The following is a 105,412-nucleotide window of genomic DNA, read 5'->3' on the forward strand; positions in this document are numbered from 1 at the left end:
CTGGTGATGGGGCTGACCTCAGCTGATGGACACACTGACTAAAATCAGGGCAGGTACTGAACAAACAGGAGCCCTCCTGAGCTGCTCCTTGGCTGCTCCTTAGTGCTGGCCTGAAACCCGGGACAGGATCTGGAGGGTTGCCTCAGGAAGAGAGGCAGAAAGCAGCAGTGGGGTGAGGCCGTGCTGATGCATCCCTCAGCCAATATCTGTGCTGTGCCTGCTCTGACACCACGTCTGACAGTCTGATTGCTTGTACGGGCTGCTCAGCTTGGAAAGGCGTTGTCCCAAGGGTAATGTTTCATACACATTCTTGTAATTCATTGGACCCCCCTTTGCTCTCATGGCAACTAGCCACCTACATGTATTTAATCCAAAAATAAGTGTTGTAGATTATAAATAGCTCCTGCACACACTAGGAACGTATTTCAAGGAAATATTTTGACAGGACGCCTGAAAGAAGAGTCAGTTAGGAAAAGCAGCTTGGTTCAGTGAAGTGCCAAGGTATGCATTGCTAATTTCCCCTGTTGTTCAGTGGAAATGAGTTACTATCATTATTGTCCCTTTGCTTGCTCTTTTTTTTTTCAAGCCATTATTTTTAAGGCAGAAAAATAGATTTTCTAACTTTGGTAAGTAATGTCTGCCACAGGTATAATACAGAAACATAATTTTCTGGAGGATTGACATCCCCCTCACCTCTTTAAGAAATCAAACTAAACTAAATATCACTCCGCAGATACTTTTTTTTTCTCTGTATGTATGCATTTTTTTGTTTTTTCGGTTTTGTTGTTTGTTTTGGTTTTTGGATTTTTGGGGGTTTTTTGGGGTTGTTTTTTTTTTGGTTGTTTTTTTTTGACTGAAATACAGACCTGAAAAAAGCTATTGCTTGATATATGTTAAAAAAAGAGAAATACAATTTTGAAATACAGTATTCTGGCTGCAAAAGAACATGTGGAATTACAAGAAAAGTGTAACTTAATTCTCCAGTGTTTTGGTCCTTTCAGACCGCTGCTGAGAGATGCTGAACATTGTAAAGCACTTTCATAGATCTGATTGATTTATTTTTTCTTTCACAAGAACTTGGATCGCTGTTATCACAGTGCCCCAAGGCCTTAGAGACCTCACTGTGTATTTCCTTGAGGACGCCTGGAACATGCACATCATGAATCACTGGGCACTGCCAGACATTTTGTGTGACCTTCTTGCAAGATGCAGGAGATCAAGCCCTGCGTGCTTTCAGTATTAAAGGACCTCCAAAAGGGTAAATGTGGAAAGAATGTATCTCAGATTCATTAGTGTAAAGCACGCACAATTTTTCCTTGTGGCAAATCAGCCGCCCAGTGACAGGCAAGGATTAGGACTCTTTTAGCCTGAAGTCAAACCAGATGTAAATTGCTTGTTTTGGAGAGAAAGGTTCTTCTCAAGGCAAAGTTCTGTATTTATCCTAACAATTAACACCTCAATAAACGGACAACTGAATGTGGATTTTCCCCTTTTCTGGCAGGAAAATTATCTTTCCCGACATGCTCATTTTGCTTCCTGCCTGTTCTTGACAGACTCTGAAATCTCCCACATCCATCACTGAAAACAGAAATTCAGCACTTTACAAGCTCAAAAGAATAGATTTTTACAATTCTTTTTCATCATAGATTTTCTTCCCTGCAAGTGTCCCGCACCATTGCCTTAAACTTCTTAGTTTCTGGCCATCCACTGCAGGGATCAGGCCAGAAGCAGTACCATTAATCATGAAATAAACACTGAAAGATTTAGATAATTTCGTGTACATTTCACACAGCCATCCATAGAATTAAGAAGCATTCTCTGTTAATCATGGAGGGTGCCTGGAGATTCATTTTCCTGCAATGAATGTGCCAGAACCTATTTCTGAGTAATTTATTGTTGATTTGTCAGAGTGGTCAGTCCTCATAGAAAACAGTCTTTTATCTCTGACACAACCAGCACAGCTTTAATGTGAAGGGACTCTTTAACCGAGACAGTTTAAAAACACTTGCCTTTTGACCCCTTTCTTTGAGATGTGATTGAATGTGTGGAGTGTTTTTGCAAGGAGTGCAGAATAAATAAGCAGTGAGTGAGCTGTCACAAGCTGTGGAGTGAAGGTCGTATTCTTCTTCTTCTTCTTTTTTTTTTTTTTGCTTGTATTTTGCCAGATTAACTTCAATGAGACGGGTGACTGGTCTGAATCGAGCCCATTTCTGTGATGAGTTACATGTGTTGCTCTTTAGGGCAGACTGAAACTCCCCAGTTCAAGCTGCCTTATTTAGAAGGAAATCAGATGGAACAAAATGTATCAGAACTAATAAGGCAACAAAAACCATCATGCAGGAGATGAAAAGCATGAAACACACAACCATTCCCATGTCAGGGAAAACTGCAATGTTAGTGCAAAACTGTTGTTTCCACTTCATGTCAGGTTGATTTTCAGTTTAAATAACGTCTGTGAGTGTGGGGGGTTATATTGGTGTAAAGTTAATTTGCCGACTTATGAATTACATGGAAGTGAAAACATTCCTTCCTTGCTAGATTTAAAGGTAAGGGTCGAGGAGTTGTGCTTGCACGAGTGTGTGACCCAGCTTTTCCAAGGAGGGCAGGTGCAGTCAGCACCCCAGGAGAGGCAGATTTCAATCTGTGGCCTACCAATCATCTCAAGCCTCCCTGCACCTGGCTTTGCCCATAGCTACAAGAACTATGATTCCATAGCCATATGAACAAGGAATTTTTGCTCCCCAAGAGCACTCAAAAACTTTGGGATTTTTATCCAGTTAATGCATCTACCACTGGAGAGTGCCCAGGGTTCCACAGGAGCCTGAGCCAAAGAAAACACATCTGGGAGGAGATGCCGCAGCAGGGACACGTGCACAGAGTCTCCAGGCTGCATTTGCTTTGGCACAGGCTCCAAGGATTGCCATGAGCAGAGCAGCATGAGGGCTGCTTTGCTTCCCCCTGTGTCACAGGACTTCTTCAGCTCCCCTGCATAGCTCCAAGCATGGGAGCACGCTGAAGGAATTCTGCAGTGAGCTATGGAGGGGCAGCTTTCTCACAGGTGTAGCTACAGCTACCTGAGCTGCCTGGAGCTGTGTCAGGCCATAGCTGCAAAACAGCTGCACAGCCCATGAGATAATGTTTCCTGCTCTGCAGGTGGGATGGCAAATCTGTGGGAGGCTCCATCTACATGGATCAGATACCTGAGCTGTCTGCAACTTGCTGTGGATGGAGTCATAATGGAAAATTTTGGTTTAGCAGCTAGGATGGACAATGTGCAACACTCCTTGAAGAAATCTGCCCTGGGGCAAGTAGGAAACTATTGCTACATATCCTAATATTCTATAGTGTGGAGCATAACTTCTATAAATATCCAGTATTTTTTCACTTTTAAAGGTGTCTATTTTATTAACTTGATACTGCCATCAGAACAAACAAATACTTGAGACTTTACATAAGCTACAGGTGTGGCTTGATGCCTTAGTCACTGGAACATTTTTCATAACATTTGCAAACCATTGCAAGAAACTATTTTCTTCTATAAGCAGTATTCTATACTACAAAATAAAGGCTTGTCAGTTAATGATGTATAATTAAAAACAAACAAAATACACCACCCTTTATTTGTAAATTTTCGGTTACCATGAATTTTTCACTAAGGGTTTCTCTTGCTCAAGCCTCTGTGTCTAGTCTCTGCAGTATTTGGCACAGAGTTTGTAAAATAAACCCCAACACCTTGCTGGGGATCCACCATAATCCTAAAAGGGTTGATGGTGTCAGAGTCTGGCCATTTACAGGCTTTTTCCGTGGCATGCACACACTGCACTCTTGAGCATTGCACTTCCTTTGCCAACAGCTTGCGTGCTAGAACAGGGCTCCCAAAACTTCTTTTAGTCAAAGGACACCTTTGGCTTGTGGAAAAGAAGGAATACTTCCTAGGACTATCTTACTCCGTGCTGCCACCACAATGTACCACTGCAAATAAAAGAACAGCTGCTCAAATTTTAGTTCAGTTTGTATCATCAGATCTAGTTTCCCACCTACTCAGTTTCTTCTACGTACATGTGGGAAATGCCTGTTGTTAAAAAGTGATTTCTGGGTCAGTGACCTTCCTCCTCAACACCCGGGGCTTCTAGAACATGACACTGGCATGGGATGCTCATCAAAGAAGCAATTTAGGTGGATAACCTTGTAAACTTCAGAAGCACAGTGCCTTCATTTTGACTCTTACAAAGACTGGGTGGAAGGGGCCTGTTTATCTTGCTGTCCATGCACTTAGAGCAGTGTGCCAGGCCTTGCAAAGGAGCCCAGACTGAAAAGGAGCACATATGGTCTGCAGAGTTCGATGGTGTTTGATAGCTGGGATGCCATGGAAGATGTCACATTCTTCAGCTCTAATCTCTTATAACAAAATGGAATTCAAACCTAACCCCTGAAAAAATAACTCAGGTCTGGTTAGTGTGATGCCATGTCCCATGTATCCACCAGGATTTGTTTTTGGTGGATTAGTGCCCTCATTTATGTGTTTTCTTCTTGGTCAGCAGTGTTATTGTTTTAGCTGATACTTTCAAAAGGTGTTTATTTTTGCTGCTAATCTAAGATGAGCCCTGTAATTATCTGTGAAATAGAAGCAATTCCTTTCTGTAGCTGTGATGCTCTCTGGAGGCAGTGCCTGATGCTTTCTGATTTCTGACATGCCTTTTTCCATGGCTATTTTCAAAACAGTTGCATCATATTTCAACTTCCTTGGTCCTTTATTGATGTGTTTTACCAAAAATACCTCAGATAAAAAGCAAAGACTTTTTGTCTCCTAGATGGATTAAGTGCCATTCTAGTGTTTGTGATGAGAAGTATCTTTCTCTGCCTCAATATTTTTATTTAATGCAAGTTTTGTTGGGTATTTTACATGTTGGGCTGTAGCACAGAGTAAGACAGCTCCTTGAACTTACTAAGCAAAATAAATAAAATATTTTAACTTCCTCAGTTTCATACCTTTTCAAGTGGTAAAAGAATGGCTGGAACAAAGAGGGAAGAAGAATAACAGCCTTTCTACAGCTTGTAGCCCTTCTTCACCTTGTCCTCTGCTCGTTACCTCCCAAATGTAACTTGGAGCTGCTGTGGCTATGTCACTGTTGCCTTTTTCTACATTTTCCCTGCTCTGACAGATGCTTTGCTGAGTGCTCTACTATCATCTTTCAGGACGCAATACCTGTTTACCCTGGGCAGACCTTATGGTTCCCTAACATTTCTTCAACCATTTTTCTTCCCTAGTTTTCCTCTTCTTCTTCCTCTCTTTTTGTTCACTTTCTCTCTCTTCCTTCCTGCCCCAGACCTGCTTCTAGGGGATCATTTCTGAGAGCTTTTGCATTCACCCCTAGCCTTTGCTCTGCCTGTTTATTCCTTGCTTCATGCAGCCTTTTACAGAGTGGGTAACTGCTGATCATGTAGAGGTTAGGAAGAAGTTTCACCTCTATCGAGAGAGAGAGAGAGATAATAATTCAGGAATTTTTTTTCCTCTCTCTGTTATCTGATTCTGGATTTTTCTCTGAGCTGGAAAACTGCTCTAGGTGCCTCCTGGAGTTCCAATGGTGTGGGAAATCTTTACTCTGCCCAAGCCTGGGTGAGTGGGTAGCAGCTGAGCTTGGACTGTGCAATATTCCTTGAAAGTGGAAATCTGGATCTGGATTTCCAGGTTTAGTTTGGACATTAATGTGGAAGGGACCCTAATCCATGAATGACCAACATGAAGCCTTTCAAAGGATCTACTCAAGATGTTCTTGCAAATCTCTGTTTTCTGTCTGTTTACACCTTCAGCCTTGCTCTGATGTCCCTGAACACGTCAGTGCTGACAGCTGGAGACCTGGCACTTCGTGCAAACACAATGCTGTAGTGGGATTAAGACTATTTACAATAACTGGTTACTTGCTTTGTGTTTGAAGAAGGTGGAAAATACACCAGTGAAAATGTCGTTTGCAAACAGATCAAGAATAATCACAGTGCATACTTCTGAAGACTGCAGTGAAACATCTAAAAAACCAGCCAACAAACCAAAAAATCTCTATGCTCCCCTACCCCCACCCTTTCTCCCCAAACATCATGGTCATAGCTTTTTTAAAGGTGGGGGTAGAAAGACTGTAAAAATAATCTTCTGTTCAGGATCACTATCAAAGTTTCAAATATTTTGAATGCATTTGTACTGAGCCTATACAACTGCCCTGGTGGAGATAAATGAGTAGTAGATAATTAATAACTGCTCAAGATCTTCATGCGTGCAAACAACCTCTGTATTTCTAAGGAGTCAGGGGTACTCTGGACACCCTTCTCCTCATGTTCAGAGGCTGTGCCTTTCCACTACAGAAAAAGCCTCTTTGGAGACAGTAATCAAGGTTTGCTTCTAGGCCATTCCAGTTACCAGCAACATCCAGAAAGGAACTTGAATTTGTATTATTAATTCAACAACATCATTATGAATGAACTGCAGGAAACAATGCATCTTCTTCCTATGTAAACAGTGTAAATAAAACTTCTGATAAGCACTTTACTGCATTGAATTCCTCATTCTTTCCTTTGAGAGCGTTCCAAAGTTTAGTGTGCAGCTTAATCAACTTCATACGTGCTTGAGTTGGGCAAGTCAAAACTAACATGACCCCGCACAAGAAAAAGCATCCCTCGCACGAGAAATCCCATTCTGCTTATTTACTATATATGAAAACAGCCCCAGCCATTCCTTCCCTGAGGCAACAGGAACTTTTCCATGTTTCCTTAACCACCGTCACCCTTCAACACTTTTCAGGACGAAAGCCTTGTTCTCAGGATGACCCTGGTTGCGTGGTCACTAAAGCTGAGATGGAGCTGATGAAGCAAAATGACCAAACCTCCTACTTTAATGTATTCAGCTGCAATATAGTTAATTCTTTTGAATATGAAGATTTGGGCCCTGCTTTGGCAAAGAGCTGAGCACAGGATTAGCTTCACCTGCAGGTTACCATCTTTAAATTAGCAAGGCTGTTAGCATGGGTTAAATAAATACGTATGTAAGTTAATAATAATAATTTTTAATTAAAAAGATAGCAGTGTGTTGATACAGCGCTATGTGGGTGGCAAGGAATAAAGACTAGGCAGGGAGACAAGTAGTTTAGGTAGTGAATCGATCTTCACTGAGTGGCAAAAGTTCTGGAAAAAAACATATTTTGGAAGCATATGTACGCCAGGCCTACACTCAGGCCTTTTAAAATCAAAGTCCTTCTTCGTTCATGACACTTGGGTCTGGGCTGGAAATCATCCAAAGGATTTTGGGTCTGTGCTCTGGGATTCAATCTCTTTAAAAAAAGAAGCATTTTGGGAGGGTCGGTGACCACTTCTGGAATGCGTTAAATTAAATCCTTTGTTATCTATAGACAGACATCACAGGGGTTACAGCAGTGCAAACCTCTCTTCATTTCAGGCCTTGTCACTGGATACTTTCTGCTTGGAGCGGGAGGGTAAGGAACACGGTATGGAGACAGGTGTCTCCCGAGCTCTGGGGTCTGGGCACCCAGGTCCTGCTTTTGTTGCTGTTATCTCCAAATCAGGAGAGGCTGCCTGGAAGAGGTGAGGGCTTAGTCCTGTGAGAAAGACCTACAGCTTTCTCTGGCTTCAAGACAGCAAGTCCTGTCTTTGCTTACTCATTATTTGTATAAAGGAAAACGAAGTAATTATGACAGAATAAACATCTGAAACATCCTCTTGAGAGCAAAAGCCAAAACAAGTGAGGAAAAAAAGTCTGCCGTGCAGCACTCCTTCGCTTAACTGAGCACAGGAGAACAGATAGTGTGCAGTGCTGCCTAGAGGAGAGAAATACCTTGGAGCTGGCAGTTCACAGCACAGTCAGCAGACCATGATGACAGCGGATGATGTGCAAGTCAGGAAAAACTTCTGAAAAATCTGGTAATTTCCCAGCTCATCCTATAGTTAGGTTGTTTTTTTTTTCCCGGATACTGTACAGCATACCAAAGGGATTAACAGTTTAATCATAGCTGATTCATATATGGGGATCTGCATTGTTTATTTTGTTATCAGGAGCTTCCTCTTAGAGACATGGGAAACTGAGGCACAGAATGGTGAAATTACTTGTTTAAATGGTGCCTGTGGCAGGGGGAAAAGTAGAAGTGCATTTCTCAATCTTACACCCTTTTATTACTCCTGTGCTGGTTTAACAGAGGAATTACAGCTCCTTGCATAACCCTGACTTTTCTGGCTGTAATGATATGTGAGTACAATCCATTGCTCACATTTCCCTGATTTTTCTGACTACAAAATGAGGTCTTTTATACTGCAGGTGAAAGTGCTGGAAAGGCTGATTCGCACCCCGTCATGTCCCTGGAGCTTCTGGTACCTGTAGGAAGTCACATGGTGATTAAAGACAATGCATCTGCCCAACACTTTGCAAAGGCACGGCGGTTCTGCAGGTTCTCTCCCCTGGTCCCAAGCAGTTTAACCGTGAAAACAAGATATGGTAAAGCGGGCCGGACCTGATGCGCTGCTTTGTCAGAGTCTGCTGTCATTAATCTCCGTCTTTATGAATGGTGGGGAAGCGGCAGCTGTACGCAAGGATAAACAGCCGTCGCAGCAGAGATGCTCTGAACTGCTCTGCTCCTTTGGGGAAGAGACTTGAGATAAAGCCGAATCTGGAAAGCATCAGTGGTGGTGCACCGAGAGCCGTTGATCACCCCCGCCGCTCCGGACCCTTCCACCGCTTTCCGTCCCCCACACCCTGGGTCGGGCACCCTTCTCCCCCCCTTCCCTGTGCTGCCCGCAGCCGGGGCTCGGGAGCGGAGCGTGGCTTTGCGGGGCTGTGTGTCGATGTCCCCTCACTCCCGCCGCACATCTGCAGCGACCCTGACACATCTGGCCGCCGCCCCGCCGCGGGGCAGCATCTGCCGGCACATCTGGGCGCGCGCGGCCCCTCCCCGCGGGCACATCTGTCGGCGGCGGGGGGCGGCCCCGCGGCGGGGCGGGAGGAGCGCGGGTCGGCGCAGCCCCGCCGCCGGCCGGGGCGGGCAGAGCCGGCGCGGCGCGGAGGGGAGCGACGGCCCGATGGGGCGGCCGGCCGGCAGCCTGGCCCCGCTCCGGCTGCTGCTGCTCCTGGCTCTGGGACACGCCTGGACCTACCGGGAGGAGCCGCAGGACGGCGACAGGTGGGTGTTGCGATAGTGAGGCTGCTTCTGTGCGTGTCCTCCCCTCTACCACCTCCTTTTTCTTTTTTCCTGCCTTTTGGGTTTGTTTTTTTTTTTTTTTAATACTCCGGCTCCCCGCCTTGCAGGGAAGTTTGCTCCGAGAACAAAATCGCCACCACCCGGTACCCCTGCCTGAAGCCCACGGGAGAGCTCACCACCTGCTTCAGGTGAGCGCCGCAGCCGCGGAGGACGCGGGGCAGAGGGGGCCCGGGGCTCACGCGTGTCCGCGGCTGGGGACTCGCTGCCCGCGGGGAAGGCAGGGGGGGACACACGCGTGTGGGTGTCAGAAGCAGGGACGGCGGCTGTGCCAGCTGTTTGTCTCGCCCCTGCTCTGTGCTAGCCCACCCCGGCATTCCAACCACCCCGTGGAGCACGGAGCAGGTAACTTGGTCACATCCCTCCCGCGTTCCGCATCTCCCCTGGCAAGTCCTGCAGTTGTCCCAGGGAAGGGTTTCGGTAACTCGCTGCAAACGTCACCTCTGAGACATCGCTGGAGAGAGAGGGCGCGTGTGGTTCTCATTGCTGTACTGAAACCACAGACAGTTTTTGATACGGTGAGAGGCTTCCTCTGACCTGGGTGTCCGGGACCACATTGGAGCTATAGCTGCACCAGTAGCAGGACAATCAGCAAGATCGTCTGGATTTGTGCTACACAAAATGTATCTGAAGTAAGGTAGATGAATCACTCTCAGAATTGGTAACTTCTTCAGCAACCCGCTCTGGGGGAGAAATGTGGCAGAGGCCTCTGAAATTAAGTAAGATGAATCGAATCTCGAGTTTTCATTTTTCAGCTATGTGTTTGAGAGACATAATCTGTTTTAATGATGACAGCTGTCCAGAGCTGTCAGTGATTGACAGTGGATGTGCTTTTTTGAAGAGCTGCACACAAACTATGAGCACACACATATCCCTTCACTGATGCCCTCAGGTTAGCCTCATCACCACAGATGAGATGTTTCATGTATGAAAGCTGCTCCTTATGAGAGGCTGCTTTGTGGAGGCAACTGTGCTCTGCCTGTGTGTGTATGTTTGCATGTGACAAGGAGCCACTTCTGTATACCAAAAATATGGTAACACACGTAGAAAGTGATACAGAGAGTGTCCACTCTTCAGAGAGTATCCATCTCTTCTGTTTGGAATTAGTTCCAAAGAGCTGTAGACAAACAGCAGTGTTGTCCCTCTCCCATACTCTCAGGCTTGTTCATGCCCACAGCCACCTGGGACAGTGTCCTGCCACTGCTCGGCTCTTAGGAGCATTAGCTTCCTCCCAGTCCCTGGGAAGGTCTCTGCAGGGAATGGAGACCACCCTTCCCTGCATCCCTTATCTTCTCTCTCTCCTCTCTCTGTGAAGGTGAGGCAGAGCCCTCTTACAAGCAGCTCGGTAGCACCCAGTGGCAACACATTTTGGAGAGGGACAGTGTGAAGGTTTTGCAGGTTCTTAGTGGAACCTGCAGCATTTCTCTGGTTTGGGGGCAGAGCACTGGGGTGGACAAGACAGTTCTGAGTGGGGAGTTACTGAATGAAGAAGCCAGAGTGGGAGCTGCATAAGGCAGCACATGGATGACCATCCTGCTCCTTTGTGCGTGTCCCAAAATCCGTCTGAGGAAAGTGATTCTGCTTTGTGTGTGACAGAGGAGGACTACACAGGCTCCACTGGCAGCTATGGGGCACTGTGCAAAGAAAGCAGGACTCTGTCCAGCTGCCAATTCCCACTTCTTTAATCCTTCCTGAGGTATTTCTGACCTTTGGGATCTGGTTGTGACAAGCCTCCCTCCCCAGCTCTCCCTCTGCACAATCCCAAGTGATATTCACTGTCCCAAATCAGCACAGTTTGTGTGGATGAGAATTTGGAAATTGCTGCATTGACCCCTTGGTTATTTTAGTTCAAACATTTTCTGTACCTATGACTTCCAAGTCTCCGTTGCTTTAAAAAAGAAAAAAAATTCCATTTCTGTGTAATCATGTATTTTTAAGGTTTAACCTTTAGGCTTGGGTGAGGGCTCCATTCCTCACCCTGCAAGGTGTCTTTCATGAGAGATGCACAAGAGCAGGGCAGCAACTCTGAGAGGGAGCAGCTCTGCTCAGCAGAGCAGCTCTGCACCGAGCACAGAGCTGAGCTGGCAGTGCTGCCCCTCGGAGCTGTGGCGCGCTCTGGCAAGGACCTGCAGCATCACCCACCCGAGGTGGTGAACCCCAGGGGCACAGCAGCACCCCCGTTGCTCCTGGTAGCAAGGTGTGCTCTCAGCAGGCACGTGAGATTACCCTCGGCAGAACATGTTTTAATGTTAAATTCATTAATACTTTGAGGTTGAGGCTGTTAACAAGACAACAGGAAACTTGCAAGTGTTGACTAATCCTGTGATGCCTCAAGGCAGATTTTGTTTCATAGGACACTCAGGAGCTTAAGGATTCAGTTTTCATCTCTGCAATGACAACCAACTCAAAGAAATTCAGCTTGCTAGAAACTCAGCTGTGGCTTTTAGGAGCTTTCACTCCAGGTTTCAGATTAACTTGATTTTGCTGTTCTATAGTTTATTCTTACAACACTTCATTTTTTATCTTCCTACATACCTTTATCACAGTATTTCATAATGATAATAGTTATGTAATTTATATACATTGTTAGAGGTAGATAAAGGGATAGTTAATGTCAGCTTCTATTTACTATTAGCAGACACACCTAACTTCTTTTCTAGGTCAAAGTACCATTTGTGTAGAAATTATACAAACTGACACAAAATTTATCTTGATATATCAGGCATAAGGCAACATGCACCACTACTGATAATTTGTTGTGAAATTAGTTAAATAAAATAAGGAACACATATGAAGCTAGACATCAAAATTCCTGACGGAAATGCTTGATAGAAAGTAATATCATTCTTTTTATTCCTCCTGCTGGAATTTGTCATGAAAATCAGCATGTTTTTAGAGCACTTCAATAAAAATAGCATCTTTTCATCACAAAAAGTTATTTCTTGATTTTATTTTTTTTAACCAGATTTACTTATGATTAAAGATGATCCAAGTGGAGGACCAAGCCAGAAGTGGGGCCAAGCACTGAGAATATACTGGCATTTTTCCCTGTGGTCATAGCAACCACGTACACAATCAGACATATTTTTTTTCTTTTGAATGTGTGCAGTCTGGCCCTTGGTTTAGTTTGATTCGTGATTTTTTTTAATATGTCCTCTGTATTTGTTTTCATAAGAGTACAAAAGAACAGATGCAAAAAGCAGAGGGAGCTTATACAAAATCTTTTCTGTGGAAGTCTCATTTAAACTTTTGTATGTAACTGGACACAGTATCCAGTACTGATGTCCCCATCAGGTAGGTATGGAGAGGAATTTCTGCTGATTTATTGATAGTAGTATGGTCCAATAAGACTTTGAATTCCTACTGTATGCCAAATTCATCAAATTTTAGGAAATTTGGGCAGCATGAGAATATGAAGCCCCAGTCTCTTGTTACTGTCTTCTCCAGTTGTTTGGATGTGATGTTGACATGTTTCACTCTCATACAGACTTCTAAATTCTTAGCTGGCATAAAAAATCACATAAATGTTGCATTTTTCTCTAGTGCCTATGACAGTCTGTGCAGTCTTCAGTCTGTGCAACCTTGCAGCAGTCCTTTTCATTACAGTCCTTCCTTCATTTCCATTTTAAACAGTGCTCCTCTATGTTTTTGCTCTGGTCCAGAAGGAAAAACACATCTGGAACAGGTATCCCTTGCTTCATCCTGATGGTGGACCTGTGTTCCCATAAGGGACTGGTAGTGGTTATGTCACTTCTGAGTTCAGGAGGATCAATATCAAATCTGATACAATTTATTAATTGGAGTTTCTCTCTTTTTAAAAACCAACAAGCTTGATTGCCACAGTAACTGTTATATATTAGGAGAGCTAAATATTTTACTCAGTTAGAATTCAGAGAGTGTAGTGAATTATTCAGAATTATTCAATATATGTACTTAGAAACATTTGATAGTGGGAAGCTGTTAGAAGCTGTAGGAAGAGTCGAGCATGAAACGTGGGAAAACAAGAATATTTTTATTGCCTGACTATGCCCATCTCTTTGCCTACTAGACACTTAAATATTGTTGTAAGTTGACATGAAAGAAATAATCTTGCTGCTCCTCAGAAAATTTTTATAAAATGTTAAATTAAGAAAACCAGCAGCCATAAATCAGGGAGGTGAAAATTTGAACCTGGATCTGCACAGCTGGGAAGAGCACTTTACCCATTGCCTTCATGGGCGAAGGGAAGATTTGGGTTTTTTTTTTCCTTTATTCAGATGAAACTGTTAGACTGAATTGGTTGACAAAACTGATTATTTTTAAAACAAATACACTATTGACATGGTAAGAGAATTTATCCATCTTTCTCTGGCATCACTGTAAGTAGTCTCTTGCATTTTTTGCTGAAAATGAAGCATGCAAGGACAGGTTATACCCTAATTTTGCGTATATAGTGATGGAGACTTTTGCTGGTCCTTCTGCAGGACCAGCAAGGAGTAAACAGTTTAGAATTAGGGTACACAACAATTCTAGCTAATGATGGTGAAATCTTTGTGAAGATGAGCCAACTCTTTATATATATCTCCAAACAAGCTCCATGCTGCGGAACTTAAATCTTGGCTAAGAACTTAATCTGCAACTTTTTTTTTTTTAGTATTTTGCAAGCAAGATCTTTTAAATAGGACTAACACATTTCAGTGCAGGTTGTCAGCTTCTTCATCTGATAGTTAGCAGCTACAAGTATGTTGCATGAGTCCTTCCAGCACTTCAGGTTTCAAATTATGCTGTAAAAAATTGTTCTACACTTCCTAACAAAAAGACAATCCGAATGTATTGTGAAAGAGAATGCATATATATTTATACCCTACTTTGTTCTGATGCTAAACAGAGATCACAAGCATTTCTTTTTACCCTCTTCAATGCTGATACTATTTTTTATAGACTGTATAATTTTGCACATTCTTAAAAGATAAAAGTAATTGCAAAGAAGTTGGATTGTAGCTGTTTCACAAAGAGCAGCACTTTCACTAATATGCCCTTGGGGACCATATGCAATTCCTGGTTCCCAGATACTCAGCGAGCATGTAGCAGAGCTTTCCAACATGAGAAAAAATTGCTGTATATAGTTTTGGAGCTTTCAGCTGGAGTAAGCAGGGATATTCTTCGGTCATCTTATCTTCTGACTTTACTTTTCATAAATTTCTTTTTTATAGTTGCTATTGCATTTCCTCCCTGAAGTTTTGCTGACTATTCCATATCATTGAAAGAGCCCCAGCTGATATAATATAACAGTTAAACAAGCAACTAACCTGATTAGAGCAAACTACTGCCTAATCTGCAGTTATCTTGAAGGGAAATACACTCCATAGTAGAATTTTCCTGAAAATTTAGAGAGAATATGATTTCAAACTTTGTATTGGTTTCAGAAAACTAAACATACAGAATATACATATATATTCACATTAAAAAAAATCTTTCAGGGAATTGTCATCACAGGTAGAACTTCATACATATCTATGAATAAAATTTTCTTCAATACAGTACTTTTTTTACAAAACAATGTATGCTACAGTGGTGCCAAGAGATGCTTCCTAGCTTTCCTAGATTTTTTTTCTCACTATTGGTTTGGAAATAGCACCTTCAAGCTGTATGGTTCTGGCTGCATTCAGCCCTGAGTTTCATTCATTTTTCTTTGCTGTGATTGCCAGAGGAACAGATTGCTCATGGCTACTGAGACACATTGTGAATATCTGCTGGTTAAGGGTAACACCAACGCCATGCAGCTGCCTTTAGGCTTCCACACTACACTTGGGTGGCCATGACTTTCTGTGTCACTTTCTGTCTCAGGTGCTAAGAATAAGAAACCTAATTATTTCTGGGTTTTGGTGATGTTAGGGACACCTGAGATCGCAGCAGATGTGGATGATACTGGCTGCAGCGGAGACTCCTGCAGCAAAACGTGGTGCTCCTGTGGGTTTCCTGTGCAGCGTCTCCTCTGTACAGCCAATTCACTACAAAATGAAACAATTTAATTAATGGTCTGAAAGAACGTTGCGTAATTACTGTGAGTGGTGCTCTCAGGTACGATGTGCTAATTAAAGGATGAGGTCAGGCAAGTGGTCCTTCACATAGGCCAGGAGTTTTTGATGTTCACATCAAAGCAGTTTGGAGAATTTTAGAACTGGCAAGCCAAGAGCTTTATGATAAGTGCCCTGCTTGGTGGTTTGATTGATAATGAAACCCAGGTGCTTTGCATTATGGTTTTCATCTACAGAATATAGGGTTAAATATGAACTGACTTTGCTGGCCATGTCGTCTAGCTCAGAGACTCCAGACAAACAAAATAGTAGCCCCAGGGCCTCCCATGCCTGATACGAAATAGGTAATAAAAATAGGCCGCCAAAGGGAGCATGACGTTTGTAATTATCTTAAGTATTGTATATGTTCCCTAAGGTCAGGCTGTTTTGTCCTTAAAAAAGTGATTGTAGTCTCTCCTGCTAACAGCGGGATGTTATTAATACTTGTATTACTGCTCCCATTGTGGTAGACACCCATTGAGCTGAGTTGTGCTGTACTGATTGCAGACAAAACAGGCAAGACAGAAAAGGCAGGAATGGAAGGATAAAGATATGGAGCAGCAGTGAAGAGAAACGACAAAACACCCAGGGGCATGGAGCAAGCAGAAAAAAGAACTGATACAGCCATAAAAAGACAAAAATTCTGTCTTTGTGGTGGTTTGTGTGACAGATACGTGTGTGACGAAGGGAGGTAATCACTCCCCAAAGAAGCATAATTTAAATGCTTTCAGGCTTCTATTTAAGTTGAACCCATAAAAACAAAACAGCAGCCAAAATCAGACAAAAACCCGCACGCACGCACTCCTGGGAGGATTCCTGTTCTCCCAGCTAGACTTGGAGCTAAGCTACAGGCCCTGATGCATCTTCCCTTGACAGCCTCTCCCCTTCCTTCCTTCCTCAGTCTGGAAAATCTCTCTCCCTCTCTGTCCCTCTCTGTAAAGTGTGTGTCTGTGCAGGGGCAGGAGGGACAACTTACAGGCAGATATTTAAATTTCCCTTTCAGTCCTTACTCTGTTCAGATTGCCTGCGTTCCTTGTCCTAGCAAAGTGTTTTTGAGAAGAAGTTAAAGCATTAAATATTTAAAGTACTTGTGCAACAGTAGATCGGGCTTGCTAAAGATCCCAGGATTGCCCATATTCTGCTGTGAAAGCCATTGCCCAGTACAAAGAGCATGTGAGCAACAGGTTTTTTGAGACCTCTGCTGTGCCGTTCTGTTTTTCTGTCATTGCATGTGTGGAAGGGAAATTACTGCATGTGGGGAACAAGGTCACACGAAGCAGGTGTGAGGGAGATGCCTGATGTTGATGTACAGCAAGCAGTTACCCTGTCCTGGGATAGATCTCACTTCAGATTATGCTCACTCTTGTGCAGTGCTGGTTATTTGGGCAGGTGTGATTTCGGGTTTCATTGAGATTGTGGTGAATTCTCACAGTCTTGGTTTTAATATTGGTTTTGCCTCCACCTCAGTGCCCTGAGTCCTGAGATGACTTTTGTCTCAAAGTGTGAGTCACTGCTGAGTGCTCAGTACCCATGTCGCTCCAGCTCGAGCTGTTGGGGATGGCACAGGGTTTTGTCATGAGTCAGTGGCAGGGACATGGGTCTCTCCTCTCTGGAGACCTTGTGCTGGTTACATCTCATACATATGGATCACTCCAGGGTTCCTCTTTTTAATTGTGCCCACCACCCCAAACAAGCAAAGCTGACTTCAATTTGCAGTAAAAAAATGCTTTCCCCAAAGTCTGCTCAGATTTTTTTTTCTCTGTGTTGTCCATTTTCTCCTTGCTCGGTTTCAGTTTTCAAGCTAATAGGAGCTTCTTTTATAAACTAACAGTAGCAAATGTCACCCTGCTGCCCAACTTTGCCAGTTCTTCTATGTGGTTCCAATTGTAAGCAGAAACAATGAAAAGCAGAATCCATGCAGTCCTGACTTGATTTCTTCTTGGCCTAGTAAAAAAAAAGCAATTTGTTTGCATCTCCTTGAGAGTAGCTCTGTTTAACAGTTGAGGAGAAAAACAATTTCAGTTTTAGACAGTAATCTCAGAGCTTAGTGTTTGGAAAATCCTTTTCCCTTAAAGACTGTTTTCCATTGTGTTGTGTTGATTTCATTGCTGATCGTGGTTCAAAAAATGAAGTACAAGACCATCAAGCATTTAGCATACATCCAACTATTGTAAAAAATCTCTTCTGAGTTTCTTTGTTAGTTTCAAGTTCTAACCACATTAGTTTTAATTGACAATCTGTGCTGTAATTGAAATGAGGTGAAATACACAGTGTTTGTACTAACTGCATTAATTTTAGCAGCCACTCACTAGTAACTACACATTAAACAGAGTTCTTCTCCTTCCTTTTCAAATGGACTGGGAGATAAAGTGGTGCAGACACAGTGTTTTAAGTGGGAAAGAGAGGCAAAATCTAAGCTATAATCCAAGTTTTTAAGTGGATCATTTTTGGAAAAATGAATAAGCATATTATAGGTCAATGGCAAGTTGTTGTAGAGTGTGAGTGTGGAGAAATATAAAACAATATTCATCTGGGCTAGAAAACATATTATTTGTCTTTCTAGGGAAAATTATTGGTGCATAGCTTCCAGCATAAAGTAGCAGTGTTCATGTTGGCTTCATTATCTCATTATCAACTGTCAAGGAGAAAGGTTGACCACCTAATTCTCTGTAACAAAGCGTGCATGTCCAAGAAGTTGTACTGTACAGTCTTCAAAATGGATGAAGAAATACATAAAGTATTATCATAATATCTCATGAAAAATGGATGAATGCTGAAAATATAGAAATTTGTGAAAGTACACCCAGGAAAAAAGTGTGCTCAGAACTCTGTATAAGAGAGAGAAAATTACTTTATTGGATGCATTTTTTCTTTGTAAATAACTTCCTGCTCAGAGCTCCAGTGTCTTTGTGGAATGTTAATATTTCTGTGATCACATCCAACACTTTTAATGTATGTTGTAAACCGGACATCTTGCCTACTCAATAAGATGTTATTATCATACTCAATTTACACTAAAGAGTTTATTATCATAGCTGCACCAAAATAGTGGTGTCATTTCCTAAACACTGCTCTCTGGAATTCTGACAAAACCCCTTAGTTTAGAGATTATTGCCTTGGAGAGTTAAAACAAAAATAGCCAAAGGGAAAATTATTTTATCTTTAAAACATTATATGTGCAAAGAGGAAAAAAAACCAGGTGAAAACAGGGGTTTTGGTAGTTTATTGGTAGTTCTTAGTGACTGAGAAGTGGAGGTTGAGAAAGAGACTTGAGGGACCAGGACTAGAGCTACTGTTTGGTAAATGCTTAATCCTACTGGGAATTTGTTCTTTTAACTGCAGCTTCCTGAGGCAAGAGTAAAGAGCAGTGGCAGACAGACAATGCTGGCAGCCTGGGCTGATCTTTGGAATTCTGTAGCATGATGAACCCAGCTGCTGGTCTGCACAGTGGCCTGGACAGTCTAAGGGCAAGTGGTGTATCAGACTGTGACTCTTGTGATGCTTCAGACTTTGATTTCTTGATGTATTACTTAATGGGCTGCTTGTATGCAAAATAGTATGTTTGCTTAGGCAGTTGTATGAAGGTTATTTTGATGTATATTTGGATTTCAAAAGTTTATTAGGGTTTTTTAATTTGTTTTGTTTTCCCAAGGAAAGTATATGTCTACTCTACTGGACTTGCCTGGAGAGATAAGGAGCCTATTGCAAATAGGTCATTGGGGAGGCTTTGTGGGTTTTTTTGCTGTTTGGTTTCATTTGGGACTTTTTGTTTCTTTGGGTGTTTTTTTTGTTTTGTTTTGTTTCTTTGGGGGGAGGTGGGGGTTTGTTTCTTTATTTGTTTGTTCGTTTGTTTGGTTTGTGGGGGATAGTTTGTTTTTCATTTAATGGCGTTTGGGGCTTTTTAGAGTTTTCGTGCAAAAGTATTCATTTCAAGCTCTTCTCATTTTAAAATTAAGAAATATAAAATGGAAATTAGAAATAGAGAATGTGGGATTCGTTTTTATTCTACCTTATCCTGCTCACCTTCCAGCTTTTCTAGTAGCAAACCAGAAGATACTGAACATGTTACTTCAAAGAGTGTTGCCCTGCTCAGTGTTACACTTCAGTTCCCTACATTTCTAACTTCCATCAATGCACAGTAAATTAGGGATGACAGAGGGAATTGGGACAATCTGACACTTCCCAGTTTTCAGACTCTGTTCAGAGTCTGCTTTAGGATTTCAGGCACCACTTCTTTTCACAGTATATGGTCAATGAGGAGAAAGGGAAAGCTTTCTTCACAGCAAGATAACATAATATTTCCTCTTAGTTTTAAAACTTAAAGATAAATGGATAGTTTGCTGTCATATAACCTCAGCAAAGAGCCTTACCCACAAGGTTTTGTAAAGACAGACCTGCATTCCTGAATCTCCTCTGGGTTTGAAGTAAATTCAAAGTGCAATCAAACCTTCTCCTTGTGTTTGATCTTAAATTAGGCCCTTTTCCTGCAGAAATTTCTCTGTGTGGCACAGGAGCTTAAGAACATTTTATGATTGTGTCTGCAGGACTGGCCCCTTTTCGATTTTTCTTAGAAGCTCACCTCTGTTAAAAGATGTCTCTCTTGGTCCCTGCACAGGCACTAAAGAGGTTGTATGAAAAGATTTGCAGAGGTTTGCGTTTCCATAACTCTGCTGACTTCCCTGGACCTACACCAAAGTGCGTCAGTTGGGGAATTCTTCATAATTATTCTTAGCATTCCATGAAAAAAAAAAAAAAGAATGCAGAAAGATGTTAAAGCAGATTGAATGCATCTTACCAACAAAGCAAATTCTCTGCCTGGTTTTCCAAGCTGAGATTCTTGGCCAGAGTCTTGTTTTTGCTGTTTGTTGTCCTCGCGCTGACCCATACTTGAATTTGCAGTCTTATTGACCGTGCCTGGAAGGGTCCTGGACGGTGCCCTTCCAGATTTACATCAGTGGGAGCACTGTGATCCAGGGAGGCAACGGGGTTTAACCTTAAGAGGGCCTTGCCAGGAGTCGAGTTCTAGGTCCTGGACTTCATTTCTCTGCTCCTCAAGGAGCTGTATCATGCCAATTCTGCTTTCAGTTACCCACTGAAGGTCTCTATAGGATGTCAGTATTACCTAATTCTCCAGCTATAAAATGGAGGGGAAAGCCTAATTTATGCCTCACAGGGAAGAAAGAGAACCTGAAAGCTTATGCTGAAGATGTAGCACTCCTGTTACAGCAAAGAAGATTGTTGTAAATTAAATGTTCAAATAACTTGCTAGACTTTGTTTACTTTGGTGATTTGCTGTCATTCCAGTTCAACAAAATACTACTGTTCGAGATAAGAAGAAAAAATGCACATTTTTAAAAGTATATTTTTTCATACCCACCAAGAGACAAATTAGATTTTTGAGATGTTTTCTTATGTTTCAAAAGTATCCGGAGTATTTCCACAGTGGGAGTAAGCTAATGGTACATCACTGGAACATCTCCAGTGAAAATAACTGTGGCAGAGTGAAAAGAGCAGTAGAAAACAAGTAGTCAGGAACAACAATGGCAAAAATACACATATATTTATTTATACATCCTTGCTTGCAGTATAGACCTCTGGATATTTTTAAATACCAGTAAAAGTAGACCTCAAACATTTTCATTGACCTTACAGTCATTACACTTACAAGTAGTTCCAATGAAAAGAAAACTCTTCCAAGAAATTTTCCTCAAGGACTTGACAAAGATTTAATACAGGACAAATATATATTCAGGGTGGAGTTAGAGGGAAAACTTTCCTGTGTTCAGATTCCTCCTAATTGTGTATTAGGTCTGAAGATCCTGGCTGTATTCCATATTGTTCCATTTGTTGCTTGCCTCTGTAAGGCTCCTCTTTTGGAAGAAAGAACCAAACAAATCTAGCAACCCTTTTATTAAATGCCATCTTGACCTTGCTTCCTGGAAATATAATGGCCCAAAGGATGAAAAATTACAGCAAGTGTTTATTACTGAAATCCAGTCTCAGTTGTGAGAAGATTAAGTGTTTCAAAAGATTTAATATCCTGCCTGCTTCAATGGGACGCATGTGGAAAAGAGCTGCAAAGCAGCAGAGAAGTGGAAATGGCTGTGTGATGTCTTGCTCTGTAGGCAGGTGGTTGATATTTGTGGGAAATGCTTGAGAACATGAGTTTTAGAACTGATCCTAACCTTATCCCGATTTCCCTATCAGGCTGCTGTGGGGAAGACTTGGACCGTGTATCCTTACATCATCCCAAACCATCTGATGACAATGTAGATATAAGCAGAGACTCACAAAATATGGGTTTGGAAGTCGAGTGTCAATTTGGTGTTTTGCAACTGGATATCCATATCTGAATGAAAAGCTACCTTAATCCTGATTTTTTGGAAGGAAAACTGTAGTACCTAAGCCCATTTGTATGTATGAAAAAGTTTGTTGGTGAGGAAGGTTAATTTGGAGAAGCAGAGTCTTGGTAAATAAAGTAGATGCTAGCTTCTATTAGAAATAAGTTTTATTTTTAAATGGAGTAAACAGCAGATTTTAAATCATTCCAAGCTTTTCCTTATTCCTGGACACAAAATGAAGTTGTTTGTCTTTGGAGATGCTTTTCCGTGTTTTACTGCATTGTAGGAAAACATTCCCCATTTGAAAGACTCCTTGAGACATTTCGTGATACCTTTATGAAATGTAGCTTAGTTTATTGGGCAGAACATTTCTTTTGCAGCCCTTCCTGAAATACAAGTTTTATGAGCAGATGCAAGATGGTTTTCATTATTTGGTAGCAGATACATAGAGCACGGCAGATTATCTGCCTGCTTTACTCAGACTAAATGCACATCTTTGGAAGACTTTGAGAAGCACAGGCACCTGCTGCCTTTGGTTTGCATTTTTTCTTGCTGATTTTCATACAACTTCATTTTATAAATTTTCTTCTTAAAGGGTAAATTTTCCACAAAGTATTTTAATGTTAACTGCTCTGAGGTAATTCACACGCTACATTTGGATGTTTCACCATTCCCTTTGTAAAGTCAATGTTTAGATGGAGGATTAGCCACCCTGAGGTTTTCCTTTTACAGTATAGAGCTGAAAACCATAACAAAAAGAAATTATTTATAAACTTACCATCTCAGCTCTTGAAGTTAGAAAGGTTCTGACAATCTTTTAGCTGTCTGCGATGGCAAAGTATGGATTCTCTTGGACAAATTTAGGCTGAGATACAACAGCGTGTACACATAAAAATGGTACATAAATTACTCTGTCATCCAAGTGACCATGAATACTTTGTGTTTGGGTTTAATGCCTGTGTACAAAAAAATTAGCTAGAGTCAAAACCTGTTTTGCATCACTAGCGCAAACTGGATATAGTTCCATTGGATTTGATTGACTTCTCTAGATTTATGCTGCTTTAAATAATGCAATGAATTTTGTCCCTGAAATTCAACTTTTGTGAGGTCTCCCAGTTCCCATCAGGATGAAGCAATTTGATTGTATTTAACAATGAATCATCTAACTCAGCAATTACTGTGTATGAGCAATTAAGTTCTTTTTTTTTTAGAACTCTTCTGTCTCACCATAGATTTTTTAAGTTATTTTTGATTGTTGGTTATGCAAGATTAAAAGAAAAACACAGCAAGAGAAAATACCCCAACAAAAAACTAGCAAAACCCAGGTTTCTTGCACAATTTGTTTGGCTGATTTGCACTTCTGGCTGCTTCTATATAAATAAATAACATATATGCAATTATTCTAAAAAGTTGGAAATTCTCAAGGAACTAAAGTATCTTCACTAAAACCAATGAGACTTTGCATTTTTAGCCCTGTCCTGTCAAGATCAGTGTAAGTTTATTCTCAGCCCTGTGATGCCCTAAGAGATGGATGATCAAACCATTTGGATGCTTCAACCCATTGAGTTTGGTAGGAGTTCAATGTCTGTGTATCATCCGCCTGTGATCAAGTAAAGGGTATGTGGAACAAAAGAGTTAGGAGGGAACAGTTAATCCTGATATGTGGTAGAACTTTGCAACTTGCTGATGTGAAAAACAAAGCAAAACCAGCAGGTCACAAACATCATTTTAGAATGTGATCAATTCTGTGTTCAATATCTCTGTCAGGTCAAATAGGAGGATGCCCCGTATTCCCACACCTTCACATCACTTTCTCAGTTCTCTGAATTCTCCTGCATTTATCAATATCCCTGGACTGCAGAGAGTAGAAAAGATGCTTAATTTTAAGGTTGAGTCTGCTCTTTCCAGGTGCCAAGGCAGAATATACTCTCTCTTTTCCCTTGTTAATTATCCAGGAGGCTCAGCAGTGGTTTTTGTTACAGATCTGGTTTTTTTGCCTTCGCAAATGTGCAATTTCAACTCATGAAGTTTTGTGTAGATCCCTGCAAAGCTACCTCAAAATTTTCTTTTTTATTTGCTTGCAAATACCGTAACTCAGCTAAAACAGTGCTACAAGTAAGCAGAGAGATGGGAAACACTTCAGCCTTATCAGAAGTCTGGGGAGAGTGTGTAAGTCTGCCAAAGCAGGAATTGGATATGCCCAGGAGGGAAGGCCCACCAGCATCGGAACATGGCAGGATTACATTGTCCCTGTTCCATGCTGTGTGACATGGTGCCATGCAGTGAGTCTGAGAGGAAATTAAAGTCATGGATCTGATCACAAATGTAAAACTGCATTTGTGATTTTGGTTTTGAACAGAAAATTAATTGTGGGTAATTTTTCTGGGACACATAGATTTGGAAATTTAGAGATGCAAGACAAGCATCCCTGAATCCACTAGTCTGTCATGGCAATGACAAGAAAAAAGCCCATTAACTTGAATAAATAAGGGGAGAATTATGTCTTTGAAAACTTTGGTCTTCTTGTTAGAACTCAGAGAAAAACAGAGTGCTTTCCCTGGGGCACCCAGAACCGTGAGGAGGTGCTCTGAAGTGCTCCTTGTTCTGTCATCTGAGAAGAGCCAAAGTATATGCATCACAGGGGAGACAACTGCACGTTCTGTCTGCTTCAGAGATGTCATTCTAGTCAGACTTTCTTCAGTGTTTTCTTAGAGGAATATATTCAGTTGCTGGAATGTTTGTGCTTTTCTAACACTCTTGCTTGGTGGATCATCGCCTCTGGTACTTAAATGTTTGGAAATGAGAGAAAATAAATAGTGGTCTAAACTTGGCAGCAATTGATCCCCAACAGGGATTACCTAAATCATTTGCTGTTCTGTGTATCCTTTAAAGAGGCAGCCCGTTGTAGGTAAAATAGATTTATCTGGTCTAGTGGGAGTGTTGGGGCAATTGTCTCTTTAAGGAGATGGCCCTGCAAGTGAGACGCTTATCATCTGGGCAAGGCACAGGGAAAAGGTTTGGCTACTGGACAACCAGGAACTGGAAATAAGAAAGTCAAGTGTGGTGCCACAGTCTGCGTGGTGAAGTCTTTTCAGTAGTAGTGAGAAATTTTTAATACTACTGTGCAAAGCCTTGACAAGACCTCAGCTGGAAGAATAATCTGGTCATTAACTCGCAAGGATGAGGAGCATACCTGGCAGAAGGCTTTCAGAAAAAGGGACAGCCTGATGGCAAGAGGGAAGTGGTCTAGAGATGGAAAGAAGCAATAACCCTCTTGGAAAGGTAGAAGGCACTCCTAGTTAAAAAATGATGTAGTTATTTGAGTGACAATGAGTACCAAACTTGAAGACATAGGTCTTGTTAGACATAATGCCATATTCATGTGAAAATCATCTTCTGGATTTGGAACTGGTTTGCATGGGGAATTCTGGACATGCTGACGATACCTTTCAGACATTTTTATGCAAGCACCCAGCTTAGAGTTACCTTCCTTCTACTGCATAGCTCAGATGATTTCACTAGCCATCAAAACTGTGTCCTTATATGTGTCATGTAGCCAACAATTGTGGTCACACTGAGCCAGGGTATTCCCAGCTCTATGGGAAATGCCAGTGCCACCTTCAGATGTCAGAAACCAGCAACCCCGTGTGGTCCTGCTTGCTCCAGCCTGGAGGTGTTTTGCGTCAGCACAACCGGAGTGTTTGGGACACCAACTCAACCCCTCACACTTGCACCCGTACCTGCAGTTCTACCACTGATTACTTCAGCAGGATGGAAACCCTCAGGCTCACACAGTCATCATCTGGTGCCTTGAAATCATGGGCTCCTTCCTTTTTGGCATTTTAGCCTTGTTATTGAACATGGTGAATGTGGGAAATCTTATCTCTTGTCCGAATGACTTCCATGGCTGGGCTCAACATCCTGTGATGGCGCTGCCTCTTTATGAAGGTCTCCTTTGTCATTGTTAGCAGGGAACAAATATCCCTGCAAATAAACAAAACAAGGAAATATAGAAAATACTTGCTATAAACCAGAGCTGTGTTTAAACTGAAGGTTTTCCCAAGGAGCTTACTAATACACATTTAGAGCAGAGCACTCTTTGTCTAGTCCTGAATGTTGATTTTTCCTTTTGAATCCGAGCAGGATAACATGGGGAGTTTGAAATGTCAAGAGTCTCTTTCATGGATCTAAATCATGACAAGTCTTTTGTACAGAATGATTTAAAACCTGAAATAGAATTAGAGCCCTAATGTCATGACCGTGCAAAAATTCTTGAAAAATTAATTTTTTAATTAGTTTACAGTATGGCATTGACTACTTTTTGAGGGTGGGGAGAAATGTTTGAGTCTTCTTTTCTCAGTACCTGATCAACAGATTTTAACATCAATCAGACAGTATCTCCAGGGACTCAGTTTTGGGTAATAGCCATGATGTTGTTCAAAGAACAGAACTTTGTCTCTTTATGTTGTTGTTCCAAGTGGCAGTTTTGGGATTAAATGTCTCACGACACATGTAAAAAGAAAACTTTCTGTATGCCTTCTGCCTGCTCAAATCCAGCCTGGAGGCTGCTGGTACACAAGCTGGAATAGTTTGCCCTTGCTATCTTGCATTCGGAGAGTGAAGAAGTGGGTTGTCTTGTTACGGTGATTTTCAGAGATTCTCATTACTAGATAAGAAGAGAGAGAAGACTTAATCTGGAGGTTGACTCTCCAGTGACCCTTAAAGTTGGAATAACTGAGAAAGCAGCAGTTGCACCAGTAAAAGCTGGAAGTTAGCTGAGGGCTAAGAAAAGGGAGATTGTTGCTGTAAGGAGAACTGAACCGATGCCAGCAGAAAGCTGATACAGCAGCGACATGGGCGATGTTATCTCCCCAGCAGTCGTGACTGCGTTCCAGAGGCTGCAGGGTCAGACCCTGGGTTTGCTTAAGGCTACATGAAGACAAAATACATCCTTTCTATACAACTGTAAACAGGGATCTGAAACAGGATAATTAGCATGATTACAATGAGCTCTCTGCTTTGTTGAACTTCTCAGTGTGTCTCTCATCCAAGAAGGACAGAAGAGTCTTTGAAAACATAATTTCCACCAAGTTTAAATGACTGAATGCCAGAAAGAAAGTGGCTATGGCTCTATTTTCCATAATTTGTAGAAATTGCTCCATCTACATGATTTTTACCATGGGTAGGATTTTACTATTTATAGGATGAAGACAAGGCAAGCCTGCCCCAGCCATCCACTCAACTCTCAACCCAACATTTAGAGCTTTTTTCTCACAGCCTTCTGTATTTAAGGGTCATTACCACATATGCCAGAGATTTTGGGGTAGATTCTAGTCTTTTTTTAATTTTTTGGGTCCTTGTGGGATGAATGAAGAACAGTGCAGTCATGAGTCATGGCAGCAGACCACCACCAAAGGCATTATGATCACTCAACAGAAAGAAGGCAAACATTGCCAAGCTTGCCATATTTGAAAGTTACTGGCACATTTACTCCTAGGAACAGACATAGCTAATTCTTTAGAAATAGCCACCATATGAGCTGGTAACTAGTTGCCAGGAGGACTTGGGGTGCTGGAAGGTACTGGAAGAGTAATGCAGCCCTACAGGTGCTTGGTTTTGGCACATGCCACATGGTGACAATCCTGTAACTTCATATATAAAACAAATAGAATGGAAAAATTCAAGTAAATAAACAATACCAAGGGTTTGGTTTTTTTCCTGATGAAATTGTTAAGTGAAATTTAGTATTCTGTGTCAGTTTAGCAACCTGACAAGCCTTAGACCAGGAGGTACAATGAGCTAAATTAAAAGATTTATAGAAAAGTAAAGCAGTGGATTTCAGCTTGTGGGGATATTTTGGTTTTTATGTTTACTTTTCAAAAAAATTAGGATGCTAATGTGATGAAGTTACATGTTGTGGGTCAATGTGTTCCCAAATGCAATTTTGAAATAAAACAAATCCCACGCCTAAACTCCCTGAGTTTGGACAGAGGAACTTTTGGGAATACAAGCTTCACTGACACTCCAGTGCCACTGAGGAGCCAAGCCACCTTTTCAGATGGATCAGGTGGCTGGAAGTGCTTCCCACGATTGTACCCTATCTCATTCTCCAATTTTACTTTTGCAGTTTGATTTTTTGGTGTTTCCCAGTACAGAGATTTTTTTGTTGTTGTTGTTTGTTTTTGTGCATGGCACCTAGAAAAGGAAGACAGAAATAAGCCAAATATTTTTTCTGCCGTTAACTGCTGTTACAAGCTTAGAGCAGTTACTGTGTCTAGGTCAGGATCTGAAAATATAGTTCCAGTTCTAAAGCCAATAGCTGTATCTCATGCTGTTATTTTGGCAGGGATTTCCAGAGGGGGTACAGTTTAGCAAAAATGGGTGGAGATCTCAAGAAACATTAACTTTCTTGGAAAAGTCAAAAATGAACAAACAGTATGGGAGAAAATGGAAGAACGTGAATTATCTCCACTCTCTGGAGAGGTATCAGTAATAAGGTTTTCTCAGACTCTTCTATTTATCAATTGAAATGAAAATCCAAAGATAAAATCAGGTCTGGAAAGGACTTTGTAGGCTCTGACAGCCCCCAATATCTGTAATTTTTACCTGGTTTATAGGAAAAGGTGAAAGAGTATTTTCAGCTGTGACAGCTGTAAGCTCGCTGTAATGTTTAAGAAGAGGCAAAACTAGCAACGGGCCACAATTTTAATAGGTTTTAGGATCTCTGTTCCACTTGTCTTGAATATGATCTCGATTCACACCACAGAGTAAAATTAGCACAGGAAACGCTGTTTTTCAGAGTAGAAACTGTGTATATTTTCTTATATCCTCAAGCCATGCAGGATTTTGGGGGAAAAAGAGATGACTGCTGCTAACTGATATAAAAATTGCTTTTTCCCCCAATATAGATTGCTATTTACCATCTTCCATGTAGAAGATTTTCAGACACTCATATGGCATTTCTTCATTGGTTGGGTTGGTTTGTGGCTTGGGCTTTTTCTCCCCAGCTAGGCTGGTGTTTTTAATTTCTGTTACATAGCTCTGATGAGATAAATGAAGCACCACAGGGGCCCTGAGGATACAACTGGTGTTTCATATTCAGTAAGGAGGCGGAGGAGCTGTAAATCCTCTAAGAAGAGCGCTGTGAACTCAGTAACTTGTGAGGGAAATAATCCTCAGCCTTCCTCTCCCCACTGTACCAGCATCTTTCTGGCTGCTTCCCAAGGGAAGGAGCTGTGGGATGTCCATGTGGGTGCACAGTGGGGATGGGGCACATCCCACTTAGGACACTCTCAAGAAACAAGTCCAAACCATATCTGTGCCTAATGAAATAAGCCAGATCCTGCCAATATCAGCATCTCCCATCAGCTGGCATCAAAACTGACTGGGTGGGGAAGGGGTAGGAAGTGTCATGAAGTGCCCACAAAGCTCCAACTGTGATCTTTTTCAGGAACAATATAATGATACTGACTGTGGGATAGAAACCTAAATTGCTTGCGTTTTTGCTGACATTTTGCCAGTGGTGTTTTAGAGCTCAAGACCACACAAGGAAAATGGTGTTCCAGGATATATTGCCTCCTTAAAGAGAAGCTGTGAGACCATGACCTAATGTTTATAATTTTAAGAGTTATTGAGAGTCAATTGAACATGCAAAATTCCCAAGTGACTGCATTTATCACTTGTGTGATTAGCATGCTTGTGGAGTATAAACAGCTGAACAGATCCAAATGTTTGATGAGGTTCATCAAGAGAAAGAAAATTAAAAATATGTCAGATATTGTTGAAAATATAGGTAAGGCATGATTTTAAGCTCTGCTTAGAAAGGGTATGATCAAAGGGTTGTTTAATGGGCTTTACCTTATTGCTGGTCCCTGTAAATGTTTGGGCAAATAGAGTTTACTTGGAAGATGATAGGAATAATGATAGCATCAGTCTACTTCACAGGATTTTACACACTCAGATATGAAAGCTTGCATTATGAATTACTCCCATGAAGGTTTGTTTTTTGCAAAGTGCTCCTAAGACAAGCTTTACTTTCAGCATAAATATATCAAAATATGTTAAATATATAGCATCATCTTTACTATGTTCATAATAAAATTTATATAAAACATATAATCTCTAATATTTATGGCTTTGTATATGTATTTTATATATATATATATATGTATATAAATCTCTTCATCATTCCCTAAGGCATCATTTCATGCATTGCATTTATATGTGTAGCAAAGGTTTCTTTAGGTGAGATTACACTTGAAAGTCTGCAGCTTTTTAAAAATTATTTTTTAATTAGGTTTTCAGTCAAGATGTTGAAATCATAATGTCTTAGATGACAGAAGGTCACATATTTAATATTAGTTTGTAAAACCCTGAAGATCTGTTTTGTTGAAGATGAAACACAATGATTTTTGAATTCTAGTTGTTTCTTATTTTTACATTTTTGTTGGCTCAGGATAGACCATGAAATTTATTTTTATTTTTGTTGAGCTTCCTTTCAAGAAGATTTATTATTTTGCTTTGGCTTAGTTTGGAGTTAGGGATTTTTCTCAGCTTACTCCATTTCAATATGCCTGCATCCTGGAGAGGGAATCTGGGAAAAGATGGGACAAACTAAAAATACAATTACTGAAAGTATGAAAGCGCAGTTACTGAAAGTGCAAAAACTGAAAGCTGCAGATAAGTTTCATTGGCTTCAAAACAAGTTTTACTCTGTGCTCTTTTGCCCCTTCTTGTTTATACGGGTTTTTTTTAAGGCATGCCAATGATAATTTAAAAACAAAAAGCTTTTTTTATCTCTTTTTTCTATTTCACTAGGCAAATGGAGACTTTTTTTTAAAGCATTCATTTGAAAAAGAATACTTTGAAAGGTATATTATTGGTGGTAGGTACTACCAAAGTTATTATCTGTAATGCTATGACAATATTTCACACTTAATACCTTCTATATCTTCTATATCTATATCTTCGTTCATTTGTGTAGGTAAACTCTGCTGACCCAGAAAACTGCAGAGATCTCTACAAGAAAATCCAGGCTGGAAGGTGTTTGTTGAGGGCACAGCTTCAAAACAGATTTATGTAGCTTTCAGTTTGCGTGAGATGGAGTTTGCTGAGAGGTTGGAAACACTGTTTTTATTGGTTTTGTTCTTTTTTTTCTTTTGGCCGACTTTGCCTGTCTTTTTTTCAGTCAGCCCCAGGAGTGTGCTGTGGCTGGGACCCTGCACTTCACTCACATCAACAGTTTCAGTAAACACTTTGTTAAAAAAAAAAAGTTTTGGGATGCATTTTTATAACAGCTTTTACACCTGTATTATTGACATTTTTAACAAACACTGTATGCCCCCTGACCATAATTCAAGAACAGACATGTGTTGGTTTTGGAGAAATAAACACTTGCAGACCAAAGGGACCTATTCCATCTGCTCCCTTCTGCTGAGCATCAGATCTGCCCTTTGGCACTGGTTACGTTTTGGATGACTTTGTCATAAAACCCAGGATGATGGGGAGTCAAATGCTTTATCTGCGCATGGAATGTCAAATTTCCATGGTTGTGGTGGTTTGAGGTATGGGGGCTGCATCTAAATCCACCCTCTTCCACCAGCTAGGTGTCTCAGCTGGGTTCTACATATGTGGTGGTTTTCTCATAAAGGCCATGACTCACATTTTCTCTGCTTAGTTTATGATTTATTTGTCAAAATGGCCGTAACACACATTTCTTGTAAATGGCCCATAGCCTCGTGAGAGAGGCTTGGCTCATCTGCTGTGGCTTTTGAAATCCTAATGACCATTTAATCGGGTAAATGTGAGATAAGCTGTGAGCTAGGGCTGGTTTCATGGCTCTGCTTGCATTTAACAGTGTCATGGTCTTCAAACAATACATATCCTAAAGCATGAAACCGCGCTGGGCGTTGATGGCATTAAGCTGTTTTCCATACCCCCAGCCTAGCTGTGCATCTGCGGCTCGGTGTGAATTGCCCCACAGTTGGGGAAGTCACAAATACCCGTGTACACTGTCTTTCATTACACAGCTTAATGAGATTTCCACATCCCCTGGGAAACCAGCATGTCCCGCAGATGGGTGGTATCCACATTACCTTTTTCTACGGCCAACACATCCCTGTACTCCTGACTTCCTTTCCAAAAGGAAAGACATGATTATGCGTAACAGATTTTAAAATAAGAGGTTAAAACAAACTCCAGTATTTCAACTCCATATTGTTAGAATGTGTTTTAAACAATGGAAGGAAAGAATATATTACAATTTTGGTTTTTTTAGTTTGTTTCTGTATGAATCTTCAGGTAATGTTGAGCGGCTGGTTTGTTGCTTTTGTGCTCCTGGCAGATACCCAGCAGGAGATAATTATTTTTCAAGAGTCCCTGGCTTCTTTTTTAGTAATTTAAAATAACTGGCCAGCAGAGAATAAATTGTTCCAAAGTTTCATGCTTGGAAAGAGATGTCCCAAATTACAAAGTTTTATCAAGAACAAATGAGATAGTAAACGAACATGCAGGCAACCACTTAAGATCTGACTAAAGGAAAATTCTGCTCCAAACAACACAAAACTACAGGAATGTGTTTTGTCAACGTCACAATTCATTGAATTAAAATTTCTCAGAGCTTACTGCTCTCCCCTTCTCTTAGAGCCCAAACACAGAACATATTTTTCCATTTTCAAACCCTCTGGGTCTGGAGCTGACACAGCCATCAGAGAGAAAGGAGCTTGGTCCAGTAGCTATGTTGGGGAATATGAAATTCCTATTAAATATGAATTTTCTGTTAAAAATTCATGTCAATTGACATGTGGATTGTGTAAAACAGGGTGTCAGATTAGACAGAATTTAGAATCAACCAGATCACAGAAATAACAAGTTACTTTTATCTTCATAGTTACAAGGAGGTATGAATAGGTCCTTCTACAGTCACCAGACTGCAGTCTCTATTTTATCAATCTTAACAGGCTCTTTCTACTTGATTGCTTATAATGCTAATATAATATTTTATACTTTGTATTTTATATAATCTCTTTTCAGTAATGCTCCAAAAACATCACTGAAAAAATCCTCAAATAAACCATTATTGAAGTTACTAAAGGGTTACTGAAAATAAGTAAACTATAGACAGGTAAATGTCATTACATTCACTAAAGATGAAAAAAAGTTGTACTCTTTAATAAGATTTTTCATGTTTGATTGCTAAGAAAACACGGCCTACTTAACACTAAAATCATCACCTGAAGTTACGTAATTTCCAAGTATTTTGAAATGAAGAAATGTTTAGAGTAATTTCCTGTTTCCATAAGATGCCATGCCCAGAAACCAGGGAGAAAATCTGTTTCTCTACTTGCATCGTGCACATCCAAAGGACATCCCCAGCTAGCCAAACACTGTCCTGGGCTGTAATTAAAGTGAGACTGACATCCAGTACCGGTCTAATATACTAAGTGTGTTTCGAGTGCCAATAACGAAACCAAATTTTCTCCAGATCTGGAATGTTCTTTGCTACACGTGAGATTTTTCTATGGAATTTGTGTTCTTTTTAAGGTGGCAGCTCAATACTTTTAAAGTCTGCACAGTTTTGAGTGTAGTTGTGTAAAGGGTACATGATCTGATTATTCATTCCTGGCCTAAGCACTGTTGGTGTTTTGTAACACCTGACCTTGGTTTTGTAGTGATAAATGAATGTTGGGCGGACACACGCAATGGGAAATGCAGTTGTGTCCCAGACAAGACAACACATCCTCTCCTTGTGCATAAGGAAGAATCTGTTCTTTGCTGGTGGTGCTGAATTAATACAGAGAAAGTTCTTAACTAGGAAGTTTTTGTATGTGCAAGAACTTTGCGGTTTTAAGCACAGCCACAGGAAATGGAGTAATCATTAATGAATTTGGGGTAGATGAGCTGGCAAACTGAAAATGAAGAGGACTCCCTGTACTTAAATGTTAGTCAACTCTGGGTGAAAAACCCTGTTTTGTGAGATCTTCAGTAAGAGTGGGCGCAGCAACATCAATTTTTGGTGGCTTTTTTATCACCAAAGGACTTGCTAATAGCACACAATTAATTAAGGATGAAAATAGATCCATAATCCTCCTGACAGAAGTGCTGCTTTTTAAAATTTTACCTCCTGTGAATAGTGTTAGCCTTTCCAGTTTTGGACAAGAGTGTGTCCATTACACAGTCTATTAATATTTTTCCTATGGCAAGTGAATCCTCACACACCAGTGATCTCCTGGGTGTTTTTTCTCATGCAAATTCAGATTGCGAATTTAAAGACATTTTCAGTCTTTAATTCTGATGGTTCTTAGTAAAATGACACTGCAGCAAGGAATACACCCCATTCAGTGCCTCCCTTAAGACTGTAGAGATCCCTACAAGTTATTTTCTTACATACTTTCCTTGCCTATGGCCTCTCTTTGGTCTATGAGTTAATTGATCCAGGATTTTCTGATATAATTGTCTTAAGCTGTTGACAATTCAGTTAAGAAAGCAGTTGAGCATGTAAATAAAAAATAAACTCTATATGCTTTCATCACTCTTGCAATTAGGCAGCACTACTGATGGTTGGCTTATCAGGAACAACAGTGGTATTTTTTTCTTCTGTAATTGAGGATGAGGTTGTGCCTTGATGACTGACCACCTGGGACTTCAAAGCTCTAGGAGAGAGACCTCGACTATTATCCATGCTGTGATCATTTGGTGCTTCTCAATGATGGCCAAAGAAAACAATGGAACCCCCGAATTTAACTAGTTCCTCCAGGCTTTGTGTGATGCTGAGGGAAAGGCTCATTATGAAGTTCAAACCAGAACTTTAACTTGCCTGGCAGGACAGAACAGAGTCTTTGGCCTCAGTGATGTTTTCGTGTCTTTTTCTTGTTGATTTACCATAGGGCTGCATATTTGACATCGTCAAAGAGGAGGTTGCATTCTGCCTTCAGAAGAGATCTGCAAGTGCTCACTCACTGCTGTGGGCTTTTTTTGTCATTTCACATTTAATGTAAAGAAAATACATCAAAAGAACAGTAAATCAATAATTGCTATAAATTAGAAACTAGACTTTGGTTATGTTTTAATAGTGGTACTTGCACCAAAGTCTTTTACCAGCCTGTAGTGGCAGTGGGAATAGCCATCAGCGTATAATTAAACTCCATTTAGAGGGTTTAATTTATCCTTTGGTGCTGAAAGAGTGATTCCGAAGCTTAGAGTTATAAAGGGGATTTAATCACAAAAGATTAAATAAATCCCAGTTATATTTGACAAGCATTTCTCTCTTCAGTAAGTCATATGATCCATAATTATTCTCCCAAAGCCTAATTAGCTCTGTTCCTTATTTAAATCATATCTCTTCCACAAGACACTTCTGGCGTGGCTCGATCTAGCCTTTTTGATGCATGTTTTACTAATCGGGCTTTTCATCCATCCAGTTAATCAGCCCTTCCCTGCCGTGAAGCCCAGCTGCTGAACTCCCTCCCCGCTCACCAAGATGCTTTAGATGTCTCATAGCCCAGCCTCAGAAAGCTTGTGTGGCCAAGTGCCCTGGGGCAGATGATAGCAGGAGTCAAAGGCCAGCACGATAGAGAGCTGTGTGATTTAAACCTGTCTGAAGAAACCTCTGAAGAGATTTTTTGCTGGAGGCTTTTGTTCCACCTATGACCTCCTCCACCAGGACAGACACTCACTTTATCCTCTTCATGGACATTTTTATTTTCTTCATTTGAAACAATACCATTTCTATTTAGCTTTGATGTGCTTTTTCCAAGTGGGGCTTCTTAGCAGGGAGATCTTGCAGCACACTGCCCCAAGATGAATACAGTTTCAGTATCATACTGGGCCTGTGTCATTCTGCCAGCGTACATACTTGGCTCAGAAAAAGAAAAATCAAATCTTTTACCTAATCAAAAATTCTTCAGACAGAGTGCATGAACTTTTCCAAATACTTGAAATTATTAATAGAGATGCCTTCTGAAGTGTAATAGCAAACCTGTATGTTCCTGCAAGCAGATATGTAATCTTTTCACATCTGTACAGTGCAGGAGAACTTTTGTCAAGGTTCATTTGGCTACAGTTATCCCTTGGTTTTCCCCTTTAAAACTCAGCTGCAGAATTTCCAAAGTGCTTTCTGTTGAACAATAACAAAGAAATGAGGGAGCTCTCATGAATACTAATGGCTTGCATGTTTTGCCTGAAATCTTTACTGGGTAACTGTGCTGTGCAGATGCTGTTTCCTCTGCACCAAGACCTGGTTTGGAGCTGGAGGCCAGATTTCTGGAGAATGATGTAACACTGCCACATTATCTATGGCTAAATTCCTAAAAAATAGGCTCAAACATGCCCATCTATGTGTGCTTATCACTGAGCTAAGTGACCAGACTGCCTGGGAGCCCAGGCGTATAAACCCTGACTGAGGTATCAGAGCAATGCCTTGCAAGTATGTCTTGATTCTACAGATCAGTTATGCCATGCTGAATATTGTTATTACATTGTTTAATTTTATTTTATGGTGTTTCAAGTGGATAGCAAAAAAGGTAGATATTTAGGAAACCAACCCAAACCTTGCTGTGGAGAGGAGGAGAGCTAAATGGGGAAGGAATTGATTTGTTGGGCTGATATTGGACAGCTCTTTTTCCATTGTGCTCCGTAAGATTGCTTGCTGCAGCCAAGCAAAAGCCCAGGCAAGGTGTGCATTCCTGTCCATGCTCACACAGAGGTGCAGGTGGCCCCTCTGCTGATGTGTGGGCTCAGAAGGGAATTAATGAGCCATGCTTAAGGGAGGCAGCAGATCTTGGGTTCAGATTGCACCGTCTCCACACTAGAGATTGTGAGATACCTGTCTCCAGCGAGGCCTTTGGGGTTTGTTACACTGCCAGAGCTGGTGCTGGTGCAGACACGGGGTCTCTGGCCTGACTGGAGCTCTGTGCAAATCACCAGGGGCAAGAGCAGCCCCTTGGGATGGCAATCACCGCAGTTAGGACCAAGGAAGGTAAAGCTTATTGGCAAAGCCTGGGGCAGAAGGACCCCCTGGCAGCAGTGGTTTGGCAATTCAGAGCTGCCATGTGCATGGCCAGCACTCAGCTATCAACTCCTGATGTTTCTGTCCCAGCTTCTTCCAAGTGACATAAACTCTGCCAGCAAAAATCTCATTCAGTGCGCACCAAATCATTCAACACTTGAAAGATTCCTTAAAATCATTCAATGCTCTCAGACTTTTGCACAGAGACATTTCCCAAGTGGTCAGAGCAGATGTCAGATGTTCTGCTTCTAGCATCTTCCCAGTTTCACCCTTCCTTAAAATAGAGGGATACACTGAGATACTTCTCAAGCTGTAATCCATAAGAGAGGGGAATTACTTTGCTGCCTTCCAGCATCCAGAATGTTTTTTTCTGTGGAGCTATAGTATGAAATCAATTTTAAATTTAAAGAAAGGTAATACTCTAGAAATGAGAAAGCCTGACATCTGAACCTGAAGCAGGCAATGGTGCGTGGACTTCTTTAATTCTCTTTACTCAGGCTCTCCTTGCTATCTTGTGGGTATCCTGTTGATATGGGTCTGAAAACAAGTTGTGTGGCCAGGCATGAAGATGAGATGTATCATCAAGGAAAAAAGAATCTTGGCTAATTTATATAAGCATAACTTAGTATAGGCTTTTCTAACATCAGCTTTAACAAAAGTGCTAAATTAAAATTAAGAACACAATTTGATTTTTCAAAGGGATTTAAAAAAAGAAAGGAAAAGAAAAAAATGCTCAGGCAAATATCCTCTGTGTATAAAAAGCCACATTACTGCTAAGTGCTCCTCTTGTTGTGCCAGCTCCACTTCTTTTGGACACTCCTCATCTTCTCATCTATCCTGGAGGCTGGGACAGTCTGCATTGCTCCTTTTGGGCCCTCTCCCTCCGGCTCTGTGGACCATCTCCTTCCTCCCCCAGCACCCTGGGCTCTCAGTAGTGCCCAGCAGTGAGGAATTGCTTATCCAGCCTGAATTAATGCACTCTGAGTCAAATGTGTCGTCATGCTCAGCCCCACCATGCTGCCACTATTATATATGTGCCAGGACCAAGCAATTCAGGTACAACCTTACAAAGAAGGATAGAGAGGAACTGGGACATAGTGTGGGGAATGAGGACAGCAAAGAGCTTAAGAGACAGAGAACTGGTAGCAAAACATACAAATTCCCACCTCTGAAGAGGCATCCCCTCGAGAGGCACTTTGCTCCTTCACACAGTGTACCTTTGCAGTTGCAGCTCAGTCCCAAATGGTGGATGAAACTTAAAAAAACTTGAGGTCATTCCAAGATTTCAGAGCAGCTTTGTAAATGCAGCAAAGCCTTTGTTTGACCTTTCCCTGTAATCCCATGGGTGAAGCATTGTTTAATCAAAAATAATCATGATCACTATTTTGTGAATAGTTACAATAGTAATAATAATAATAATAACAATTGCTATGTGATTTCTTTTTCATAATTTTTATAGCAGCAGTAATTTACCAAAAATAGCTGAGGTGTTTACATAATGGAGAACTTTTAAAAGGATGTTTTCTACATTGTCCTGGTCCATTCAAATTTTGAATAAATCCTGTGCCAGAGAAAGCTTTGGAATATTTGAAGTTGTTTATGGGGGTAAAAGAAGATGAATCTCACTGGCCTTAGAGAAGCCAAGATTTTCAAAGGCAAATTAAGTCTGTTTACTTAATTTTTTGGGTTAGGAGTCTGCCTATTCTGGGATGGATTGGGGAATATTTTGAAACCCAAACCAATGCAGCCAGGACACAAAGATGTCTCAGTTCCTTAGCCAAAGTCTTTGCCCAAGAGGTGAAGAGCTGGCCAGGTCCTGGATGCTCTGAGGGTCAGTTTTCCTGCTCCACGAGGAACAGACAATGAGCTTATTGGTGGATGTGGGGTTCACCTTCTACCAACCATCAGAGCAGCTTAGGGTGCTTTAGGCAGACAAGGATGGAGCTCCCTGGGCAGCAATGCTGGCCCTGAGCACAGGATACAGGGGCTGCACCTCGGGCTGGAGCAAAGTCCACCTCAACTCTAGGAGTTTTGCCACCTTAAAACACCCCTGTTTGGCTGGGATCATGCCAAAACCCCAGCTCTGTTGGTTCTGGCTGTTAGACTACACATTGTGTGTGCCACATTTGCACCAAGGAGGTGCCCTTGGAATGCCACCTCCTCCTTGCTGGGACAGGAATGCAGAAGGAAAAACATGCCATGCTTGATCATTTCTATTTCTAACTCTTTAAGATACTGCTTAAAACAGGGCTGGGATAGATGGGCTTTTGTTCTGACCTACCTATGGCAGTTTTGTGGCCTTATCATCACTGGTTATTTATGCCACTCTTTTGTGTAATAATTTCCAAATTATTCTTGTTTTACAATGTTTCAACTTTCTGGGTATTTGGAGAACACATGCATGTACTTAGTGAGGTGACGGGCTGATTTAGTTTCTCAGTAACTTGAAAATAAAATATGTCTCTTAGAAAGCCATGAAAGATTTGAAGAGCCAAAATGCTACATTCAAAAATGACAAAACGCTCTGAAATTTGTTTTAACAGTTTGGATGCACTAATACATTCCTTTCATCTCTCCTAAACTTCTTGGCTTACTAAAAAGATTCCTATCCAGATAGTCTGTAGCAAATTCATCCTACACATGGGTTGCACAACTAAAACCAATCTTAATTGTTCATTCTTAGGCTTTCAGTGGTATTATCAAATTCTGGATTGATCATTGTTTTCTAATCTTAATTACAGTGTCATTTTAAGTGCACAGAGGGGCTTTAAAAATAATTTGAGCTGGTATCATGCCAAAAGCTGCATCTGGATTCCTGGAGGATGAGGAAAGCTTCGAATCAAACATCTGGCAAGTTTGCTGGATAGAGAAAGGCCAGCACAGTACTCTCAACCTGTGCAGTTATCAATGAGAACTCTTGGCTGCTGTGGCAGAGTTGCTCAGCCTTTCAGTTTCATTGGGAATCTTGTGTCCAAGATCTTCCTTAACCTGAGCTGATGATTCCTGGCTGTCCTGAGAAAAAGTTGTTCTTGTGGGGTGAAGGGATGGATTCCTTGGTGGTGGGTTATTTTTTACGCTGTTTTCTGTAGAGGGACTCAAGAAGATAAACAACAAAAAAAAAAAAGCCAAAATCAACAAGTGAAGGACCCCCAGGGTGAGCAGTACGGCTGTACCTGCTGTAAGCTGCCTTCCTCAGCACTTTACACTGGTGGCATCCCACCCTTATGGCACCACATCCCTATAGGCCCAGGTCATCCTTGCAGTTTTAGGATCCAAAGAACAGCATTGAAGACCACATCCCTCTCTATTGCTCTTGTTGGACCTCCTTGATGCGACATACAACATGGCCTGACTTTGGTGCTAGGAAATACAGTGATGGCATCATCCTGAGTGTCCCACTGTAAGCGCTCTGTTTGTTGTTCTGGTGTTTTCCAAGCAGAGATCCATCCTCAGTGGTGTAGAGTCCTTGCTGGCATTACAAGTTCCTCGTGTCTCCCCATCCCCTGGTGCTTGTCCCTGTTCTGCTCTGCCTGCACAGCAGCTTCAGGCTGGCACCAAGAGTGTTCACAAGCAAACCTGTGCTTCCAACCTCACCTGCAAGTGCTGTTTGCTTGTGAGGAACCAAAGTGTTTGCAGGGAAGAGCAGCAAAAAGTCACTGGTTACCACAGAATCTTGAAGCTCTGTGAATTTTCCCCTAAATGATTCATGTTCAATTCTACCCTTCATCTCTCAGTCCTGAAGTGAACACTGTGAGACAACTGAGTTAATTTCAATTTTTAGCATAAGGGTGAATATTATCTTGCAGGAGCATTAAGGTTACGTGTGTTTTGTGCATGAACATTTAGCACATTTTGTGCTTAATATGAAGAAGTATTCTATCTTAACTCCAAATAGCAGAAGTATCTATTTAATTCATTTGTTTTTATCATCAGAAGCAAATTTAACTTCAAATTTCTGATTTCTGAAGTTGAACCTGAAATATTTTTCAGGCTTAAGAAATCATTTTGATGTCTAGAAATAGGAAGAAAAATAGTTTGTGACCAACGATGCTTATTTATAAAGACTTTTAAAAAAGGGAAAAGAAGAAACAATGTAGTTTTTGTGATCTGAGCCTTTGGCACCTACCCAAACCCATTTCCATGCTGAGTCCGTCCATTATACACTTTGTCAAATCTTTCATATAATCCCACTGTCTCTGCTCTTAATCTTAAAAAAATAGCCCTTTGTTTTGTATATTACTCTGGAGGATAAGGAATAGGAGACTGTCTGCAGTGTTGTCAAACCTGGGTGGGCATTTTAATGTGTCTTATGCCTTTTTTTTATTGTGTAAGGGCATTTGCTCAGTGTGCGTGGGTCCGTTGGGTGTCCATTGTTTATATCCTCTGCTGGTGTTATCTCCAAATTCCTCCCCTTCTCCAAGGGAGTCGATTTCCCCACAACAACTTCTCTTCCAGGCTCAGAAAAGCTGACTTTGTGGGGCCACTGGAAAGGCAAGCAGCTCTGCTCGTGGGCTGCCAGAGGGGTGAGTGCTCCTGCAGGGAGAAAGCCTATATTAAGATTTCTTTTTTTGTTTTTTTGAGAAATAATAGGAAAATTGCAATTCCTCAGGAGGCAGGGGGATGCCTGGCTGCTCTGCCAAGGGCAGATCATGCACGCCAGGATGTGCAATTGGGAACCAAGTCTCTGAACAGATTGAAATCTGCAGCCTCCACTTCCACTATGACTTTAACCCATACTTTGTGAGTTTCCCTGCTTTCTGTAAAGGAGAACTTTTGTTACAGACACTGTGTGCAGCTGTTTATTGCTTTGTGTCGATGCAATAGGTGCTGTCAAGTCCCAGTCCATATCTTTGCATCTCTCAGGAGAGCCAGACACATTCAGCTGCCAAAATATCATGTTCTGGTGAGAAAGGAAAGGAAGACAACTTTAAGTCCTGGATTTGTTGAAACTGTGTGTCACCTATCCCTTCAATTTTAGCTCATGATCTGAACAGCCTCCCTATGCTCCCTGTGTTGCTGAAATGCTGAAAAAAATACAGGACCTTAGACACTCTGTTATTTTAAGCTTAAATCAACACTAAACTCACCCACATTATGCAACTAAGAACTGCATTTCATAGCTTAGTGAGTTTGTATACCATTAACCTTTTTCCAGCTAACTACATTCTTCTTTTTTTGCCTAATATCCGTAGTTCCAGTGTTACGACTGCTGATACTCCATAACATGTCGTAGGAAATATTTGGAATTGTGGTTGGATTGTTATGGAAGCGATAAAAAGACATGTTACTCTGTGTCAGTATCTGTCCAGAAAAGCAAAAGGTATCAGTTGGTTGCCTGCAAGTCTCTTGTCAACTCATTACACATTTCTTTTTTACATAATTTATTTTCTGGTTTTTTTCCCCAGTAATGCTATTGTCATTGTGCCAGCTGAAAATATTTTATATCTGCAGGTGCAGCTGGTCCCTGAGATCATTGTAGGGCCTTTGTTTAACAACCTGCCTGCAACTTGGTCATGCAGTGCCAGCATTTTAGTCCCATGTCCCTGTTTTTTCCAGGAATGCCTGTTAGAGGATGGTTTGCTTTTTACGAGCCAGCTGATGGAACAAAACAGAACTGCAAGCCATTGCCACAGTGTGTGTGAATATTGAGACTTAAGCCACAAGAAAGCCAATCCTTTTCAAGCTGCAGCAGTGGAAGCTCTCTGTGTTTCACCCCCACGAGGGAAGCTGAGGTGACACCACTGAGAGTGGACAAAACCTGGTGTGGACATGGGCTTCAGATGTGGGATCTTAGGAACATGGTGTTGGGTAAAGGTGTTTTCGATTGTTTAACTGGAGAAGGTTCTTTGGCTCCTGTGCACAGAAATTGCCTGTGCCGGTTTTTTGGTGGGTCCTCCCCACTCCTGTGTGATGAGATTACTCAGGGGACTGGGTGAGCAGGCTGCAGATGCTCCTAATAGGCCTCTGCAATGACACTACTTAAAAACTCAGCACTTCTGGCACCTCCTGCCCACCAAGCTGCAATGCCACAGCCTAAAGTGCTGCCTAAAACACCAGTATCATTGAGTTAAGTGGCGCTGATGGTCCATCAGTCCAGCATGTCACTTTCATGAGCCTCCAGAGCCATTCTCCTCAATACTTTATTGCAGTTTTCTGTAATTTTCCTCCAGTTTTCAACCATTTCCAATTCAGGGACTTCAAGAGCAGGGGACATTTTCTATAAATTCAGTTACATTTAGTCAAAATAATGGATTACTCTTATGTGACTTAATTCAATTTCCCCTTTGACTGAAGAAATTTTTATCATCCCTTGGCAAGTAGCTGCACTGTTTAAATAGCCATTGTGTGGGTAAAACTTGTGTTTATTTAATTTGTACCCAATTCTTACTAATTTCATCTGATGCCCCCTGTTTCCTGCAATGAGACAGTGATTTAGAATCAGGTAGTACAATGCAATCACACATTTTGAGACTTTTCAGCCTGGCAGGCTCCAGAATATTTTACAGACATTTATTTGGTAAAAGTTACTCCATCACAAAAGGTTCTCCTATAAAGTCTCTGTTTCTAATCCCTTGTATCCCTTAAATCTGATTTCTGGGACAAACATCTCTTAAAACATATTTTCTGTTGAATAAAATGTTTCTCATTTGTAGTGAATTAGGAAAGAAATTATTGAGGGATGTGCTTCCATTGAGGTTTTCTGCAGAAGCAGGGAGGAATTGCGGCCAGATTCAGCACAGGCAGGTCTGCACCCACAGAGCCTGGGGTTGTTTCTGCTGGCACAGGGTTGGTTGACCTCTCATTTGGCTCCCCAAAACCTCCTCACCTGACTGGTATGGCATTGCTATATGTTTGTGGCTCATTTCTAGCCTTATCCTGGCCACCTTTAACCACTGAGGTGATTCATTTCTTTCCTCCAGCCCTGTTGCTGGTTTCTGTGCAAGGGCAGTAACCTGTCCTTGATGTCCAAAGGAGCTCACTTTGGGTTGTGTGTGTGCTTTGGGCTGGTGTATGAAAAGCTGTACAGCGCCAAAAGCCCAGCTCCAGGGATTGATCCCCAGCCCTGGGGCAGCACTACCTTGTGGTCATGGCTGGGACCAGTTCCTTGCATGGGTTTAACCCTGAACACCCTGACCAGGATCTTTCCAGTTTCACCATCAGTTCATGCAAAAACTTTATCCTCTCCTCCCCTTTTTGCCCAAAACGTGTCCAACAGGTAACCTGCAGGTTGTTTTTTTCTTATCCCCACTGCTGGGCCTGACATTGCTGAGGCTGAGGAGAGCTCTTCAGTTACCCATCCTTAGGCTGGTGTATCACCATGCTGGGGCCAGCAGAGAATGTGGGAACTTCTTCCCTTTGTCAGCTTCCCAGAGAGATGGGAACCCACCAAAGCAGCTGCTGGTCCAGCATCTCTATGGGCTGGGTGTGCAGTGGCCATCCCTGGGATGGATGCACGTGGAGGTTAGGAAAGAGGAGGTGAGCCTGCTGTTAACTCTCCAGAGATGTGTTCTCTGACACAGGGATTTTCCATAGGTGGAAAATTTACACAGAACAGATATCATGGGATTTACTGATAAACTGTAGGAAAAGGGAGAGCTGGTGAAATGAAGTCTTCTTATCTCTGCATGATGTGGCATGCAACCCAGGATATAAATTACAGTTTTCACCAAGTACTACTGGAAAGGCTGGTCCTGAAAAGCAGAGGTAAAGCCCATGAAGCATGCTAAGCGGCTGTGAGCTTTTTAACTAAACTCAGGATAAGTGGCTCCTCAGATAACTGCTTAGTTTGAATATCTGTCAGCTGTGGATGTCATTTGGGTGGAACGTTGGAGGCTGAGAAAAGGGCTTATTTCTGTACTTTCTGGGATGTCCTCAGGGTGGCTGTGAGAGGCTGGATGCTAATGAGTTCAGCAGCTGCTGGGAGTGATGTTTTCCCACTGTCAGCACGGATGCTCTGTTACGAGGCTGCGTGTCTTTAAAATGAAGGATGCCTATGATGGATAACAAAACTCCTCTTAGTGGGCTTTTTTTTCTTTGTCCCTTCTAAGATTTAAACCATGCTCTTACCAAGCTCGTTTAATTTTGTATGAGTATTTGACATCACAGATATAAACTGCATATTTTTTAAACTCTTGGAAGCATTTCTTAAGTTTTGCTAATGTCCAGTATTGACCTTTATTGACCTTGCCAGTGGGTTGTTATCCCAAGTGCCGTGGACACAGGCTGGTGTGCCAGCAGGAATCTGCAGAGCAAATCTCAGAGTGCCCACATATTAAAGGTCTCTCTCTCATGTGGCCATCCCCTCTTGTGATTACACAGGATAAATAACCCTCTGTAGACCAAATTTTCTGTGAGGTTCAGAGTCAGGTTGAGTTATGTTTTGCCACAAACAAGAGTTAGCTTTTATTATTTCCAGAGCTTCAAACCTATTGCTAGAAAATTAATGCTACTAGTTTATCTTTCTTGAGGCAATGTAATATTTTCTTTGCTATGTAACTTATCTTCCTGTGCAGCGAACAGATGTTCTCACTGGATTCCTCACATCTCTGAGGTCTTTTTCCTGGATGTTTTACATTCAGTTAGAATTTATGAATGTGTTAGGAGCTCCTTCTGGGATGTGCTGTGTTTCTTCCCAGCAAGTTTCCCAGGATGCTGGGATGTCTGTTGGCTTTCTGGTGTCTCTTGGATTTGTGTGAATTCAGATTTCCAGATTGCTTTGCCTGCCAAGGATCTTCCCACCTTATGCAGCTGGTAATTAAGTTGCATTAATTATTATTAATAGCAAAGGCAGGTCATTATCCTATATTTCACCTAATGTTGGAAACTGCCAGCATTTTCGTTCTGAATGTTTCTCTCAATTTTTTAACTTCTTAGCCCGTAACATAATGTCAGAAATGACAATGAATCATTAATTTTTACACCATAGTGCATGTGACATAATGAGAGGTGGTGGTTAGCTGGTCCTTAATCTTACAGCTTTGATATGCCAGGGCTTTTTGCAGGCATAAATATATGGCTGTCTCTCTGGGTCAATTTTAAGTTACTGCAGTTTACTTGAAGTTGCAGCTTTTTGAAGTTGAGCATCTGCCATCTGTACTATGACAGGCCTGACATGCCTGCACTGCTCCATGAGCAACAGCAAGTACAGCTAATCCATGCCATTCCTCATACACTTTTCCAGTTGAGCATACACAAACAATTTGAACAGAAACTTCAGCTTGGCAGTATTTTGGTAATAGCTCTGTGCATGGGACAAAGCAGTCTTCTGCTATGGGATTACCTCATGGGAGAAGTCCTTTGTTTCATTCCAGTTTGGCCTTAGAAATACGCTTTGGTTTAGCTGGTGAATTTCTGAAAATGAAGCTCAGACAAATAGAGCAATGGCTCAGACAAATGATTGGTAACAGTTTCAGTTGTTCCATGCAGTTTCTTCATTACCATAGCTATGGAATAAAAAAAAAAAAAAAACAACCATTTGTTTGTTTTGGTGTTATTTACAGCACATGCCCAGAACTAATTCTTAAACCTACTAATTTAAAATAAATGTTAAGCTCATGTGTTTACAGTCAAATTGATCATTTTAGAGTGTAGTGGGGTTGCCTGTCTTCCCTGTCTGTTTTCTCTTTGCCTCCCCTCATGTTATCTAGAGAAGAGTGTGATATGTGTTAAGGAGATCATTTATCTACTCTAAAATATTAAGAAAACTTGGCAAAGTGAGACATTGCCTGGCTGCACTGACTGCACACACAGGATGTGCTCTGGGCTGTCCCCCGTCTCCCATCTTTTATCTCTCCTGTTTCTGCTGTGCCAGCCCACATCTACCAGATCATGAGCTTTAAAGCTGTCATCTTGGCACCTTTTCAGGCTCAGACTTTGCATTTCAGCTCTCAAAACTTCTCAGCACTTTTAAATCCCAATTTGGAGTCAGGAAGAGATGTGTATGCTCAGTGCTGAGAAGATAGAATGCATCTGCGTCTTGTTCAGGAAAATGTTGCATTACATTTTTTAGAAAGGAGAATATTTGGTTCAAGAGTGGGTCCTTCAATCGCATTTGACCATCTTGAATCCTTCTGGAGTTAACTACAGCTGCTGGGTGTCGTTAGGCGTGTTGCTTTGGGCTAACCCCAAAGGGATTTTGGTATTGCAGTGGCTGACTTCTAGGCACCCGGCTACCTAATGAATTCCAGATCCCAAAGTCAGACATCCAGAGACATCTAGGGAAAACAAAGGACCTGAATGAGGGAGCACCATGGAAGCCCATGAGATGGAGAGGCTGCTTGAGCAAGCCAGTGGCAAATTTTAAGTTTTCTCGGTGCTGCACTGTCTGCCTAGAGCCCTTTCCTGCAGCTTCGGGATTCTTCAGGGTTGCAGCCACCTTTTTTTAACGGGGAAAGTGGAAAGATACTTGTGATGAGCCCTGTTTGACAGTGAGACCCTCAACTCAGGCGTTGGGTGCATGGTCAGGAACAAAGGAAAACAGCAGAATTGGTGTGGGACTTGCACCCTTAATCCCGAAATATATCTCAGCTTCAGTGGGAAGATTTGTCCAACTGCTTTTCAAAGGACTAGGCTAAGTGGGAAAAAAAAATCCTCATGGATGCTGGATATCAGCAAGTCAACATTTAGACACTTAGCCTGTGGAACTGTTTTAGTGTAGCCATCCCTAGTGCATAATACAGCCCGTCAGTTCACAAGGCTGAAATACCTCTGCAAATAAAAAGCAGCCATGCTGGCAAACAGTCTTCAAAGGTAGCGAAATAATCCCTAAGGGGAGATCTGCTTTTGTGTGGAATTCCCCAGCAGACGGCTGGGAGATCTTAACAAACAAGGCCTTTTAAACTGCCATGTACTTTGAAGCCTGAGTGAGCATTCATTCACTCGGCACAAAAAGCAACAGTAAAGAGGGGGGGACAAGGGGTGGAAGGGCTTAGTCAAGGTGAAAATGAAGTTGGGTCTTTCCCCAAAGCCACTGTGGGTACAAATGAATTGCTTCACTGGAGGTAATAAAAGATGCGTTATCCCACATTTAATAAAAAGCAACAGTGAAAATACAAAGAGATCATTTCAGGCTCCAGTTATCTGACGTTTATTGCACACAGGCCTTTCTCCAGGACAGAGACCCAAGGAGTGTATTGCCCTTTGAAGTGTGGGCTGTGTGGCCACTTGCCCATTCACTGGTTTATGGCTAAATCTCCTTGATATGACCCACTTTCATCTTTCTAGTGGTGGCAGGGGTCTCTGCAGAGGGGAGAGGGCAAGTAGGGTTCTGTACGTGCACTGGGGACAGGGCAAACTGGGGAGTGCTCCAGCCTTGGAGTGTAGGTAGAAAGGAGGATGCAGCACGGAGCGGAGGCTGGGCTCAGGGAGATGCAGAGCACAAACAGCTTTGAGAAGTCCTGCCAGAAGTGGCAGGACTGTGGGGACCACAGGCTTTGCAGTGAAAAGTGCTGAGCCAGGACTGTTGTAGCATGAGTGTCTGTTCCCTTTGACAAGGAATAACACAAACTTGTTCTTATTTTTGCTTACCCCACCAGTATTTTCAACTCTTGTTAGAAACCATTGAGTTATCTCTAGTGGTTAGGTCATGGTATTTGTAAAAACAAGTTTCTTGACAGTGCACTTCCTGCTAACTAAGATATTAAACTCTGTGTAAGAATCCCCACTAACATCAACAAATTTTGGACGAGGGCCATAGTCCACTTCCAGGCAGTAATAAGCTCTGCACATTTTTTATATCAAAAGCAGTTATTTTACAGATGAGATGCAATAAACTGTCTGAGAAGTTTACCTTTGTAATGCCATATAGGCAAAAAACATCAGTGGACTTGAATTACTGTAATTTTTAAGTTTTCTTGTATGAAACAGTAATGTACTTTTAAATCATATCTTACTTTTCCTTATGCTAAAGCCTTTTACACCAGCCTCATGTTTGCCAGCAAGCCCAAAAATTTCCAGCAAATGGAGTGGATTAAGATAGTCTTTTTTCAAGGAATTGTGTTGTGAACATTCTTAAAATAACATCTTTCTTTCCTCAAAAAGTTGATTGGTGTGCTGTGATATCATTGTGCAGTCATGACTTTGAGAAACAAACTTATTTATATTAATAAAAAAAATATTTCAGTTGAAAGCGCTGTCAAAACAATCTCCAGGAAAGTCATTGTTGTGGACTGGAAAGAATGCTACTTCACATGTGTTTAATTATTGGGGAGAAAAAAATGAATCTTGCCTTGCATCACAAAAATCAATCTGCAATAACAGGAAATCCTGAGCCATTTATGCAGAGGTTCCTCTTTCATTGTAACTGGCCATTGGTTCCAGCTTCTAAAATCTGTCTAATTCTCAATTGCTACAAGAATACTGCCTCAGCTGGATTATACACAGAAATGCTTTGACTGTGAGTCTGTTTCAATGCTGTAAATCAAAACCCCAAGCCAACAATGGAAACAACTTGTTGGTATGCAGGGATGCTCTGCTGCTTTTAGCTTATGGACATATATGTCAGTTGAAATAGTAGAAGTGTCCAAAAGTGTACAAAAGTGTCCATGAGCAAGAGGATGATTATTATCCTTCCTTCCTCAACCTGTGCATGGCCATGTTTACACAAGCAAAGGGAGTAAAAGTGAGGTCTGGATTGTTGTTATTTGTGCCATCCCAGCACCCTGCATTCCCAGCTCTGGTGGACGATGCTTGTACAACACAGAGCAGGAGGAACAGCCCCTTTGCCAAAATGTTGTGACTTTTGCGGTAGAAAGACAGCAAGATGAGGATAAAGAACTTTGGGATAGTGCAAGAGAGCCACACAAGAGTGTTTGTGCATGTCACCAGCGAGGCCTTTCAAAGTTTCTGTGCCCACAACAGCAAAGGGATCAGCCAAGGGGCTACACAGCAGCTCCTGCTTCCCAAATGTAAGACACAGGGATTTAAACCAAGACTGTGCAAACCTGATAGTGAGTAGCATCAGCCCTCTCACCAGCCCTCTCATCTCTGTGTCCATATGACACCTTATTTGTTAGAATTTATGCAGTGTCTGAATGGCACCTTTTTGTAGCCTCTGTAGGTCATTTAAGTAGGAAGCATCTTCACCAGCTCCCATTTGGTGTTCAGTGGTTCTTCTGCATACCACAAAAGTCTAACATTGTTGCATGTACCTTGGTATCAATGCTTTCAATCTCATCAGTTGATTTACTGTATTCTTTTTTAATTCCTCTGTGTGCTCCTTGGTTTTCTCTTTCTGGTCAGTTCTCTATGGTGTGTGGGGATTTCTCGTCCTCTAGTTTAGTTTTCAACCTGTCACAAACACAAAGATAGAATGCTTCCTTAGAAGAGTTCAAAATACTAAATTACTGGGATCATAGTGTAGCATAAATCTTGCTCAGGGAACCTCTCAAACAGAGCACTTGATTCCTGCCCGAAAGTTTTCAGGAGGCACCATTGCCTGGATGCCAGCAGTAGGATGAGGTGAGACTCCCCAGTCTGCTATGCTTCTCATTTCAGACACTCCTTCTGGCCCTGCATAATCCATTGCCACCAATTATCTTAGAACTACTTCTTGCTGCCCTAAAAATATACAGAAACTCTCCTTCATGTCTATTTCTACATCTTCAAGAGTGATTCCTACTGTCTATTTGTCAGTATCTTTCCTGAATTCAGCTTTGACTGCCTTGGGGAGCCTGTGTGATAACCAGATCCTCCACCCTGATGTTGATCAGCACATTGAAGCACACAAGTAGGGGCTATTGGCTGGCCTGTGCTTCTGGGGGATGCACAACCCCACCGTGGCTGCAGATACAAGACAAGCTTGAATTTTATCCTTTTATCAAAATTACAGCTTAAATTCCATAGATCTTAACCACCTGCTTTGCAGCCTGTGGATTGAAAGGCAAGCACTGGCTGCTGTCTTCCAGAACTAAGGCAGATGTCCTCTTTATCACTGTTTGATTGCTAGCTGAAAATTAGAAGAGAGAGTAAAGTCACCCCCACAGGTACTCAAAGTGGCTCCAGGACAGGATGATCTCTGACTTTCCTTATGAAAGGCTTGCACACTGCAAATCTTGGACACACTGCTGTGTGCTCTTGTACATTCCCTAAAATTCATGCCCTGTGTCAGTTGCCATTGTGATTTTGAAAGATGTTTTCCAGGCTGTTACGTGACTTACGTACAGTTTCTCCTTCTTATGACTGACCCAGTTCCTCACCCTCAGTGTCTGCTATTCATTTCCTCTGATGATATTCTCCTGTATATTTAGAGAAGAGTATGACTGTCTCTTCTGTGTCTGCCTGCGAAGGCATGCTCCTCATGCAAGGACGTCACGAAGAACAATCTTCTGCTTACAGAGACATCTTCTCTTCCTACACTTTGTCAAGGAGTTAATAGTCTGTGTCTAAATGCTGTCCTGCAGCTCCAGCATCAGAATCCATCACATCTCCAGGCAGATCAAACCATTGCGTGGCTCAACTTGGAGAGTTAAACTGCAGCTATAACGAGATCACAGCAGGGCTTGCCTGATGTCTTTATTCATCGTTCAGCTACAGAGCCCCCTTTCTGATATTTGGATTCTGAGCCTGTTTACCCAGGGATTTATTGGTTTATCTGCACTGTGAGTCACTGCCCTCTGTTTGGAAAGCAGATGTGTGATGCTGCCCTGTGGCGTTCTCAGAGCTGGGCAATGGGATGGCTCCACACAGAGCTACACCAGCAGCTGGTGGCACTCAGCTGCTTAATGCTTTTTTAATGCAAATGTTCACAAAACTACTTCACCTCATGTCTCAAATTGCACACATGGCATCTGTCTATATTTACATATCATGTCCAAAGGCATGGGGAGGCCTGGACTGTTGCCATATGAATTTACAAGATGAAATTGTCCCTTCATGAGCTAGATTGAAAGCTGGATACAGGTTTTTAGTGTCACCAGTTACCTAGCTGATGTCCCTAATGGGTGGCATTTTTGGAGGGGTTAGCGTTACCATTCTGCCACGTTTGAAAACCAAACCAATAGTATGAGCATGGAGAAAAATTACTGACTGCAGCGTGCAAATGAGGCATTGCTAGGTCAAAAATAACCCATGGAAACAGGACACTGTTATTTGCAGTGTATGTAAAAGTAAATCACAGCAACCAGTCTGGTCAAATTAGTGCTGGAGGATGCGTGGATGGTTTCTCTGCTGAAACCAGTGGGTGAGCTCAAGGGTAAATTACAGGCACTGAGAGTAGCAGGAAAACAGGCTTAAGTGTTTTGTTTGTAGAGGGAAGAAGAAATCTCCCCTTATTCAGATAGATACCCATTTTTAAAAGCAAAGATTTGACATTCATGCATAAATTAATCTCCTAGCCGCTGCCACCAAAACTACCTGAGTTATTTGGCAGCACCACAAGCCTGGCTGTGGTTTGGCAGCACTTGTATGGTCTCAGTCCTCTGGAGGGCAAGGCCTGTCATTCATCCTGCTGGGAGCAAACCCAAGGAATCTGGGATTGGTTGAGCACCACAAGTTGGGAGCAGAGGCTAATTGTATTAAAGAGTTCACAAACAATTGTGTCAGAAAACAGGAAGTAACAATACTTAGGGCATGCTATCTCCTGATTTAAGGGCTAAAATAAGAATTTTAAAATAGTTTGTTGCTTGAAACATTTATGTGTAAGAAAACTTGAAATGCTCTTTAAATTATCTGGGGTTTTTACTGAAAGTGTCATCAAAATTGACATAGTATGGAAAACACTCGATTTACCATTAATCAGCATTTTTCCTGTCCTGGATGAGTCTGCCTGGAGTTTTTGACCTAGCCTGTTCAAGTCAGAGATGAGCCACTTAGAAGGGAGCTCATGAGAAATAGTTTTAAAAATGGGATTTCATTTTCAATGTGTGTACACATATATAGATTTATTTGCATGACACTGGGATCAGATTACTTTGAAAATTTGTAGAGCTAAATTAATTTGCTTTATGTTATAGCACAGAATAAAATCTCACTTCTTTGTGGAGCACAGTTACAGAAAATACTTCAAGCAACCCCATCCTCTCAGTTATTATCTGTGACATGGTTGTGTAGGCATCATTCATTTTGTGGATAATAACCATGTTGGGATGAAGTCAGAGATAACACAGTGGTTAGGGGGGACTCTGGAAGATGGCAGGAAGGAATAGTTTGGAATAAAACAAGTTGCACAGCACCACTGCAAAGCTGTTGTGGCAGGAGCCTGTGAATGCACGCTGCCTACACTACTGAGCATAATCCAAGACCTCAGCATCAACAAAGTACTAATAATGATTTTCCTGGGAGCCTGGAGCACACCATTGTTGTACATAAAGAAAGGAAAAGTAAATAAAGTAACGCCTATTGTAGCTATTTTAAAATGCTCAATCTGGAATGCTGCTTTTCCAAAATTCTCTCTTTTGGATTTCTGCATGCATTCCAGCACTTTTCTATTCAGTACTGTTCAATCAAAAAATTGGTAAGGTAATAGAGGTAATCCTTTTCCTGCTGTAATTCTACTGGTAATAACTTAATTATATCAAGAATAGCTGTTTTAATTATTGCGTAGTAAATGAGGAATTAATAAGTCCCCGAACATCCTGGATTGTGGACTTCCACAGTGCATGTAAGGTTTTGGTTTTTACTCTTTGTTAGTGGTAGTACATATTTAGAAGCAGTGGTGATTCTGACACCTGTGTCAAGAATTCTTCAGATGAGATAGGGAGGTATATTAAAAATGCACCCCACAGTCTTTGAAAACGAAGATTGTCCATGACATCACTGGCCTTTATCACACTTTTTGAGGTATATCTGAAAATCTGGATGCGCGGCAGCTAGAGGCACAATAAAGTAGCATTTTTGGCAACATCTGACATGATTGAAAGAGTCTGTGTGTTCATGAGAAGCCCAGTCCTTTTTTATTTACTATTTTTCCTCTGTTATTTATAAAACATCGCAGCAACATAAATATCCTACAAGAGGAGCTTATTGCATCCTGTTTAAAATAGTTATTCTGCTGTGTACAAGCCGTATTTCCTGGATACTCAAAACTGAATTTGCCGTCCAGATTTGGCCCAGTGCTTATAGGAAGATTTAAGCTGACAAATGCAGATGAATGCATGTCTCTCGAGTGCCTGTAGCGCTTGACCTTGGGCTATAATGCACCTTTGCTGGGGGTTCCCTCAGGGATGCTGCTAGGTGGGACTTCTGATTGATGCTGCTGAATTTTACAAAATTGAAGCATCTCTGTCATAAGTGGTGCAGTAAAGCTGCCACGGAGCACGCGATATTAAATGGATTACCAAAGAGCCTTCCTGCTGGCTGCGGTGCTCGCCTGCCTACCTCCTGGAAACGAGCACAAGAACATTTTTTTGGGAAGGGAAAAGAACAGAGTGTTTCCAGTGAAGTATCATAATTTGTCCCCTAAGGGTTCATTGAAGAATATTCTTTGGAGTAATTATTTTTCATTGGGATAAGAAAGGCTGTAGAATTTTAGATGTTGTGTGGGTTCTGGAAAAACCCCAGCTAGTGAACAAACTCTTTTCTCTTTGTGGCAAAAGCTTATTATTCACAGCAAAGAATTCAGCCTGACAAGAAACTCAGATCTGACTTCCATTTTAATAGCCCTCCTCCTCCTCCTGCCCTCTGCTCTAATCTGGCAGACTTTCACGTTTCTTGCAAAGATTTTCATTTTACCACAAGCGTAATTTCAAGATGCAATAACATTGTTCTCTTTATTGGGTTGTTTTTGGTTGTTGCTTAGCTAGCAACCCAGGCTGGCACTTCTGGTCCCTGATGTGACTCACACAGGAGGAATGCCCTGACTGAAGATTTGCCCCAGGCCAGCAGTGGCTTTCCAGCCTTGCCGGGTCAATGCAAGGTGTATTTGTGTCCCTTGCATCCCCTCTGCTGCCGCCCTGGCATATCAGTAGTTGGCTTTCATGGATAAAGGACAACAGGAGAAAAATACCTTCAGTGCTAGAGGAACACTTAACCCTTTGAATCAGAAAGTAAGGTAGAAATGAAGGTGAAAAGAGATTTGTTTGTCTTGCATTTCCATGGGTGCAGTCTAGGCCGAGGTGAAGTGGGTAACCTGGCAGCGCTGGAATGCTGAGCATCCAAAGGGCAAGGATGCCTCTGCCTTCCCTGCCCAGGGCTCCCCGCTCACCTCTCCCAGCAGAGCAGCTTTGGGCTGCCTCCATCCTTGCACAAAAACAAGGCCTTGCTGGCATGTCACCCTCAATTATGGCCATGCAGCCGATGGTCTGCACTCATTAATCATCGCAGGGAAGAATGCTGGGGAGGCAGCTGTGCAGTTCTCTCTCTCATGTCCTTGCTGATACAAGGTCTTCTCACATTCTGGTATTAAAAACATGACTCCCTCTTTATCACTGTCTGCAGACAGGGCACAGCTGTGGCCAGCAGCACCAGTTGTCTTGAGGTTCAACCAGGCACAGCCTTTCACTGCCCGTGTTCCACATTTGTGGGTGCAGAGGACAACCCAAGTGGAGATGTGTTTCCTACACCACAGCAGTCATGGGCATCCCAGGACAGTGGCACAGGCACAGAGAAAGCTGAGGTGAAAGCGTCAAAGAAGATACAGGTTTCTGTGGGCTAATAAAAACAAGCAGAGGGGACCTCTGTGCAGGACCCCAAAGATGGGTGAGCACCATTGTGTCCCCTCCACCCCACCAAGGCTTGAGACACTCAGCTCCCTGCAAGACTAGCCCTGCAGCTAGTAAACACAGACAGTAAGTCTTGGGTTTCCCCCCCTTCCTCTAGTGTTTTCACTGCCAAGCCCAAACTTTATGTGCAACAGATGGAGCCAGTCTGCAAACTCATAGTGCCTGCTCATCTCCCAGGCTTGACCTTTGCATGTAGAAAATGGCAGGGAATTCATATGAGCTATTTTAGCAATCTCTGGCAACTTGATTGATTTTTAAGAGCTGAAAAACGTGTTTTGCATTTAAAGTAGAGTTCATTAGAATAGCCGGGGTTGCTTAGCATTGCAGTGATGTGTTTAAAAAGAAAATTAAAGAGAAACCTAATAGCATAGCTGGCTTTCTGCGTTTGCCAGAGATTTGAGAAATATATTAAATAATACTTCAGCACAGAGTCAACTACAGGAACTTCTTAAAACTCTCTTTGGAGTAGTGGCAATGTTACTGATCTTTTAAAGTAAAATGAAACAGGGATAGCTGTGACCTTGCAATATCATCAACATGAGAACTTCCTGTCCTGTGGTTTATGTTTCCCCTATTTTCCAACAGCATGAAGAGGAAGGAGATGGGGAGCAATGCCTGACAATATTCTGTGTGCAAGTGTGTGAAGAAGAGAGGGAAGAAAAGGCACTGGAATGTACCAGGAGGTACCCAGGGCTGCAGACCCCACACATGATGGTTGCACAGGACAGGAAGGTCCTTTGTGGAAGTGGTGGATGCATGAGGCCATGCCAGAACGCATCTGCACAAGGCCAGCCTCCCTAGAAGTGGTGTCTGCACAGCAGAGAAGGGGGGTGGAAGGTGAAGTTCTCTTTTCTCTCCCTTCTCTCACAGAGGAGATCAAGAGGTTTTTTCTGTACAACATTTTGCTTTTTGGAAAGCTGGAGAAGAGCACGTGGAAATAAAGCAAGGGCTGCAGAAGGCAAAGCCTGGGGAGAGCTGGAGCTCACCTTCCAGTCCTTTCTGGTGCAAAAAATATTTTAAGCTGTCTTCTCAGGTGATGCCTGGCTTGGGACTTCAGTTTGTATTTACTGTAGTAGCGACCACTCACAGCTAGACCCAGAGTCAGTGGGAACCAGGTTTCAAACACAGAACAGCACAAAAACTGAAAAAGCAGCCTCTTTGCAGCACAAACCACTCCACAGTAAGTGGAGATTTTTGTATGGTTGGTCAGGATTTTTTTGTGTCTTAATCTCCCTGCATTTCAACTCACTACCTGGCAAAGAAAGGAGGAAACTCTCCACAAATTTCACAGAACCTGCGTATTTTTGTGTGTATGTAGAAGCGTATGTGTCTAGCTCAATACATAAAATTAGTGATATAAAATGAACTGTTAGAAAACAGCTATTGGGCAACACATTCATCTTTTCCAACTGATACAATCCTAATTCTGACTGAGCAGTCATGTTTTGACTTTTGTGCTAAATACAAGGTTTTTAATCCTGTAATCTTTCCTCTTGGCTGCAGTTGCTGATCTCCAATCTGAATCCTATAAAATGGTTTTTGGAAATGTATGCATGCTAGTAAATTTTCTTTATCTCTCATAGCAATAATACTTTCAAAAAATGCTGTAGCACAGATAAGCATGTGCTGCACATGAATCTGTCCTTAGCTGACATGTGGGTTTGAAGTGTTTTCTTAGCCCCTTGGTAAGATCACTTCCAGTGTTTCCTTTGCATCTCTTTGTGCTTGCATCAGTAAGAATTTATTGCAAAAGGTGAAATGTCTCTTCCAAAAATACAAAACCACAGATCTCCAGTCAAAGGCTACAGGGAAATGTGCAAGTTCCACACAGATCATGTAACTGAAGAAGTGAATGAATCATTTGAACTCAGTGAATGGATTTTCTGGTCACTCCTGGGGTCCTTCTCATCTGCACTGGGTTATTTCTTGTGAGTTCTTCCCAACTCCTGTCTGATGCCATTATTGTCACAAACGTCCAGCAGTGCCTGCCTGAGCACCCAGCAGTGACTGGCAGCACTCCTACCTCCCTCCTTCCTCCTGCAGATCAACCCTGTCTTGTTTGTCCTGGTCCTTTCTGAGCTTTACCTTCATCTTGTGGGGCAGATAGAACAATCTTGCTAGATATTTTCAGCTTTGAGAAAAAAAACAGCAGTTCCTGTCCTGTGCAGCACTTTCAGCCTGCATTGTATTGTGGATGCCACTGTGTCTCCTGCAGGTTTCTGGGATCTCTACAGATGCTCTAACCCCTTGGAAGAGGAGAAATAATAAGCAGCACCTGGAACTAGAAACATGCTGGTTGTGGCACGGCTGCTACCTGTTGGGTTAACATATTTTATCTGTTTTTTTCATCTGAACAAAGGACAGTCTCAGAGCCGCCCTGTTTTCTTTGGCTGCTGTGCTATCACAGAGCTGTGCTTCTCACCAGCATTCCCCACTGTTCCTCTTCTGGGTCTAGTGCTTTTGTCAAATGCTTCTTCACTGCTGATATTTATGTGGGCCAGAATGTGCTTAGGAGAGGCCCACCAGGATTTATATCCTATCATCTAAAGCATGTTTTTTGGAAATAACAGCATAATTAACAAGGAAAACAACTCCCTTCTGCAACAAGCCAGCTTGTCATGATGGTTAGCACAGTGACAAGCAGCCACTGGTGAAATTTCAGCTCTTGAAAAAGGACTGCTGTATTTTTGATGTAGGGGAAGCTTGGCATGTGCCTCCACTCAACTATCAGAAATCGTCGAGGCATAACCCGTGCTTAGCTAGAAAAGGCTGTCAGTACAGCCATTAGCTCCTTGAGTTATTTGTTTTTGGATGATGCCTTAAGGATTATTTCTTGATTTTGGTTTCTGAATGTGATGCTGCTAAAAATATCAGCAGTTTTCTCGGAATTTGCAGTGTGTTGAGTTCCCAAGTGAAAGCTGAAAGTTGCAAATTACTCAGGAAAAACAGCAGCATCTTGGGGATCTGAGCTGACTGGGGTCTGGCGTTGGGCAAGCACTGATTGCAGTGGTTTGTCAGTGACTTCAGTGTGAGCATTTGCTGGTCAGAAGAAGTGCTGGTCAGAGAGAATGCTGTGAATTGCAGACACCGCTGTTTCTGCCTGCACCGCAGCGCTCGGCAGCGTGTGGTCGCTGACTTGCTGGGCTGTTTTGTTTCCCCACGGACCAAGACCAGTGACTGTGGCTGTCAGGAGCCCATGGCTGTGTTTGAGGGTAAGGACTTGGTGCAAGCGCCTGCCCTTTTTGTGTGTGCAGTGATCCAGAGCAGGGGAGGTCCCTGCTGATGTCAGGGTTTGCAGCGAGCCCTTTCATCGTGCCCGCCGTATGGAAACCCGTGAGAATCGTGTTGCAGGGCTGTGCAACAGGGTGCTTAGATGTGTGGGTGCAAGAGTGTCTGTCTCTGGAGTTTTCCCAAGGAGAACAAGGGCTTGCCTGTTTTCTTACACATTTAGCTGTGCCTCTGACTGAATGTCCTGTGTCACTGCACACTGCTGCCTCCTCTTCAGAGCTGATGATAAAGGCCTTCTGACCCGGACCTTGATTTTGGTCTTTAGAGGCTGTCTCTTATTCCCTGTTAGTATTACTCAGTGTAATACTACCGCGTAACATTTTCTCTGTTGCATTAGAACTCCTGGCTGGTTTTTAGACTTTCTGCCAACCCTACATTTCCATGGATGTCATGTCAGAGGCAGAGGGGGTTTGAAGGAGCTTAGCCCTGGAGCTGTTCCACATTCCAGGGGCAGAAGCCCCTGGGTGGAATCTCTACTCCATAGCTCCAAAGCAAGAAGAGCCATGCAATTAAGTCTTGCTGCTTGTAGAAGTGCTGGTTTATCCATCTGTATCTAAGTGCACATGTGCAGCATATGCTGGCCCCTGTGGGCCCCCTCTTGCGCAGTCCTTTAGAGCAAATCCAAACCTGACCCACGGTTCAGCTGGGATGAAGTACAAACCGAAGTCCAGGCATTGCATGGAACATCTGCTGGTAGAATCAACACTGCAACAGCCTCCTCAATCCGCACATACTTAGCACCTATAGGTTGAATTTGAAATGTGGAGAATCCCATCACATACTTCACACATTTCCTGTTGACAATGAAGCTGTGGAAGCAGGCTGGTATCCATCCCCACTGGAAACATTCATGTCAAGGTTTCATTCCAGGAAAATCACTTGGGTTGTTCTGTAAACTTCACTGAGCTGGTCTGTAACCTTTTGTCCAGCTGTGCCAGGGACATGTAACGCAGCTGGGGGGAGGCCTGATCCCCTCCCTGCACTTCAGAGCACTTTCCAGGTCAGGTATGACCCAGGAATGCAGTTGTAATCCTCATTTGGTTAGAGACCATTTAGCTTGCTGTGTGACACTGTAATTACTGCTCCTTTCACAAGAGAGAGTTTATGGCCATGTGGTTTTCCTTTCAGATTTGGGTCTTGGTTTCCATTTACAAGTGGTTCTTGTAAACAGAGTCTCCCTGCTTCATTTTGTTGAAAAGCTTCTTGTCATAACACTCGGGGGGCTGCTTTATCTTGCTTTCAAACTAACCCAGGTAGCTGGCTAGGCTGAGAGAAAGCTGCTCTTCCTCAGCATTCCTGCTTGCAGCAAGAGCTTCAAAGCTTAGGACCGAAGGAAATGGCCTCAAGTTGCACCAGGGGAGGATTAGTTTGGATAGTAGGAAAAATTTCCTCAACAAAAGAGTTGTCAAGCACTGGAACAGGCTGCCCAGGAAAGCAGTAGAGTCATCATGCCTGGAGGCATTTAAAAGACAGGTGGATGTGGCACTCTGGGACATGTTTGGTGGTGGGCTTGTCAGGGCTGGGTTAATAGCTGGACTCAATGACCTGAGAGGGTGTTTTTGTATCAGCTTAGATAAAATGCTGGCAAGTGGGAGCACAAAAGCAGCACAAGGCAGGATTGGTGCTGTGCCTATCAACCATCTGCAGCCGGCAGCATCGCTGCCTGCCTGTGACAGTGGGGACAGGTAGGTTTGTACCTGTGGCGCTTGCCTAGCCCTAGCCCTTCTTGTGGGTTTGTCTGAGTCCTCTATGAATCTCCTTCACCCTCTAGCCTCCAACTCACCCCAAATATTGCAGCTTAGTGTTGCATGAAAAAGTACTTGTTATCTGGTTTATTTAATTCTGCTGCCTCATCATTTCCCTGGGTTATCTTTGGACTTTATGAAGTGAGACATGGCATAGCAATGCTCCTTATCTGCCTGCTCCCCACCATTCTGGAGTTTCAGCCCATTGTTCCACCTCCCTTTCACTGCCCTTTTTTTACTTCTTTTTTTTTTTCTTTTTTTTTTTTTACATTGAAAATGTCTTGCCTTATTTGCAAATTTTCTTTGCAGACTTCCATGCTTTTGAACATTCCTGTCCTTTTTCTCCAGACATCTGAAGATCTCTCCCTCACTCCAGGATCTGTCTTTAGGGGTGTCTTCTGGTCAGCTCTTGGGGAGCTGGGGATGCAACTCACTTTATGTTTACAACTGCCTTCAGGTATTTTGTCCCAGTCCTGTAGATCCTGGGAGCACCTTACACCTGCGTGCAAGCTGGTGGGTTGCAGACCATCAACCCCATAGTCTGTTCAGGGGCTGCAGTGAAGGGAGGGCTGCTGGACCCTCAGTTTCCTGGGTGGTGCTGTGTGCAGGACATGCAGCAGACAAGAGGCGAGGAAGGGGTACCCAGGATTAGCCCATCTGTTAGGATTTCCCTGTGCAATGGCTCTCTGTGCTGGCTGGGAGAAAACTGCCAGGTCCAAATGTGCTGGTGGCAAGGGAAGCAGGTTCCTGCAAGGAGGGAGCAGCTCTGGGGTGTCCCCCCAGTCACAGGGCTGCCTCATTGTTCTCCTGCTTTCATATGACAGTGCCATTCTAGGTACTTTGGAAATGTTAAACCAAAGAAAGTGGATTATTGCCTTTTGGGGCCCCTCTGCAGTCTTGCAGCAGAGATGCTGAATTTCCCTACAAATAAAAACCTGCTTTTTCAGGTCATTCTGCATGTGTTTTCTGACTTTCAGTGCAACAGGAAACTTAAATGTTGCCCTTTTTTAATATTATTTCCCCCACACCAGACCTTATTTCCTCACTTTCCTCTCTGCTTGCTGGCCTGCAGAGACAAATCCAGGTAAGCTGAGGAGGGGAAGGCAGACGGGGCCATGCAGCATGTTCTCATCTTGGTGCAGTTACAAAGCCTTCCCTGCATGTCCAGAGCACACTGGCTGACCCAGGCTCTGCGGATGCAGTGGAATTCTGGCCGTGATTCCTCATCCATGTGAATAGCCCAGGTTTTTGTACGCCCTGCTGCATCCAGGACAGGCAGGTCTCCAGGGCACCATGTATACAGTGCAGTCCAGCACCACAGTGATGGTTTTGTTTTTAACCACACTGACAATCCCATTGTTATTTAAGGGTTTTGGCCATGCCTATGTGCTTTCATGTGAAATGTGCCATTCTCTTGCCTTCCTTGTCTGAACAAGACATGCCTACATCAAAATCTGTTTGCTGAGTGAGAAGTCATTAGCATTCCCAGAGATGATCCTCAGTGCATTGCTGGCTGATGCATTTGTTCTCTCCTCCTCTCCTCCTGTGTTTCTAAGTAGCAAAGAATGTATAACTAAATAATGATTTGGGGGCGAGAAATTGGTAATGGAAAAAATAACTTGAATGAGATTTGATAAAAAAAGCTCTGATTCAAACTCATGGGTTACAAGCATTTCCTGCAGGCCAGTGGGAATTGGAAGACTGTCTTTGTAGGTCTTTGAAATCTTAGATGTTTCAAAAGTGAGACAATCTCTATGTGCCTATTAGAAAAACATTAGACAGCAATTAAGCTGTATTTTATCAAACAGCTTTTTTAGGTAGTACAACCAGCAGAACAAAATCCAGCCCCCATTTTACAGATAGGCTGCAGGACTTTTAATCTGCCACAGCGTTGCATAGGTTAATACATTTTTAACTTGTTGATTTTGAACCCATACAGGGATTACTGTGATCTCTTAATAAGCCGTGTTGACTAGAGGAGATTAACCCCTACTATTAGAAGTTGAGCTGAATCTCTGGTGAAGGCAGAAAGCTGAACCAAAAATCTGTGCCACTGGCAAAGTCTGTGGCTAGCTCCCCAACTGGCAAGATGCTTCATCTTGCTGGACTTAAAGCAGACCTGCTCTGAGAAGGGGTGAGACTGAACCGGAGACAAACAGATGCAAAGGCTGAACTGAACTGCAGAGAAACCTCAAACAATGCAAACTGGGCTTCCCCCAAAACACTAGTGCTTGGGGGCTTGTACTTTCCTTTTTGCCTTTGTGAAGCAGTCAGTCAAGTCTGATCTACAAACACCACTTTTTGGTGAGGAACAGGAATGCCATGGCCCTCAGGTCCGTCTTATATTTTTCTTAGAATCAGTCATTTCCTGACACAGTGCTGTAGCTCGGTCTCTCCCCTGCCCTCCTACAGTGAACTGTTTGTCATCCCACTAAAAAAAAAGAAATTACCCAGCTCAAAGCCCAGGGATCCTTGAGGCCAGGAGAAGAGTCATGAGGTTTGCTGTAGCTCTTCAGCCTGGAGAATGCCCTGACAGATCCTCTGGGTCCAGCCTGGCGCTCACAGTCATGCTTAGCTGCTAATTAGCTCCCCAGCCCTTTCTCTGGGAATCACGATAATGAACATAAAGAACTGTTTATTCTAAATGAGACTTCCCAAGGGTAACAGCCTCCTCAGTGGCTGTAGAAATGGAAGGCAAGCCTGAGGAAACACCAGGGTGCTGTGGGTTTTGGCAGCAGTTGATAAACATTTCTTTGTGGATGGAGCAGAGCATGTAATTTACTGTCCAGCTCTAATAAGAGCAGATTTGGCCATTTTGCTGTTCTTTTCCATTGCTGTCAAAATGCAACAGCTAAATCCCAATGAGAAATTGAGCAGTTGACATTTTTGTAGGTAGCAGCATAAAACTTACCGGACTCTGTGGAAAGTGAATTCATCATTTTTGTAAGACCTTATATGTTCTTTTAACTGCTTTATCACTCATTGAGGGACAGACCAGTCCTGCCCATCCTCCCATAGAGGACAGTTGTGGTGGGATCAGACAACACCTAAACAGCTGCACAGCTTTCAAGGGCAGGAGGCTTCAGCTGGATTTTGTGCTGGTTCTGCATTGCACAGGTGAGAATAAAGGGGGTGATCTCAAGCAAAACTATCAGCCATTTTTTTCAATCCTCAGCAGCATTTACTTCAAAGATCATACACTGGCAGGAACTAATCAGAGTGGCTGCTTTACTGTGATTGTGGTGATAACAATAAAGGCAAAACAAAAATCTTATTGTCCTTGTTTTATCCCCAAAACCATAGAACAAGAAAATATATCAGCACAGAGCAATGCCTGGGCAGAGTAATTAATTCAGGCAGCTGCCCGATTTCCAGGCCCACACTAGCATGCTCAAATCTGGCTTGGGCACCTTTGAGCACCACTGCACTACACTGTGTGTGAATTGAATCAATGAAAATTCAGATATTCGAGCTGTGTGGCCGTGAGGCCAATACCCATGTCACCAGGTGAACCAGTGAACAGAGCAGTGCTTGAAGCTTCCTGGCACAAGCTGTTGGAGAAGAATCAGGCTAGTTAGGGTCTGTGCTCGAGGGTGGAGCGCCCTCAGCTCAAGGGGTTAATTCATGGACCCTGACATAGGTATACACATTCCACACTGGGCTAGAAAAGATCCAGACATAACGACCGACCGGAGAGCCAATTCCCACGATTCTTCACCCCAGCCTGTGTTTTACAGTTGTCACCCCTTAAACATCCACCAGCATTCCTGGATGGTGCAGAGTCCCCTCTCAGGGCTGGCACCGAGCTGCTGTAGCAGCCCGTGGTGTCTCAATGTGGTGTCCTGACCCCATCTTCTGCAGGACTGCATCATTAAAACATTCTGGCAGATGAAGTTGTTAAGTTGGACATTGGCTGAAAATGTGCAGGCAGACAAGCATAATCTCTGATGGCTTCAAGCATCTCTGAAAGGGAGTTTGTTGTTCAGGGAGTGGTGAGAAATAAAGTCGCCATTGCACATGACAGTGACCTTGTGAACATACAAAGGATTTTGGCACTCACAGATTAAGAAAAGCCAGCATTAACCACATGCCAGCATATTTTTCACTGGGCTTCTGTGGTTCTTTGTTGTGATTCAGCATTTAATTGCATGATTGTAGTCTGGAGGTTTTTACCAGTTCCATTTCTGGAAGGGTTTCCTGAGAGGTCCAGATACAATGATGTTTTAGTATTGCACTCTCCCTGGCTTACGAAACAGCTGAACCCACAGGGAGAGTCAGAAGAGCTGCACAGCTGAGGGGGCGGCTGCCCTTGTCTCCAGCTCTGCAAACAGAGTTCCTCTAAGAGCTCCCTCAAGGCTGACCCCTCTCTGGGGGTGCTCTGGGTTCACAATGTTTGGCTGTCAAACCACAGGCACACTCCCAGCCTCCCACATGGGGTGATGCATCTGTGCATAGGGGTGCTCGGGGTTGAGGAGGTACCTCTGTGGGGTCTTTCCCAGGGAAGGGACGTGGCTGGAGACTGTCAGCAGAGTGAGCAAGGAGGCCATCTCCTCCTCTTGGTTTTGGTGCAAATTTCATCATTTCATGGCCTTTGACCACCTTCCCTAGGAGTGGAGCTCTGAAAGAGTTTAAAGAAATTATTTGGTTCTGGTGAAATCTGTAGCATTAAAGTCCAGGTTTTCTCTGCTTACACGTCTCTCCTGGGCTTAGGAGTTTTGCCATGCCGCTGCCAGGATGAGATGCTCTCCAGAAGCATTTGTCCATCCCTGAGGAAGACAGAGGCACCTGTACTTGAGCACATTGGTCCCTGTACATGCTGTCACAGCGGTTTTGATATGAAAATCATCTATTTCACAGGAAATTGTGTACAGTTATAATAAGGAATGCGACGGCTTTGATTTTCCTGCACTCACACTGTCCTTGCATCCTGTCATAGCTGAAAATATATTCAGTCAGAAACTATTGTTCTGGTCAGGGTTTGCATAAGGATTTGGAATTCTGGTTTGTGAGAGGCACATTTTGATGTCAATATAGTGTAAACATCAATACTTTTCTTCTGTGAAAGGTAAAGAATGGTGTTTATTTGGTAGCAAAATGAAGGAATTAGAATCATAGAATTATCAAAGTGGGAAGAAAAAAAATCAAAGTAAGGAACTATCAATTTTCTTTATTTTGAACTTAGTTTCTATTTGCAACATTAGTGGTTAACATCATGGAAGTCAAAACATATTATTACTCCTACCACTACTAATTAAGAATGTGGAAAGATCCAGAAATCCAAGTCAGAGCAAAATAATAGAGACACATTTCTAAATGAAAGTGTGCGTTTTATTTTGTGCCAGCAAACACCACACAAGTTTTGAGTAGAAGCTTCAAGCTCTACATGCAAACAGGAGAGTGTGATGCTGTTTTCAGGTTATGAACCCCCCCCCACATGATGGCAATCATCACTGCAGAACACCAGTGCACTGGGTTTTGCTGGATCCTTAAAGGAATTAACAGAACTATGGCTTGGGGTTACCTAATGTCCTGGCATTGAATTCTTTCTTGGTGTTGTGCATTGCTTCAGGATCTCTGTGTTACTAAAGGTTGTGCATTTTTCTTCTGTTTGCAATAGAATCTGAAACCTATAATGAACTCTGCTTAACATTGTGCCTTAACTTTCATTTGATTTCTATTATTGCACTTTAGGAGATTCATCCACAGAATTGTCTATGAGGGTAACAATAAAAAGCTCAAGTTAAATTTATTCTGAGTTATTATCTGCAATTGTGACAGATAATAGATACTGGATTTCTGTTAGTATTGTGATTCATTTAAATAAAAACCATATGTCTGAAGTCAGCGCCTTGGAGATAAGTCAGACATCTGGCTGAGATTCCACATTTGGGAATGTAAATGATGCAGATGGTGAGATTGTAATACGCACTGTGCCCATCGGGCTGTAACACTGATGAACAAGCACTTCATTAGTAGAAAAGGTGGGAAAAAAATCCAAACCGAGATGAAATTTCTTAAGGAATGCACACAGTATTGATTTCACTTTGCTGTTTGCACTCATGGGTTTGGGGGAGTCTACTTTACACCACATGCCAAAACTTTATTCCAAATATATTAGAGTGAGCCAGTTATATTATAGTGCTTTCAAACAACCTTACAGAATCAGACTGATATCTCAGCCGGTAAAAATGTTGGGTTTTCTTCCTTGGTGTGTCTCAGAAATAAAAACCAACTTATGAATAGAGTAGGAAAGAAAACAACTAGTTTGTTTTATTCTGCATAAAATACTACCTCTGTGAAAGTATTCTAGTGTGAACAGTGCACTCAAAGACAATGCACAATATTGCATGTAGATAAATAGGTGGTAATGTAGAAGCAGTACAAAGTGACACAAAATGTATATTCTGAGAGGGACAGAAACACAAAATGGAAGTTCTGAGATATGAATCTAGCAATTATAATCTTGTTTTTACTGATACTGATTTAGCCTCAGGTCTAAATTTAGCATTGTCTCTACAGGCTAGCACAGACAGATGCCTTGAGTGTACAGTGTGTTTACCTGCAAGACCACTTTTTGGACACAACTTGCACTTTCCAGGAGGAACTGAATTTAACTTGTGCAGAGCCAAGGTGACTGTCACCCACAGTTACACCAGTCATAATAAGCCAGTCAGAAAAAATACACTGTTCTCTTATCTCCTATACTTCCTTAACAGTCACTCTGTATTTACTTATTTAAGTGCAACATCAGCTTGAAAATTTCTGGAAGCTTAGTAATGACACAGCATGGAACATATTAGAGGAGGATAAGCTAGTAGGAAGAAATCATCCAGACTTTCCCTGGTGGCTTGCTTTAGATGAAGGTGATGACTCTTACCCATGGCCATGGTCATGGTTTTTCCTGAGCCTCCTCTAAGCCGTGACTGCTGTGACATGAAAAAGATGTTTAAATACTGTATGGAGAATAAAGCATTAGCAGAAATGAAGGCACGTATTGTAGCAGCTGTGTAACTTTTGTGTTAACAACACCGAATTTTCGGGTTTATTGGTGCTATTCCAGTGAGGGCTGTGCAGGCAGGTTCAGGTTCCACAAGGACCATCCTTCCATATATTTCCTAGGTATGAACAGGCATTACAGTAGCAAGACATTTATGCTGTAATACCTTAAATATACTAATGGTAAAGGAAGAACCATAAATGTGGCACTGAGCATGGTCAAGAAACAGCAGCCTGGCCCAGACCACCAAAATTAGCCATCAAAAAAGTGACATTGTGAAAGAAATACCGAAAACTGATGGCAGAGTAATGGGGAGAGATGGGTTCCCACCGGCAAACAAGAACATGACCAGCAGCAAGCACGTCTTAAAACTGACACCCAGCAGGATGTTTGCCCTCATCGTGGGTCACGGAAATAAGGCAGACAAAGCAAAGTCCCATCACTAGAAGAAAACAAACGTTTGCAAGTGAGTTGAAAAGACCTTGCAGTCACAGACAAAGCCACTGAATGTAACAACTGGGCTGGTGCGCAGGGCAGTTGTTCAGGATGAGCTGCAGGGAGGGGAAACCTGATGAAATGAGACAAACTGAGGGGCCTACTCAGTCTTCCTGGGTAAATTGGTCAATAATCCTGACTCTGTTCTCACTCTGGTGTCAGGTTTTTTCACTTCTGAGCCCAAATGTTGAGCCCTTTTTGATGCTCCAAATGCCAGAGCCACTCCAACACTTGCAGCTTTGAATTGCTGCCTGGAGCTGGAACTGCTGCACCAGCTCCAGCAGAGTCATCCCAGTGTGCACTGGTTTTGGGAGAGGGTGAAGTAATACAAATTTGGTGAATGCCTGCAGGCATCAGTATCTGAAAGCATGATCCCATTTTAATGGGAGCTGTAATTAATACAAGGGCAATTGCACAGTGCTGCAAGCCATCAGTCTTCCTCTCAGAATTCATCATGCTTGAGGCTCTCCATGCATCCATCACAAGTCACCCTCACCAGCTCAGGACTACATCTTCACTGCCCATCTGGGGATGGGAGGGTCCAGGTTTGGATTTGTGACCTTTCCTCTTAGCTCTCTTGTGCATCGCAAAAGGTTTTGCTTTTAGAAGAAGTCTGTCCCAGCAGCAAGGTTTTGCCCCACAACAGGTCCAATTTTCTTTGGCTCATTTCTGCTTCTTTGCTCTCAGTGTTTCATAGCTGTCCAGAGCAAAATGCTTTCTTCATCCTGCCTCAGGCTGCCTGGGTGCCATGCCTGGTAGCAGACCTCATCCCTATTTTTGAGGCAGTGGGTTAGAAGGAACTAGGCGGGATAAGAGTCTTTCAACTGGAACATGGCTGCAAATATCAAGTATACAGAGGAAAATGGAGGTGAGTTTTCTCAATAGCATTTCAGCAGCTCACTGAAGTCCTGTGTTCAACCTCAGTAGGTTATTCAGAGCTAAAACCATATTCCATCAGCAGGATGAGAAAGAAGAGCAGCAGCCAATGCCAGTCCCATTAAACTCGGCAATAAAAACAGGGAGTGGGGCTGTGGTTTGATCAGTTAGGGCATGGTGTGATCACTCCTGCAATTAGTACATGGCTAACAGGCAATTGGCTCAGGCTGGGTTGAAAGCTGAGCCCTGTGTAGGACACACTGTGGTGCGGAAATGTGGGGAAGTTTCTGAAAATAGCTTTGCTTTTTATGTTTAGAACTGTCTTAGTCACTCATTTGTTTATAAATTAAAGAGTGGGATGCACTGGCTTCGAGGGGGCACCTCACTCTGTGCCAAAATCACGGCAGCCCATGGCTGGATGGCATTCCTGCTCCTGCCACTTTGGACAGAGGAGCTGAGTGCCACATCAAAAAGCTGCTTTGTGAACTTCCCACTGTCTGCTGACTGCAGCATAAGTGGAGTAGTCTCAGCTATCCAGGCAGCTCCGACACCACTGCCACATCCCAGATACCAGGCCTTCCAGTGACACCATATAAACAACTGCTCGTTCCAGTAATGCTTCTCTACTTAGGAAATTGTTTAAGGATTCACTCCATCCACCCCATCCTGCAACAAATAACCTGCAGATGTGTGGCTCCAAAAATAAACATTGGCACTAGGGCCATGGTACAGCATCACTGCATAATTCAGCAAACTTTCATACTGCGTTGTCTTAGAAATTAATCTTTTCAGTATGCTGGAAGTGGTTCATGGAGATAGATTCTGTCCTAAAAGAGACTACTCTCTGCATAGAGAGTATTTTGCTATCATCTCTGTTGACAACAAACATGGATCTGACTTGTGAACATGTTATGTTAAGAATTATTTCTTCCCTTGTCCAATTCATTAAGTCTGTATACTTAATAAGCAGTTTCAGCATTTATAAGGTCTTCTCTGGGAACAATAAAACAGAGGGGGAAAAGAGAGAAACATCTGGATCAGTGAACGCTCTTGAAATATTATCTTTTTAGTCTTTATAGATATTTCCGAAGGCTTACACTAAGAATTTAATTCCATTGGTGCTATTGATGTTGAAATTATATTAAAAAAACAACTTCAAGTTCTTGTTGCTTAGATAGTGATGATAACCGGCCAACTCTTCTGTTGACAGTACTTTAATGAAAAAAATAGTATTGTTTGTATTTCATTCAAGTTTTACTACCTTTTTTGTCAGCTTTTCTTCTTTTAAACTTCCATTTGGAAATGAAGTGGGGAGACAAAATAGTGATTGTGGACCAAAGCTCCCATATAATTGGAATTTAACAGATAACCCTTTTTGTCCTCCCCTTTTTTTTTTTAGTTTTCTGTTTGTATCCAATTTTTTTTTCATTTTCAAAGAATACCTACTAGTGTTATTTTTGACTTGATTATGTGAAGTTTTGTACATTCACCAAGCTGGAGACAAGATGCTCAGGGGCTGGAGCACATTGTATTCAAGGGGAGCCCAAGGGATCTGTGTTTGCTCAGTCTGGAGAGGAGGGAGTTTGGGGTGAATTTAATTGGTGTCTCCCACTAACTAATGGGGAGTTACAGGGAAGACATGCTGGGGTATGGAGAAGAAGAAGCCAGACCTTCGTCAGAGGCGCACTGCAAAACAACACAAGAGCCACGGGTTGCAGCAGGGACATTTTAAGCAGAGACAAAGGAGAAAATGGGTAGTGAAGTGGTTAAGCACTCAGAAGAGGGTCCCAGAGAAGTGAGGCAATCTCCATCCCCGAAGACATTCAACATTCATCTGGGCAAGTCTCTGAGCAGCTCTCTGCTGTCAGGTGCACTTGGATTACAATCTTTCCAAAGGTCCCTTGCCACTCAAATTATGCTGTGAATCTATTTTTCTAAAATTATGGGGATTTTGTTTCTGTTGCTTGGCTGAAATCTTGCCTTGAAAAGTCGCCTCAGCTGTGCTGAAGCAGGGTCATGCCCCAGTTACTCTAAGCCAGTTCTGGAAGGATAAAAATCCTTAGGCATAAGGAGTTGTTAAGCATCCTTATGTGATTCATAATGTATAAAATTAGACTGCTTTGTGCCTTTTGCACAAAGTGTGCTCTGAAGAGAGAAGCCATCACATACTCCTTATCTGTAGATGGTGTGGAGAGTGACCATTGAGATTTTCACATCATCCAGAAACCAGGGGCAATCTACATAAAAATCTGTGCCCTGCATGCCTCTTGTCCTTTCACTATGAGCTTTCCACAGAGAGGCAGAGTTATTCAAATGCAGACATCATCCTCCTCCTGTCAGTTTCCAGCCAAGTGCTGGAAACCACAATATCATCTGGACATCATGGAGAGTCAGTGTGGAGAGTACAGGACTAATCACAGCTCAAAGGTGCTCAAAGATGTATCTTTCTTCAAGTGTTTTTCCATGCTATTTGACTTCCTTAAAAGCTGAAGGCTTTGTGTTTGGCTGTCCCCATCTCTAGACTATTTAAGTTGGAAGTCTTAGCCTGGCTGGACTTATTTACTTACCTTTTTCCTGGAGTGGAATTTCAAAAACCATTCAAAAAACAAATTTAAAGACCTATTAAATATCTGGATTAAGTGTCTGGGTCTGTGTCTAGGGTGCAGATGGATGTTTAAGGCGTAGATGGATGTTGTGCCCGGGGGGGGACGGGGAGGAGTACAGGAGCAGTGGTAGATGTGACATCCCAAATCCATCAAAACCAGGATGAGTCTTTTAACTGTTTCAAAGACGAATGTCAGCAAGACTTGATCAAGTTTATGTCTGAGTGATTTTCTGGAACTCTTCTTCCAAGAAGTCCAATTGTAGCACATCCTCAGAGCTGAGCATATCCTCACCCACCATCCTGAACCTTGGTCAGAGCCTGTTCCCAATCTGACACATGTTCCTGTCAAAGCTGCCAGGGATTGCAGCAGAACCAGGATCAGGCCCTTTAATATCAGTACTCCAGTAAGTAAATGTAGACAGAGTGACTGGCTTGTCTCTGAAGGTTAATTGGGATTTATGTCCTGTTTGGAGATCCAGCTTTAGAGATCTGACTTGCTGGCACAGTTTGTGTGATGTGTTTTTCTGTGCATGCGTGCGTAAAAGGAGCTTTCCTTTTGCTGTTTACCTAAAGGAGTTTATTAGACATTGCTTATGCAGCATTTTTGCGATCTTGTTGATGAGAGAGGCTATATAAACAAGGGCTTCACTGGGCTGGATTCAGTAAGTCTGAGAGCTTGCCAGCAATTAGTGGCTGTTTGACTCCAGCGACCGAGCACCAGCACAGCAGCCAGCCCATGAGTGCAGCTCCTCGCAGCACTGCTCTGGCTCTGCCTTCCCTCATGAAATGGAATTTATTGCTCTCTATCTCACATGGACACTTGGTAGGAAATTGGAGCTACGAAATGAAGAGTCATGGAAGTTTAAAAAATCCAAGAGACAGGACAGATGTGCTGTGATTAGTCCTGTACTCTGGCTCACCTTGGGTTAGATAAATAATTGAATGTGTGCCATCAGCAAAACATACTACTTACAGACTTGGAAGGAAATTTGGCTTGCAGTCCTCTAATTGGAAGTCAGAGATGGTGGAAAAAAATATTTTCACTCGATTCTCATGCTTTAGATCTCAAAGCAGTGAGTTATTTTAAAACTCAAGCTTAATCTTGGATCATTTAAATTGATATTTAGTAGGCTACTTGTTCATAGACATTACCATCTATTTATGAGAATGCATTATACTTTGCCAGTTCATTAGACCTTCTATTAAATGCAAACAGTGCTATCATTGCATAAAATTCCTTTTTTTCTTCCCCTCAGATTTCATACCTGTCAAACATTGACTTGGATTCTGCAGAATCCATACCAACTTCACCTGCAAAACTAAACAAAATCATTTTCTTGGTACAATGCCAGAAAATAAAAGAAATTTGTTAGAAATGAGAGCAAGACAAAGCTGACAGCTGAGTCTAAGCAGATGAAAACAGTCAAAAGCCTTTTATTTAATCATTCTGCTATTTTTGACATGTTGTCTAGTGATAAACCACATGAGCATTCCCTTGTGTTATGAAAAAAACAACTATGAAATAAAAATCCAGGAAAGAGCGGAAGAAAGTACAGTCTAGCACTTGAAGGGATCTCATATGTGATTTCGAGGATGATGTTTACATGCATGTAAAATATGCAACAAATGGCTTTTCCTGTGGTGGCCAAGGTCATTACCTTTTCAAAGTTGTGTAACGTTTTCCTGCTGAGAGTTTTCTTCTTTGCTAATGGGACATTTGCAGGCAGACTTTTATTCAGTCATTTTTGGACACTGCTATGCTAAGTGAGACACAGGCCCTGATGGTTACCAGTGCTGCCAGTTGGTCTGCTCTGCAGAAAAAGATGCTGATTAACCTACGCTTGGTCAATGGGTTTGCAGCCCCGTGGCTCTGGTTGGGCCAGGAACCGACCAGGGAAATCATTGGTTCTGGCCCTGTTGCACAGAGTGATTGGTTCCCTGAAAGCGTGCAACCATGGTCTCTGTGGCTCATGTGGAAATCCCAACAGCATCTTTATGTTTCACAACAACAGCACCTTTAAGTTACACATTGAAAGGGAGGATCACAGGAAACGTTTCCAAAGGTCTTTTTCTTCTGCCCAAAAGGGAGATAGAAAGCTGAGGTTTAGTTGCCAGTTCTTTCTGCAATGAACAGAAGCTCATGAGAATTTTTTCTGTTGTGGCTGCCTGCAGGGTTTTCACATCAACCCCTTTCTCTGCATCCTGAAGCCCTAAGAAAGTCCAGAAAAGATGGTCTCCTGGGGGTGCTGATCTGCTGATGCAGGGGGATGTGTTGGGAGAATAGGCTCCCTGCACTGATGTTGTTTGAAACCACTACTGAATACCTCACCACATCTCATTTACTTAAGTAAAACCACAAACCCCATTGGGAGAGGTGTCCTGCACTATGCCTGTGGAGAACAGAGGCCCAGGTTGTCCTACAAAAATAATCTACTTTTTTATTTGGGGCTAAATTTGTGAGACCTGTGAGATTTTGTTGTTGTGCATCTTTCAGTTTCATGCAGGTCAGTACCTCCCAGCCCCACTGATACCCATGTGGGGTAGAGGGCTTCTCCCACACCTCAAAGTATTTCTTTTCTCTTTTATAGAGGAATGAGCTTCAAGCATCCACAAATATTGTGCTCAGCAGGGGCTGTAAACCATCATTTTCGCTTGGAAGTTCTCTTCTGAGAAGAAGGAACTACAGTTTACACTCTGCCACCATAAAAATCCTTTTGGCCATAAAAAGATGACATGAAACAGCACTTGGAGGAGGGAAGGGGTCATTTAACAGTAAGAAGCAGCCAAGGAGCGTGTCTGAAAGCTTTCAAGAGCATCAGTCAGGGTCTCCCAGGGTAAGCACTGGCACAGTTCCTTAGAGTCAAGAGAGGTATGTGGCTTTTTCCAGGGGAGGATCTGGTCCCTGGCTTGCATTCACACAAGAGGAGTCCAGGAACTGTGAATCTTATCAAAACCTTCCCATTAGCAATGACTGGAATGTGATTTCATTTCTGGTATCTGTCTTAATAGCCAGAGTTGAGCAAAAGAGCAGATAGCAGGGCGCTTTTTTTTCCCCCTGCTAAGAGAAAGAAAACCATTATATGTGGGCAAAATTATTTGATTTTAATAGCTAACAAAAAACAAGAGCTGGTTTTGGGCAGTGCTTTTACCACTGAAAATTTTACTTCCACAGAAATCAGCTGGTAAATTGCAGTGACTTGCTCTCAGAGGTCTGAGTTCCCCAGGGTTGTTCAGGCAAATCCTGCTCTGATCAGTCAGTTAAGAGAAATAAACAAATACACAGGTACCCCCAGCAGTCATAGGTGCTGCAGTATTGGAAGACTTCACTGTGTTTGGGTTATTCCCCCTCAGCTGGGACGATGACAGGAAGGGCTTGGGCTGGCCTTGGACCTTGCATTACACCCAGTGTGAACATAAATTATCTCTTTACAAAACTGTGAAAAAGGACTAAGTCTGGAAATCGTGGCAAAGTGTATGCTGAGCAAGTGTCTGCAGGGAGGCCATCCCCTCTTACTCAAGATTTCGGTATGTGTCCCGCAGAAAGGCAAACAAAAATAAAGTGCATTGCTTCAGTTTTACACCATGTTGACATAAATCTTCTCTCCATGTGAATTACGGCGAAACTGTGCGCAGCTACTGAGCTGCTGCACTTGTGCTGCAGATGGGCTTTGTCTGTGCGTGCTTTGGCAGACAAACCTGTTGCTCATTTGGATTTCATATAGAAGAAAAGTGAATTTGCTGGTTGGTTGGGTTTTTTTAGGCTTGTTTTTAGTGTATCTCACTGCCTTGCATTTATAGATGTCTAATTATTTCTTGCACATTCATTTCTGTATTTTATATTTGAATTTTTGCTACACCATTTATTTCTCAAAGCCAGGGTGATCAAAAAAGAAACACTGGGCAGGAACAATAAGGAGAGGGACCTAACAAAGACCCTTTGTGCAATTAGAAACACCATGCCAGGTGTAACTGGCAGGTCTTCAGAAAAGAGCACAAGTTCTTCTAAGTTCACATTACGATTTAGGATGAAGAAGTCTAGTATTGAAAAAGTCCTCTGCTTTCCTAATAGGAAATTGTTTTTTTATTAAAGACATTTCTTGAGCATATTATGGTTGCTTTCTACCTGCACCAACTTGAAAAAACAGTGCTGATCTATTTAAATCTGTATTAAATCCTAAGCATCTCTTCTGCCCCCTAAATTGCAACTGATCTGATATTCATAGGTCAGAAAGAGTGTTTTGGAGAGGAGGGATTTGACCTGCCTGGCCTCCTATGGAGTTGCTGCATCTTCCAGTGGCATGACCTCAGGCCTCAGCTGAGCTCTAGAAACTGTCCATGAGGGCTCTCCTAGCCCCAGTAAATGGGTGGTAAAGTTCCTCTTCTTGAACTACCTCTGTCTGGGAGGAGTCAGCCTGGAGACCGACTGCCTGGCAGCATTCGAGGGATAAAACAAGGGCAATATTTTATCCTAAGAACTCGCTTTCAGGCTCAGCATAGAGATTTCTGTGTCTGCTTTGCTCCTAGGAGGATAATATTTCCTAGAGCAGACTCTTCTCTTTCTACTTTTGACATCTTTAGCGAGAACTTCCTTAACATATTATGTTTAGTCTGAAACCGGTATAAAACTTGTATTTTTCATCTTTTCTTTGCATTTTCCCTTTGCATTCCCTTTGTGCAATCACTAAATGATGATCATGTATCTTTTTCAGCATGACTCATGGCAGAGATTTAGAGCTGCCTCTCCAAAACCTCAATAAACGCATGGAGCAGCTGTTGTTATAACCCAACTCACTGCCACGTTACTGCAAACAGATGCAGGTTAATTAAAATTTAAAATGTTTATCCTGTTATTGTTTGCATTTCTGAAGATTTTCAGCAGCTGTAGGACCCTGAGTGACTCCCTCCCCTCTCACACAGTGTATTTATTTTCTGGGTTCAGCATGCCTTGGTCGGTGTCTCCGGCATCGCTGCAGTGTCCCGTGCAGAGCGGGAGGTGGGCTGGGGTGACGGCAGCTCTGCGCCAGGTGGAAGCAATTATGGAAAAAAAACATGGTCCTTGCTGGATGACTTACTGCTGATAGCTGCCAGATAAGCTAACTTAATAAAGCAGTGGCTTAATTAAGCCGCATTCCTCCCATCTTGCCTCTCGTCCAGCCTGTCTGAGGCGACGCTATCGAGCAGCTACTGCTTTGCAGGACGGGGCAGGGGTGCTGTGCTGATGCAGCCCTGTGTGCTGGGCACTCTGTGGGGCGACCTATGGGTGATGGGACACAGGGGAGCTCCTGGAAAACTCAGCTCCTCTCTCAGTTTGCAAGGCAATAGGCCACAAATCCTGGGAAAAAAAGACAGATCTGCTGCTGTTTGCCACAGATCTGCCTAGTCATAGATATATTTATTGGTATCAAAAGTTTGACCCTAAATCCCATCTTCTGACATTTAGACTTCTAGAAGCATCTGAAACTCTAGAGCAGAGGGTAGGAGCACAATATCTCCCTCTTTCTCCAGCAGGTACCCGCCAGAAAAAATAAGGGGTGACTTGGCTTTGAGGGTGTCCCTATCACTACAGATTTTCTTAAAACCACAAATGCTGGATGTTGCATTAATCAAAATCATGGTGCCCCAAACCCTCTGTGAGTTTGGGCTTGTTCTTATTCCTGAGTAAAGACAGCATGAGAATCAAAAGTTACTGTGTTTTTAATTACTAAAGTACCCCATTTAAAGCTGCAACACATAAAAGTCTGCCAGAAGCTTCATCCTTTGTAAACCAGATTTCAGGTTAACAAATCAACCTAATTTCCCCAGAGCTCCAGGTTTTAGTGGTGGAGCTTCAAGCACACAGCCATGTGTTTGTGTTTCATGCATGGCCACATGTATGGCTGCATAGCAACCACCTTGCTGAAAGTTATCCAGTAGCTAAAATTATCAGTAGGAACCCCTTCTTACCACTCATTATGTACAATGAGATTGCTGCTGTGCAACGTTGATTAGACATGTCAGCCTGGATCTGGACGTCTGAAAATGAGTGTTGCTATTAAAATGCCTTTGCTAATGCTCATGTGTCCATCACTTTGACAGATTTCACTTTAAGAATGTAGAAAGCTAAAGCATGCAGGAATCCCAGGGCTGCAGTGTAATGTTCAGAGAAGCAGGTATTGTATTGTATTTCCTTTGCATTAACCCTAAAGTAGCAGTTTCCCTGGCAAAATCATGCTGATAAGAATGCTGTTGAGTACAGGCTGCACTAATGCAGAGATCTGTAACTTTCAACTGGGAAGAGATTATCATGCGGAATGTGGTCCGAAGGCATGGCATCCCTCCTCTAAACACTTCTTAAAGTATAATTTAAAACTTCCACAATGCAGAAAAATCTTCACGCATTTAGAGAAAATATTTCAAAATCCCCTCATCAGTAAGGCTTGGGAAAATTCCAACAAAAATTTGAGAGGGACACTGAAAACAAGGAAATTGTTTCTCAAAACTATCTCATCCCACTGTGGAACCCATTGCTGCAAGAAGCTGCTGAAGGGAGGAATTTCAGCAAGCACTTGGATATTAGCCATGGGAACATGATTGTTTTAAGTGAAAGCTAAAGCACAAGGCTGTGCAATATCAGGGTGCCAGGGCAGCATTTAATGACTGAAATTTAGCATGTGATGGGTTCTCAATATATGGCTGTGGGAGAAGGGTTTGATCGGGGCAAGTGTTTTGGCTTTTGGGAGAATCCAGCCAGGCTGATAAAACCTCACTTTAGCCACAAGAAAGCCAATGAATCCAGCCAAAAGCCATGACCAGCCAAGCTGAGAGCAGAGAGGCAGCTCCTGCAAGGTTCCCAACAGGTAACCCCTTACCACAGGCAGCTCCCTGTGGCTGGTTAGCTCTGGCTGGCACAACCCCACAGGTCAGCATCTCAGGCAGGGATGTCCTCCTCTCCTTGCTCATCTCCCGGCCCTCTCATTGGGCCCTCTCAATCTTCTTCTGAAGAGCAGCTACAAGGAAGCCTCTTTTCTTTTGCAGACAGAAGGAGATCAATGTGCACTTGGAAAGCCATCAGCAGGGCTTGCAGCATGTGAACAGCCTCCCCGATGCACCTTTGAACTCGTTCCTCCTGCATTTGTTTGTCTTGCAGATAAAACTTCACAGCAGTGTTTGGAGAGAAGTCTAATGAGGCACCACTGTTTGCATAACAAAGCAAGGCTTCCTCTTCAGATGTTCAACTCTCATTAGGCATAATTTATATTCCAGCTAATCTTAAGGAAGAGGGTAAAATAGGGAGCCAAAGTTTGTTTTTACATTGTATGGAGAAATGCATTGTTTGTTTTAAGCCATCAGTTGCAACTGATAGCTAATTTAAATTAAACATAATGATGATTTGTGATGGCTACATGTTGTCCAGGGGAGTGTAGTGTCAGTGGCTGACATGGCTTTAGCATTCTTCTGTGTAAGTTATTGAATCAAAGGAAAAAACAGAATGGATGGTTTCCCAGTTTGGGAGATATTTCATCATGTCCACAAAGCATGAAAAAACTGTGTATTTGTAAAATACTGAGGGATTTTTTCCCCCCATATTCATGTATACTTGATGCAATAATGCACTGAACAGCAATTTGGTTTTTTTTTCATTTAGAGCAGTCCTGGTAGTCACCAAACTGGGATCTTTTGAAAGTTGCTAGGTCCCTGCAGAGAGACTCTCAGGATGATGAGGCACACGGCCATTTGTAAAGGCTCCTGAGAGCTGCTGGGAGCCTTGGTGACTGATTGTGGTTTGCTGCCTGGAGAGAAAACCAGCAGGTTTAGCTGGATGCCTAAATGTCATTACAGGCCAGTGTGTCAGAAACAGTAATTTCTCAGCATTCAGACTTTGTTCATATCATAGGCACATAAAAAGTGTCTGATCCTATTGACTCTACACTGCAGTTTTGTCCCTCAGACTGTATAAGATGTTCTCCCTTGCTCCAGTTGAAATACCCAATATATTGAGTTTACCTCCTCCAGGTTTATTAGAAGACATGAAATAACTGATAAAATTTATCCTCTGTGCACTCCTCACTGAGACTTACCCCTTCCTACAGGTTTACGTTGTAGTGATGGATATTTGAAAACAGCCTTGACTGTACCATGAAAATGATGACCCGAGTTGTGTATTTGGACAACACTGAGCTGTCCAGACAACAGCCCGACAACACAAGAGAGCAGGATTTTTGGAAATTACTTGGGATGTTGGGTGGGTCAGTGTTGGGGTACTCAGCCCCAGGCTCCTGAGGTGGCTGGACATGCTGCCATGTGAAATTCCTCCTGAGCCAGGTGGTGCATTTCCCTGTTGTGTTCTGTAATGCTGAACTCCAGCTGCTCAGGATCCTCATCTTGTTTGGTTCATCACATCCACAGACCACTTATGGCTGTTTCTAAAGGCAGCACCAATCTACAGAGAATACATTTATTTATTCATTTATTTATTTTATTGTTTTTCAGGAAAAAATGCTGTAAGGGTTATAAGTTTGTTCTTGGACAGTGCATCCCTGAAGGTATGTGATTTCACTGTTCTTACATGTCATGTCCCCTTGCATTTGTCTTTCCCCATCTGCCATCTTCTCCACATTGTCTGTTTGGAAGAGCAACCTGAGAGAAGCAGAGGCTTTGCCATATCTCATGTATCAGTGTGGGGAGGAGCTGTTTCCCAGAAATTGTTGGGAAAATAAAAAGATCAACAACTCCCAAAAGTGCTGCTTAGCATGCCAAGCCTTGATCCTCCTCCACGTACACATGGCTGCACAGATCTTGTGTCATGATCTGCTGCTCCGCAGACAGAGGAACATGTTCTGCCCTTGGCTGGGTAGCTGGGAGCACTCTGTGCAGCTCTCATGGATGATGCCTTTCCCCTTTTTTCCCTCGGATCTGGTACAGCTGACTTGACTTGTCAGTGCACAGGGAGAGGGTGAGTAGGTCCTGCCTGTAATTTCCCATGGATATGGCTTCCTTGTTACCAGGGGCCAAGGAAGATGCAGATTTAATCAGGATAGTTCAGTATGCAGTAGTAAAAATGGATCTGATTTGGATGAAACTGGCTCTGAATTTGTTGGACTGCAGGAACTACCAGGCAGGAGCAAATGCCCAGAGATGACATGCCAAAAACCTTTTTTTTACAACAAGTTAAAAAGTTATTCTATGGCAACATATTCTTCTATTTGATGATATATGGAAAGCCTTGATTTGGTCTGAGAATTTTCCTAGTTTGTGACTGTGATATTTTGGGAAAAAAGTGACAAACCCACATACTGGAGAATCAGCTGCTTTTGAGTTGCAGTGTCCAGCCAAAAGAGATTCTAACTCAAACTGTAATCCTTGTGGGTTTGTTGTGGGTTTGTTGCTCTTGTTGTTTTTAATTTGTGTCTTCTTTGCTGCTGGCTAGAAACACTAAAACAATTGGTGGACTGATGGGGGTGGAGACAGAGAGAAAAAAAGAGGGAAACAGCTCTGGATGACCCTGTGCCTGAAGGAGCTGGGTAGGGTTTGGGTGAAAATGGTGCTCACACATAGTTCCTCATCCCATGGTTTTGCTGTGAGTTTTGTCTCAGCGTGTGTGATATGGGTGACAGCTCCAGTGTGAGACAGACACTTGGAAGAGGCAGTTGTGTGTATTGGCGGCAGAATTCCTGAATCCTTTCAAGGTGGAAAGAAGCCAGGACTCTACATTCTGGCCTCCAGCTTTCCTATGGATTAAAGAATTTTATGTACTGGCTACTCACTGAATATAATGGATACAGCAAGAGAATTAATAGAAGCAAAAATAAAACGAGAGCCATGGCAATTTATTACTTTGGCTTCTAATTCTCATCTCTTGAGATGTTAGGTGATTATGAAAGCAGCTTTTATTATGTGCCCACTGGCTTTGTCCAATCCTGTCTTTTAACCGCATTTCAGTAACCTGAGAGTTTCTGCCCCTGATTCAATTCTCTGCTTCTCTCACTTTGTTTCTCCATTCCCCCTTTTCAGCTTTATCTGTATTTTGCCTAGAACTTCAGAGGCCACAGCAGCTGCTTTAACATCCGAGACAATCTCAGGCCCTTGGTGTAGGGACGAGAAACATGATTCACTGAAGTATTCATTTCACTTACTCTGTTACAAGACATCACTTGGCTCTTCACACATTGTTTTGGCATAATCTTGACAGAGTAGCTGTATGAAATCCATATCTCCAAACAGACACATAAATGCATTACAGATGTGAGTTTATTAGAGCACATCTGCACCTTTTAATCCAGTACTGGCACATTGAAACTGTGAGAAGTAGTTCCAGGCCTGTCTTCTCTATGATTTAGCAGTGGCTGCAGGGAGGAAGCTTGACAGAGGTATAGATCCTCCCTTTTCCACCCTTTTATAGCTGCCTGGGGAACACACCAATCTCCTTCTGGGACAGCTGTTCCTTAAGAAGACTTTTCCCAAAGGCTTGTGGCCTTGTCCACATCCCTTATTGGTTTTTGTCCTGTTATTTTTCATCTGCCCTTGAAAAGGAACAGAAATCAGTGTAGTACAGTATAAGTCTATGCCTCCAGTTTCTGCATTTCGTCTGTTTTGTACTCACCTTCCCACTGTGGCTTCCAGCTGCAGGACCAGGGATACTCAGGAAATATTGAGTGCAGTTACTTCCGTGTGTCTGATTCTCTCCATAGCATCTCTTCTTGCTCCACCTCTTCAACAAAGCGGATAAAAAGAACAGCTCCTCACCTCTTTCTCCTGTGTGATCTCCTTTTTATTTGCTTTGGAGACTCATTGCTCCAGCCAAGTCCAGTCTTGGGTCCTGTCCCATGGTGTCAGAGTGAAGAAGGGACAGATGCAGTATGGAGCAGTTTATCTCGGAGACCACCCTTCCTATTGCTGGTTTGTTTCCTGAACTGGCTGTGGAAGAATGCAGAGTAAAATACTCTATTACAGGCCAATTATAGTCAGATGTGGTCTTTCCTTAGTAATGTTGTTTCAAAAATTTCCTTGGTAAACTTTCCGTGCAGTATTGTCATTTCTGAGTTCATTGAAACTTATACAGAGACATTTGTTATTCTGCTTTGGCTTTTGCATTTTCCTAAAGCCTGGAACAGCCTGATCCTTATTGTATGGTTTTGATTCATCCCTAAACCACATTTCTTAGGCTGGCAAATGAGGGATTTGAACACAGGAGGGGATTTTTGCCTCCAGTTCTGCAGAGCACACGCAGGTGGTGCAGCAGCTTTTGCCTAGTTTCATGTCAGTTGTGAGAACTGTTTCTAGGGAAGTCATGTTACCTGGGAGCAAAGCCCTGGGGATGTAGCTCCAGACCTGAGACCTGCCTTCAACCATTGTGTGATTTGGGTTGACTGTGTGGGACCACCAGCAGGGATATTTGTCCTTCCTGGACCCTTCTGCAGCTTTGTGTGAAGGTGAATGAGGCAATGGACGTGATGGAGCTGTGCTGAGGTGGACACGTTCAAAGACTGGTTACATTAAATTTGGCGACAGATGGATAAAAAGAACTGGCATTGTTTAGTCTAGAAAAAAGGAGGCTGAAGGGAGACATGATAAGAGTTTTTAGGTATGTGAAAACTTGCTGCAAGGGGGAAAGTAAATTGTTCTTTATGGCTGAGGAAAAGAGGACAAAAATAATGGGCCTAAGTGTCTATAAGGGGAGTTTGGATTAGATATGAGTAAAAAGCTTTCTGTCTGCAAGGATATTTCATCTTGAGACCAGACTACTAGGCAAGCCATATCCATCCCTTGGGGGAAAGGAAAACTAGGAAATGTTTATGCATAGCTACTCCTGCTTGTGATTGGAGATGGCCCCTTCCGGCATTGTTTTTTCTGATTTTGTTAGGGCACATCTATTCATGGAAGCACAGGGAGGCCAGAGCTTGCTTTACCTCTGCTCTGAATAGCTGAACATGGCACAGGCCAAGTCCCACACCTGAGTGGGTACACTGGGTAAGGAGCAGCACGTTCACCCCCATGCTGGACATACCATCCTGTTCTCACTCTGATTTTGTTTCAGTGGAAAATAAAAATTGCAACCATGCCCAGGAAAAATACCAGCAATGCTTTAAAGCTGGGACTATTTAGCAGTGCCAAGTGTAATAGAAATTTACAGCCCAGCAACACCTAAAGAGCCCAAATTACCCCTAGACTGAACAGTTTGAAAGCAAGAGTTACGTTTTTTCTTTCATGGCTCTGCACTGTTGGACACTGTTTACTGCAGGGGGTTCTAGCATTGCAATTCACCACCACAGCACTGTGGGCAGACTTCAGTTTGGGAAGAAAGAAGGAAAGAAAGGATGCCTGTTATTCAGGAGGTAACAAACAGAATGCTTGGCACTATTACAGTAGTATGTCTATTAGAATAGTACATTTTTTTCTAAGGGGTTCTGGTGTGAGATACAGCGTCTTGTTAAGTCTCATTTTGTGCTTTTCTGTATTTTGGCATGCTGTCACTTTTAACCCCAGTGCTAGGCATGTGCTCTATATACTTTGTACAGAGAATGTGTTTTCATTTGCTTTACCATCTCTTAGCTGATTTTAATTGTTTGGAACAATCACCATACCTAGAGGTATCTGCTAGTCATTAGGGTGAGTCAATAATGAGTTTTAATTATGTATATGGAAACACAGTGCGTGCTTTGATGGAAACTTGCTTGGACCACTTAGATTTTGTTTGGACATGTTTGTCTGGAGCATGGATGAGATATTTCTGCTGTGGCCCCCAGTGCCCACTCACTGGATTGTCACAGCGACCTGGATGCTCTCTGCAGGATGATGTTCTCTGGAATCGTCACAGAAACTGCCACTTTGCTTTGGTGTAAAACCTGACTTGGGCAGGCTGTGCCCAAGCTGGTTTTGAGACCAGATGCCACTCGAGGTCCTGGGGTCTCCTGGCAGATGTTCCCCATGGTGCTGCAAAACCCTCACACCCATAGCTGGGAGCTTTCCTTCACCCCCAGCCCTGCCACCAGCACCATGCCAGAGGCCACATCCAGCCCCTGACAGGACAGGGATATGGGTCAAACCCCATTGTGCTCTGGTGTCCATGCCTGAGGCTTCAGTTCTGCTGCTACACAGCAGTGAAATTAGAAACAGATTTTCCCTCCTTTGGGTTTCAAACAGGGACTTCAGTCTTTTGGGATTTCAATGACATACCCAGATCTGCAGCTATTAAGAGAGATGATGGGTTTGTAACAATGCACTGTTTGCTAGAAGGGTTATATCTGGCTTCAAACAATTAACATGTGATGTAATTAACTTTTCCTTGTGATATACTTTCTGCCAGGCTTTGGCAGTTAACCTTGTGGTTTTTCACAGTATTCTGCATAGGAAATGTTGCTATCAGGCTTAAAGATCTGTTGAAGAAAGCTAAAAGAATGTTTTAGGTAATTTAATATTTCTGTGAAAAGAACTCCTAAAATCTGCCAAATGCAAAAGTGACTCTTGCTTAAAATACAGCTTTAAGAAATAGTCTTACTGCTGTAAAGCTGTGAATAGCAATTACAATTTTAATATATTCCTTTGCTTATGTCTCATGAATGTTTTATATCTAGGTTCCCTCAGTCCTTAAAAACAATGTAACTCAACTTTATACTAATTAGCAGAGAGGCGAAATGTTTGCAATCTAAGTATCATCCATCTACTGACTTCAGTATTTTTCCTAACCACATTTTCCTCTCCCTTAGACTACGATGTCTGTGCTGAAGCTCCCTGCGAACAGCAGTGCACAGATAATTTTGGGAGAGTCTTATGCACTTGCTATCCTGGATACCGCTATGATCGGGAGAGGCACAGGAACAGAGAGAAGCCTTACTGCCTGGGTGGGTAGATGAGCATGTTGAGCTCCTCCCTGGTTAATGGTTTAACCTGCTCCCTTCAAACTTCTAGGAGTCAGTTTAAACCTGAAACCTTTCTTATTCTCAACATTACCACAGAAGAAATATGGGAGTTAACTGTATTAAGAATTGAGAGATGTAGATGCCCCTGAAATTATTAGGAGGTATTACTTACAAGATTTACACACCCAAACACTTTGAAGTGTTGGGCTGATGTCATTTTTCCTTCAATTCCTCCTGCTGGTTGTGAGCCACATATACTGAATATTGAAGCATTATCACTAGGCCTAATTACTAAAACTAATCCTTGGGGTTTGACTCAGATGGCCAGTATATAATTCAGAACTGGTCATTTACACGTGGTCCTGCTGTGGCTAGTCCTGCCCTGCCCTGCATGGGTTGCCTTGCCAGGGAGCCAAGGCTTGAAGGATTGAGCTTTGCTTGTGAGCTTTTCAATGCAGGAAGACCTTCAAACAATGTTCACTGATAAAATGCCAGGTATGTTAATAATTCTAATAGTGCATCTTGCCCAGAGCTCCAGACCAAAGACTCCAGCTTCAATTGCAATTGTGGTGCTCCAATTACTTGTTCGTTTAACCACAAAATCTCTCTTTACCTGTAAAGGAAGTCTTTTATTGTGTTGGATGTCTGAAACCTCCAGCTATGGGACATTTTTAATCTCTGCTTCTCTCCAGATATCGACGAGTGTGCCACGAGCAACGGGACTCTGTGCTCTCAGATCTGTGTCAACACCGTGGGCAGCTACAGGTGCGAGTGTCACGAAGGCTACGTCCGGGAGGAGGATGGCAGGACATGCACCAAAGGAGATAAAGGCAGGTGCCAGTGCAGATTAAATGCCCTGGATGCCTAAAGGGTTGGTCTGTCACAAATAGGAACTGCTCCCAACGCTACACTTGGAGCTGGGGGTACAAACCTGGGATGTAGCAGATGCTCCTGGGGTATCCGGGCAGTTCTCTGGGCACCTGAGCACCTGTGGAGCAGCCCTGCCAAACTCTCTCCTCCAATGCACAGGTACACTGGAGGATGTGGAAGGCATCTTCACCTAGGGAGGCAGAATGGCTGAATAATGAAATTTACCATTACAGCTTCAGTTAGGTCATTCCTGCTGGATCCAGTTGCTAAAAGCCATAGTTTGCTCCAATAGCAGCCTGGATTATAACTTTTTTGTGGTCCTGAGATAAGGAGACACAGGAAAAAATCTTACCAGATGAAGAGCCTTAAAAAATTTCACTGATTTCACCTGTAAATTAAATAACTTCAGTAACTTTAATTTGTATTTACACATCCACATCTGAGATTAGCACAAGGCTCTAGGTTGGATGGTTAGTGCCCCTTGGCCCTTAGAGGCTCAAAAATGTGTCCTTGGGGATCCAACACATTTTCCAAGCCTTGCTTAAATCAATTTCTAAATTACATTGACCAAGACCAAATGCTGCCAACCTGCAATTATGTCAAATTGTGTGTCCTGTGCCTGGGGTCTTTTTTTTTTCCTTTTTTTTTTTTCTGCAAATTGAATGTAATGGGAAAGGGGTAAATGTAAGGGCTTATTCTTGCATCTCACTGTTGGTTCAGAGTGTATACATGTGCTCTGCACAAATTATTTTGAAGGTTTGACCTCATCCTAGTTATTAAATTGCAGCATTTAGAATACTACAGAATAAATACTGATACGAAAGTTTAAAAAGAAGGGAGGAAGAGAACAGTGATCTGAAAAAAAACCCAACAACTTTTGATGAATGGTGACTTACCACAGGTTCATCAATTAATGCCTGAATGTGGTCTCACAGTGTGATCCAAATCCCACCGGATGGCCAGAGCAATTTATAATTTTCATTTTCATCTGAAAATGTGTAACTGGAGCCACTCCATTAACTGTAATTGTTTCTTGTAGTTTTAAGTTTTTTTCCTTATCAGAGTGTATGTGTGCATGTATGTGATAAATAACCTAGATAATCCTCCTACAAATAGGAGGGGCTTTTTTTAATACTCCTCTGGGTAGTTCAAATATCTTTACACAGTAATGTCCAAAGCATTCAGGATAACCAACCATTCAAAATATTCAAGGCTATAGAAATTATTCTACTGATTGAAAACCACCATTTTTACACTGAATGTACACGGCACATAAAAGTGTCAGTTCCAGCAGATAATCTGGAATGAAACACCCACCATCTCTCCAGATATCTCCCCAGCCAGCTATGCGAAGTAAAGAAGGATGTAACTAACTTCTGGTCAGTTATCCCCCTGTACTCCACATAGATGTTACGAATTTTCGGACCCCGGGTGAGCAGGAGGAGCCGTGTCCGTACCTCGTTCCGAGGAGGAGGGTTGGCTGTGTGAGGACCGGCTGTGGCGCCGCTCCACCCCGCGGCCGGCCCCAGCCCTGCACCGCATCCCTGCCAGAGCCGCTGCCTAATAAACACATCATTCGCTTTTCATCGCAGCCGGAACATCCACGTTTTATTTTAAAATATAGTGGGAGCGGCAAAACCACATTACCGCTCTCCATTTCTAACGAGGATGCATGTTTTTCGGGAGATACAGCCGTGTTCTCATTGTTCCATGCCCAAAGGATGTGATTCAGACACCTTTTTGTCTCTGTAAGTGGTTGTAATGTGGTCACCTTTTTTTTGGCTCTGTAAGTGTCCTAACAGCGAGCTTTGGGTTGGTTGGTGGACACAAGAAGAGGGAGCATTTTTTCTTGCACCCGCATTCACATTTAATGGAGACAATACAGCTACCCACGCAGAAGTAGGCGGATGAAACCATCTCAGCAGGCTGAGCCCAGATAATACAACACAGATGATCAGCTCAAGAGCCTCCATGTGAAGACCATCCGCAGAAGAACTCCCGCAGAGCTCTCCCCTGCCAGCATCTCCTCCTCCTCTTGCAGCATCAGCAAGGCACGGCCTCTGAGCCCATACACAAAGAAAGCACAGCACCCCCCAAGCAGATCTCTCAGCAATAGGTGCCACGTGGCTCACCAGCATCTCACCAAGATTAAAGGGCTCCCATCATGTGTAAGCTAGACTTTGTGTTCTGAGAGCCTTTACGAAATGGGGCTGCTTTAGGCCTTCTTCAAAACAATTTCAGTTTCCTTGTGTAGGTCTGTGCAATGGGAACAAGTTTATGTAAGTGCCTTGCTCATGCTGGCCTAGCTGAGCCTGGTAGGGGACCTCAGTTTCTGCACCATATGTGGGTGGCTCCATCTAATGGCCTTTTGCCTCTGCTGGCCCGTCCTAGGGGACTTCTGGCTTTATCCACGCTTCATTCTGACTTTTCTCATAGTTTGGTCCTGACACCGGGCTGGATGGGGGTAGAGCAAATGTTTGATGGATGACTCCTTCCCCAGGCAAATCATCACCTCTGTCTGATATGAGTTAGGGGGATTCCACCTCTCTCCTGAGATGCAGCTCATGCTTGCTCATACAAGAATCTTGGACTTCTTCCTCCGACAAGTCAATCCAACCAGCTTTGTAGAAATCTCACTGGTATGATATTTCCCAAACATTAGCTGATCCCTCCAGCATTCGTCTCCGTGGATTGTTTTATCTGTGCTTGTCAGCCCCGTGTGTCACATCCTTCAGGAAGATAAACTGGGTTCTAAAATGAAACACAAGGCCAAATTCACCGCTTCTTAATCTGCATATAATTCCACAGATTCTGGTGGGATTGCATGAGATTTCCAACAGCAGAGGCTCTGGCAGTTTCTCCACATGACTGTGTGTTGCTTTCAGCAACATTTCCTAACACAATGATAGAACTCATTTGGTGAGATAGCTATAAAAAGAAATTTTTGTTTGGAACAGTAAAAAATCCAGATTTTATTGGTCTTTGAAAGAAAGAAAAAAAAGTTGGGTTTGTTTTTTTTTTTTATGGCTCCATATACATCCCTCTGTAACTCCTATACAGGTCCAAAAATGGGCATGTCAAGTCACTGGGGTTTTCTAAAGGAAGATGAAAAATTGGAGAGGGAGGAAGAACTCCACAGTAACTGACTTTTGGTCAAGAGCAAATTTATTTTACAGAAATGTAAAGTGATGTCTTCATTACAGCACGTCAATTCCCTCTTAAGGAAAATAAAGCCCTGCGTGGTGCAGATTATTTCATCTGGAAGAGAAAGGTTTATGGGCAAAGAGGTTTTGGAGGGAATCAAAGGAAAAAATTATTAGCATTATGAATATAGGAGAGAAGAAGGAAAGCAGCATATACTGTGTATTCCAGTACCTTCACAAAAATGCTGGAGCTCCTCTGGGAAGTCTTGTGGCTAAATAGTTTCAGATCCAGCGTAGCTGAAGTTTGGTGAAATTATATTCTGTGCTGTGCAGAGCCCATTGGAAAACATCAAGTAGTACCATCTGGTTTTAAACCTTGGAGCCATCTGAACACTGCACAGAAAGATGATCAGGTACCAAACCGGTGCTGGGGACAGGGCTGGGAAGCTCAAACAGCAGTGTGCTTGCTGCCATAAAAATGGTAAATAATATGTGTAATATAGTAAGGCTGTTGGAGTGCAGCCATGGGAACAGGCTGTTCATGACTGGAGAAAAAACCCAGGCCTTTGTGCCCCAATTTTCCAATCAGTTCAGTACTAATAGCTGTCCTAATGCTCCTGGTTATGCCAGCATCTTGCCCTTACATCTCTCTCCTAACTGATTAGCAGATAAACAAGATTAATTTTTGTCTTCTAAAATCAGTATGTCATTACAGCCAATGGAATAAACATACCTTCCCAAATATGTGCATAGGTGGTCCATAGAAACCATCAGATGGTTGCAGTGTTCCATACTGGCCCTTACAAATATTTTAAATAAAGTAGCACATAATATTTTTTGTATTAGAAGCTTCAAGGTTCATTTCAAAAGATGCAGATGTTTCAAAATCAGTACACATTTCTGAAAAGATGAAGGGCATTTAATCCAAGAGACAAGTGTAACACAGTAACTCAGCACGATGCAGTTGATCCTTTTTGAAGACTTTGAAGATTCCCTGGCTTTAACAAGAGCACCTGCAGAGCTTTTCCATTGTGGGACGTGCTCTGAAAGGTCAGTGCTCAAACACGCCCAGCAGCCCTCCCAGGTAACATCATACAAGGCTACACATTATAAGCAAAGCCTCAATAGACTTGATATTTCTCAACAATGTTGAAGTGAAAAAAAAAACTCACCTAAAGTTTGCCAGTATGTGTCACCCTGTGGTTTGGAAACCAGATTTGTCTTTAAGAAGACATCTGTTACAACAATGCTTGTTTGCTTGCAATGCAGAATTGCTTGACTGTGTATGGTACTGGGAAAAGGACAAAAATAACATTTGCAATATCTCTCACAGTTTGAATAATTTAATGGATTCTTGAAAAGATCCTATTCACGCATAGCATCAACAGATGTGACCCTTCCTCTTGTGTGGATTTAAATCCCTGTCATTAATCTCAATCCCCATCTCTGCTCAGGCTAATTCCATCACATGGAGAATAACCCATGATGATAAAGAGCAGTTTGTGCAAAATGAGCAAAATAAGCATATTCTGAGGGATTTTACTGTAATTTATAGCATATGAAAATTTGCCCTTCAGGGGACTGTAAGTCATTTCAGATCTATGGGGTTAGTCTACCCTAAACAAAAAGATAAAAGAAGGGGTGTGAACTTTTCCAGGTATTAAACAAATGAATTCTCTGGGGACTGTTAACTGGAAACAGCTGCTTTAAAAATGTGCTCAGAGCTGTCCCTGCAAAGTTTCTCAGCCTTACATAGAAATTCACAGTCAAAGATTTAATAATGGCAGGATTCCCTTCTCTTTTCACAGTCTGGGGAAATATAACAACCTTCAAGTTGCTATTGCTATCACTTTATGAATTTCTTTCTTTTGGATCTTTACATTTATAGTGGAAACTGCTTTCTTTCAGTTGGGCTTCCTGAGAAATCTGAAAATGTGGCGAAACCGGGGACGTGCTGTGCCTCTTGTAAGGAATTCCATCAAATAAAGCAGACAGTTTTACAGCTGAAGCAAAAGGTATGAACACTGATCACTCGTGTCTTTACCAGGCCTGCATGTTTTACAGCAACTGAGGTTAATTTCTATGTTTGGAGCTGTCATTGACATGTGGTTCTTGCACATACAAAGAGAAGGGCAATATATTTTAAAATCATGTAGGAATGATATCTCTCCCTTATGCTCCTGTACAATTTGTAAGCAGATTGCTCCCCAAGTCCATGGAGCTGTGTTACCAAGCTTGTGGTAACAGAGTCTGACAAACACCATCCCAGGCTGAGCCCAGGTTTCTTGGCAATCTGTGCTGGCCTGAGTTTTTCATTCACTCTGAATGCACAGGATTTTGGACGTGATCCACCTCTAGAGTAAGCACGTGCAAGACATTTCATAGATGTGGGAACGTGATTTTTCATTAATAGGATGCTGGTACAGGATTCTTGCCAAATAGGTGTGGAACTAAACAAAAATATTACTAGCTTTAAATATGACTTTCCCCTTAAAAAAGAAAAACCCTTAGTCACAAACCTTTTGGTATTTTTTTACCCATTCCCTTGCTAGCAGAGAATAATGCATTTAGAAACCTTTCCTGGGCTTTAATTACTCATATGTAGCTTCCTTTTGCATTTTAGTAGTGCAATAATGAAAAAGTGGTAGTGAAATAATGCAGAGACACAGCCTCAGATTTGGAGAGCCATATGTATGCAGGGATGCAGGTGTAATGCCTTTTCTGGTGGCATCTCCTTTGAACACTAAGGTTCTTTCAAATTGAAGCTTTCTGTAGAAACATTCTCAGCAGATCATGCTGACAGGCTGTAATTATTTCTCCCAGGGTACTCAATTAATTTCTTTCCATTGTGTCAAAACACAATTTGGTGTATTCACTCATTGCATTTGATGTTACTCATTTAATATTTGGAAGAAAGAAATCTTCCTTATTAAAGTGAAAGTCACTGAGGTTGGAGATACCCATGTATTCCTTCTGAACCAGTATGAACACAAACATGGAAGTGACAGAATTTCATGTGTGATGGAAATTCTGTTAAAAAAAATTGTAGCAGAGAGGTTAAAAAAGGATCCATGCCTTTGAGCGGCTGTTTCTCCAGCTGTTTTCCATGATGCTGAGCAGGCTCACACTGACCTCCAGGGAAGGATCTGGGGGTCACATTGTTGGCCACATTGTTTGCTCGAGAATTGATTGATGGAATTAATGGGAGGTTTTTGTGTCTAACTTCTGCTGTTAGATGCTTGTGTTCAAAGCTCATTCCAGGAAAATCAGACCATTGAGACCTGTCACTGTAGGCATTTGTGTAGTAGCTGTGTAGCAGCTCACTCTTGCTTCACAGCTAAGTCTTGTCATAGTCCCTAACTTAATTTTTCCCCCTGTATGCCCCTAGAGAGACTTGATCGACTTGGCATCCTCAGAAGGAGCCCACAGGGTTGTGCTCCACACAAAAGGAGCTGAAAGAGAAGGTTCCCAATACCCTCAGCAACTGTTATCCCACAAAAAAAGGAGAGATTTTGTCTATGCTGAATGGAGACCTGGCCCCATGGTGCTTTTCTGCCCAGGGAGATATCAACCCTCATGTTTCACCAGCCACTCGCCACGGCCAAGTTCTCCTGGGGAGGACATCTCTCAATAGCTGTGGTTAAAGCTGTTCTGTTTTACATAGAAAAGTTAATTTCTGTCTGCCAGGGAGATGGTTTATGAAATGAGTCTTCAGTCTTGTGGTTAAGGCTTTCAGATTTTATGAACTTTATTCAAAATTGTGGTTAGCAGAAAAGCCTGTCATCCAATGAGATGCACTGTCCTGATAGACTAGAGGTCTGTGGGCAGTCCTAGGTTGATCTAAGACCTTGATGAAAGGAAGAAGAGTGGGAAGCTGAAAAACTGGGGAAAATATATCTGGCATGCTGACACACAGCCAACAATTAAAAGAAGAAAAAAACAAAACTAGCAAGCTTGATCCTATTGCATAGATGTGTTTAAACATCTTAATTAGAAAGCCATGTTCCACATCACTCCTGACAAGCACTGTCCAATTTTCTAAACCACAGACCTCCTAGAAACTATGCAAAACTCCAAATGCAACATGCAAAACAGCACATGGAAGATTTATTTCTGGAATAGCCTTTCTTTAGAATTTACTCTTGCTAATATTTGGATGCACATGGGGAAAACAACCAAAACATTATTTTCCAAGGGCCATTAGAATTTGGAGTTGTAGATGGAGAAAGCCAAGGTTACCCTGGACTAGGATCCTGGTTCAGTTAAAAGGTGAAACAGAAATTAGGCCAGTGAGTATATCCAATAGCTAAGAGGATGTGAGTCAACAACAAAAACACATGGTTTGGCCCAGAGCATGTAACAACCATTTTCTGGCCAGAAGATATCAAAGAGCAGTGAGCTAGACCAGAGCCTGGGTATTTTGGCACTCCTAGTGTGTACTTCAAGTCCAGCTGAGTCAGTGGGGAAGCATGCATAGATGCTTTCACAGCAGCTATGTGATTTCTTTTCTAACTTAGTTGTTACAACAGCCTGGCTGGCAGGAACAAGTAAATATTTAAGCATCAGAAGAGAATACACTTCCAAATCCACTTCATGATAAGTCTTCGCCACTAAATGCACCTTTTTACTCCAGTCTGACCATTTCTAGTATAACCTGAAGAGTATTCATGGCTGGGTCTATGTACTAAGCAACATCTATTTATCAACTGATATAGCTGCAGATGCCCAGAATTAGATATTTGCATGCAAGCTAAAAAGAGGGCTTCAATTAATCCGCCACTCAGCTGTGGCCACCCCTAAGGAGAAGCACTCACTGATGACACTGAAAATATTCTCAAAAATACTACTTTAAAAAATATAATACTCTCAAGTAGCCACAGGATTTGACTTTTTGTCTCTGCTTTTGTTTGTCAGCACTGGAACACAGAGTCCTTGACTGATTTGTGTCATGTAGTGCAAGTTTTGTGCCATGGTCCTTGCAAGCCTTTCCTTTCTAGCCAGGAACAGGTGTGTCCTCTGGGCAGGACACACCTCTAGGAAACAAAACTTTACTGACCAGAGCCAGCCAGTAGATAGTTCCCATGCTGATCCCTGGCCAGTGAGGCTGTGAGAGCCCCCAGATACTGAATTTTCCTCTTCAGCTCCAGGGGTAGGGTGTTGTGTCCCACAGAGTAGCCCTCTGTTCAGCAGCCCCACAGTTTGGTCTGTGCTGCACTGGCTGGGAAGCTGGCTGAGAAAGCTGCAAGATCACTGGTAAACAAAGCACACATTTTCCTTTGAAAAAGCAGAGGTGACAGCTCACCCCAGAGCTACAGGTGTGCTGAATCCCCATTTTCTGTGTGAAAAGAAAATTCATAGGAATGAGAACATAAGAAATACCTCCTGGGACTTCTGTGAAAATATGATCTCATCCAGCCACTGATCTCTGCAGGGGTGGAGTGAATCTACCAAATTCTTGTTAAACATACATCATGATTCTTAATTTGCCTATAGTGTAGTCATCTGGTCTTTGGAACCGCAGTTCTCTCCAAAAGCTAACTCACAAATGGCTGATAAATCCTTGTGCTCCTGTCATCACATTTTGAGTTCCAGTCTCAAAATCAAACTGGTGTTTCAGAAATGCCACCAAGAACCATTCCAGCATTTTCAACCTTTTTTCCTGATTTTTTTTCCTTCAGAACTATCCCGAGCATTCAACCCCAAACTACAAGCAGCACAGACAGCCTTTAAATCATAACCCTTCAGTAATAACATGTTTGCCAAAGGAAATTTTCCCAGTTCAAGTAGGTACTGCAGGTGCATAACACTGTGTTTTTTCCCTGTGCATTACAAACTTTAGGTTTCCAGTAATGGCAGAAGAATGTATGTCAAATAATTACAGAAACAGGTACGAGTCTTAAGAACAGCCCAGCTCAGAAAATTCCAGATAGCAGATAAAAAGCTTAGTCAAATAGCGGGAGTCATCATCTGTATTATTCAATGCCGCTCTCACAGGCAAATGCTGCAGAATTCAGCATCATCTTATCCAATGAGCCAAATTCATTCAAGAAGCAACAAAGTTCACCCAGGGGTAGGTCTGCACTGCTATTGCTGAAAGAGTTTTCCAGTTCAATTTGGCAGTGCAAAATCCCTAAGTCTACATGCAGCCACTCACCACTAATAAACTCCTTTCGTCATTGCACACCAGCCTCTTGGCTCCTCCAGGCACCCTTCAGCTGCCTCTTAAGAGACTAAACATTTGCAGAATATTTCTAAATATGTTTAATTATTAAATACATTCAACTGGATAGATGCATGTTTCATGGATAATTAAACAGGTAATGGATAATGACAGTTTAAACTGTAGTATGCAATTCTGCTTGCCTTCTCACTTCATCCTTGTGTCTCTGTGCGGAGCAGATCCAGACATCTGATGGGTTAAACAGTGTGGTTACTTTCCAGGGCCAGATTCACAAAGGATTTAGGGTTCTCATTAAAACCTATGGAAAGTTAGTGGCTTGTGCAGCAATTCAGGACTTAAATACCTGAGAAAATGTTGCCCTGAGAAAGGCAGTAAATGAATAGAGGAAACTTCAAATAAGGAAAACCAGGTTTCCTGAGAAGCAGTAATGAGACTCGAGTTTTTCAGAACTGGTTGCTGTATCTCTCCTGAATTTCCTCTATCCTCTGTTGGATTGGCTTGCAGTATTTCCACATTGACTTGAAAAGTGAACAGGCTCACAGAATAAGAATGTTTTTTCTGATTATATCAATCAAGGATATGAATAAACTCATTATATTTTCCTGAAATATTTAAATAGCTGTTTGTTCACGTGAAAGCTTAAATAAGAACGTAGTTTTTCTGGCTGAACAATGAAGGTCTTACATAGATTTTTTTTTTTGTCTTGGCAGGTTGCTTTGCTGCCAAATAATGCTGCTGATCTTAGCAAGCAAATCACTGGTGAGAAAGTGCTTGCCTCTAATGCATATATCCCTGGCCCCCCAGGCCAGCCTGGCCAACCAGGCCCTCCAGGTAATACCAGAGGGGTGGAAATGTGCATGTTGTCCACGAACGTTTAGGACTAAAAAAGTAAACTTCTGTCTGCCAGTGTGATTTCATATTTCATATAATATGATTTCATATATTTCATAATTTGATTGCTATATTATGTTTGCATTTGTGCTAAATCAAAACAAACAAACAAACAAAACTTTATGGGTGTTATGGTCGGCCTCTGCCAACTGTCTGACATCATCCATTGTAACTCCGTGTGTTTCTTGGCATGCAAGCTGTGTTTGTCCTGTATGTGTCAAATTTCTCCCTCTCCCTGGGATATCTCACCTGCTTCAGTTGTCATTTCCTGTATTTAACTCTGTCTTAAAACACTCTCCATTTCATTTCAGGAACATCTATTGCTTTAGCTCAGTCAGTAGTAGAGGAAAAAATGTGCTTTCAGTTTGTAGGAGTTTGTGCCAACTCTTTTATTTTTCTTTGTCTGATTTGCAAGGATTCATCTGTTGGTTTTATGTTGTATCCCAGATTGAAAGGAATCTGAAAAGAAAAGTATAACTCCACTCACACCTTCTTTGCTAAGTTATAGATTGAAACACAGTGAAAAACAGAGAAATCCTAAAGCCCAAACTTAATCCAGACACCTCGCATCTGGTGGCCAACAATACTCAAAATTTTGCAAAATATGTTGAATGCAGATCTAATTTTGGGTCAGCAATAAATCCAAGCATTGTGCTGGATTTCATCAAGATTCTTACAGAGTACTGGCAAATATTCCTTATGAGGATTGATTTACTCCCTCCTGATCTGCGCCCCACCTTCCCATTTACATCCCCTTTTGCAATCTTGCTTTGTTTTCTGAGTCATTATCTCATTTTCCCGGAGGATGAGTATCTTCAGTCTTCAGTCCTTCATAAGTGCGAGGACAGTATGTTTAGAAGTTCTAAAACAGACTCTGAAGGGTAGAGTGGGTTGCTTTGTAATTCCTCCAAGGAATTGCAAAGGCCTGACTCTGCAGGTCTCCCACCCACTGGGTTTCCCCTTGACTGAGCTGTCCGAGGTACTGTGGAAATCTGAAAACCACCCCTAAAAAATCCCCTTAAAACCCTTGATCATCTCTTCTGCTGCCCCCCCAGGGAGAGTCCCAGGGAGTCATCATGGAACATGAATTTTCTCCTTTTGAAAATCCTAACTGTACATATTTGGTCCTGCTGAATACTTTTTACTCTCTGCCTTTTATTCTTTATGTTTTTCATGTGCTCTCAGTATGAAGAGAAGTGTTTCCTCCTCTAATCATGAAGTGTTTGAGCTAGTGACATTTTAATGGTCTTCATTGTCTGCAAATGTTGTTTCAGGTGCCTGATTTTCTGGTTTATGTTTCTGGCTGAAGATTCTCTTGAGCTAAACATATGTTTTGTTGCCTGAGTGCTTCCTAAAAAGTAATATGCTCTGCTGAACCAGCAGAAGCTGAAAATTATATAAAGCAAAATGGAATAAGAGAGCCTCTTTTTCCCTAACACATTGGCTATTGCACTGGGCAAAAGAGAGGTGCAGCCCCCCACTGGAAAGAGCTTGCTTGTGTCAGTCATGTAGATGCCCATGACCCAAAATTCCCATGAGTTTTCTGAGGCTTTCTTTTTATGAGATGCTCTTAAATGTGATTTGTTCTTCTTTGAGTGAAAATGAGGCATTCATGCTTTTCTTTTCATTCCCAGTCTGTGTACCTATGCACCTGGCAGACTCAAACTCTTGTTATACACAAGATTTAATTGTTTGGTGGTCACCTTTTGTAGCTACTGTGACAAGGTTAATGCTGTCTCAGACGGCTGCTGATGTGCAGATGCAAATAAATTGGTTGTGTTGTTGTGGATTGGGTGTGTTCAAGTAACCAGCCCATTGGGTCTTTAAAAAAATGTCATTCCTCACTTCTTGCACTGATGAAGCGTCGTGAAGACTTTCGCTGGCAGGTAACTTTTGCTTTTGATTTCAGGGGCTCCAGGACCTAAAGGGAGTCAAGGAGCTCCTGGATTACCTGGACCTCCTGGCCAGCCAGGCCCTCGTGGATCAATGGGACCAATGGGCCCATCTCCAGACATATCACACATTAAGCAGGGCAGACGGGGCCCTGTGGTCAGTATTCCTGTCTCCTGCAGTGCACTGCACAAGTGCCTTTAGCTCCACAGCTTCTCACACCATTGTGACACTTTCTTTTCTCTTGCAGGGCCCACCTGGCGCCCCAGGGAGAGATGGTAGCAAGGTGAGGAGAGGTACTAATTTCCATAACATGGGCACAGGCACATGTGAAGTGCAGGCTTGCTAGAGAGACTCAACATGCTTGTAGTCACACCCTTTTGCTACCTCATTTCCTTTGTTAAGATGAAAGCATCCTGTTTTCCCACTCCTTCATGTCATCCTTCTGCTATTTTGTGTTTGCCATTCATACAGTCTTGCGAATAGCCCTGCCAGGCTCTATGCCACACTGAATTATTTTCTTTCTCTGCAGCTCTTTTGGCCTTTCCATGAAGAAATGTTCATGCTTTAGCCCTCTTCATTCATTGGGAATTCTTCCTGCTCATTGATTCACTTGTTACTGTCCAGGAGAAATATCAGAAATTCTCCACTCTGTTCCCACTAGAATCAGCAGCAATTTCCTTGCATTCCTCCTTCACTCCCTTTTCATTTTCCAAATAAGCATCAGCTGATGATTCTTGATCTGGGGACAGTAAATGAGGCTGCAAAAGCAAACTTTTTAAATTTGATTTAGTCACAGCAAACTAACAGAGGTGGTATTGATTACAGGGGGAGCGAGGAGCACCAGGACCAAAGGGGATACCTGTAAGTATTCCACACAGGAGGAATTTCCACAACAGACTGATGCTGGCCATAGGTCAGCCAAAAGTTAAGGAAAAAACTCCTGTGCCAAGATAACAGATAATTTACATACACAGAAAATATTGTTGGAAACAAAGTAATTACCTGTTTTCATCCAAATGTTTTTGCCTACAAATCTCTTCCCTTGCTGAGTGTGTGACCAAAGGCAGTAGGTGACACCCTTAGAAAGCAGAACCATGCAGGGTGCTACTTAGTACAGTTCAACCTCTGCTCCCTTTGGGAATTTTATCCCTGGAACCTTTTAAAATCCTGCCCCTCACCTCTCTCAGATTTAGGAAACTGCAGGTTTTGAGTTCCAGAGGAAGGAATGAATATTTGTGATCTGTGTTCAGGTGAACTTGTTTAAAAAATCTCTAGCACAGGAAGGACATGGCTCTGTTCGAGCAAGTCCAGAGGAAGCCACCAAGTTGATCAGAGGGCTGGAGCACCTCTCCTATGAGGAAAGGCTGACAGAGTTGGGATTTTTCAGCCTGGAAAAAAGAAGGCTTCAGGGTGACCTAATGGCATACCTGAAGGGAATCCACAAGGAAGATGGAGAGGGACTATTCACAAGGGCATGTAGTGACAGGACAAAGGAATGGCTTCAAACTGAAAGAAGGCAGGTTAAAATTAGATATTAGATATTAGATATTAGATATTAGATATTAGATATTAGGATATCTTCTGTGAGGGTGGTGAGACACTGGCACAGGTTGCCAAGAGAAGCTGTGGGTGCCCCACACCTTCAAGTGCTTAAGGCCAAGCAGGATGGGACTCTGAGCAATCTGGTCTATTGAAAATTGTCCCTGGCCATGGCAGAAGTGCTGGGAGTACATGGTCTTTAAGGTCCCTTCAACCCAAATCACTCTGTGATTCTATTCATTTATGGTATTTTCTCGTTGGTGGAGTTGATTTTTAATAGTGTGACCAGTAGACTGTGCTCAGTATTAACAGTTCATTTTACTGTGTGAAGTCAGCTAAAAAGAAATAATGTTTTTCTAAAGTCAGATACTCTCTGCATTGTAATTACCAATAAATATATTTAGAAAGTGATGGACAGCAGTGAGGTTACCATATTGAAAAGACAAATAATAGCAGTCTTAAAAGAATTTGTTTATTAATCATTCTAAGAATGTAATTTATGTAAGTTTAATAACCCAGAAGACAAGAAACCAAGATTAATTCCCTCTATTCCCATGAGGTCTGAAGATATTCTTATGAAGCAAAGGAATTGTTAAGTGACAAAAGGACTGAGCATTTTGTAAATGTTAAGCTCTGTCTGCAAAAACATCTGATTCTTTCAAAAATTGTTTCCTGATTAAAGGTGGTTAAAAAACAGACCATTAGCTTTTGGCAATTGATACAAAGCAGAATTTTACTGAACAACCCCTGCAGGAGTAATTCTATCAGCCAGTTTGAAAACTGTAAGAGCAAGGTGGATTGTGATTAATGGCAGTGCCTTCTGACTGCAGGGCCCACCGGGTTCATTTGATTTCCTATTGCTGATGATGGCAGACATCAGAAACGACATCGCCGAGCTGCAAGAGAGAGTGTTTGGACACAGGACTCACTCATCAACAGAAGAGTTTCCATTACCTCAGGAATTCACAAACTATCACGACACAGTGGACTTTGGATCCGGAGAAGACTACAAACCACGGGCAACATCCAGAAACACCAGGATACAGAAGGCAGACCACCCTTAGCTATTCCTACTGAAAAACAAAGCCTCTTTAGAATTCTTCAATATGTAAAAAATGCACTGACAATGTAATATACATATATATATATGTGTGTGTGTGTGTGTGTGTGTATATATATATATATATATATATATATATATATATATATAATTTCCCATTTTTCTTTCTGCTTTTCCTGAACCATGCTGCCTGTACTGTAGCTTTCCTGGTTCATGGTAGCCTCCTTGCAGAAATTCCATACTGCCAAGCCTGCACTGTGCATTGTGCCTAGACTATCAAAAAAACCTTCTTAGCATATAGTATGATTAAGGCATGCTCTAGCTAATAACACAGACCACAGCATTCCATCTGCCTACCTTGCATTCCATGTCCAAATGACCCAGTACACAAATTTTGCCAGGGACAAAGGGTTAGGTCAACATCATCCTTGACTTATGTTGATAGTGAACACTTTGGTCCACAGTTACTTTATGAATGCAAATAAATTATACCACTAAACTCAAGTCTCCAGCTACTGTCCCCAGGCTTAGGAGAGTGTGAGAAGTGGACCCCTGTTTCACAGCAGAGGCCATCTGTAAGTGAGACATGCCTTCTATTATGCCTCGTCAAGGCAGAAAAAGGCAAAAAAAAAAAAGTTGAAGGGTTAAACAAGGGTGCTGCTGCTTGATCAGTAGATTATTTGGCTTTGTGTTGCTAGAGTATTGTTCAAAGACAGTCAAAAGATGTGTGTGTCATAAACTACTTTGGGACACATACAAACACTACTTTTTCTTTACCATTGTCCCACTGCTCGGTGTGAAGGCCAGTTAGCTTTCTCAACAGATTCATGTTGGATACATTACACAAAGATAATCAAGATAAAGGGGATGTTTAAAGCAGGAAACCAAATCAAAAGTGAATCAGGCAGGCTTATTGGCAAGAATGAAATATATCCCAGCCTTGCAGAAAGAGTCGGGTTCTGACCTCCTGCAGGTGCATGTCCTCCTTGGTGAAATTCTGAAGTCTGAGTGAAATCAAGACCAGAGAAAGGCCTCATGTTTGCAAAGAGCTTCCACCTGTTTTGTTCCTCTGCTGCATGAGACCAACCTGAATGGTTTTCACCAGACTGGAACACAGAGGGGCAGTGTGTCTGGCTGGGTGTATGAGGAGTGTGAGTACGTGCAGGAGTGCACGTGACAAAGCATTTCAACTGGTACGAGGATGGCTAAGGTGAGGTACTGCACATGGGATCCTATACTTGTGAATGGGGATAAAAGGGAGTGCCCTTTATTTACACTGGAAAATTGGATGCACAAGTTATACCATACCTCATGGATGATGTATGTTGCCATTTCTTTTGGATTACTACAGCTGCTGAGGACTTTGCCATGCTTAGAATATAAAGGAGTATATTAAGCACAAAATTTCAATGTTGTGTCTGTGTAGCTGCTACTTCTACAGTATGTTTAGTGTTTGGTAGTGTCCATGTCACAAATGCAAAGAGAAAGTTGTTACTTTGCCATGTTTTTCAGGGCTTGCATGTTCTAGTAGAATAAATACAGGTAAAAATATAAGAAGGGCCTTTTCAGAAAATACATAAAGGTTTGGATTCCATTCCATATTCCCTGGGCTGAAAGACAGTTGGTGTAATCCTGACAGCATCAGTACAGGTCAGGCTGCATAAACAGCTGGCTGTCTAGACTTTTCCATAACTTCTGTGTACTGTCTTAAGAGGATGTGTTCATTCCTGTAGCCATTTACCAACGTCTCACTGCCACTAAGCCACAAGCCAGGGCATTAACTTTTAAGAACATGAGTATTCTGTATTTCTTTTCACGTTATATCTGTATCAATATTTACAAAGCAATGCCTAAGTCGTGGGGATAGCCGAAAAAAATTCTAGAAATCTAACCCTATGGTCCTTGGGTTTCTCCTGTGTCTGGGACGAACTCTGCCAGCAGCTGCAGATCCAGCCATCTTGTGAATCACATAATAAGGGAGACGTGAGGAAGGTACCTGTGTCCAAAAGAGGGATGGTCTTATATGCAGCAGGCTGGAGAAAACCTCAAAGATAGCATGAACTGAGGCATTTGTGTCTTATTTTCTTAATTTCAAGCAGGCAACTGAGTATAAATTACATCATTTATGAATATGCAATTTTAATTAAGTTTGTTAAATGCCAAATGTTGTATTTTTAAATCTAGCAAATTTTGGAATCCTTGCATATGTTTACCACTGCACCCTGCTGGATCAGGCTGCTTCCCACTGGAGAATTAGTAGCTGCAGGTTTTTGACCATCAGATACTGAATGATCTAACTGTTAGATGAGTCACTTCCTACATACAAACTAAATACTAATGCTTGCTGCCCACAAAGTGATGTATTCTAAAAAAGGCACTTATTTTAGTTCCAAGTTCTGCTTTTCAGAATAGAGGCACATACCAAATGAGAAGTTCCCACAGTTTGACCACCAAATTTCAGGGAGAGGTGACAACTGCCCTGCTGTGTAAAAGAGCCCAGGGAAGAGCTATTCTGAGACTGGACCAGAAAAGCAGATAAAATACATATTTTGCTGTAAGTACAGCAAGTTTTCCTACAGATTCAGGAATATAAACATAGCATATGCTTATATGCCTTTCTGAATGGAAACCTCAATGATTTCCCTTTCTGGAGTTGGCATCATTGGCTTTCACAGTACTCAAAAAAAGAAAGGTGACAGAATGTGTTCCTTAGGCTTGCCCTTGTCATTGCCCTTCTCTGCACAGATCTCCTGCCTCAAAACTGTTTGAGTCCCAGCAGCAAGGAGCGAACACTGTGGCAAAGACCACCTGACATGACATAGGAATTCCTGCAGCAGGGAGAGTCCCTCCGAGCACAGCTGGCTGGGAAGGGTCAGCCTTCAATCCACATCCAGCTGAGATCTCTGCATGGAACTTTCTCATTTCTGATTACCTGTGCGGTGACTCATAAAACATTGTATCAGCAACATTTCATTCGGATTTTGGAGTAAACACATAAAGGTTCAGAAAAGTGTCATTTTCTTCAGCATACCAAGTGTTTCATAAAGCCAGAGCAGAGGAGTCACTTCCAATCCTCAGTTTTATTAGTGGTAGCCAGACAAGTCATTACCTTGCAAATTATTTATTACTCTGTGGCTCCAAAAATAACAAACTCTCACAAGAATCCAAAACAAGAAAGTAAAAACTTCTACACTCATGGCTAGTCTCATTACCAGGCTTATGCACATGACAACTTTGTTTCATATAAATGGTATGTATAATTTTATTAGAAAGAAATATTATTTTGATGTTAAGACATCAAATTATAAGCAGAAGGATAATAAAGAATTTGTTATTTTATTAATATTAGAAATATATTTAATGGGAACATTTGCAAGAGTGTGTAGTGATAAGAAAATTCTGATTGTTAATGGGTTTAACAAAGTCATGAATCTTGAAACATATTTTCTTTCAATACTGTGCCAAGTACATAAAAGTTTAGTCTTTTTTGCAAAGCTGTAGTTCTGACACACAAGAATTCCTATATAGTCAGGCTAAATAAGAAGAGGAGAGGAAAATTGATTGTAAATGGAATTAGGGTGGTGCCTGGAGTTACTGCTAGCATCACAGCTTGCATAGCCTTCTGCCTAGAAGTATTGCAGAGTTAATGTACCAAGTCCCAGCGCAGCAACAAAAGGTGGGGTCCAATTCTCTGTTAATTTCACACTTTAAAAAAATCCATATGTTTGTTCCTTTTACACATTCCAATAACTATACTGTTCACTTTATTTATATATAAAATACTAAAATGTGTATAAGATGACTGTGATTTTATGATGTATTCATAATAACAAAGATATTTTTTCTTACATTGTTGGTAGCTGCTTTTTATTACACCTTGCCCTTTCTCTGCAACAGGAAGAGACAGATGGCAGGAAATCTCCTTCCTCTGCCTTCTAGCACTTTTCTTGGAGCTGAACAATACTATCATAGCTCTTTGACTCTGGGACACGAGCTCTTGCAAGCTGGGGTGGGTTTGAGTCTTTGTGGGAGTAAAGCACACAGCCACCTCTGCCCTGTGGATGGTTGGTGGCGCCTGTGCCACATCAGGGCTACACGAGGCTGGATCCAGCAGCCCAGGCTGAAGGGGGCGAAGAAAGAAAAAAAAAAATTAGAAAAAGTTGAAATAGTCATAGTAAAAAGTGTTAAAGACAAAAATCTGTGGTTAGCAGATCTAGGAATGAAAAGGTAGACAAAGGAGTTCCCGGTTGTACTGAGGATCCTGCTAGTAGTATTGTTCTGTGACTGTATGAGGATAACAGAACAGAACTGTCAAGCAGGATCTCAGTTACTTGATGTGTGCATTTGGGGAAAGCCATATGGTAGTCGTATGACACGATGCAGTCCTTTTCCCTTTAACCAGCTACACCGCAGTGTATTAAAGTCAGACATTTTAAAATCTGCTTGTTTAATTGGCTTACATCCGATAGTTTTAAAGAGAACTAACAGAGTACCGCCGGGACCCTGGATCGCCGCGGCGCGGCTCCTTCGCGCCCGCGAGCATCTCCCCGCAAGCTCGGCCGGGTCTGCCCCGGCTCCTGTCCCGGTGAGAGCTCCCGGTACGCGGCTGCGGGCTGAACTCCGCGAGGAGCAGCAGCGCCAGCAGGGCGAGGGAGGTGATCGTGTCCCAGCATGGAGCGCTGCGTCCAG

The 105,412-nt window shown here is 42.3% G+C and overlaps 1 protein-coding gene across 1 annotated transcript; it reads left to right on the forward strand.

Annotated features, from left to right (window-relative positions):
- Nucleotides 1-9,043: 9,043 nt before the first annotated feature.
- CCBE1 (collagen and calcium binding EGF domains 1) lies at nucleotides 9,044-100,754 on the forward strand. Its single transcript, XM_030968931.1, has 11 exons — nucleotides 9,044-9,173; nucleotides 9,299-9,379; nucleotides 79,781-79,833; nucleotides 84,994-85,128; nucleotides 85,839-85,976; nucleotides 91,068-91,174; nucleotides 96,051-96,171; nucleotides 98,141-98,280; nucleotides 98,372-98,407; nucleotides 98,950-98,985; nucleotides 100,494-100,754. The coding sequence occupies exons 1-11, from the start codon at nucleotides 9,073-9,075 to the stop codon at nucleotides 100,725-100,727; spliced, it is 1,182 nt and encodes a 393-aa protein (XP_030824791.1). The 5' UTR covers nucleotides 9,044-9,072; the 3' UTR covers nucleotides 100,728-100,754.
- Nucleotides 100,755-105,412: the final 4,658 nt, after the last annotated feature.

This window comes from Camarhynchus parvulus, chromosome Z (genome assembly GCF_901933205.1).
Source record: "Camarhynchus parvulus chromosome Z, STF_HiC, whole genome shotgun sequence".
Classification (NCBI taxonomy): Eukaryota; Metazoa; Chordata; class Aves; order Passeriformes; family Thraupidae; genus Camarhynchus; species Camarhynchus parvulus.

Coding starts and splice junctions, on each gene's coding strand:
- CCBE1 (XM_030968931.1), top strand. CDS start 9,073: ATGGGGCGGCCGGCCGGCAGCCTGGCCCCGCTCCGGCTGCTGCTGCTC. Junction 85,977..91,067: donor ATGCACCAAAGGAGATAAAG/GCAGGTGCCAGT, acceptor GCTTTCTTTCAG/TTGGGCTTCCTGAGAAATCT. Junction 98,408..98,949: donor CAGGGAGAGATGGTAGCAAG/GTGAGGAGAGGT, acceptor TATTGATTACAG/GGGGAGCGAGGAGCACCAGG.